The sequence below is a fragment of the Meleagris gallopavo genome, chromosome 17 (assembly GCF_905368555.1).
Source record: "Meleagris gallopavo chromosome 17, MGAL_WU_HG_1.1, whole genome shotgun sequence".
NCBI lineage: Eukaryota > Metazoa > Chordata > Aves > Galliformes > Phasianidae > Meleagris > Meleagris gallopavo.
This window is the reverse complement of record NC_139420.1, coordinates 229805-354050: the sequence shown is the minus strand read 5'-3', so window position 1 is coordinate 354050 and position 124246 is coordinate 229805. Positions and strand designations below refer to the sequence as shown.

The window sequence follows — 124246 nt, the reverse complement described above, 5'->3', positions numbered from 1 at the left end:
GGTTTCTGTTGCATATTCAGGGCTGTAATCAGAAGAAGTGCCAAGAAAATCTGCAGCATCCAGAAACTGTCGGGGTTCTCTTGCCACAGCTTCCTCAGTGATCTTATCCTAAGACAAGTGCTTCATAGCAGATGTAATGATGGCTATGCACAAGAACAGATAAGGAAGAAGCACAGAAGACTCAATGCCATCTTTGGTTTTCTCAGTCAGTGACATTCATAGTTCTCTGTCCTACACCACACCACCCATCTGTGTCACCCATCACTGGTTAGGGCAGGCTAAAAGCTGCTGTAAATGATGCTGTGACCAGAGGGAATAGAACAGCACCTGCAGCTCCATTCTCGTCTGTTTCTGGTGTGCTGCTTTTTACATGCATTATTTTTAAGCTAAAACAGCATGAGAACACTGCTAGAGATAATGTGCCTTCATAGAAACAAATGGAAAAAAGCCACACAAATAATAAAAAGAGAAACAAGAAGCAGAGTGTCTGCATTCCCATATAGTCACTGAATCGCTACCGTATCTAGAAATCCACAAAAAAGTCTGCTCAGCCATCCATGTTGATACAGAGCAATGAAACCAAATTGCTATCTGTATCCAAACCCTCATAACCAGTCTTCTGCCCTTTCCTGATAGAAACACCAATCTCTTGCTCTTTGTGCTCTCAGCTAGAGTCACCTTGCATTGCATGAGATGAAATGGCTGGCCAGGCTTCCCAGGGCCGTCACTGTGAATCACAGGAGACGAATCTGAACTGAGCCGAATCTGAATATGAGCCAGCAGTGTGCCCGGGTGGCCAAGAAGACCAATGGCTTCCTGGCTTGCATCAGAAACAGTGTTGCCAGCAGGCACAGGGCAGGGATTGTCCTCCTGAGCTGTGGTGAGGCCGCACCTCGAGTTACTGTGTCCAGTTTTGGGCTCCTCGCTGCAAGAAAGACATGGAGGCCCTGGAGCAGGTTCAAAGAAGGGCAACAAAGCTGGTGAGGGGTCTGGAGCACAGGCCTGATGAGGAGCGGCTGAAGGAGCTGGGATTGTTCAGTCTGGAGAAGAGGAGGCTCAGGAAAACCTTATTGCTCTCTCTATATAATCTACGTGAAGGGAGGTTGTAGAGAGCTGGGGGGGTCGGCCTCTTCTCTCTTTTAACCAGTGATAGAACTAGAGGGAATGGCTTCAAACTGCGCCAGAGGAGATTCAGGCTGGACGTTAGGAAATACTATTTTTCTGAAAGAATGGCCAGGCACTGGAATGGGCTGCCCAGGGAGGCGGTGGAGTCACTGACCCTGGAGGTGTTCAAGGAACGTTTGGATTTTGTGTTGAGGGACATGGTTTAGTGAGTACTATTGGTGATGGGGGGATGGTTGGACTGGATGATCTTGAAGGTCTTTTCCAACCTTGGTGATCCTGTGATTCTGTGACCAACACCATTTATAGTCTTGTTCAGCAATGTTGGGCATCAGTCTGGATTCTCCTCTTCCTTTCGCCCACATAATTCCAGTGACTCTGTTGTCATTATTTCTCATTCACACCAGCCCCAGTAAAGCTGGGGCAGAAAAGCATTTTTTAAGAAGGAGAAATCAAACACTTTTGAAAAATAATAAAAAGAATCCTAAGTCCCAGAACACAGTGAATTTCTTTTCTTTGCAGCTCAGGTGCACAGAAAAGCCACCTTCTGTGTAAACAGCATTGCATATGCTAGAGTAAGGCAGATCTCCTACCATGTAAAGCAAAATACGTTCCCTATCTTTTCATTAGTACACAAAAAAATCACAGTAAATACAGTCCACACTGATACCAAAGTAAAAAAAATGTCTCTCTGATGGCAGAGAAGCAGAAAAATCTGTGCTCCCCAGCGCCCTGCTGGCACTGGAACATATTTATTTTTTAGCGCTCAGTGACCTTTGATACCAGCAGCTACAGAGTGCTGCCAAGTGCCCACAGGCCCTTCCATGCCAGCCTTTATCTATTTGCAAATAGGAGAGCAGGGCAGCAGCAGCACCCTGTGGGGACTGTACCCCTGTGTGCGTGGTGTGTGTGCACACACCACAAATGGGGCCACCAGCATATGGTTTGTACACATCCATGTGTGCTCATGTAAAGATGGAGATGGCACCAACCTGTAATTGACAGCCACAGGTAACATCCTTTTTGTCTGGTGCATGTAATTTCTACTGTGTAACATAAACAGCGAAAGATATATTTGCACTTCCATTGGCTTTAAGGAATGACCTTCAGATGGGCTACAAGTCCGGATTTTCTGCTCTCCACTTTATATGTAAATCGACCTTTTTGTTGCCCTTCTATCTTGTGATTATCTTCTCCACCATGCTAAAGTCAGTGTAGTGAACTGACCAAACCTGGAGCCTTCCTGAGTTTCTATGTTACAGGAGGCAGTGCCAGCTGGGGGAGCTCACACTGACAAGCTGCTCCAAGACAATTCTGCTGTGTTTTTTTTTCAGACAGGTTCTGTGCTGGAGAGGAGCATGTTACTGTGAGCTTGTCTCAGCAGTGACAGTCCACCAAGATGCAACTGAGAAAACGTCAAGTTGGGGAGAGAGGGAAAGATGACTGTTAGTTAGATCTTCACTGCCCAAAGCATGCTAATTCAAGCCTCTGCTTCTGCTTAAGTGCCACTGCTGGAGAAGCACTCCCAGTAGCAGTGGTAAACATGTAAGCTCAGACGCGTTCAGATAAAATCAATCTTGCTGTCCCCTGGTTGCCAACTGGCAACAAAGCTGTGCTTCAGCACTGATCTGGCAACCTGTAGAGTTTACTCTGTTATATTTTCCTTCTATAAGCACCATTATTATTGGAACTGCTTACTCACCCATATTGTGTGATTTACCTCCATCTGACAGTAAGTCATTCTTCCAGCCTGCAACATTAATTCCTTCTCCACAGCGTACACACTGCCATCCAGAGTGCATAGACTGAGAGCACAAGAAGATTCCTTGTGCAACCAAATTTGGGTTGTTTGGTAGTTTCCCCATTATTGGTATCTAATGAAGAGATTTTTAAACTACATGTAGCTTGAAAGTCAACACCAGAAATACTCAGAAATACAGCATTTTAACAAGTTCTGTGATTATTACAAACAATACAAAATAAAGCTTAGTGTATCTTTGTTACCCAGTCAGAGATACAACCAAAACTTCACTCAAATGGGTATTTATGAATGTGTGTCTGTCTGCACATGTATGTCCTTATACATAAACTAAAGAAAATAAAAATGGGACCACAGCTAGTAAAAATTACACACGCTTTTGGGTGATAAACATTTTCCTTCCTGTAACACTACAATGTAAGACTGGAAAAGATCCTAGCACCTGAGAAATTCCCAGCCACTACCAGCACATACTGAACTTATCTCACACCTGTGGATCAGCATTTGTCTGTGAAGAAGTTGCACTTTTCAGCTCTATTCTCCTTATAAAGCCAGCATCTCTCATGATTTCCCAGGTCTTCCTGACAGATCCATTCCCATCTTAACCCTGTGCTGGGGACACACAGCAGGCACAAAGGCCCAGCAGTGCCTGGTACAAAGGCAGCAATGCCTCTCTGCTGCTGTTGGATGAGCCTCAGCATTCGTCACTTCTGTTACTGCCTCCTCTGCTGATGGCTTCCAGTCAATCACTGACAAACCAATGCATTTAGCTTTTCCTTTTTTTTGCTTCATAGCATCAGAAAATGTCTTTAGCACTCTCCATCTTAAATGACAATAGATCATTATAAAATCAAACAAGTTCAGTCTTGAATCACAAGTAATCTCTCTATCCCAATAGTAATCTACTGGCACTTCTCCCTCAGAAAATTCCCTATGCATTTTACTCTTTTTGTACTAATCCCCATCTTCTTCATCTTAATTAATAACTTCCCATGTGGTGTCTTATCATATGCTAGACCAAAATCCACACAGATTAGATCTACTACATTTCCTTTTGCCTAAGAAAATCAGTTATCTCAGTAAAGAAATAGTTCAGTATACCTGGCAAAAACAGCTTTGTGGTTGCATATTATCCCATTTATCTTCTCTTGCACTTTCTTTTCTTTTCTTTTCTTGCACTTTCTTTTCTTTTCTTTTCTTGCACTTTCTTTTCTTTTCTTTTCTTTTCTTTTCTTTTCTTTTCTTTTCTTTCTTTTATTTTATTATTTTTTTGGTAACTGCATTTTCCTTCAAAACTTCCTAAGTCAGCTAATTAGCTCAGTGACTATTTAGATCATTTACTGTTATTTTTCAAACTGAAGAAAGTACATTACTTCCAAAACATGCAAGAACTACCTCCTCAACTCAAAAATGTATTTTAAATCTTTGTTATCAATCTGGTACTTGTTTCTTTGGAGTTCTAGGGTGGAAACTGTCTGTTCTTTCTCATTTGAAAATGTTGAACTCTTTCAGATTTAATAGAGCAAATTTTCTGCTACAAGACACATTTTTCCAACAGAAAATACTACTGTTAGGAATGCGTTTTTGACAGAGATGAAGAAAAGCCTGCGGGCTGCGTTTGTAACAATCTGCACCAGTGGAGGTGTCCCACTGCCACTGCCACTACAGCTGAAACTCACCCTCAGTGTGTCACAGCCACTGCTGGGTCTCCATCACCATTCAGCAAGCATCAATGAATGTCAGTGGGTGCCGTTTTTTCCATGTGGAATAATTCAGTTCCACACCTTTGCTCCACACACACTCCATGTCAGACGCCATTCTGCCAGTGCCGCCCTGCTGCCATCTGTCACACAGCAACAAAACATCACGGGAGATTGGTGGGAAGCTTCAACCTCTGCTGCCATGCCACCAACAGCCGCCTCTGATGTTGTGGACCAACATAATGAAATAGGAGGCATTACTTTTGGAGCGGTCCTCGTATCTTTAATCTTCTACTTGTTCACACACTTCATAGTAGCACCAGTTCTTTTTTTGTTCCCAGTTTATTTACATGGCTGAATAAATGTTTCCTTTCTCTTTTAATTTCCTTTTGACACCTATTTCAGTGTTACTGATTGCCAAACCTCACTCTGTGCTAAACACAAAACGCAATGTTTTTGTTCCTCTGCTGTTTTCCTTAGTTTTTATTTCTCTCCCACAGCGTAGTGAAATTATGTGATTGCATGGATTACATTAACTAACGGGGAGACATAGTTAAATACAGATGTTTTGTAGGTAGGTACAGAGCAAACATATTTAGCAATGAAATTCATGGGCCAACAGAAATCAAAGATCTTGTTATAATAGAGGCAATGTTTTTATCTGATTAGAGTTGCAAAAAACCTTGCATCAGCCCTGTGCATGCCAGAATGCCTGGCAAAGAGCTTCAGCATGTAGCAATAAAAATGTTGTATGTTCCTTCTCTTTCAAGAAAATTAAAACTTTCTATCACTAAAAATACAACAGAAGCAGAAGAGTACCAAAGAGTAACTTGTACAGGCACTACATCACCAGCCTCTTTTTTCACAGCATTAACTTCCGTGCTGTGGGTTTTCTGTATTGCTTTAGTTTGGTTCTGTTTGTTACTGAGTTTCTAACCCCGTGATTTTGAAAAGAACTTTTAAAATGCAAACCAGTACAGAGCTAAGTGAATCTGTGACAAGTCGCAGCATAGCTCTAACTCTGCTTTGGGGACCTTTGTGTTATTTTTGACACTCAGGTTTCAGATTACATTTACAGATCCTAATTTTCCTTCATTACCTGCAAGTTTCCTGAAAGACTGCAGTTTGATTTTCAGCTGCATTAGAATAAAATGGTGGAAGGACTCATTGCAGAATTTGTGTACTATCAAGTTTTGAATTAGTAAGAACAGGAGATGGTAGGAGGAATTAAAGTATTATTATAGATAGGTGAGAATGTAATATTCTCTGTGCCCATCCACTATCTGCAGCCAAAAGACCACAGAAAAACATTGGGGAATCATCTCACCAAGCACTGTATGGAGGCTTTGCTGCAGACAGTATGTTCATACACAGGAGCATCTGCAGCTATGAAACAAGATCTGTGGCATCCCTGTGCATTGCAGGGCAGTTGGACTAGATGGCCTTCAGAGGTACCTTCCAACTCTAAGGATTCTATGATTCTATCTCCAAAATGCAACAGCATAAAATTTTGTTCTCCTCCACTGACGCTTTGAAACATGCTGGAGAAGACCTTTCAGACACAGGTCTAACTGCAGAGAGACATTTCTATTGAGGAGGGAGCAAAACAAGTTCATCTCATGACCTGTACCAATTGCTTTGTTCCTGTTCAAGCAGAATTCCAAAGCTTCACTTGGATCACTGAAATGCCTCAAAGGATGCCTGGTTTGACTCTTATCTGATGCCTGGTTTGGCTCTTATCTGATGCCTGGTGCCCTGCATTTTCAGGCAGTCGGGACTGCCCCGCTGCAGGGGCAACATCTGCAAACTACTGCTAAGAAACTCGGTTTATCTAGTATTGAATGTGGAGCGTGGTGGCCCTGCACGTGGCAGAGGGGTTGGAGATTCATGATCCTTGAGGTCCCTTCCAACTCTGGCCATTCTGTGATTCTGTGATTCTGTGATTATCAGCGGAGCAAAACCCCTTTTGCATTTGGAAAAGCAGAACGGCTGCCTTCACCTTCACTCTGCTTTCAGACACGGACCGCTGCCGTTCTCTGCCCTGAGTTTTGCCGAGTTCCTCGGATCACGGTTTCCTCCTTTTCGCTCCAACCTCTCCGCCCACCTCCACCCCGCAGCTCCCTCTGCAAGCCGCCGCTCCGCCTGCTAGGTGGCACTGGCCATCCACCGGCCGGCCCGAAGGCAGGTGGCACTGCGGCGCCGCCGGGGCACACGGCCACCCTTTGCTCGTTGCTCTATTTGCTTTCTGCGGTGGCAGTTTCTTTGCTCAGATTACTGAATTCCTTATCCACAGCACTGACTTGGCACTACCGATTCGACTCATGTCCTCTTCCTATGTTACGAGGAGTATCAACTCGCTATTAGCTTAGCTCCAGGAGACCAGAGGTACTCCTGAATCCATCCGTTGGTCAAAAACAATTAAAACAAAGCCCTAAAATTCCTTTGGGTTTCTGTGATCAGCTTAATTTGAGTACCAGTATTTTCCCAACAATAACTCTGTGAAGGTGTGTGAAGTGTAATTAAACTTTTCTGCCTGAAAGCAGCATTAAAAAGCTGTTTCTGAGTAGATACTGAGGGGTGATACATGAAGATGGTACATAAAAATGTGTCCACTAATGCATGCGGGAGGAAGCTGAAGCTTTTGTTCCTATCTGCAGAGCACCCAGCACAACTGCAGCATCCCCACTGTGCCCTTTCCAAAGTAAATGTTAAAAAATAACACGATCAAGCCAAATTTGGAAACCAAGTTAGGCACGGATGAAAACAGAAGTGCCTTTCTTCTAAGTATCCATGGCTCAAACCATCCTGGCCACACTTTGTGTGCCCCCACCTCACTTCAGCCTGGTCTTTTACGAAGCAGCAAGTCTGCTTCTCACATCCATGGGCACAGGTCTCACCCAGTACCAGGCGTGCCCACGTGGGTGTGATTTCTTGGGAGCTGAGGGTGTAATACTCTCTGTCAGATGGCAAGCTCCCCGGATGAAGTTGCTTGAAGACACTGCAGTATCACAGTATCTCCCTTGCATACCTGTAGATGTTTTCCAGGTAGGTGTGGCTATGCTCCTACTTGGCTCATCAGATTCTCCCCAGATGTCCATGCTTCCAGTGACAACTCCAGGTCTAGCTTTCTCATTAATTTTTCTTCAGCCTTATAATTATCATGCACACATGAAACTGAACACAGTGTTACATCCTACCATATTATTTCCAGGTGCCAGACACCTAATTTCTGCCCTTTTTTTTTTTTTTTTTTTTTTTTTTTTTTGGTCTCCATTGAGAATGTGTTTCTCTCTCAATTTCCTTAGGGATGCTTGGAACTGATTGCCCCCAAACCTTGGAGGGATTGAAATACAAGTAAAGCTTTTATGCACACCAGCTGTGAGAAATCTTGCGGTGAGATTTTAGGATGTTTCTCCTCATCTTCCCACCTTTCCACTGTTCACTCTCAGAGGTTATGATCTGTATAACAAAGTTGGCAGACAGATTGAAACGCTCGTGCGTTAAGCCATTGCTGTACTGAGCCTGGCACCTCTGTTCTAATATCTGATCAAAGTGGGTTTGAACTGAGATGTGTGCCTGTGAACTGGCAGGGGCACACAGGCTGTTCTGCTGACTCTGTTCCTAGGGCGGCGAGCTTCCAAGGAAGGAAGGAAGGAAGAGTGAGGGCAGGCGGGCGCTTTGTTGAGGTCTCGAAATGACACGCAGATTTACAAAAGCAGGTCCTTCTAAACCCAACTGCCTAAACCTGCCTGAAATAACTCCAGGATTCATTTTCCCCTGTTTAGATAACATAGCACAAGGACTTCTGTGTATTTGCTTACCCATTCCTCTCATGCAGCATGAAGCAAATGGCTACCTACACCTCTCTGGCTATTTGCAAGGCTACTTAGCTTTAAAACACAGCTGGGAGCAGCACCACCAATCTTAAATTAACTTTCCCAGTGGGGGAAGAGTCTTGAATTTTTCCTTATCTACTTCACTGGGTCTTGTGCTGACAGTCAGGTTTGCTGTTCTCACCACTGTTAAAGTGTTCTTCTCTTTATTGGGTGTACTGTGAACAAACCACCAGTCCAGACCTTTCTGATACAGCTGCTGTGATCTACCTTATCTTTATTTGCTCCTCGAGCCACTTTGGTAAGGCTGGACAAGCCATCTTCTGGGAAAAAAAAAAAGCAACTTTGAACTCTGGAAGAGCAACTAGCAAATACCTTTACTATCGGAGACAGAGAGCTTACGATGCAGCTGGGACACAGCTAAAGTGCATGCAAGTTGCAGGGATCTGCACAGAAAGTGGCTGAGAGTCACTGGTCACTGGTGTTGAAGCTATTAGGGAATTCTTAAGGATGTGTTAAATGGTAGGCTCGCTTCACCAAGTAATCACCTTGCTCCGGCTACAGAGAGTTTTGATCATATCTGGCAGTGATGGCACAGAAAAAACGAGCTATTAGCTATTAGCTTGCAGCTAATACAGTGATTTTTACATGGGACAAAGGAAGAACTCTGCATAATTTCAATAAAAATGTTTACATTCATTGCTACTGTTACTGCAGATGAACTAGCTACTCTCTGTATAACATTGCCAGGGGGAAACAGAATGAAGATACAACCCAGGTTTCTGCACAGATGTACTTTGTGGAAATGGTCAGTAAATTGAAATGATCTCAGATCACTTCGCATTTTACCAAACAGCAGCTTGGTCTGGCAAGCTCTGCACATGATTCGTGCGGGCATCTGAATAGCCCCTGCTTGCTCAGTGTGATTACTGAAGTGCTTAAAGTGCTTAAATGAATGTCTTTGCAGAAGGAGGGACACAAAATTCAAATAGCGTTTCCCCTCAACATAGTCCTAATAGGTGCATTAAAAAAAGTCAAAACAAAACTTCAGATTCGCACTGATTCCACAAATGTAAAGGCCATGTCTTCACCTGTGCCATGGATGGCACAAAGCGCAGTCAGTCCTTAACAAACAGACAAGAGTGATAAAAAGCCAATATGCAAATTGCATTATACACCAACGTGTTTTCTTAATTTGTGTATGAGGCTCATTTAAGATTCCAATATATGTACAAGTTATAATCTATACGATGCCCCTTAACATGCACTCGAGACCTCATCAGTGATGGGGGAGATAATCTTCACAAATGCCTTTTTCATCACTCAAAAGCTCGGCGGGGCTGCTGGGTGCCGGTGGTCGTGCTTGGGCTGTGTGGGCACAGGGAAGGGGCAGCTCGGGGTGGGGGAGCCCGTGTCAGTCGGTGGGAATAGCCTGCTCCCACAGCGGCAACATTTATCGCAAAAGCAGGAAATTGCTTATTATTAAATAGCTGGCAAGGGAGTGGGAGCCGATGCTGTTCCACACTGGCACAGCACTTACTTTGCTGCTTTCCCTGCCTCTCCTCATTCCGTTCTTTCTTTTTCTTCTTCCCCCTCTTTCTCTCTCTCCCCTCTCTCTCTCTCCTCTTCTTTTTTTCATTTTGGCTTCTATTCAAATGTGGGTCAGGGGTGAGCGGCTCCCAACGTCACAAGCTTGCAAGATGGCGCTGGGAGGAAGGCTGTGAGATGAGGAACAGGCTGGTATAAACCGAGAGGACAGGAGAGGGAGAGGAGAGGGGCAGGGGAAGCAGAGCCGCTGCTCCAGATGCACTAAGAAGGTAACGCGGGGCGGGGGGGGCGATGGGCCGCGCGTCCCGCTCGGGCGCTGCGGGGCTCGCTGCAGCCCAGCCCTTCTGCCCGCTCTTTATTTGCAGCCCTGTTTATTTGCCCATCTTCACGGGGCCGCTCGGGAGAGCCGCCGTGGTGGCCCCTCTCTTCCTGCCCTTCGGTAGCCGAGCCCAGCACCGGCGGCAGGTCCCGGGGAAAACAAAATGGGATATATGTATTTTTGCTCTCCCCTCGCCCTCTTTCCGTGCCCCGGGGCCCCTTCCCCTCGCGCTGCCCCGTTGCTTTGGGGCCGGGGCGTGCGTGCGGCGCCTCTGCCACCGTGCGGGTCTGGGGATCGCAAATGCGGGCTATTCGGCTGCAGCAGCTAGAAACTTTCCCTCTCCTGTCGTGATATTTCTCTGTGTGTGCGTGTGTGTGTGCGCGCACACGGGTGTGCGCTGCCCCTTCCTCGCGGTGCCGGGCTCGGGGCGGGGGCCGCAGCTGCTGCCCGCTGGGGCCGGCCGGCGTGGGAGCGAGCGGCAGCCCCGGAGCAGCCGTCTCTCCATCTCCATTCACCGTCTGCAAGTGAGCCGTAATTTTTCTATTTTTTTTCTTCCGAAGGGTCGGAGCAGAGCCTCGGGGTGTCGGGGGGGCGTGTTTGTGCCGGGGATCCGGCCGTATTGTGGAGGAGAGGGCAGGGAAGTGGCTCCCGGGACTCGCATCGCCTCCTTCCCCCTCCTCCGTCCCTCCGCGGGGCTGAGAGGCGCCGAGCCAGGCCGGCAGCCCCCGGGCACACTGCCAGCCCCTGCCCCACCGGGCACCCCAACGGGGACCGCGGTGAACTTTTGCCCCGGCTCCCTCTTGCCCTCCTCGGCCCTTCGGGATGACGGAGCAGCCAGCTCCTTTCGCCCTGCCTGCGGCCGCGGCTCTCCGGCTTTTGTTAGAGCTCCGTCTGGGCTCAGCGCTCGGAGGCGGCAGCGCGCATCCTCCCGCGGCAAGGGGCTGGCAGGACCCTGCCCCCGGCTTTGTGCCCCCGGAGGAAATGCATGGCCTCGACCCCGCCATGCCGGAGCAGCGCCGTCCGCCCCGCTCAAGAAACAAACAAAAAAATATAGATATGTATATGCGCATGTATAAATGTAAAATAATGAGTGCTCTATGCGCAAGCTGGTAATATCGCTGCGAAGCGCGCACCGCTGTAGTGCAAAAGCCGGGCGGGCTGCCCGGTCCCGTGTGCAAGAGCGGTGCGTACCCGGCCGCGCTCCGCATCTCCCGGCGGTGCCAGCTCGGCTTTTTGTCTGTCTGCCTGCACGTAAAAGGAAAGCAAAGTCGGAGGGTGTGGGGGGCGACCCGGGGAGCGCCGCGGTGCCCGCAGCCCCCTGCCTGCTCCCGGCCCCTTTTGTATAGGGCGGGAGAAGTGAATTATTGACTTCTGCTTGGCCGCGGCCCAGGTGGAAGCGGGCACGGCGGTGGGCGGGCGGCTCTCGGCACGTCCCCCCCGCTGCCCGTTATCGCGGCCGCCAGCTGCGCTGCGCCCGGCCCCGCCGCCGCTCCGTGCCCGCTGCCCTGCGGAACCCGCCGCAAACTCGGTGCCATGTGCCGGGAGGAGCGCGACTTCGGGGTCGATAGCCGCGAGCTGGGCGAGGGTGTGCCTCTCCATAAAATGAATGAATGATGTATGGCAGCGAGCGTCGAAGCAGGCAGCTACCGAAATCTCCCTAGATGTTGCGTAGTTAGAATAAACCTGGGAGCAGTAAGATCATCGAAAGTGCATTCTGGTAATAAACCGTCCTTTGACCAACGCTGGTTTAAATTTATTGTGGAATGCTGTTTATATTTGAATGGCTTCCATGTTTTTCCACAAATTAAAGGGGAAAACAATACGCAATAGTAACTTTCATTGGAAAATGTCAGAACTATGAGCAGATGTTCGCTGTGCTTGATAAATACAGTGTATAAACATCAGTATTTCAAGATGACTTATTACTATTTTTTTTATGACTCAGAACCATTGTATGTGCTACAGCAGCTCTGAAGAGAAAGCTGTAAATTGCTCCTTAGGATTTAACAGGAAATATACACGGAGAAAATGACACATAAAAAGAAAATTGACTTATTTCCACAACTGCAAGTGGCTTCCTTTTTGCACCTATTCAATAGCAATCTAATCCTAAAAGCAGTGGGAGCAATTATTTGCAGTGGTGCCTGACATTGTAAGTCTAATTATTTAAATCAGTTTAACTTTTGATGGTTGACCCATCAGGTCAATTCTGTGTGCCCTTTGTTATATTTATTTAGGGGGAGAAGAAAAAAAAAAAAAGGAGGGGAGGGGATGGTTCTTCAAACTTGCCACCTGCTACTGACATATCATTTTAGCTCCGGAGGAGATCAGCATTAGGAATAAGCAGCCTCTTGCATTTGTTACTTTCCACTCTAACACGGGTAAGGGAGCCATACATCAATGGTTTGTTCTTTCGCATTGAAAATGCATCACTTAATCATGGCAGACTCACGTGGCTGGAGGGGTGCAAGCAGGAGGAATGGGAGAATCTGACGCTCCAGGTTTTTCTTACATGATGCTTCCTAATTATGTGAAATGCAGATGAGATGCACATACATAAAAGGGGTGATTTTTCAATGTTTGGGGGGAAGGCTTCTTCCAAGGACCTGTGTGAGCTCTAAATCTTTAGTGCATAAAGACGTAGCTGATTGCATATGGTTGTGTCGGTGCCAAATTGTTTGGCAGAAGACAATGTATGACAAGGGGTGGGGGAAAGAGAAAGAGAAGGTTGGAGGCCTTATTCTAGGAGCGTACATCTTCCAGTTTTTCTGGTTAACTGTTTAGAACAACTAGAACAGAACCCAATGCTAGTTGGTTTGGTTGTGTCATTGAAACTCTCTAAAACAGCCACTATAACCCAAAATCTATGGTCACAGTATAAAACTTGAGGTGAACAGTAGTTCTTGCAACTGGGCTTCATGATTTCCAGCATCTTTACAGCCCACAGTAATTAAGAACTGTCAAACATAAACTATGCCCTGCATTCCTTGTATAGCACATGGTTATTTTTGAGCTCCTGTTACCTTCGGTGATAAATGTAGTGAAACAAGATAATATTTGAAAACTGAAGCACATCTACCTTCATATCAGAAGTGTTATGTGTGCTGAGCGCAGTGTTCAACCTTCTAATTCAGGCTGAGGAATGTATCATAGCTTGAAAGACAGAAGGTATTGGTATGGCGAGGTTGTCATGTTTCATCTACAGAAAGCCAGTCTTCTGGTCCTCTGCACAATTCAGACGGATGAAGTGTTTGAACAAAGCTGCAGTTCCTGACAGTATCAGTGGAAGAATTTTACCACAAAGTGGCATTTCTTATAGCAGCAAATGTGCTCTTAGAATGGAAGAGAACAGAACACATCTGTGACATAGGCACTACATCTGCTGTACAGTGACAGGCAAAGCTCAGTGGGAAGGAGGACTCTTTCAGCATCAGCGGGCATACCCACCCTGCTGGACTGGGAGAAAAATTAACAGGGCTCAGCTGTGGAATTGCAGCAACGGAGTCCCGACCCAACCATAACCAAGCGGATATCTTTTAAAAATAAAGATGACTTCTATTTTGCTTTGGTGTGGATTGAACATCAGTGATTAAACCACTACAGCAGATTAAATAGGTCTTTATCTTGCTGTAGTCTCAGGAGCAAGGACAATGTATTGCAATAGCTATTTCAGACTGCTGTGCTGTAGCTCTAAGGCAAAGCAGCTGTATTGGCTTGTCTAGTGGTTTTTTTTTGTTTGTTTTTTGTTTTTGTTTTTTAATCAGCTATGGCAGTATGCTTACTCCTCTCAAAAGCAGCAGAAACAATGTTTAAAAAAAAAAAAAAAAAAAAAAAAGATCCTGAGAGTTGAATTTTCTTGTTAGCATCTCCAGCTTCCGAGAGAATGCCAATTTGAAGCTGGGTTTCTTTCCTTGAAGTGCACAAGTATTACCAGCTAGCTGTCCAAACTTGTAAGTTACTCATGTGTCTTGTTAGTAATTCCTGGAAAGAAAATTCACCCTCCAGTGCTGGCTCCCATGAAACAAGGAAGAAACAAAATGGTGAGGTCAATCCTGCATTTTAAGCTAATATAAAAGGGATTGTTACAGTATCTGTAAGAGGGAGACTACAACATTGCAATAGCTGTACCTCTGTTGACAGGTGGGAGAAGTTTTGTTCTGCATCTGTGTTTGGATGACGGCCCAGTGCTGGCCACACACTGCAATCCAGGATTAATCCTCACATAGTGTTTTCTTTCTATATATCAAATTTCTCATTTTGTTAATAAGCACAGCCTAGCATGCACTTCAAGTCAGCTGTTCTGGAGTGGAAGCAACAGCGTTTTTGCATTATTGAAATGACAGCTCTCATGCTTTCCTAGTGCCTGTATTGTCTGATCAGGGCAAGGCAGAGAGTGATCCTTCTAATCACAAATCCTGAACATGGATTCTAATTACTGATTTTATTTAATGGAAAGAGGTGGGGAATCTAGTCTATCCAGGATCACATATGAACTGTATCACGTTTTCTTACATGCATGGGGTATGAAAGGGTGAAAGAATGATCTTATAAACTGGAAACTTCAATAGGATATTTGGAAATGGGCATGCTGTGGGGAATGGTTTTCAGCAATGGATGTCCTTCAGCATGGGCTTTCCTTCTAATGTAGAAAGGACAAAACTGCTCAGTTCTGCTCCAGAAAACACACTTTAACATGCACAGACACCTAAGCAGGGATACAAAAGGCCCCAATCTTCAGCAGACAGTATGGAGAGTTCATAGAAGTGCAAGGAGATTCCTGCTCAAAACAGTCACCAGGGGCTGCTTTCCTGATAAAAATGGCCTTGAGAATGGGATATACTTGCTTATTTTGTAAAACATCCTGAGAGATCTATGCTGGAACTAAGAACAGTAACTTCGTGTTCTTGCAGTTTTAGTTACTGAATGAATAAAGATGCCAGTGGTGTCCTCATTCAGGTTTTGGATGGGAGGCAGAAAACATTTTGCTTCATTGTGCTGGTCGGAGGCTTTAGCTGTCCTTCAGTCTCTTGGGTAAAGGCAGAGGGGTAGCTTTCAATAATATATCAGTTTGCCCTATACTCTCCCTTCCCTCGCTGAACCAAACAATATGCAAGATAAAATTATCTTCAAATCGGTCTTTTGTCATGGGTTTGAAATGAGAGCCATGACAATGACTGGAAAAGAAGCCTCATAGGGCAAGCAGTGTCAATATGTTCTTGATATTGGGCTAGTCCCATTTATTCAAGAACTGGCTTAAGATGACAAGGGTGTACAACAGATTTCCTCCCCCTAAATGTGAACTCACTTCCTGTTGTGTAAGAAAGTGTTCAGTGTGTGGATTCAGTTTTCCAGGAGACCCATAAGAGACACTGTAATATAGGACTCCAATTATTACAATTCCATAGCTGTCAAGATGCCACCAGCCAGTCTGACAGTTGGGAAGTCTTCTCTGTCCAACAAAGAACAGAACACAATTGACAATTTGAGTTGCCAGTTTAAGCTAGGAATTGAAATTAGCCCACAAGAAATCTTGTTTTAAAGCCTGCTTGCTTGCCTGTGTGGTAGGATCTTTCTGGTTTGTATCTATTAAAACATGTTGATATATAGCTTAAAATAAAATTAGTAAATTTGGCATTTTTCCTGTTAGACAGGACAAGGTAACGACTTGAGATGCAAACTAAAAGCAAAATTATTTTACTGTGCTGTTTCTGATAAATGTATCAAGCAACTTCTCATATAGCACTGATTTCAATTGATGCTAAAACTGAGTATTTTGATGTGCTAAATAAAAACAATATATGGAAAATGCTTTTTTAATCAAAATACTTTTTGATGACCTCCTAGGATTCCTCCTTATCTCACTTAATCTGTGGTTCTTAATCAGCTATTTTAAATGCAAAACAAATGACATTTTCTTTGAACAAAAGGAAATTTATTATTTTCTAGCTATGCTTTTTTTATGAACTTAGTACTAGCAGTTATTAGTTTCTAACAATTAGTTTCAGTTTGGAATGAAGTTGGCTTTCCTACCCTTTCCCAAATCTCACTTGCTTCCTCCACTCTGGAAGAACAAGTTATTGAACTACAGCTGAACAAAACCATCCTCTCTGTCCCTCAGCAAGAAGGTTCTGATGCAAAAGCTTAAGTGACCAGAATTTGATGAAAAAAAAAAAAAATAGAGTAGTGGCTTTCTCTGCTTAGGTTTGGACTTCAGTAGGAAACACAGTGTGTGTGTGTGTGTGCAGAAAGCTGGCATTGTTTTAAACATGAGCTGTTTAGGAGAAGGTTTGAAATTATACCAGACTTGAACTTATGCTGTTTTTACTTAATGTTTTTTTCTCTAGCCCTGGAAGGGGGAATTGCTTTGTTGTTCTTAGTTTCTGTTCATCCTTATAATGTATTCAGAATGGTTCTTGTGTGGAGCTTTTTGCATCAAACTTCTCAAGTCCTTTAAAAAGGCTCTGAGTCCATTTTCTTGGAAGTTCAGATGCTCTTTGATAATGTGACATTAATGACATGATCATGCTCAGTCTTCAAAGAAAAACATGGATGTCCTAGGTAGGAAAAGTATCTACCAAAGTTGTATCTGGCAGAGAATCCACTAAAAAATGTTAAAGAAGTGTGCCAGGACTGAAGTACCAAAATGCTAAATAAAAGGAATTTTGGCATGAGAATGATAGCTGTCTTGTAGTTCTACAGATGGCAGCAAACTGGTATTTGGCTGAGAGTCTTTAAAAGTGAAGTAGCTTAAGACTTGGGAAATGTTTTACCCTGAAAATTTGTTTTAAGTACTTACTGTTATGAACTGAACATGTATGCATGAATTGTACACAACAGTGGATGAACGTGTGCATGCATTTAATTCTTCTGAGTGAGCTGTGGACTAAGGAACTTGGGGTTCGGTTTGTATCACTTATTTAAATTTTCCATGCTATGGTCATAAAGGAAGTTAAACAACTTAAGTCTTCTTCATGTTTAAAGAATGGAGGATACAATGTCCTTGGTTTGTTGTGTGTATTTATCTTATAAATGCACATCATATTTAAATGTTTGTACGATTGGACCCTGACCTTACTAGGGACTGTAAATGCTGTCATCTTACACTTAATTCTAATTGAGCTTCAAAATAGTAAAGTTGCCAAAGGGGTAATACTATAGTGTTATGCGGTAACCATGGAGGACAAAGAATAAAGAAGATAGCTCTCCAGTCCTTCCAATAAGCTACATTTCTCTTTCTCACTGTACTTTTTCCAGCAATGCTTTCAAAATTGTCACAAAAATGAAAACATGCCAGCTATAACATTCCCCTGCAATTAACACTGGTATTTTTTCAAAGGTCTGTTCTGCACCACCAGTCTCTTCCTGGAAGTAAATAAATCCCTCTACATAATCACTTTCAGGATGCGCTGAGCAGCAGCTTTTATTATTTTTTTTTCTTTCCTCCTTGAGTTGCATGGTGCAGTGCCAGTGTACAGCATGATGCCACAGTGCTGGAAATTCTTGGAAAAGCACTTCCGTTTGCTAGAGGTAAAAATTATATTGGCAGCAAAACTGACTCTGCTGTTTACAAGCTGGCAGTATTCATAAGTGAACTCAGAGTAGCTTAATGTATGCAGTTCTGCATACCCTTCCAAGATGCAGAGGTGTTGGCCTGTTATTATGGGTGGTGTCTCTAGAGAGGGAATGTCTCCAGTATTTCCCCAAGTGTGGGCTTCGTTTTAGGAGCTGCAGGCAGCTGTCTTGTCCCAGTTTTGCTAGACCTTCCAGTTTCTGGTTGTTAATTTTAAGTGATGGCTGTAATTGAGAGAACTATTCACCATTATCTTAATTCTGATGATCTGTATTACAAGGACTAAAACAAGGGCTTCAGTATGTTTGCCACTGGTTTGCTGTTTGGTTCTGGAAAAATAGTCTCATCCCTTTGTACCTTTCCATTGTTATGTGTAAAGGCACGACAGTTTGAAGACGGGCTGAATTTCCATCAGCGTTTAACAAACAGTGAATAACTGTAGTAGTCACTATGGTCTAATATTTTACCCTGCTAATGGTGCAGGAGGATTTCATACTGAATGCTGCACTAATCATTCAGTGACTTGTAAGTGGAACAAAAAGCACAGAAAAACAGTATGCTGTTAAACCATGCTGTTATTTAAAAGCTCTATGGTGTATAACTAACAACAGAAGACAGTCACGGGAGGCAAATATATTTTAAGGATCCTGCCAGAACAGGGATCATTGGAATAAGGAATTAAAATACTTGCCTAATCAGCAAAAAGATCCTTTCCACTCTAGTATCTCACAGTGCTTACCTAATTAGTAAACTGTGCTCTACAGTTCAGTCTCTGGTATCTTCACGTAACAATGACATGTCCAGCTTTTTTGATACCTTTTTTATGACTTTCTCAAAGCTGCATTGAGCTGCATCTTTCCTAGCAGAACAATACCCATGGCCAAACAAGTAGACACACTCTCAGTAAACACAAATGACTGATAAAGCATCCCAGTTTCTCTTGCTTCTAATGAACAAACAAAATATCTTGCTCCATTCCAAATTTTGGGAAGTTCACTTGAAATGGAACATGGGCTATGTGACACCAGCTGTACCATCTCAAGAGACTTATCAGTAGTTTTATACCTAATATCCAGAGCATCTAATACCATACACCAGAGGCTTGGGATGTTCCCCAGCCCTGAACTGATTGGACAAGAAAAAGGAAAAAGAGTCCAGGTGAGTCCAAGCACGTTTCCATGTGTGTCTACTCTGACATTATTCAGAATATTTGCCTATTTGTGCTCGCTTCCTCTGTGGTTACACATGGACCTGTGCTACCTCTATGTAGCTTGGGTTGCATCCTCATCAAAAAGCAAAAAACAAAAACAAACAAGCAAACCAAAGCTGTGTGTTTAAAAAAAACAAAACAAAAACCATACACACACAAAAAAAACCCACCCAACACTTACCCTGAGCCTTACTGGGGCCAAACCAACATGGCCCTTTCCAAGATGGTCAGGGAGCTGCTTCGTCACAATAGCTGTGACCATCAAAAGTGGTGCATGGGAGGCTATCTGCCAGCATTAGGTCTGCAGACTGACTGGCTGGGGTCACGTTTTTCTGACTGAGAAGGTAGCAGCTGTCCTTTGTGACATGCAGGATGCAGGGCTTCAGGGGAAGTTACAGATTTTTTTTCCATATGAACCACTCCATGCTGTGCTATGCTGCTGTCCTACCCCTCTGCCTTGTCTCCATTAGGGTGCCCAGCAGGAACATTCCCAGAGGCCCAGGGATGGCAATCTGGCCCTGCTCACCTCACACTACTGGAGATGGGTCGGCCATGTTTGTTGCTTTTATTTTGGTTTTGGTTCCCAGTTTTCTTTTAAATTTTTCAAGGAAGAAAAGATGTAAGCATCTGAAAGGAAGTCACTGTAGTGCCGAGGTGTAGGATTTCCATAATTGAGTTATAATTTTTCAACAAAATACTTGAAATTAAAGAAGTGGAGAAGTAATATGAATATGGTGGTTTTCAAATAAAATAATACGCAGTGCAAAGTGGTTGTTGGTCAGATCAGATCCTAAGGGAAAACTTCCTCTAATAGATGTAATTGTAAAGGTAATGCTACACTTGGCACCAAAAATTAGATTTAATGAAGATAAAGCACATTGCAGCTGACAATACACTTCCAGACCACGTCCCCAGCTAAGAAGCTCGCAATACAAGGCACAAATAGGTGCCGTACAGATAACTGACTGGGTGGGTGGGAGTCAGATTCTGCAAATGCTTACTTAGGCACTTTGCTTGAACCCAACGTGACTGCTGCAGTAAGAGCTTGCACAACTCAGCCTGAGGCACAGGGCTAGAGCCTTATAGCTGCTGGGTAAAGTAGAACTGCTTGGGGGGGTTATTTATTTTTCAAGCGCCTGGTGAGGATGGTGATAGGTAAAAGCCTGCTTCCAACCCTGACTTGTATGCCTGCTTATTTGTTGATATTCTTAATCGCCCATAATCTAGAATTGCAGAACTCCTGTAGGTATGCTAGTGATGCCTTTGCAAAGTTTCTCCAGGGAAAAAAAAAAGAAAAAAAATCAAACGAAAAACCAAAACCTAACTCAGTTAAAAAAGCACATGCTTCTTTGAAAATGGGTGACTATCATGTTCAGTTCTGTCAGCCTGATGGGCTGAGAACATTTTGGAAAAGGTCAGAGGGCCACACTGAGTACTACGGATCCACCTCCCGAAGTTGATTTGTTGCCTGAACAATTTGAAGGGAGTGGAGCACCTGCAAATCTCCTTCTGGGGATTCCTTTAAAATGTGGGGAAGCCTCCAACAGGTGTGTGGAGCTGGCACGGCTTGGGTCTAAATGGGGAGAGGTGTGGCTGGGATAGGCCTGAACCTGCCTGGGCTGCTTCAGGGAAGAAGGAGGCTGCATGAGGAGCTGCTCTCCGCTCCTTCCCTTCCCTTCCCACCTGTAATGAGGGGATGTCTGCTTCTGCAAGGTTGTGTTCCGGAAGCTGTTTCCACTGTTCTGCAGCCTTAGGAAAACAGGCAGCAGGACAGCATGTGACGTTGGGCAAGGGGGCTGTGGCTGTTCATTCCGTGTTCCCCACACCACCTCCCAGGCAGCAGGCGAGCTGCAAGGGCAGATACTGACTAATTATATCTGGAAAGAAGTGGGAGGTGAGAGAGCTGATTCAGATCCGTGGGTTAAAAACCTTGACTGAGTGAATGCCTGATTAATGTATTTTCTTCTCAGATTCACTTGCTGTGAGGTCAGAGTTCTCAAAGAGAAAATGAGCAAGACCTTATGAGTCTAGTGGGATGTGTGTCACGAGCTCATGGCCTCGGTGCTCCCCGTGTGAAAGTCCCAGACAGACTCTGGTACTCCCGTGCCAGAGAAAGCTGGTGGCTGGGATGCTGGCTTGCATAGGGGTTTGAATCTTCCCTTTTGTACCGAAGCAGTTTGTTAGCTAGCATTAAGAAGTTATTCTTTAGATCTTCTTTGTAAAGCCTATTCTGGCTTATTTAAAAAGCTTAATGTTTAAGGAATAAACCAAGCTTTTCTTTTGGTTTCTCTGGAGGTAGAGTAAATGCTTCATATGAGTAGGGAAGGACGATTATTCATAGGAAGTTGATCTCTACAGTAAATGACTGAACAAAAAAATCCAAGTGGGAGAGTACATCAGACCTACTGAGGGCAACAAGCTTTTACATTCTCTTCATCCCCCCAGTCTTACAGAGGAATCATCCTTCAGCTTCTTGTTAGAGGATTTGGTAGAAAAAAAAAATTACCTCCTTCCCAGTCGAGATTTTAGAATGCATTTTCTCTTTAAGAACAAGTCAGCACAGCAATCCTGTTTCATGTAAACTGCTATGAAATATGGTGTTAACTTTTTAGCCCCATAGAGGCAGGAAAAAGGGTTTAAGATGTTTTTTTTTTTTCTTTTTCCTTGAGTATAGAAGAATTGAGGAGCAGGATTTTGATAATAAAATTCCTTACAATCCTTCCTCTATTTCCCTAGACTAATCTTATTTCCACCCATATTGTTTATCTATTTTGCAATTCGTGTATGGCTAACCATGATGGTCTTTAAATGCAAGCTGATGCTTTAGATCCCAGTCCTGGCTTCAACTCTTAGTCCATAGAGCCTGCTTACTTCAATTTATGCTTTGGTTTTATAACTTGCTGGATTCTTTACTTCCTTGAGAATTCTCAGTTGTGCACATACTTGCTTTATTCCACCATTTCTACATATTTGCCTATCACTGTAATCAGTTAATTCTCTGGTGCATGCCCATTCCTACCGGTTTTCTCTATCTCTTTCCATACAGACTTTGCACCAGGTTCTGGGCTGTTATATTTATGAAGGACATCTCCTTGCTTGAAGCTACTCCAGAAATTCATAGTCACCAAAATAGACTCAAGCTACATCCATGCGAGTGCTGATGTAGCATCTGTTCATGTACAAAGACTCCCTTTAGAATGTGATCTGTGTCCAAAAACTCTGCAAACATCTGTCTATTACAACACTTGCAGGAAACTTGGGACAATTATTTTTTCCTAAACTGTACCAAACTGAGATCTCAGTAAATAAGAAAGCATCACTGTAGACGCTTTTAGAGAGATAGAAAGTGAAGAACATCTACTGTGAACTCTGTGGAAAAGGACGTGGGTGACCAGGTGGACAACAGGTTAACCATGAGCTAGCAGTGTGCCAAGAAGGCCAGTGGTATCCTGGGGCACGTCAAGAAGAGCATGGCCAGCAGGTCAAGGGAGGTGATCCTCTCCCTCTGCTGTGCCCTGGTGAGGCCACAGCCAGAATACTGTGTCCAGTTCTGGGCTCCTCAGTTCAAGAAAGACGGGGAACTTTCGGAGTCCAGCAGAGGGTCACAGAGATGACTGGGGGCCTGGAGTATCTCCCATATGAGGAAAGGCTGAGACCTGGGACTGTTCAGCCTGGAGAAGAAAAGACCAAGGGAGGGTCTGATCAATACTTATAAATATCTAAAGGGAAGGGGTCAGGAGGATGGGGTCATGCTCTTTTCAGTGGTTCCCAGCGACAGGACAAGGAGCAATGGGCACAAACTCGAATGCAGGAAGTTCCATCTGAACATAAGAAAAATCTTCTTAACTGTGAGGGTTACAGGACACTGGAACAAGCTGCCCAGAGAGGTGGTGGAGTATCCTTCTCTGGACATATTCAGAACCCACCCAGATGCCTTCCTATGTAACCTACTGTCGAGAACTTGTTTTAGCAGGGAGGTTGGACTACATGATCCAACCCCTACAATTCTGTGATTCTGTGACATGCAGGAAAATCTTCTGGCAATTCTGTTGAATGTGTTCTTCTGTTTCCTTCAGTGTACTTTTCAATGTTTGATTCTGGAGCAGAAGAGTCATATGATAAAGTTCTAAGGAAAATTTTAGAAGTGATGAACTTGGATGTGTTGCTGCTTTGTCTTGCTAGATACCAGTGGTTAGACTGAAGCTTCTGCTTGTACAACTCCTGCTTGTTCTCAGCATCGAACCTCCAGCCTATGTCAAAGTCTTTTTCTCCAGGACTACATGCCCTTATGTCTGAGGGGAACTTGTGACTAATGGAGGGTTTGATACCAAATACTCTAAATCCTACTGAAATGAGTAGGTTAAGAGTGCTCATTGCTAAGATCAGGCTCAACAGCCAAGATGCAATGTGCAGATGAGATTAGTCTCTGCTGCAGTTGGGTCACAAAGATGGAGAAAAGTCATGCAGTCTCATTTCCTGCCACGGATAGCACCAACTCTTCTCACTACATTATTACTTATTGTATGCCCACATGTGCACTCTTTCTCTAATATAAATATTGGAGAATAATACCAGACACAAATGTCGCTGTGTGGAATAACTGAATTCATTTATGCTTGGTGTTCAGCTACAACAGGAAAAAATAGGTTCTAGTACTTAGTGCTGAGTAGCAGATGCCAACTCATCAAGCTTTTCTGTTGCTAAAATGCTATGCCTGAATTTCTTAAATAGTGTGTGTCTATAACAGGCCCAGAGACATGACAGCACACGTGGAACACTTGAAGGGAAGACAGAGGACATGCATTTTTCTGCAAGTTTTAACAAAGCCAGAATATTCTGTGCCTTCATGCCTTCTCTGCCACATGGCCTCAGGGGGTTTGTTTCTAAAGTCATCTGGGAGCTGCCAGTGCAAAATGAAAGCCCCAAGGGTTTCTCCAGTCATTGCAGGGGCACACACTGCCTATAAATTTGAAAATGGAACCAAACTACACTTTGAAAGTGAGAGGACAGTGGCATGGCACACTCACTGGGGAGTCACTGAACAGTCAAGACTGATACTTAAAAGAAGTAATTTGTTTAGCCAGTATGCCACTTACTGTGTGCTGGTGGTTGTTGGGCCTTACATCCCAAATGGGGCAGTCCCTCTGCCACCTCTTCTATGTCTATACATAAGACAGCTTCCCTTCGGGAGGGGACAGAGTGCAGTAGAGAAGCATGGGCAATGAGGGGCTCTTGCTCCAGCCCTGTCTGAATCCCCAGCAGACAGGGCTGCTGCAGGGCCGCTGTCACGGGCAGTTGCACCTGATGTGTGGGAGGTACCTGGCACTTCATAGATGTAGCTACCCATTGATTTTTGTGGAATTGATTTATGGAGCTGTTTAATGGAATTGATTATTTTTACAACTTTTTTTCCCTTCTTAAAGACTAACTGTTTCTCTTCGGTGATGGCTACAAGTTTGTGTTTATGTACTCATATACTCATGCATCCACAGTCCCGACTGTGTTCCTTCTATACACCCTGCAAAAGAAAGTTTCAATCTCAAATGCCATCCTAAATTTTAATAACCATACTTGATGTATGGCCTGGAATAAATTATGTGTGCTAGAACTTGCAATGTGAAATCCTAGCGGTGGGTATAACCACAAAGCAGTGTTCTATTAAGCCAGTGACTGTCAAGAATTCTATTGCGGTTGTGTCTGGGTTACGAGTGGCTCCCTTTGGTTTAATGTAGGTGGATATTTTTATTCTGCCTGGCTTGTGAACAAGGGGATGAAAATTCAGAATTTACCTATGAGAAGTGCTGAGTTTTCCTTACAAGCCTATAGGTAGGAACCACATTTTTATCCTAAACCCAGTATTTTTACTGTACTTAATTTATTTCACTGATTGTTGCTCCTAAGTGGCTTGCATTAAGAAAACATGATATTATGTGCCTAGAGGAACACTCTGAGATCTAACTAAAGATCATCATTCTTTGTTAATGTTCTGCTCCTTGCAGGTCAGTTCTGTCAATAAGCTTAGCTTTCCACAAATTTCTGTTATGCTTTCGGGATTAATTTTTTCTTCCTTTCTTTCTCTCTTCTTTCAAGAGGCACAAAATAATTTATGCTGTGTCCTAGCTCTGTGTGAGAATCCTAAGCAGATATTGCGCCACCCAAACTTGCAGATCAGAGAGACTTAAAATTGTCCACTGCAGGGTTAGGATACTGCTAACAGCTGCCTGTCAGTATAGAGTGAAATACACAGTCTCTGAAATAGCCATCACTCAAGTCATACAAGGTATTAATAATGCAAATATATCTCCTTGAATGGCAATGTGAAACAAACAGTACATCAACATCACAGTTGTTCCGTGTGATCTCGGTGTGAAATTTAGCTAAGCAATCTGGCAGCTGTATGTAATATTAACTGGAACTTCCAAGTGACAGTCTGATGTAGCCCTAAGCACAGTACATTTTGGTAATCTAGTTTCACCAGATAAGTGACAGAGATAGTACCAGCCAACACCCTATTTGAATAGAAAAGCTCTCAGCTTCATGACTACATATCTAAATTTCCACCCTTGCCCAACTATCATCTGTAGCCATCTAGAAACTGTTGGGAATCCATCTCGGTCACATCTACTGTGCATTTAACTTATACTGGGAGTTTAACAGGATGGCCAAGAATAATATAGTTAGCATGCTGAATGTGCAACTGGTGTAGAAGTGGGTTGTACATGTGAACAAAGCTTAGGAGGAAAACTATAGCTGGTACGTGCGCGATGCAAAGCAGATAATAGCAGTTTCTCCAGTTGTCTTATATCTACAACTCAATCCCACATAGCATTAGTTTTGGAAAAGAACTCCAAATGTAAGCAAACTGTCCCAACCCAACTTTTAAACTGGTAAAAGGACTTGAATTTACCACGCAAGATAATATAAGCGCTTTTGCAAAACATGGTGTTTAAATGTGTCTTGCTTAGAGAGGCTTCCAATAGCAATAAACCTTAACCATGTGTCTCAGAAGACAGCTAAGACTTTATTCAACATTTTAGTGATCCTAAATGGCAGTCTTTGAGAGGGAAAACAGTATCATTGCGTTGGAAATTAAACCTGCACCAGTTGAATTATACTATAGTTTTTACAGATGTGTTTTATATACTGCAGCCACATGTAAACTAGACATTGTTTCCTTGAAATTATACTAGTGATTTGAAGTCTCTCTGACAGATGTCTATGTTTTTTTCTCTAAACATCACATGCCCTAAGCAATTAGGTGGAGTTAAAATCTATGAAGGCAACTGCTCTTATCTGTCTTGCTCTATGCCAAGTCTTTGCCTTCCAGTCTCTGCTGGAAAATAGTAGAAATTCCAGGCATTCTTTGGAAGGGAGAGGGTTAAGTTTAAAGAGAAGGGTATCTTGTCTTTCACCACCACTGGGGTAGAAAGATTTTAACTGTGCCTTCTCCCTAGAGGTGCTTCATTATGGATGTGATAATATGGCCTTGGCATGTCCTTGTGAGATTGCCTGGACATCAAAGATGTATTAAATATATTGCACAGGTCCTTCCTTCTCAGATGGACAGATTTTGGCATTATGATTCTCAGGGCATCAGAAGAACCATTTATGTAAGAATATGAGATTTTGTAGTTAGTGGTACACATAAAACTGGTCTATAACAAAAACTTTATACAAAAGCGCTGTTCAGTTTAGGGACTGCAAAGCTTTCACTAGGTGCTGTGCAATACCATCTCTTCCCTGAAAGAGGACAGGATAGGCAAAAAATGAGAAAGGAAGCAGAGCCGTGAAGAGTTGCATTAAAAAGCCAAGGTTGTGTGAGAGATGGAAAGGACTAGGAAGAGAACCTAAATTCCTTGTATTCCAGTTTACTTTGCTACCAGAACAGGCTACTGTTATCATAGCACTCTCTTTTCCATCCTTATTATTCCAACTAAATTAACTTTCCTTGCCTCAAGGACTGACACAATCCCTGTGTAGTCTTATGGTATATGTTAGGTACTCCAGGGAACTGGAACAACAAGCACACTAGCAAGTTACTGCACACTGACTAATCACTGCTTACTCTCAATATGCATGTCTTTAGCTCATGGCAGTGGAAGGTAACCAGATAAGACAGCTTTGTGCCCAGGACAATGACAGCCATGCAAACAGAAGCTGCCTCTGGTTTTATGCAGCTACCTGTCAGACTTGCTAATTCTGGGGATGCTTGCCTTCTGTTTTGGTTCCCTGGTGCTCCCCACAAAAAGGGTGAAACAAGACGGTGCTAATGTCATACGAGTCTGCCCTAATTCTGGGCTTTTGGGCTTGCACGTGCATCTTACCTCAGCTGCAGCCAGCCTTCTGATTAAGGTGTGATGTTGTAAGCTGTTCTGGACTGTTTATCTTACAAAAAGCAACATCATTCACTTGCACAGCATAGATCCACTTTTTGTGTGTCTCCCTTGAGACAAAGTTATATCGAGATTAAATGAATAACTTCTTACCAACCCATACTCAGCCCTGGGTCCATAGGATGGCTTTTCAGAAAGGTCTTGTGGTTGTCTACTCTAATCTTGTTAGTTTGAAATTCCTGCCAGACTCCTGTCTTACCAAGCATTTGAGGGATTGCATTTATTGTAGTGCCTGCACTAAGAAAGTGATGAGACAGAAACAAATATTCCTGCTCCAGATGGTGGTAAGCAGGAGCAAACAGTTACTTACTTTCTGTGTGTTGCCTTAGTAAATTTAAAGACCTCCTTGAATTAAATGATGCAATAGCAAATTTTTCACAAAAAATAAAATGCTTGTAATCAGATAATGGCTGCTCTGGTTCTAGCAGTAACATGGCATTGAATATCTCTTGATTTGGCTTCCACAGTTCAGGGGTGAGGGGAACTGGAATGGTGTTTACTGAGCCAATAAACTTCTCACTAAACATAATTCATAGGCTCTAGCTGGCTAATAACCAGGACCTCAATGCACTAACAGTTGCCCTTATATATTTTAAAACAAAGCTTTATTTGAAGTGAAAACTTCAAGAAAAATAAACTTTACTAGCCTCTAATATTATTCACCTCTGTAGGCCATGGGAGTTCTCATATCTAAGGAGTGTATTTTAAAATATTTCTTTTGCAGTCTAAATGTTAAAAGACTGCTTACTCCAGAGATTGCCTCAGCATCAATTTTGTTTGTTTGTTTGTTTTGAAACTTACAGGAATCCATGAGTTTCTTTTAAAACAGCACTGTCCAGGGATTTTTTTTCCTTCTATATTCATGCTTAAAAGGAATTTCTGCTGACCAATTGAGTGCTCTATTCAGTCAGCATTTCTTCAATTACAAGAACATGGTAAAGGGTTGGAACAAAGCTCTCTTAACATGCCAGTTTTGAAATGATTTCCATGACCTTTCTTATAGTTTTATATTTCCTCCTGAGAGGAGAGATCTTCATCTGAACAAATTTATTTAAACACTTGCTACGTTATGAAGCAGGATTTCCATTCCTCTCCTCATGAATGACGATCTGTGCTTTCGCAGGCTCATTCAAGGAGTTCTTCTTGATGCACTACAGAGCTTAAGATTTGGAATGGTTTCAGATCTTCATCCTTTCTCTGTTTAGAGAAGAGTACTTTGTTCCATGTTTATTTAGTTTCCAATGAATGTGATTTAAATTCTTAAAGAATCCTTGGTGTGGGTGAGTGGTATTTTTGCCCTCTGGTGCAAAGGTAACTTGTACTGCCAGCCATGCAGTTTATTTTTAAGGTCTGAGAATCAGTTAATTTAGATTTCTGCTAATGGTTTTACCTTGTCCTGGAGACCTTGCCAGTTTGTCCTTTGGCTTCTTCCTTGGACTGATGGAGAAGCAACTGCCTGCCTCCTGTCAGATACTTTGAAGTCTGTAGATGAAAGATACCATATGAATACAAAGTACTTGCCAATTAAAATCAGTAAGTTATTTTGCTTGTACTTTGATGAAAAAAAACTTTCATGGAGGCTTATAATGAACAGATTTGCATATGCACCAGTAGTTACTTCCCTCTTAATTAAGTCTTACGGAGTACTGTATTGACCACCTCTCAGAAACATAAAGAGAGTTTAAATAACACAAAATAAAAGATTATTAAAAGAAATTTCTTGTCATGTGATACCTTAAGATGATACTGAGTAATATTTTGAAAAGGAAAGAAAATAACAACTATGCAGCCAGTCATGAAAAGTTCCTGCTAAACAGTATCTCTTCTGTCTTTCAGGGATTATTTTCTGATGCAGAGCCAAACCCCATTCTATCAATACATAGAAAAGCTCTATTATTATACAGTGATTCGATAAGATTATAGAATTAGCATTTTGGTCCACTGATGCAGACCTCTACTGTCCAAAGCCAACATTAAGTTATTAAATCAATTCTCGTATTTGTTATTTTAGTAAGCTAAAATAGCATTATTTAGATAACACTTGTCTAAACTTAGGTAAGTCATTCATCTGTACCTTAACCACACTCTTCTGCTGCTTCTAAAAACCAGCATAAATTCAATAGGTAGGTGTAGGCTTTGGGCTTCCTGTTTTTTTTTTTTTGTTGTTGTTATTTAGTGTGGCAAGGTCTTCCCTGTTGGCTATTTGTGTCTTGTCTGTTTAGCTCTGCCTTCTGTGCAGCAGATTGGCAGTGAAGAAATGAGGGCTCCAGTTGATAAATGCAGCATCAGCAGCAACAGCTGCTGCTGCTTTCAAGAAGACTATCCATGAAGTAGGTTACAAGTGAGATAGTGCTTGGGCAGCTAATCTGCATAGACATCTATCAGCAATTCTTGCTAACACACAGTTTGAGAGACCTGGATTTGAAGGTTAAACTGACAGAAAGCCAAAATCGACAGAGAGAATTATTGTCTCTCTGTCAGAATGGTGGGTCTAAGTTTTCCCAGACTACAGTTGTCTTGAGGGACTTGGGAGCCTTCTGGCTCATACACATTCTAGGAAGAATGGACCTTGCAAAATGCCCATTTCAAGTATATATGCTATCTCAAGCCTCTAGTTATAGCCTGATACAAGCATTTATTATACTATTTTACTGGAAATGTGATGGCTTACTCAGAGGTTGCACAGAATAGGTTTCGTAGGTAAACTCTGATGGACTCTTTTTAGCACAAATTATACAGAACAGTGAGTGATCTAGCCTGATGTGGAGGCACAATAGTGTCTAGTGAGGTCCGTTTTTTAAAATGTTACATTCTATATTAACTTGGGCTGCAGACCAGTTTTGCTCTGGCCCCTTGTTTAGTAAAACATTTACGTATATGAGAACATCCTGCTTCTTGTATGCATGAAGACCAGGATGAGAGCTGAACCCTGCACACAGAACTCTCTGAAGACATAAAGGGCCATGCCCTGTTGCTGTGTGCTTCCAGTGTAGTGCTGTCGTGAGAGTGCAGGGCCAGTTGGAGAGGAAAAGCTATTTAATGGAGCTGTGTGTTTCTGGAACTTGCCATCTAACATTCCCTGCTTTCCTCAGTGTGTTCTCCCCCTTCCAGGGTGGAATGCAGTAATTGCCATACCAGAAAGAAGCCATGATCTGTCTATCTAGTCTGGCATCCTCTCTCCAAGAGAGGTAAGCACCAGATGCTTGAGGGAAAGGCACAACTTCTAAAACAAACAACCAAGGAATAATTTGCCCAAAAAGGAAGTTAGTGGTTGGCTTATGCCCTAAGGCAAAAGAGTTTTTAGCCTTTACATGAATGTTATACGTTAGCTGGGTAATTTCCTTCATGTACAACATATTTGCAGTTAATCCATTCTTGCTGACTCCTGACTCCCTGAATCTTGAACTGGGGATTGAGGAGCCCCACAGGTCAGCTGCACCACTGTACTCCAGTGGCTCTGTCTTGAACTTTCTGTGGGTCAGGGAAGATGAGGTGTGGTATTGCTCCTCAGTGCATCACTGACATTGTTGTCTACAGACCAGCAATCATTCCAGGCAGCTGTCATTCATCTCTTCTCTTCTCTTCTCTTCTCTTCTCTTCTCTTCTCTTCTCTTCTCTTCTCTTCTCTTCTCTTCTCTTCTCTTCTCTTCTCTTCTCTTCTCTTCTCTTCTCTTCTCTTCTCTTCTCTTCTCTTCTCCCCTCCCCTCCCCTCCCCTCCCCTCCCCTCCCCTCCCCTCCCCTCCCCTCCCCTCCCCGTTTTTCTCATCGTGCCCCATCCCTTTTCCTTCCCTTATCTCTTCCCTTCCCTTCCCAGTATAAATTGTGTTTTTCTGTGCACTTTTTCTGTAGAACTCAATGTTACATACCTCTATCCTCTTGGTTCTTTCCACTTCTGTCTGAACAGAAGTCTTTCTGCACTGTGCATGGTCCTGTGTTGTCTCATATCTTCCGTGCATGCAACGCCTAGTGAATGTAGTAAATGTGCTTGGTCTTTCAGTAGATTTTCCCAGAGGGGATGCTGAGAGACTATTTCAGGTGGTATTACCGAATTATAGGATTTATCCTGTTCAGTGAAGTGTGACTGTATTCTTCCCTACTCCTCCCTTGTAAGCACCAGAGCAGAAGAGCAGTTGATCAGTATCCCTTTTGCTAGCTGGACCTCTATAGTCCATCTATGTGACTGGTATCATTGTACAGATATGACTTTACCATGACTTGCTATTTCTCTTCTGTGAAATGATCTTTGCTGAGTACTTTTGATGAAAAACTGCTCTGTCCGTGCAGCTGAGTTGCAGTGTTGTATGGCGCTGCATGAAGCTGTAAGAGGTCTGTATTGCTCAGGTAAGCTGGAAACAAACCAAATTACTTACAAACACCACAACATTGCTTCTAAAACTTGAGAACAATCCTTTCTGGTAGAGGGGTAGATTTAGGCCATGGAAATGGCATAAGTTGAACCTACATCCAGGTCCATAAGCAAACTGTTGCATAGTTGTGTCTGGGATGCATTGTCAGTCATTTCAGCATAACAATTCCTATGCCACACTGAACTCCAACATAAAAAGTAACTTTATTCTTTGTTCAGCTCATTCATCTCTGCATGGACACTCTTACTTAGAATTAAAATGCTTCTAATCCAATAAAACTAAATAAAATTAAAGTTCCTTTTAATATTGAATGAGTGTTCCTATACAGAGATATAATGGGGTTTAGCTAATTCGCTTTAACTTCACAACTTTAGTTAATCTGAATTAAGTTTCTTAAGTCCTGCGTGTGAAGAAGTCTTTCTTTAGAAAGCTGTTTTTGTGGAAAGAGGGATGGACTCAGCCCTGTCCCGAGGCATTTGGGTGTGCAGCTAGCTTCTTCCGGGAGAATTTCTGGGTATTAGCAAACTGTCTAGCACATCCTTTTCGTCTTCAAGAACCCCTCTGTGCCGCCTCCTAATGCTGAAGTTTCTGGGCCATTACTCTGAGTACTTGCTGTTTTGACTTGAAGCTGAGGAAAATTTTTCAGCAACTTCCATTATTTAAGAATAGGGAAAGTCAAACTCATGTTTAAACTGACCACAGATATACTCTTTGATTTGAAAGGCCTGGCTACCGGATGTTTATTATCCAGGCCAGATACAGAATGAGAAGCAAAATGAGAAGCATCTCTCTGCAATAGCAAAGTTTATACAGTAAAACCTGACTTGAGATGCAATTAGATGGAAAAGTCAAACCTTCAGCAAAATTATTTTCTTGGGTTGGAATTGGGCTCAGGGATTTGCTTCTATACACGCATGCTTTTCTGCTTGGAAATCATCTTGTGGTCATGTTACACTTTTCTTATGAGAAGACAAACTGTTCAGCTGGGTCATGCAAGGAATGCTGTACCATGTGAACTCTGCCTGCAAATTTCACTCAGTTCTATTTACTGCACTATTTTCCAACTGTTGGGATATTGTGCATAGAATGCTTGTATTGTCTCATGGACTGCTATTTTTGCCAAAAGTTGGCTTCTCCTAGAATTTTTCACTTGGAAATTCAGTAGAGTGATCATGTATGTTATGAATAATAAGGAGGAGATAAAAGAAAAAATATTTTCTTTCAGTCCAAATTTGAGCTGGATTACAGAAGAAGACAAATACAGGGGAGGTAGTTTTCTATGGATCAGTTAATGAATTCGTGTTCCTTCTACCTGGCTTTTCATGCCTGAAATGATGAAGACACTGTGCGTGTGTACTATAAATAAACTTGAAAACCTGATTTACAAACACCTCTGGCAAAGCAAATGCTTAACTGAAACTTGCCTGGTGGAGATTGACTCAGGGATGCAGGAAGGAGGTGGGGAAAGAGCAAGTGGGAGGAAATAAGTGGAAGTGGATCCTGCTGCTAGAGAAAAGCCACTTGTTTGTGATTTTTAGACTGTCCAAGCTCTACACATCTCAGCTTTGGTAAATCCCTGCTGACTTTCTGGATGTTTGTCCTTGGCATGCATATATGTGTGTAAATTGAGAAAACAAGTGTTAACAAAGCTGTATGAACACATTTATTCGACCTACTAGAATAAGATCAGATGTTTTAGAATTATGGTTGATTCTCCAGTTCTATAAATCCAAATATCTCCAGTTGACAGTCTCCAATTAATAAGACAATATAATTTCAACAAGTCCTGTCATCTTAATGAATTTTCGTATATTCAATTCGCAATTTAGATAGTTGCATCTCTGTATGTTAAACAGACAGTACTTTTGATCTGCACAGAACCACAGGGTTCTGGGAAGATGGAGCTCTTTTGGGTTTAAATTTCCCTGGTAGTATCTGTAATCTGCACTGCTGCTGACTCAGAGCAGGCCAGTCTTGATTGCTTGCTTGTTTTTCAAAGATGTGTGAAAACATCGTACATCTCTGAGGAGGGAAAATAGGTTTTCGACACTAGAGCCTGTTTATATCAGCCACTAAAAGGTTAAACACATTGCCCAGTTCTGAGGAAGCCTGTTCTTAGGAAGGCATTGACTAGAATAAAGTTATGCTGCAGACACAAGCTGATGTGCTTGCAGCAAAGATTGCAGGCTTATCAGTAAAGATAAACATGCAAAGGCTTCCAAATCTGTGTGCCCCTGCCACATGTTTGGGGTCCTTTTTCAGAAACTAAAAGAAAATAGATATTCTCCAAGATAGATGCTATTCTGAAGAGGGCAGCCAGAAGGGAAAACAAGAAAACAAAATAAACAGAGACCATGTATTACTACGTGGTTTAGAACAGGTACAGGAGATATATTAGCTTACCTGATTCAGAATAGTACTCGAGACCTTGCAGTACCATGTGGGTTGGCTCTTTCCACCCAATCATCAGCCTTTCGCTGAGTGTCCAAATGCTGGACAATGCTGTGTTTTGTTGTCCTCATTTACTTGCCATGGCTGATTTCTGCCTGTGGCTTTCTTCTGCTGAGCAATCTCCAGACTTTTCTACCCATTTGCTAGCCATTTCCTACAAATACTTTTTTTTTATTATTATTATTTTTATTTTAATCCTGCTGCTGAAAAGAGGGGAATGGAGATAGTTTCCTTAAAAGAATGGAATAAAAATGCACAGTGTTGGCTACAGAATTTCCTGCCACAGAACTGACCTCCTGAGTTGTCTGCAAAGGCAGTCCCAATCATATTATTAGGTATGAATACGGTGTAGCCCTGTATATATTGTGCTTGTCTTTATTTCCCTCTTCTCCCACTTGTATCGTCAGCATTACAAAACAGGAGATGCAGAAATCAAGCAAGTTGCCTTTCAGATCAAATTCAAGAGTCTGAAATTTAAAATGCAGAAATGCTTCCAGATGGGTGAGTATGGGCACTCTGTTTCTGTCCAGGAAAGTCTGCACTACTCTGAAATCTCAGCCTGAGTCCCTCTGTTTTGCCACAGCATCTGATTGACACCTACATGTGTGTGGCCCTTTTATACAGGGGTGGACTTAAGTTTGAAAATCCGGACATTTTTAGACTGTGACAACAGTTGGTATGGTGTTTCCATTTGTATTTTAGTTTGTAAAAATTAGATTATTTAAAAAAAGAGTTTAGCAACTTACTACAAAAAAATCAGAGGTGAACAGATTGTAATCTTTATAATTAAAAAGTTTATCTCAGTAGAGTGATTCTTTGAATTTGAAAAGAGGGATTTGTACAATTTTAAAAATTCTCTTCAGCTTGCAATGTGATAGATGAAGTTAGTTCCGAGAATGTGAAAATGTGGGCTCCATGTGCTAAAGCACATTTGAAAAGAGGTGTGAGTGAAGGGGCCGAGGTTGGTGTGAACGTCAGACTTCCTGCCTTCTGCACTTTCTGTGCCACAGCTGTAGCATGTTTGTAGTGTGGCACTTCTTTTAGAAAGGGACTCTGAATTAACCCAGCCTTTCAGAAGAAGGCTAGCTGCATCCAGAAATTCTGGCCCATTGCAGGATGACAAGAGGAAGAGCTTTGTTACTAGCTTGTGTTTGATCTCAGCTGCTTTTTTTCTGCTCCCAGTAGCATGCTAATGATACCTGTGGGAGGTGAAAAATGACTGAATTCCTGCTAGGGTGTGGACGACTTTGCAGTTTAGTTCTTGTCCTCTTCTCCTCTGGTAAAAATTTTGGGGGCTGTCCCAGATACATAAAAAGGAACTTTTTCACAGAACTGTTTTCTGTCTTACATCTGCTGAGGACTCTGAATCAGAAAGACAGTAAGCAGTTGACTCAATTTGTTTTGTCTCCTTTCCCCCTTTCCCCATGTTTGAAACGATGAGCATTTATGGGAAATGGCTGCCCTGAAAGCGTAGGACAAGTCTGAGCTGCCCATAAGCTATTTGTTTGCTACAGTTCAGATTTGCTTTGTTTATTTTGAAGTTTAAAGCTGAAATACTGAAATACTGAAATACCCTGAATTGCCATTCTGTTTCAAATGCCAAAATTGCCACTTTGTCATTTTTCAGATGTAATTCTCTATGTATTACCCCACTCTTGGTATCAGAGAAACCAGTCTGGGTGGGTAAGCTGCACCCTGGTCAGGAGAACAGGGCAACAGTGAAACAGAAGGGTGCCAAATGTGGAGGCAAACATGCCCCACTTTCTGGTGCTTCCTAGGCAGAAGGTCTGAAAGTCTTTGATAAGGAATGGAAAGAGACTCAAAAGGATGGGTGGGCCCCCAGAGAAGGTGATCTGTGTGCTAAAATATCTTGCTTCAGCTTTGCAAGGAGCAGTGTGCAACTGCTTCAGAGGGAGGGCTAGCTGTGGTTTGTGGTTTAGGGAGTTGACACAAATAGTCTTTGGACCCTTTTTATGGGGCTGCAAAGCGGAGTTCTGCTCAGGGAACTGGAGCCTATCCTCCCTGATTTCTTGCTTAGCAGGTTCAAGGCTGTTTTCAGCACAAGCAATCATGGCTGTCAGAAAAGCTCCCAGCTTAAGAAGTAGGGTTTAGCATCCTGCGTAGTTTATGCTATGCTGAAGTTATATTATGCTCGACATGTCTGTAATTAAACACTTGGGTTTGAGTTTCTGTCTTTAAACAACTGTTGCAAACCAGCAGTGAGTATTGTGGCAGGCATCTACGACAATGTTTCTGTGCCAAAGAACCACAGAGTAGGCTAGGCTTTTTTTTTCTTCTTTCAGTCAGTGAACTGTGTAACTTTTTTTGTGGACAGAAAATACAGAGCAGTGTATTGACCTTCATTGCTGATCAAACTTCAGTTGCACCCAGATATAACTGATAGCAGGTCTTACCTGGATTTACTTTCTCTCAATGCACGTAGCTGGTCACATGGAGAGGAAATGAAATACTTCAGTAATGTATGCAGCAGAAATGCCTGGATTGAATAAGAAAAACAAAGTGTGTCAGAAGGGAAAAAGCACCGCAAATATTTCAAAATCAATAAGCGAAAATTTCTATAGTTCAAATATTTCCTTCTGCATGAAAGGCTGATGCTCTACCTGATAAAAGTCATCCAGACAGAGAAACAAAAATATCAGCACACCTACTGAGCAGTACTGTGCTCATTCTACCTGACAAAGCATTGGTTATTCTAATCTCCCAGTGTGCTTTCCTTCCAATGGAATGTTTTTCTATAGGGATGACCAAAAGTAATTTCAGTGATATTACAAATAAACCTATTTGCTTAAGACAGCATATGTACATCTTCTAATGATTTGGTTGTGTGCCTCCTTTGTGGGAGGATCCCTGAATTTATACAGAGAGGAACAAGTGCTAATTAACTTAATTCTGGGAACAGGAGGTGGTATGACCTTTTCCAAAGCAATTCTTTCAGGCTAGAGTTTATGGAGATGTATTTACTAGACCTGGTGCCTGAGTTTCCTACAAAAACACTATTTAATCCCTAGAGTGGCTGAGGAAGAAATTAATCTGTCCCTCTGGTTTCGGTTCACAGTTCCTTGCCTAAAGATTGCTGGCACTGTGGCAAGATCTACGATACTTGGTGTCAATATACAGTTCTATTTTCTATCTTATCTTTTAGCAGAACATAGCAAGTAGATCCAAGTGTTTATAGGCTGTTGTTTTGGTGACCACTCAGCTTATGTTGTGAGCATCCAGTCTTTACTGCATCCAAGAGGAAATTCATTTTGGGAGCTTTTTTTTTTTCTTCCCCTTGGATATCAAGATGTTGTCTGCCATGGGCATCTTCCAAATTCCTCCCCTTTTTGACAAGTAAATGTTAAGTATCCTTAACCCCATCCTGCTATCTGGTTGCTGCACTCCCTCTGAGCGGTTCAGGAACAAAATTACAACCAGCCCCAGGGTACTGTTGCTGTTCAATTTTTGTTCTCGTTACCAGTACTGAGAAATGTGTTCCAGTGGCCCCAGGGTAGACAAATCCAGAGGTAGCCACAGCATAGCTTTAGCAGCAACTGTGAAAAGCAGAAGCTGTGGAGACCTAGCTGGGATCAGCTGCGCTCGGGACCATTGGTGTTCGCCTGCTGAGAAACTGAGCTGCATGCAGGCCTCACAGAGCAGGCAGGACCCTCTGGCTGGCCACATCTCCAGCTGGCAAAGCTTCCAGGAAGCCCTGGCTGCTGCACAGTGGGCAGAAAGTGTCTGTGAAGTCTCACTAGGCTGAGAGAGGTGAGAAGTCAGCCAATGAGACTAAATTATCCTCAGGATCCTTAGCTCCTGCTCCCTGTTGTCTTCTAATGTTTCAAAAACAAACAAACAAGCAAACAAACAAACAAACTCAAAAATGAACAAAGCAACTGTTCCCCCTTCCCCACCACTGTCCCCAGGAACAAGCCCCTTTTACTGAACCCTTAAGAGAAACAAACATGAGCACCTCTTTGGAAAACAGTGCAGAGGCCCACGGCCATCCGGCATTTCTGAGGAGGCCGTGCTTCCTTCTGCTCCTGCGGGGCCTGGTCACGCCTCCGCAGCCAATGGGACTCACGCCATGGGGCTGCGCCAGATCACCCAGCACTGCGTCCTCCCCGAGCCCATCCAGAGCCGTGCTTTGTGCTCGGTGTGCTTGGGAGATGCTTAGGAAAACAGAAGCAGCACCCTTACCATGCAGGTTCTGCTGAAGTGTTGCCAGATTATCCCCATCTCATTAACATCACGAAGGAAACAGCTGCCACATCCCCATACCACTTCTTGCCAAGGCACTGCCATTAGGGCAGGAAATCGTTTTGTAATGAAGCTAGGTAAGGGGGATTTATTTAGATCAGAATTGAGTGAAAATCTCCATTTCCCAGTTGGTTTGACCCCTATTTACAAAGATCTATTGGTATATGTACATACAAGAAAGATCTACATGACTGAAAATGTGCCCTGCTAATATTAAAAGGTACATTGTGGAACTTTGCCCAAGGATAAAATGTAATTTTAATTGAAAGCTGCTGTAACTTGATAGGGAATATCCACAACAGTCTTGAGAATCTACTTTAACAAATAGTTAAACACAGAGGCAACTCCCACCACCCTGTCTCTCAGAGCTACATGCCCTCTTTGATCCATCCATGATGCTTATGATTCCTCAGGGACACACACACTGCCAATAGGCAGTGCTCATTAATATTTATATGATGCCTTCCATCTGAAGATGTGCGCTTTGCGATTATTAATTAAAACTATTTCACAAATCCCTGAGATTTAACTCAATTTTTCACAAAACTGAGACCCAGTGAGTTTGTATGTCCTTTCATGAGGATAGAGCGAATGAGGAAAGACGAAACTTGCAAGCATGGACTCCTATTATGCTGTATTTATTTGTATTTCCTGGGGCAGTAAGATGCACATGTATCTGTAGTACCTTGGCAATACAAAAAGAGTGAGGGAAGGGAACTTACTCTTTCTTTTTGGTTCTTCACACTGTATTTGGTCGCTTTATAAAAGCTTTTTTAAACACACAGCCTGGGAATGACTTGCCGGCCATGCAGACAAGGGAATGCGTTAGACCCTTTGCTGGCATGCTGTGTTTTAGTTCCAGTGTAAGGACAGACAGAAGAGATGGGGGGGGGGGTTATAATCCAAGCCTGACATGGGCGCTCTCTTCCTGGTGCATATGGAAGGAAAGAGCTTGGCTGAGCGTGACTTTGATAATGGAGGGAGGGCTTGACACGCGATTAAACCAGTTCACTGTAAACACCTAAGTTGCACAAGTGGCTCAAACTTTGATCTTTTATGCTGAGGAAAAGAAATCTGAGACTGCGAAACCTGCCCTCAGTTACAAACAAGGAGGTGGACATTACTCAAACCCAACTTGGGAAATGTAAATACAGATAAATGTGATCAAAATGGAAAAAGCATTTCTCCTTTCCTCATCCCTTGCTGCCTGGTGTAGTCTGCATGCACCATGGGCTCCTACTCTGACTTGTCTAGCTCTGTTTGTGAAAGCAGGCTCCAGTCCCACACCTGAAACGCCCAAATCCAAATGCTCCCAAATACTGTCTGGGATAAGGTTTAAGCCACAGGTGCAATTAAGCTTTTAAGTGGTAAGCCTATTTGGTTAGGGGCACACCTAGAGCCTAAAACAAGCCAAGAGGAAAACGATCAGTCTTTCAAATTGACAGGCGGTTCCCAAAATACTGCTTGAAGGGTTAAGAAGAAGCTACAGCATTCGTAATTCTCCTGGTATTTATTGTAGCATGTCTCTGAACAAGTTCTCTGTGGATGCATCTGGCTCCCCTAATGAAGTGGGACTTGTTTTCAATTATGAATCTGGCAATGGATTGTCAAAATGATAGTGTTGCTAAGGCCCTGGGCACACTTTTCTTTGCCCTCTTTTCTTTCCCCCACCCCTCCTTCCCAAATCTACCTGAGCAAACACTGAGCAAAAGAAGTTTCACAAGAGTGTATGCTGTTAGTCTGGAGTCTCTTTTCCTATTGGCATTTAGAGCTTTGATTAGATTTTTAGAGGAAAAGTATCATAGCGTGTTGTTCAGTACAATATAGATTGAATATTTTACAATGGAAATGTTGATGGACATTCAACAATCATATGGAAAATAATAGGATATTCCTTGGCATCCTGATTTCTTTGCACCGTGTCATATGTCATACAGTTGCAGTTACAATCACTGGGACAACGTCAGAGACCTTTGCTTTGCATAGTCTTGAGTTCTCAGGCAACGATTTGAGAGTGGAACATTAAGATGTGTTAGTGAACATGTCCTAATTAGCATCTACCTTGGCTACCACATGCTTAAAGGCTGTGAGCCTTGCTTACGCTGTACCTTTCAAACACGTTCAACAATATAGCATTTTATCCTAGTCTAGACTAAGTCTTAAGGGTTACGTTGTCTAGTCAACCAATCACTCCTTTTAATAGGAAAACTGCTTTGCTTCAGGATTGTTTCTGTGCCTGCTTTTTCCTCTTTGCTTTCTCTTTTCTCCTCCTTCCCTCTGCATACCTTCCCCGCAGCAACTCCTGTTCCATCTGCTGTAATGTAAGCATTAACTATTTAATTGCTGATTAGGAAAATGTCATCACATGGGCTTTGGAATGACACCGGAGTGGGAAGAGTGGAGTGGGGGTCAGAGGAAGGAGATGTGTAAGTTCTCAGCTCTATATCAAGTCAGCTTGGCAGGGCACTAGTAATTTTTGATGCATGGAGCTGTTTAACATCTCTTCCATCTAATGGGTAGATCTGTTGAATGAGATTTAGATGTAAACAAGTCCTTGTCATCGTTATCTGCTGAACTTGCTATTTGACCTTGAGTGAGATGGGCTTGGCCTTTCTTCCCTTCAGTGGGTAGAGGACAAGTACTGCGACTAACTTCTTAGATTCTTGAATGTAGAAAACATACCTGCAAATGACTAGTGCTTTTCCTGTATGATAAAATACTACATTTAAAAAATTTTGTTCCCCATGTTTTTGTACCAAGTTGCAGAGAGAGAGAGATGATCTGCAATTCTCAAAACAGCAAAAGCCCTTTTAGTTCTATGTCCCCAAGCAATCATATGTGGGCTTTTTCCCAGCTGACTTGTTTCACTGTGTGATGCATATTCAGCTGGTGTCCCCCTTCTTTCCCCCTAACATCAGCTATTCTAAGCATTCTCATGTTATCAGCATTTCAGCCCTTCTTTGCACTTGCAGTACCTAGTTGCCACAGCAGCTGTGCTCCATAGCACAGTACTTAGAAAATTTGGCAGAGTCCTGGGGAGACTGCGGGTAATAAAGGGAGAGAAGGTCTGCAGGTGGACTCTGCTGCCCACACAGTTGATCTCTGCTCTGGCTAGATGTAACAGCCTGCTTCTCATTTGGTCCTGCAGAACCAAGTGGTAAACCAAATGAGTTGATGTGGAGATGGGAATTGGACCTATTCCTTTCTGTCATGAAAAAGAAAGAATTAAAATATTTTGGTAATTAGAGAACTAATGAAATTACCATTGTAAATGACAAGAAAGTGGTATTCTTAGCAATTAACAAAGAAAGCATTTTAGTCAGACTGAAACTGTCTTCTTGTTTGTATGGGGATTTTATTGCTTGCAGATGTTTAATTTCCGTAAGCAATTATTATTCTGGAAAGCTGAAAAATTATTTATATGTATGGAAAAAACCCTTGTATTTCACTTCAGTCAGGGAGTAAGCACTCGCACAATGCAACCTCAAAGTCCCCACAAAGACCACAACTGGCATTTCTGATACTTTCAAAGAGAGGATGAGTCTACATGTCGGAGAGCACAAAGGAGAGGGTAAGCATATGTACTGGCAAGAAAATAAAGGACAACATACCTTTGTCAAAAGAGACAAAACGTGCCAATAAACTTATCATGCTGTCTGCCTTCATAATAAACAATCCCCACCTCCTTTCCCTCATTGCCACCCCAAAGAAGTCCAATTCCATTTAAAAGACACCCTTAGAGATCATGTGCCAACAGGCCAAAGCTGCTAGCCATTCTGCAAAGGCAGCTCAAACTACTGAAATAAAGCAATCTAAATTGAAATTCCCAAAGCAGCTGCCACCCTGACGTCCTGGGTCAGACTCTGATTTCAGTTTTGCTTCTGCCAGGTAATATCACTGCTGCAGTGTAACTGAAATCAGGGTCTACTAATCTTGACTTTGGGTTGCCCATTGGTAATCCATGTGTTTTCCGTTACTTTTGTTGGAGCACACCCACCCACTCCCTTTAGACTGCAGTTATTTATTTGGCCTATTTTTTGTCTGCTGGTCATTTGAAACTGTACCTCTTGCCTATCAGCAACAGTTGTTTTGCTAAATGAGTACCTAAAATGAGAGTTCCTTTTGCAAATGTGTATTTTAGACACTGTCACCAGAAATTCAGTGGTTCCCTTCTCTCCCTGCCCCTCCCATCCCCTTCAGCTGTTTCAATTTCAGGGCACATGGCTTAAATGAGCGTATGCATGGAGTTTGCAAATGGCTTGGATGACAGGGGAAATTGGATCACACAATGAAAGTTCAGAACCCAGCCACCAATTCGTACAACAGGACTTTGCAGTTTCCTTGTGTTCATTGTTGTCTAGGCATAACATCTAGTGAAAAGCATTTCTCACGTGCCCTCCCTTAAAAATGGTAATGCAACTGAAACGAGCAGGTGGAGGAATGTCACCACTCGGCTGGTTGTCAGCCTTTGCTTTCTGTGGTACCCCCAAGGGCTGTGGGTATCGGGGTGGGGAAGGGCCTGCACACCTTGTTGTGCCTTCTTGCTTACGTTGGAGAATCTCCAGCTTATCCTGCCAGTGCAGTGACTGCATGTGGAGGAGGGGGAGAGGTTGTGTTGCAACCTCTGAGAAAATTAGTTGTCTCTATTTTATCTTTTGCAGCTGCAGCACTTTTTTTTTCCCCTCATCACCCCCTTCTCCACCCCCTGTGCAAGTGGTATGGTATGTCTGAACCATATCCTTCAAAACCAGTTTTCTAAGCAGATTAGATGGGTAGCAGAGACAGCTATGCAATCAGGCAAAAATGTGCACTCAAGCCTTCATTTTGTGCAGTGGCTGGAGCAGTGTCTACCACCTGGATTTTTTTCTTCATTCTCTCCCTCTCCTGTTATTGCACAGTGCTGTGGTATGTTGCTGTTGTAGCACAAAATAAAATGCTCATTCTGGTTCTTAATATATCAAAAATAGAGAGGGGAATGAAATGGTTCATGAAATCAAAGCATACTCCTTGGCTTCACCATGCAAAGTGATATTTTCTCCCACTACCCGTGCTGAGGGGTAATCTGGGGATTATCTCAGGCCTTCCAACACCAGGCCTCCTCTGGCTGGTCTGGAAAACCAGTGGCTAAGTTTACTGCTGTCTGACTTCAGTATGCTCTTGTGGACTGCAACCGTGAGTGAATTTGGTCTCTTGCTACCTCGTATCTCTCAGTGCTCCCTACTAGTCTTGTTGCATGCTAGGAATCTGACAATAATGGTCTTCACCTGCTTTGAGATATCATGAAAACTCTTAAGCATTGGTGTTAGTTTCACGGCTGGTCTCTTGTAGGACAACAAGCTGAATTTAGGGCTAAGCTCTTCACACAAGTTTGGAAATCTCACAGCTCCTTCAGTGTGGGTGGAAAATGGGGATAGGTTAGTGTGCTCAGTGGCAGATCTTAGGAAAAGAGAGTTGAGTAATCTTTGGCTTTCTTCCAGGAGAGGAAACAAAGCAAAGTGTCCCAGAAGCCATTTGTTGCTTCTTTGGACAAAAAAGACCCTGAGCAAAATGATCCAGAAATGTTTTTCACCTGTGTCCGGAGAAACATGGTGCTTAAGAGGAAGGAGAGAACTCCACTGATTAAACTAGAAAAGAGAGAGTTGGGATTGAGGTTTGGGAGGAGAAGAGAGAAAAGAAACCCTTTATTTCCCACATAAGTCACAAGAAGGAAAGAAGAGAAACACACGCTAACGTGTGTGGTACAAAAGAACACCAGAAGCCCAGACAAATGAGATTATGCTTGAAGTCTTGATAGAAAATGAGCTTTAACGTGTTGTCATAATGCATTTGTTTATCTTCTGCTGATTTCCCAAAAGAATTACTTTGAGAAGCTGTGAAAATTACAAGATTCGATCTTACTGGCATAAAAGGGGGAGAAGAAGTGAGTGGAAAGCTGATTGGATGTATCAACCACAGAAGTGATGAGATATGATCACAAAGAGCTTTTAAAACACAAGTAAAGCACGACAGACACTTCTCACGCTGGAGTCCAGCTTCTTTGGTTGCACAGCTATCCCTGTTACGGGGCAACTTTGAGCGAGTTCCCACCACAGCCACGCACCATCTGTTTGAATCTTTCAGAGAAAAGGTTTGTCTCCCTGTTCCCCTTCTATTAGGAGTGACAGATTAATGTCTTTGAGGGCAGATCACTGTTGGGCTAAATCTTTATTTGGTTATGATTCCACTTAACTATAAAACAGTCAGAAGGTTCTGTGTTTTAAAAAGAGGTTTCTTGCAATTTCCAATGCTGAAACTACCAGCAAAGTGCTTCTCTTTTCTCAAAAAGTAAATCAAAGCCACAGATGCACACGCACTCAGCCTTCTCACAGATACACCAACCTAGAGTAAAAATACATTACAAGACAATCGCTATAGATTCTGCAGCAAAACTGCTAAATTAACTTTCTGTGAATGCACACTTCACCTCACAGTGAATCCTTTCCCTTTGTTTGGTGTACGAGTGGGAGGCACTCCGAACATCTGGGGCAGAATTCAAAGCCTTCAGCTCCATCAGCACTTGTTTCTGCCTAACTGGTGTAAGAACCATGCCCACTCCTCAGCTAGAAGCAGCAAGATTCAGACATCTGTTGCAAAACCTCTACTTCAATCCCTGTTTGAACTAGACGTTACACTTGGTTGATGAACTCCACCCTGCAGTCCTTGGGTCACTGCAGGAGCTGTGTATGAGGCAGAGGGGTGCAGATATTGCTGTAGTTTGATTTGAGTTTTCCTTTGGGGTGGCTTTTTCAGGGGAAAAAAAAATACAGTTTCTTTGAAATAGCAGGTGGTTTTTTTTCACAGAAAAATCTAATTCTAGACTTCTATTCATCAGTGGAATTAATAAACATGCTGCTTAACAGAAATATTACACTACTAGGTCTTCGCTAACTGAATGGGAATACCTCTTTATTCTGCTTTTCTTCAGCTGGTCTAAAAGGTTTCACTCAGAATCTGCAAAAACTTGTGCTCTATTCGTAGCAGTGCACAGCTGCTCAGAGAGCAGTGGTCTGACAGACCTGTCCTCTTCTGGACTCCAAGCTTTCGCCTTCCCACATGCCACTACGGCTGTCTCTGGAACCATGGGGCACCTCTGTGCTACGGCAATTGCCTTCCAGGGAGACTGAGCCAGAGGTGCAAGCAGGGTTATCAGGCTGTCAAACTGCAATGCCAGTGAGGCTGTGCACAGTGGTGGGAATAAATACAGTTCAAGCGTACTGACTCAGAACAAAATTTCTCGGGTCAGGCCACCAAACCAAAATGAGCCAACACTGGTTTCAGTAAAGTTAAAATATTCCATTTCAAATGGAGACAAAATGCACTAAAGTTCATGAGTTCATGAATAGGTTTCTCTTTCTTTCTTTTTTTTAACTTGTGAAGTTTAATCTACAATGAGTCTCTAATTTCAGTTTTTCTCTCTGATTTGGGATGAGAGCAAATGCTGAAATACTGGAATGAATTTCTTCCTGTCCAGGGAGAAGGCAGCTGATGCATATGAGCAACTATTTTCAGGGTTAGTACAGCTGACTCTGAAGATTTGCACATTGGAGCAGGGAAGGTGATGGTGAGCAGATAGATGATGGGGAGGGGGAGTGGGCAGACAGCAGGAGATGGGAACGAGAAGCTGCAACATGGGCTATAACAGAAGAAAAAGGAGAGAGCAAGAGTTTCTGCTTAGCTGCCTGGGCTGTAGGAACTGCTGCATTCTTCTGGTGTTTCACTATTGGCCAGTGCCTAGCACAGCACCTTCAGTTCTGCTGAGCGACCAGCAGAAATGCAGCCGCTGCTATACTGAGAGCTCCCTGCAGTGAGGGCTAGAGGCAGAGACCCGAGCTCAGCCTGGCAACCATCCTGCAGTGCCATGCAGTTTCAATTCTGCTTTACGAAGCAGCCAAGCCCTTCCACACTGGTAGAGCTGCGGGGAAGCGGTGCCGGATGGCGAGCGCTGCTTGGGGCACCACAGCCCTTGCAAGCTAGATAGTCTCTCTGCAACTAAATCCTTTTGCAAATGGAACAGACTGGGAAGAAACACCGGTTCCTATTCCTAACACACTGCAGTGTTTATTATGCTGATGGTTTTATTATTTGACAAGGTTCTTAACTTTTTTTTTAAGTATGCCAAATTGATATCTCTGTCCATCAGCAATGCCTTCCTGGAATGAGTAGCTAATTATAGAGCAGGACTTGTGAAAAGACGAACCCATGTTATGCACAGAACAGGTTTCTCCAGTATTTACTGCCTACATTACTGGTCAAGCTTCCCTGTAAGTAACAGTCAAATAATCAGCCTGGGTCCTTTTGTGAATGGTTTGAGCCTGTGTGGTCCTTCTTTGTTTGAACAGCCCATGGCTCCTGAAAGCTCCTGCATCCACTGTTCTGAGCAGCAGAGCCCGGTGGTACCAGCTGCTTCTGACTAAAACAAACATTTGCACGTGACATTAAAAAAAAAACCAACCCAATTTCAAATATGTATTTGGTTTTCCTTATTCCCTCATTTTTCAGCCCTTCTTATATCGTTGGAAATATTTAGAAAATGAACATATTCAGCTTTTATTAACAAGCATCTTTTTAAAAAAGTAAAGCCTGAAGAGCAAAGAGAAATCTTTCCTTCAGAAATAAAGAAGCAGCCAATGTTTGGAAATACTTTAACAATAGACCATATGGGAGTCCCAAACTATTAAGCTTCATTATTCAGAAGGCAGAAAACGTGGTTTGATATTCAACTGATATACAGCACAAATGAGAGCCACAAACTCGGCTCCCTTGAGCTGGGATTCAGATGTTCTCCTGAATATAATAACTAACACTTTGGCCTAGTTCCATAGAATGCATCCAGCCTGCTGGTCACAAGCCAAGAAACTGTAGGCTTTTTTTTTTCTTTTCTTCCCCTCTCTTCTCCAAAGTACTTTCCTGCCAGCATGAGCTTTTGACCTGAATATAAATCTCCTGATATTAGATGCATATAGAAAATGGGGAGGGTGCTAGTAGTGCACAGCAGTGGAGCTGTGTGTGTGTGTGTATGTGCATTTGGTTTTCGTCAGCTTTAACAATAAAAATGTTTTCTCTCTGTGATGTGCTGCTGGGGGATTACGCTGGTCACAGGTGGGAACTTTTTTGTTCCTGTTTCACTGTTTGTTTCTTATAGCTTCAGGAGCAGGTGAACATCTTACGGACTTACTGTGAAATGTTGCCAGAGACCATAAGAGTGAAGAGTTTGTTGGACAGAGAGACTGGAAGTGGTTTCAGTTGTTTCATTGTTTTTCCTGATCTGTCTTGTGTATATTTATAATTGTCCTTTTCCCTTCCTTTCTCTTCTTTCCTTACTTTTTCACCTATGGAAAAAAAGAACCCATAAAAGTTCCTTATAAAACATTACATACGTGGACTAAGATTGCATGTATGCAAGGGCAGAGAGAAAGTTACCCAGATATCATGACCAAGTATTGCAGGCTGGATCACCTGTTAGGTTTTGACAAAGGATCCTTGATTCCCAGTGCATAGGATGGAGCAGCTTTGTCAGTGTGAACATGGGAGGTGAGAGATGAACAGGGAATTACAGAGGTACAAGAAATGGTCTGGGTGATATGGCAGATGAACAAGATTTTTCTTGGATTTTTGTGCTAAAGGTATACCATGTATAATGTATACCCACGTATACCTTTAAGTAACATTATGCCCAGTCTTGTGTCAGTCATCCTTTCTAGGTTGAGTCTTATCTTCTCCAGCATCTCAGAATCTGAAATCAAGCAAGGAGCCTTCTCCACGGATCTGTGATTTCCCCTGAGTAAGCTGGAAGCTTCCAGCATTAAGCTACCTGGCACTCTTCTCTGTAAATGTGATGAACCCAAGGAAAACACTTTATGTTTAAGTCCAGGAACGCCTGTAATGCAAAACACTAGAGAGTACATAAATTATGCAGTCTGCTTGTGAAGTTTGGTTTTGACTTCTGTCTTTCCTCCATTTCTCTTTCCAGTTGTTCGTGACAACTGAAATTTTCCATGTTTTTGTCTCAAGCTATGTACAGGTTTTTTTCCTTTGGGGAAAACTGCAGCAAAATCAATGTAGTACAATTTTCAACCTTCTTTGACTTGCACTTACATCTGTTTGGTGTGGGGGAGTGGAATTTTATCATAAAACGGTTTGATTTATTTAATGTATTCAATAAGCATCCAGGATGTGCCAGGTACTTTCTCAGCCCTTTTGGATGAGAAATCTTGCAAGCTAAGAACTTAATAAACAAAGAAGCTACGGATCTCAAATCTTCGCTGGTGTTAAAGTCTCCACATATTTAAGGAATAATTGAACAAAGCAGATCCAGAGACTTGTAAGGTACAAAATGTCACATGCAAGAACTGATGAGATCTAACATTATAAGAACAACTATCACCTGCCTGAGTTACAACAAATAGTTGAGTCCATACAGCAACTCTACTTCTGTTGCAACTGCTAGTCTATTTTCATTGATGAATCCATCACTATGATTGCATGATGATGTACTAACTAAGGCCACATCTAAACAGGGTCATTGATTCAAACCAAGGTAAGTTGTAAGTCTGAATGGACAAGATGTTCCCAATTAACTTCATCATCCTAATCTGAGAGGTGATTGAGAATGATTAATAAGGAATAGCTGTTCTGGAATGATCCTTTTTTAAGACAAACCCTTACTCTTTCTATGATTGCATTCTAGGAAGCTATTCTGTACTGAATCAGCATGGGATAGAGTGCCTAGAAGATGTTCAGACCAAGCACAGCTAGCGGTGAGTGGGGCAATATACACTGGGATGCCCTGTTGCAAAAATGAGTGAGCAAGAGAGTAGCAAAACTGATTTTGAACAGTTTTGACAGCAAAACTGTGCATCTCTCCAGAAGGCAACAGAAAGTATTCTATTAAAAGCATTGTACAAAGGCCTCTCCCTTAGCAGGGTGAAGTATTTGCTACCTGTCAGTCTGAGCACTAACCCCATGTCATGGACAGAAAGCGTATTTCAGTATATAACAACTTCAGTTTATCACAACTGGATTAAATACTGGGGTGTGGGAAGGACCTGTACGCCTTTTTTCATTGTGGATACTTACAGTATTATGTGGAGAGCAATCAGTCTACCAAACCAATTTCATTATTCAATTGTGGGGAAAAAATGTCCAATTTGTCAGAGGAAAACTTATTTTTTTAAGGTGGACAGAAAATTATTTTAGTTCAAAAAAACCAACAACAACAACAACAACACAACTGTCTTTTTTGAGGATTACTTATACTAATAAAACAATAAATAATATTAAAAAAAAAAAAAGTAAAACCCAATAATTTTTAAAGCCAAAGGAAATTTTCCTTTACCATAACATTTCGTGCTTGACCCTGCCAAAAAGGATGGGCTGGAGCAGAGGTGGTACTTCTGTAATTCAGTGCATTGTAGTTGTGATATAGTTGCTGTTAATTCATAGCTCTCCTGACTTTTGGAATTTGTCCTTTCTCTTCAAAGGGCAGGTGGTGGGATGGAATGGAGAACCTTTGGATGTTAATCCACCCTGGCTTTCTTAAGCCTCCTACTTAAATCATTATCTTAATGAATCACCATTGCTGCTATCTTCAATGCTACTCAGGAATATGCATATTTTAAACAGCCTTGGGGAAGGACCTTTTTGCCTGCAAAGTGCTCTGCTACTTGCATGTAGATGTTGCCAGGATAGGTACCTTGGATACTACTTTCTGCCAAACCCTGTGGATAGATCATGGGGCCTAGTGTATTACCATTTGTGCCTGCCAGGCAGCAACCAGGGCTTGCCTCAGAGAGAGAGATATAACTTTGCTTTCTATTATCTTTCTCATGGTGTGTTAAAATGCCTCCCAGAAATTCTAAAATAGGGTTAAAAAAAAACTTCTCTGATGTTTCTCCCAGCATTTGCTAATTTGGCAGCATCTGAGCAGCTACTAAGAAGCACAGAGAAATTGCATCTGAGCACTGTGACTGACAGTGCTGTTGTGAACAAGTGATGAACACAACATTACACAAGATTTTGATCTGCAAGCGTATCTGTCATTAATTTTAAGGGCTTTAGGATCCATGGTAGAAGAGAAGGGAGATAAGCCAAGCAATTATATGGAGCAGCTATATTTGGGGAAGCATGCCTCGTGGGATTAGCAGAGACTCATGAAGTTGTGCAGTGAATTGTGCATCACCGTGCCAAGTCTGACTGATTTTTGCAGGGCACTCATTAGAAAGGGGATGCCCAGGAAACTTCTAATGGCTTGGATATTTGCTGGGATGAGCTTAAGAACATTTCCTCAGTTGGGAAGTAGATTTTAATGCATCAGTTTTTCTCCCTGCCTGCTAGAGGGAATTATGTACTACTGTTTTTCTGGTTTGAGGGGCTTCTTGAGCGCACAAATGGAGAAAGGAGCTGTGAGCTTCAAGGATTTGCAAACTGGCATGCTTTTGGGAAGACTTCCAGGAGTGAGGAAGTGGAGATAGCAGGGCTTTGAAAAAAGCCCTGAGTTTTGTTTCTTCCAAGTAATATGGGAGAAAAGTCTCCTTGTGGGGAACTTGGAAATGATCTCACGGAGGAACAGGAGATGGAAGAGAAGGGACCAGAGTTACCTCCCAACATGCAAGAGGGTGTATGCCTTCTGCTGCTGCTTGTGCAGCCCTAAGCCTAGGGTAGCCATAGTACTGAGCAACTGCAGACCAGGAAGTGGGGGAGCATGGGGGTGGAGCGTCCTTTGTTGATTTTTTTGGTAGATATTTGACAGTATAGGAGGAGCTTTACTTTGCTGGTTAAGTGGACATTGATTAAATAACCTGCTAAGTGGCATCAAAGATGAACTTAAACTAGAAAAAAAACAGTAACAGCCTTATCACCTTTTTTGTTACTATTTATTTTTTAGCAAGGTAAGGAAGGCAAGGTTTGTTGGAAGGTCTTACACAAGAAGGTCAACTAATAGAGTGACAAAATCAGGTAGGGACCTGAGTGAAAAAAATACATTCAATTTGCACATAAATAGCAAAGAATTAAGTAAGTGCAAGATGAAGAGACCCGATAACGGGCAAAACTAGGGAATGTTTTAGGAGGACATGTTCTTCCACAGGCTACGGAGCTGAATACAGTAAAGCGCTGGTTGAGTCAGTTGGTGCTGGCCAGCGGTGACAGAAGGAGCTCAGTCAGAACTGGCTCTGTGCTGTGCTGTTCTCTCCCAAGAGAGGGTCCCCCAGTGAGCACCCCATGTGCAGGCTTTGGTCTGCAAATCAAACCAGAGGTAGTGACAAGTGGAGAGCATGTGGTGGCTGGGGGCGATTCTAGAAAATTCACGTCTGGATAAAAGCGTAATTCTTTAAATTAGACAAAGAAAGCTTCATGTGAGCTGAGGGAAGTGAGGAAGGATCTTGGTGTGCATCCTTAGACAGATCATGGCAAACTGTTTCTTCCACGACAGTTCCGGAATGCCATTCTCCTCTTCATGACCGTACATTATTTTCCAAGTTCCTTCTTCCTACTTGAGGCCCCGCATATTTAAAAAATAAAAGGATACCCACACATACAAAAAAAAAAAAGCTCCTTTTTTTTTTTTTTTTTTAGCTGTCTCGAGTTTGGTAAAAAGCTAAGAGATCTGTGGTAGCAGTTGCTGGGGGATGCAAATTTTCCCTTGCCATCTCAGCAGAGTGCTTTAGAGCTCCCTCTGAAGTGAATCCCCCAAAACATTCTTACAGAGGCTGAAGGCCAGCTGGGAGGAAATACTGCACTCTGTGAGCCATCAGCAAACTCTCTGGTGTTTACCCCACCTGGTAAACCAAATAGAAACTACCAGTATGCTGCTGTCTAAATTCACGACGCGCTAATATTTTACACACTATTCAATTCTGATTGCCACATCTCAAAGGTAGTAAAGGATCCAGAGATTGTCAAGGATGAATCTCAGGTCAGGCAACAAGATTTCTTTCTTCACCACAGAAAAGAGATGACTTACTATACAAATTGCAGCTGTTTCATTGCAGCTTTTGTGAACTGTGTGGGGAAGGAGAGTGATTCTATGCTGTTCTTGTGTTGTCTTAACTAAGCTGAATCAGAGCAGGCAAACACAGCACATGCTTTCAAGCAGTAGTTATCGTGTGAAACTCATTGTCAAAGGGTGTTATGGACAGCAGAAGTGTAAATGGATGCAAAAATCGATGAAGGACAGATAAATTCTTATTAAAAGTGATGGCCAGGATGCAACTTCGGGATCAGCAAATCTTTAACAATTGCAGAGGGTTTAAGAAGGGAAAAGGCTGCCTATACTCTACCTCATCAAAATGCATTTTTCTGACACTATTCTAGCTCCTCCTGAAGAACAGAAAGTGAATCCTTTGCTCTATTATAATATGGCTATTTTTATAGTTAAAAAGTAGAAGGGAAACTAGCTACACTGCAGTGCAGTGAACTAGTTTTGTCTTGCAGCCTAACAGTGCTGAAAAGCACACCAAAATGAAGAGAATTAGCAGCCAAATGCCTCCTGATACCTTAAAAATCTCTCTGTGTTATGAAATGTCTCTGCAGCTTGCTTACTTCGTGCAATTTCGGACTTAACAGAAAGCTGTCTGGTTAACGAAACAGTGAGTCTCTACAATGTTTCTAGTTATTTTTCCCATCCTTGTGTTTGCTGCTACAGTTGATCAGGTTCCCTGACTCTGTACCTAATGAGATGCCATGTGGACTCCTGTAGCAGTGACACCTTTGGCTGGAAGCTGAAGATGCTTTGGGGAGCACAGCAAAGAAAAGGAGCAGTGAGTTGGGAAGGATATCCTAAAATCTCTTGTATATGCATAAAAGCAGGAAAGTCTAATACAGAGCAGGGCATATAGTTGTGACCACAGTGGCAACAGTTGGTATTTTGGAGGTGAAAAAATCAGTTCTGTATTTTGCTAAATAACTGTACTGTAATACAGCAGTACCTCTTGGCAGGGAAAGCAATGTAATGTAAAGATCTACAGCATGGTAGAGCAGTTGGAGAACTGTCAGAAACGCAGCAGCTTGGAATGCTTCCACTTGAACCTGGGTGCACACTGCAGCATGGCATTCCTCTGCCCCAGTGAGTGCAGAGTGCAGCACAAGCTGAGTGATGCACCTTAACACAGTGCAACCTGGCTCCCTGGAAGAGGGCCACAAGGCACTCTTTAACACAAAACAGCAAGAGTTTCTTTCTTCTATTGAGCTTTGTCTACTCTGGGGAGTTCTGTGATTTCTTTTGCATCTCACGGAGCCCTTCTGAGTCTGCATGCCAGGCATCTCTGGGGCAAAATTTTGTAGCTGTCAGCTGTCATTGCCTGACACATCCAGGTACCTGGGGGAATCGGGGTACCAGCGAGACAGCGAACAGCTTGGGCACTACACCAGGCTGCAGGAAAACTGCTTTGTCTGATCTGGTTGGGCAAAAAGGAAGTAATGAGTCTTTTTTTTTTTTCAAGTTTGTATTTCCAGAGGGCTTTGGAGCATGGCACTGGCTTTTATTCCAATGTTTAATTGTTGGATAAACTTAGCAGTCATACTTGTGGTTTTTAAGTCTCTCCCCTTTTCCTGCTCCCAGCATTCTCCTCGCCTTCAAATCCTCTGCCTTGTTCCATGTATTGCTACTATAAATTGCTTGGGATGACGGGTCCAGCTCCTTATTTGCAGCCTCTGGATGCCATTAACAAGTAATTGCTGGGAAAGCTTCTTTAAACATCAGATCCCTACATTATTTTTTAAATTGTCCTTTGAGGTGGCTGAAATGCTACTGAAAGATTCTTTTCTTTTAATATTGGACAAGACATTTCATTAGGGAAGGGAAATGGTGCTCTTACCAGGCTATGTTAAGGCAAGGACATGCAGTTGTATTACCTCTGCTTACTTCTACCCCTACACCAGCAAAATAACTGATATTTATACAGAGGAACAAAGAGGCTTCACTCCTTCAGCGCATCAGGACTTCCCATTTTCAAAAATCCATAAGAATTCAACAACTCCTGCATGCTTGCTCTCTAGCCACCACTTGAAATCCAGCAATGTGGTTGGGAGATAGGAAGATCTCTCAGTGGCCAAGCTGCATCTATGAGAGCCGTCCAGCATGATGTAGGACCAGGGCACCGTGTCCAATCCTAATCCACTGCTTCTCCTGCTGATATTCCAGTAGGCGGGTTACTGGACGGCCAGTCTGTGGTTGTGGATGAGCTCCACCTCTCAGAGCCAGGCTGGGACACATGTAAGACTTCTCTCATGGTGAGAGGGCTGCTGGATCAGCTGAAGTGCAACAGGGATCTTAGCAGCTCAAATGTACCTGAGGTCCATTTCATGTTCTGACAGTGAGTCACTGATAGCACTCGAGCAGGCAGGGGACAGTCAGGTGAAGTTTGCACTTATTTCACATACTGACAACTGCTGGACAAAGCCTTCCTCATAGAATTGGTGTCTTCTGACTTCGGGAACAAACGGTTGTTTGCTTTGACATTTATGCAATGGCAGGGACACATTACATGTATGGACTTTTTAATCTGCTTTTGCTGAGATACTTCTTTTCATTTCTGTCTCTTCAATGTCGTAAAGGATTTCATTAAAAGTTAAGAGACCAAAGAACTTGGGATGCTTGTTTTCCTTTTCTAAGTTGGTGAATAAGGACTAGGGATGAAGAGAAGCAAATATCAGCTAGCTCTAAATTTTGAAGCATGAGGAAATAAGAATTCAGTTTTAAATCCTCAGCTGCAGCTCACTTTAATAAATCAGTTTGCTTTAAATGTTAAACGTGTTCTGACAAACACTCAGTACGGCAGATAAGGAAATGAAGTCAGAAAATTCTCAATGGATGGTTATTTTTTGAAGTTTCAAGCAGTGTGATTCAAATGTGAAAAATAAAATGTCTAATAAATGTCACTGGCCATTTATTAAAATAATAAAAAAGAAGGAAAATGCCAGTTGGATAGGTACCTGTGAAACAGAATGCATGTTTCAGCTGGAGCTCGTGTGGCCCTCTGGTTAGCATAAACTAATACCAAACAGAGAGCAGACTATATTTAGTTGCAAATCATATGGCTTAGCAGTTACCAGTCACTGATCATCCTTTATGAAAATAACAAGAGTGTGAATGTAAAACAAGATTAAAATCGGTAGCTTTAAATTACTTTGATTTAAATCCACCCTTCCCCCATCACTTAATGCTATTTGAAAAAAAGCCCAAGTAAAAGCACATTAACTGCTGGCACGGCACTGCCTTGATTTTCCTGTATCTGCTGCTCTGTGACAGATACAGAGAACTCCCTCTGTGTTCATGCATTCAGTCAGTGACACTTTGGTCCCCCTTTTCTCCTCTTCCTGCTTCTCTCATCTCCGTTGCCACCCCCAAAAATTAAAAATGGGCAACTGAGTTTCAAATTTGTCACGCTTTACATACTTCTGAAGGTGTGTGAGCTGTCTCTGGAGATGAGTGCACCTGGCCTCATGCTCCTGTCTGCTGTGTGCTTGAGACAAACTGCAGGAGAGCCCAAGGGAGGTTCTTCTGATTTTACTCCTGGTCACATGTTAGTACTGTAACTTCAGAAAATTAAAATCAATTATGAACTTAGAGGCAGACAGTCCAATGGTGAAATAGCTTGTAATTTATTTGAATTCTGAAATTCTGCTTTTTAAAACTGTGTAAAATTTTCCAATGATTTGCTTACATATATCAAGAAAAAAAATCATCTGACTTATCTGGTTCCTCAAAAAAGGAGAGCTATTTGCTTAATCATTGCTATGCACTAGCATAGCTAATTTTCTTCTTACTAGTAGTGAGATGTTTGCCATTTTCTTCTGTAAAACTTCTTCAATTACGTAAGGCAAGCGTTTCATTTAAGGGGACACTGTCTAGGATTTTATGCCCCCCGATAGGCAAGGCATGTCACGAAATAAAGTTCAGGTTGGTGAAGAACCTCTGCTGGATTAAAAGCCTGCAAGTACTGACAAGAGTGGGAGCTGAGCATTGGACGGAGGTCTGTGTGGACAGCTCTCAGCTACTCCTGCTTGAGACCAGCTGTTTTGTTTCACCGAGAAATTCAAACTTCCTGAGCCTTCATAGAAAATGCAAGTACTGCTACCTTCTAGTTTTCCCAAATTCTGACATTTTTACCTGTAGTAAAATGAATTATTGCACTCCTGTAGTAAATGAGGGGCCTTTTTCAGCTTCTTAATTCTTTGTTTCCATATAAGATTCATCATTAACTATGAACATTTCTCAAAGTGTATGTCCCGTATATTGTGCAATTATAAAATACAGTTGGACCTCCATTTGTCTGTTGGTGACACAGATCTGCCCTTGTAGTTTGGTCTCAAGTTGCTCATGAAAGACACGACAATGTAATATCTCACGACAAACGTGTAGAATTAAGTGCTCCTACCAGACTGGCTGCTCACTGCCCGGGAAGTCACTAATGATACAGTTGCAAAGTAGAAAGAAAATAGGGAAATGTTAAATTGTGGTTATAACAAGCTGCTCAACACATAGACTCCTCTTGTCTGAGAACATGAGGCAGCATTTGTAACATGTCTGCCTCGTATTCAAAGACCTGGTGGAATAAATGGTTAAAGTCTGCCTTTTAATGCAGACTTTTATGGCTATGGACTTGAGACCTCCTGAAAATGAGGAATAGCACTAGTGAGAACTGTACATTTTACTAGGGACAGACGGATTTAGGGGGTTTCAGGTCCTGCTTATCCGAGAAGAGTGAATCATGGAATGGCCTTATTCTGGGATTCATTTGAACAGGGTTGAACAGCAGGCTGAACAGAACACACAAGAATCACTCTTTGCTTCCAGTCTGTGCTGGACCAATGAGCTGGGTGCATCAAACCCTCTGCAAAACCCAGCGCTCCAAAGAGTTACAGAACAGAAGTGGCCTGAAAAAGTTACCTCTGTCACCTCCTACCTACATCAGAAAAACGTGTTTTTTGGTGCCACCTCCCCAGTACAAAAAAGACAGGGATCTCTTGGAAAGAGTCCAGCGGAGGGCCACAAAGATGGTGAAGGGCCTGGAGCATCTCCCCTATGGAGAAAGGCTGAGTGAACTGGGTCTGTTCAGCCTTGAGAAAAGACGACTGAGAGGGGACCTGATCCAGGTCTGTAAATACCTAAGGTGTAGGGGGCAGAATGGCGAGGCCAGACTGTTTTCTGCAGTGTGTGGAGATAGGACAAGGGGAAATGGCCAGAAACTGCAGCATGGGAGGTTCTGCACAAATGCACAAACTTCTTTAGGTGAGGTGATGGAGCGCTGGAACAGGCTGCCCAGGGAGGTTGTGGAGTCTCCTTCTCTGGAGACATTCAGGACTCGCCTGGGCACCGACTTGTGCCACCTGGTGTAGGGAACCTGCTTTGGCAGGGGGTTGGACTCGATGATCTCTGGAGGTCCGTTCCAACCCCTATGATTCTGTGATTCTGTGATTGCTGCCAGCGGCTCAGAATGCCTGGGGCCATTCGTCATAGAGATGAACAGACAAACCTGATGTGCGCTCAAACCTGGAAATCTGGAATAACTCAGGTGCTCTCTCCTAAAAGCTGTTCCCTGAATATAAGAATCACTTGCTGGAAAATTAAGGAGGAATAAGACAGGAGGATCCTGCAGCGCTCTGCAGCCCTCTACCTATGTGCCCAACTGCTAGCCAACAGCTTCCTGCCTCCAGCCTTGTTCAGTCTTCTTGTCAAGGGCAAGATGCCCTTCATGAGGAGATAGGTGTCAGGGGAGCAGTTCTTCATGCTGAAGAATACCTTTGCATTGTGATGCAGAGCTATAGCAAAATCAGCTATCTTTTTCTCTTTTCAGTACCTGTGCCAGTCACTGAGATGTGATATAGGGAATGCCATTAATGCATTTGCTGTCCTAAAAACTTCTGTGTTGGATTTTTCAACTGGTCAGGCCAGCAGCTAGTATCCTCTAAGGCTCAATGAAGAATTAGGTAGAAATTGCCCAGGGGTGCCTCTTCCCACACTGACCTGAAGAGATGTATGAGGCTCACTCTCCTTTGTCCTTCCTTCATCCTGCACTAGCCACATCTGTCGTGCGCCGTCAGCATTTTCTGCTTGGGAATGGCTGAATGGACTTCTCTCTGTTAGCCATGTATCTTTTTTTTTTTAGTTAAAGAAGACTTTTAAGAGTGTCTGTATGGCATAAATCAGTTGAAAAATTGCTAGTAATAAGTGCAGATGAAGGGAAGAAAAGAATTCCTGGAGCCCTCCTCTCCCTTGGCAGTGCCTCGTCACTGCTCTCGCAGGAGGTCCTTCGCTCACCTCTGAACTGATTCAGCCACTGGAGCATGAATGCTGGAGGCTGCATTGCAGGGCTGCTGTCTGTCTGCAGAAAGCTATGTGGCAGGGGCTCCACGGCATGGAGAGCAGCTCCCCCCATGCAAGGAGTTACAGGACACCGCCGGGGGCAGCTCCAGCTGGTATGCACTGGTACTAATATAATCCCCTAGGACTGTGTCCATGAGACACAAGTGTGACATGCGAGGTATTTAAGGGGACACACCTGTTCTAGGCACAGTCCTGGGCACTGCGTGCTTAGGAAATGGGAGGTTTTGGTGGAGCAGGAAGGACTTCCATTTCATCCACAGAAGGGCTTTTCTTTCTTCTTCCTCCCCAGCTCACATTATTTTATAAGTCCCTAATATCCTGCACTCCTGTGGCCTGTTAGCACTGGGCTGTTTCAAGGGCCAGGATAGTGTTTGCATCTGAACTATTTTACCTTAGTGTGCAATTCCAGAGTGATTAGCATGAGAGAACAGCTTCTGGACTGAGTGATGATTTGGGTGTAACCACTCCCAAGAAAGGGCAGAGAATTTGGAGAATGTCGTCTATGTGTGGGGCTGGGTTTTTCAGTCCTTTAGATGATTTAGATTTCATGTTGCTTTTACTTGTATTTTTATTGTAAGATTTCTGTCATGCAATTTGGAGCAGTAAAACACATAAAATTGATATAAACTTAGCAAATTTTGTACAAAAATATTTTGTCCCTTTGCTTTGAAACCTCTGACTGTCTTTCTCTTTCTTCTCTCCCATTACATCCCCATCCCCAAAACTGTGAAATGGCCACATTTGATAGAGATGAAAAAGTGAGCAAATGCAAAATAGGTCCCAGAGCTGTGCAGTATAAAGAAATTCAACTGCCTAGATTTTTATCTCTTTTTAAAGTTAATTTGGCAGTTGTTTGGCAGTTGTTTTTTTTTGTGGGTTCTTTTTTGGTTTGTTTTTGTTTGCCATTGTAAAGGGGATGTACTAAGATGAAGAAAAAAAGCTGCAGAGTTTGCCATACGACTTGATTATAGCTATTGTTTTTTTTGTCTTTCAAGTAGAACGATTTTTTTTTCTCTCAGACTTCTTTTTATCTGCTTTTTTGGATGTCACTGTGGAATCTCCCAGTTTGCCCTGGTCCCACCCTCTATGCCACTTCTTTCCACGTATTCTAGCCCTTGGTGTTTGAAGTGCTTGTTGATACGGGACAGCATCTAGGATTGGGGCCAAGATTTCTCCCGTACCCAGTAGATGGTTGTGTGAAAATAGCAGCAACTGGAGGGCCTTTCCCTAACATCTTCGTTTTAAATCAAAGTTGCCAGTAAACATCCAGTATGCCAGCAGGTTTTGAACTAACAGTGGCTGGTGGAAATATGGAAGATAGAGTGAAAGGCATGTTTTGTTTTGGAACTTGGTTAGTTTTGGCAGTTACCTTAATCTTTTCTGTAAAAGCTCTGAATTCTGAGGAAGGTGAGCTGGAATAACCAGACCCTGAGGGGACATCAAATTCTCCTTTTCATAAATGAAATGTTGTCAGCAAGAGAGGAGGCCCTGGGACTGGGGATTCCTTGGCTCCAGCCTCACCTGGCCTATGGGACAGCCTCACTGTGAGCAGGACATTGACTCTCATGGCATGGGAATGTACATCTGGAATCTTGTTAATCCTTATCTGAAAGGTGCCTGCAGTGTGCCTATGGCCATCCTGTCTGCACAGATGAGCAGAACTGCTGACTAAAACCCATGGTTTTAGTCCCCATGTGCTAGTGTTCAATTTTGCCATCCCCAAAGTCTGAAATGCATTTCCTTCCCTGGGGGCAGATACTGGTTTCAGTCTTGTGTAGGCACATTTTTGTATGGATTAATGCAAAAATACCTATGACTATGACACTATGAAGCAGAATATCCCATTGTAAGGGAAGACTCATCCACAGCTCGGTGTGGTGCCCCCCCAAGACTTGGTCTAGCTCTTTAACTCCGCACATTACTGAATTCTGCTGCACAGACACAGCCCTAAGCAAGATGCGGCCTCCCTAGCCTTGCTAGCTGGTGATGTTGGGCTCTCTCCCACCCCTGTTCCTACTGGATTCTCAAACATTTAATCAACTTCCAACTAAAACAGAGATTTATTCAATTTCTTTTTGTTTTTGGTTCCTGCACCCCACTGCAAATTGTCCCTGCTCAGTTGTTTCCAAATACTAGCATCTCTAGTGAAGGGGTTATAAATTGCTAATTTAAAGCCTGCAACAGGATAATTAACTAACCAGTTTGATGTAAATGGCTTAATGGGGCTTTACTACCCCCTTTGAACCTAAAGTAGCACTAAAAAGTAAACTGTAAATACCTCCAAGGAAAGTACTGGCATGCTTGAATGTAGGGCTGTTAGGTTTCAAGGAACGAGCCTGCTGCACTTGCCAGCAATCCAGTGGCCTTGTCTGACAGCAAACTTGTCAAAGGGCTGAGAGGACCAATCAGGCATCCCTTTGGAAGGGCTCTGCTATTTACCTTAGTTCTTCAGGAAAGGCATAAATTCTGATATATCAGGCTTTCAAACCTGCCCTGCCTGCTTTGGAAAATTTAAATCACAGTTTAAATGCAACTGTAATGAATTTCATCAGGCTGGATTGAAGAAAAAAAAAAAAAAAAGCCCTGAGGGAGAGGCAGCTACTTACTAGAGTCCACCCTAATTTTCCTGGAGTTCTATTTGCATTAAGATCTTCTGGCAAGTCTGGGCAGAAAAGAGTATTACATTTTATTTAAGACCTCTTGTTATCCACTGAATCTGCTGAGACAACATCCTGCAGCCCTGCAGCAGGGTTTCTGATGCATTTTGAGGACTTTTGGGAGAACCTCCAAACTTCCATTCTTGCTGGGCTGTTAGAAAGTTCCAAGGAAGGAGGGCAACAAATATTAAGCATCTAGAAATGATGATCACTATGAAGGGGAAGCATCTCGTGTTGTTAGGCATTGATCTCACTTCTGACGGGTGTCAGAGGACAACTCCAGTCTCTGGAGGCAGGCAGGCAGGAGTCCTTCCATGTCCCTTCCGTTCCAGAGTGCTGCTCTGTTCCATTTTCTCACTGCACAGGCACCATACAGAACTAGCAAAAATTTTCACCGACTTTCTTGTCTTCAATGCTCCTCTGTCTCACCACCATATTCCACCAGCAGCCTTTCTGGATAGTGGAGGGTGTTTTGGAGTTTAAGCAGAATCCTCAGTTACTACTGCGATCTCCAACAAAGAGGATTTGGTTTTACAACCAGCTCAGATAAGTGTTCCTGGTCCTTGGCTGTGCTTTCCTGCATGCTTAGCTGCAGCACATTGTGCCGTGAGGCTGTAAGGCAGAGCAAGCCCAGGCTCAATGGAGGAGGAGGGCAAGACCTAACCTCTTCACTGGCATCTCCGCTTTGGATGGCCTATAACAGATCTGGATCCCTCATCATCTGTAGCTATGGATCTATTTCTCTGTCCTATATTTTTTATTTTTTTCCCTGACCTGCAAAATCAGAAATAATGCACTTGTCTTCTCTACTTGCAATGTTAATGCTGGCTTTAAAAAAAGAAAAAGCACAAAGCGCTGATGTCTGTTGAGGAGGGCAGTGACAGAGAAGTGCATCATCTCAAAATGCATGCCCAACACAGGATTCAGCCCTGCACCCTGATGGCTCAGGTGTCAATGGACCAAAAGCTCTGTGGGCCTCTCGGAAGAAGAGGTGACAACACACAGCCCCTCAGTGCTGACCACTGCTAGCTGTGTGTGAGTGGGAGCAGTGTGGGTTTGGAGCTGATGGTGTCAGCAGGGTGTGAGAGCAGAGCGTGCCCAGATTCCTGTGCTGGGTTGTAGCTGTTAATCCTTTGCGTTTACGAGCACTAACCTAGATCACATATTAGAAAAAAATAAAAATACATGTGCCACTGGAGAGAGAGACTTACAAGTAGGAGAGCCCTGCACACATACAGTTCTGATGACTGAAGACTCCCTCCAAGGATCACCAGAACAGCTAAGCGTGCCAGCATTGGTATCTTTGCATCTGACTGGGCAATGCAAACAGAATCACAGAATCACAGAATGGCCCGGTTGGAAGGGACCTCAAGGATCATGAATCTCCGACCCCCCTCAGTCATTCCTATGAATAGTAAGATTAATGAAAAAACAAATGAACAAAAAAGCTTTTTCATATGAGGAAAATAAAATTCAGTCAAAGAAAAATGTGTACTGTAATAACCATCCTTCCTTTCATGTGAGAGATGCTCTAAGTTGGGGCTTCTTTCTGAAGTTCTGGTATGCTTCATATAGCTTCTAAAAATCATATGGAAGTTTTATGAAAGTAATAATAAACATACTTAGAAAAAAGTTAGCAAAACTTAGTTTCATACACTTTTTGTTTGAAATCCCACCAAACCTGATACCCATATTTGATTTTTTTTGGTTCAAGATTAACAGGAAAATATGAGCAGTAATCCAGGGCCAGCACTTTCAAAGACTGCTGCTAAAGAATGAACAAATCATGTGTAACAGTGCTTTCTTGACCTTTCCTCTGTTTTTATAAATGCACAAAAAATTAATCATCACTTTCTAGCTACTGCAAATAATAGAAAGTTGTGTGACGGTTAGAATATAATGAAAACAAATGTTAGAGTGCTGTCTGCTGCAGGGTCTTAGGTATGTTCACTGAATTGCCTTCTACTTAGAGAAGGGCTGGAAAATCCAAGTCCTTTCCCAGCATGTCAAAACCAACCTTTTCAAAGGATGTGGTGGTTGTACCAAATCACCTTGTCTGTTTGAAAGCAAATACATAGTTCTGGAACTATCTCTGCAAGGGCCAGCATTCTCACATGCAGCTGGGCTATATTACATAAATTTGATAAATTACTATATAGTTTCTTTTCTATGGGCAAGTGCCTGGCTATTTCTCCTCTGCACAACTTGAAAAGGGTTTTTATGTGAGTCTTCTTACGCTGAGGTAGCAGAGACAGAAAGCCAACAGAAGAACAGTCTCTTAGACAACAGATGTATTCCACAGTATTCTACAGTGGAGGATCCCTACAGTAAGAAGAATGCCATCAATGCTACAAATTCAAGTTCTTTACAGGAGATGACTACTGTTTACTTTTGGATTTGGGGGTTGCATTTCCTGTTGCTAAAAAAAAAACAACTACCACGGTGTCTGCCAAGAAAATGCATGAAGGGAACAGGTTAATCCCAGATTAGTTGACCTGATGAGTCAGAGAGAGTAGATGGCATCAAAATGCACCGCGTCATATGAGGAAGATGAAACATATGTCTTGTCAAGTTCAAGAGCCTCAGGAGGTGCATGTTTTGGAGCACCTGCACTATGGCATAACAGTGCTACGATTTATTTAGCCCTTCTCCAAGAAATAATTGAATATGGCTGAGTAATGTGCATCCAGGGGCATGAGATTGAATACAGGTGTTTGGGAAAGCAGAGTGCCAGAAGAAAGGTTTTATTCCAAACATATCCACACTAAGCACACTTCTAGCTTCACATGGGAGTCTTGATGCTGGTTATGTTAGTGGATTCTGCTGAAAGCGATAATGATATACATTTTTTTCCTTCCAGTCTAAGTTCTAGAATCAGTGTTTGTTGTGGCTGTTAGCAGTAGTTTGCACATGCTTTACTCCTTCAGCCAGATCCCGATCATATTTATGGAGCTGTTAAACTGCTGAGTTGTTGCATCTGTGTAAGGGAGGTTGCAGTCCCTCTGGCTGTTTTGGTTTTGCTGCTTTGGATCTGTTTGTGAGGTTTTTGTTTGCTTGTTGTTGTTGTTTTGTTTCTTCCTTGACCAATTTCTTGCTGATAGGGGAGAGCTCTGTGGGAAGTGATCTAGCAAACTTTTAAAATAGCCTTCTAGAGTTTTTTTAAAACTCTTGCTCAAGGTTTTAAATATGTGAATTCTCCTTGTGAATTCTCATCTGAGTGCCTATGAGACCTGCCAATCAAGCCTAAATATTGCACGAGGTGTGGCCACATTTGTATTCTCAGAGCTCTCTGGAACAGACACTTTGTACACCTGTGTCTCCTGATAGTTTCAGTACTGTCACAACTTCACCCCTCATGCCTGTTTCTCTGGTACCTCCTGTTTCTCCCAAGGTTATCTGTTATGAATATAATCTTCTCCAGCTTTCCAGTCCCTCACACCTATCTTGAGGAGAATAATTACCAAATGAGAAGGTTTTAATAGTGCTGAAAGAAGGAAGGTGATCCAGTCTGTGGTTCTCTTTTAGACTTGTTTCTGACAGGAAATAAATGCACAAATGACATAGCAATTTCCTTACGTGACATTTGTGAAATAAATAGCTTTTGAAATAATTAAACCTAAGTATTTCAACATTTTGATAAATCATGGGTTTAAAATCTGTAAAATTTTTCCAATGTGAACGTTCTGGATCCACAGTTCCATGCCGAGAAGAGAAGGCTGCGGGGTGACCTCATTGCAGCCTTCAGTACCTAAAGGGAGCCTACAAACAGGAGGGGAATCAACTCATTGAAAGGGTAGATAACAGCAGGACAAGGGGAAATGGTTTGAAGTTGAGGGAGGGAAGATTTAGGTTGGATGTCAGGGGGAAGTTCTTTCCTATGGGAGTGGTGAGATGCTGGAACGGCTGCCCAGAGAGGCTGTGGATGCCCCGTCCATCCCTGGAGGTGCTCAAGGCCAGGTTGGATGGGGCCCCGGGCAGCCTGGGCTGGTATTAAATGAGGAGGTTGGTGGCCCTGCATGTGGCAGGGGGTTGGAGATTCGTGATCCTTGAGGTCTCTTCCAACCCTGGCTATTCTGTGATTCTGTCTCAATCTCAGTACAAAATCCAGTTGTTTCTTAACTATTTTTGCCTGTTAGAGGTAACTGGAGTCTATCATTCACCTATCCAGAAACACAGCTGTGTTCACACCGAGCTAATAGAGATGCTTTGGATGTGCAGCTATCATTCAGGGTGTGACACAGAAGCCAGAGGATGCACAATGTTAGAGTGATCATAAACCTGAAAACGCTTTTAAAATGAGCAGAGAAAAAAGACAGCAAGTAAGGGTTTCAAATGATTATGCCAACTTTACTATGCTTTAAACTAACTTGCAGCATGCCAGGGCTTAATGTAGTATAAATCAACAGAAATGAAAGAGAATTTGTCTCTATAGAGTATGTGAGCAGTGCATCAGATATTGAGGTGCTCTGCATACAGTAAGTGCCTACAGATACAAATGCTGTGTAAAGGAATCATTAGTGACACACACATACATGCTGGCAAACTAGACTGTATTTGGTGGGAGGATAAGACTCTCCTACAGCTTTTAACATCATCCTTATCATGATCATCTCATGATAAAATATTAATTTCTCCAGCGTGAATAAAAGCATAACACACCTCCCAGATAATCTCTTAAAATAAAAACAGACTGATGCATCAGAGTAAACCATGTCAGAAGAACTGGTCTCATCCTACAGTATTACTACCCAGAGTTCAGAAATGGGAACAGCAGTACTTTGCCTGGTCTTACAGCCACCTCTTTGCTTTACTCTGACAACTATTTACTATCACGAATATTATCCTTTGTAAACTTAGTGCTTTATGAAGTAAGACAAGTTTCCTATTTTAATGCAGTTATCATCTTGTGTGATGATAAGGGGTACAGACTGTCCCTTGGATGTTCATAAATAGCATGAGTTTCATTAGTGTTGGGTCAAAGAATCATAGAATGGTTTGGTTGGAAGGAGTCTTTAAGATCACCTAGTTCCAACCCCCTGCTATAGGCAGGGACGCCTCCCTTCAGCCCAGGTTGCTCACAGCCCCATCCAGCCTGGCCTTGAATGCTTCCAGGGAGGGGAGCATCCACAACATCACCAGGCAACCTGTTGCAGTGTCTCATCACACTCATAGTAAAGAATTTCTTCCTAATATCTAGTCTAAATCTACCCTCTTCCAGTTGAAAGCCCTTTCCCCTCATCCGTTCACGACATGCCCTTACAAGAAGTGCCCCCCCAGCTTTCCTGGAGGGCCCCTTCAGGTACTGGAAAGACCTCCTGCTATAAGGTCTGAACCTTCTCTTCTCCAGGCTGAAGAGCCTCAGCTCTCTCAGCCTGTCTTCGCAGAGGAGGTGCTCCAGCCCTCCGATCATTTTTGTGACCCTTCTCTGGACCTGCTCCAGCAGCTCCGTGTCCTTCTTATTTTGGAGTCCCCAGAATAGGATGTAGTACTCCAGGTGGGGTCTCACAAGAGCAGAGCAGAGGCACAGAATCACTTCCCTCAATCTGCTGGTCACACATCTCTTGATGCAACCCAGGATATGGTTGGCCTTCTGGGCTGCAAGCACACACTGCCAGCTCATGTTGAGTCTTTCATCAGTTGATACTCCTAAATGCTTCCCAAGGTTACTCTCAAGCCATTCTCCGCCCAACCCATATTTGTGCTCGAGTCCTTTCAAACCTGGGGCTCTTTCTTTTTTGTAACTTTTCTAGTCAAGTGCTAAAATAAGATTTTTACAGCTTTGTCTTCAAGGCTGGAACAGTGTGGGTATTCTTTTGCTTTGCTTGCAGTGAAAGAGCAACACCTAATCAGAGTTCCAGTGCAGTGACTGCTGCTCTGTATGAGTTTAATCCACTTCCTTTGCATGTGTCTCTGTGACTACAAATCTTGAGTTTGGATGATGGCAGCAGAGAGCCAGCTTGTGAGTGTGTGTGTGTTTGTGTGTTTTAAATAAACAATGGAACAGCAACTTCAACGAATTGTGAATGGTGTTAATTTGTTATAGTCTTGCCTTCTGGCAGCGTGGCAGCATTGAGTTAGAAGCTGAGCAGTCTGGAATTAATGAGAAAGCTGCTGGTTCTTTTGCTGTGAGGTGCGTGTATGGTTCAGTATTATGTGCTCAGGGGGTCCTGTCCTGAGGAGCTTCCAGATCACATGGTAAAAGTACACGCACAGGCTGCCAATCTCCTTTTCAAAACCAAATCCTTGGCCAGAATTACCTTCTTCTCTGATTTGCCCCTCCCCTTTCACTTTTTTTTTTTTTAATGGAGACATGTCTTGAGTCCTGATTTATGATAAGAACCTACAATTTGTGTGTTTTGAGAACTGCCAGAAAATTCTTGACACTGACAAGAATACTGCATAGAGAAGGAAAGACACTTTGCATTGTTTCCAAGTTTTCAACATCCCATAATGCTGGACCTCCTTTTGTAACGCCTGGAGTTGTAATCACTGAAGCTGACAAATCCTCTGACGGAGAAGGCTGGCCAAACGTGCCTGAGATATCTGCTGTCCTGGACCACTGCTGTGCATGGGAGCCTTTCTGAGAAGAGGGGGACTTTGGAAGCTCAGTAGAGTGACCTCCTTGCAGCTAGTAAGTGGAGTTTAAAAGAAGTCTGTAGTCTCAAGTGAAGATGAGAGAGGAATGACAGATGAAATGAGAATTTGAGCCACCACTAACATCTGAAGAGGAAGCCAAGGAAACATGAATGTGTGTAAAATTACACAAAACATTCAAGTATCTCACCATAAGCCCTACTTTCCCCTTAGGATATCTTCATCTTGGATGGATTTGGCTGCAAAGCTGAGAGTTTGCAAGACCTTGAGCCTGTAAGGTCTTCTGCTTTTACAAGCAACAGTGGCTTTCTGGCATCCTCTCAATTTGGCAAGCTCAGAGTGGCAGAAACACAATGTGGTCACAAAGCACCCCATGTATGAGATTCAGGATGGTAAGTTAGGCATCCAATTTGGAAGGGTGCTGGGCAGGGTCTTGACACTACCAGGGCCAATTCTTAAACTAATTTGCTTGAAAAACTTCGCAGGAGTGAAGTAAGCAGGAAGAATCTGAGGGCAGGTTAGTGCTTAGGGGCAAATATTTATCTGGAAGTAGAGGCTGGAGCACATAATCAGTTCTTGGGACAAAAAGAAAAAAAAAAAGAGAGAAATAAAAGGTGGATAAAGTGCAAAAGGTGCCATATTTAAGGCATTGATTATTTGTGTTAAGGAGAACTGCTGCTGCTGCATCCACGGGCACAGATGAAAAAAGTGAATGAAATTTGGTCTTGTAGAAAAAATGAGATGGCAAAGTTTCTGAGCTCACTGGCATCTGGCATATGGCAAGAGAGATAACATTTTGGTTCAAGGCTTTTAGTGTCCATGTCCTCCCTGCACCCCTTGGCCTGGAGCTTAGTGTAATCTACTGCAACAAGTTCCCAACATTAGCAGCATGCAGATGCTCCTGCACAGACTGCTTCTAACTGCAGAAAAAATTGCTTAGTCCACACAAGAAATAAAAATAAGTAGGCCAATTGGGAGGATCTTTATCAGACTCTCCCATTCCTTCCAATGCTGTGAGGCCTTGTTTGCTCTAACAAACCCTGTTGATGGGTCTGAGTCACAATAGCTGGTGGATTTAATGCTCCTAGCTATCTATCTCATCCCTGTCCTGGATATCCCTCTCCAGTCACAGGGACAGTTGAAAGAACTGTGCACTTGTTCCAGAATTGCTGCATTTCACAACCCAGCTATCAGCTTGTATCTGTGGTGACTCAGAGCCCTAAAGCTGTGCTGCAACTGGAAGGTTGCTGTAAGACAGTCTCAGCTAGAAAAGGGCCATGGCGTTCCTTCAACACAGTGCTCTTGCTCCCAACACAATGTCCAGCACAAAGCTACCACCCCATGCACCACCTGCGAACCCTGGCCTATCACACTGAGGAACAGATCCCAAGGTTTAGGACCTTTAGCATCTTCTCATTCCACATAATTCACTGGGGTGTAGATTCCGCCTAAAACTCTCAAGGATTAGCTGGGAGGCAGCAATAGTCCTTTAATCACATCCTAAATTCTTGCATTGTGAAGGGAGAATTCTATGCACCAATGCTCAAAGGTAGGTGGGAAACAGGAATTTTGCATACCACAGGACCTGTACCTGCTGAGTGGGTACAGATACTATTCCTCTTATGTGGACTGAGCTACTTTACCGAATATGTGGGTATTTTATTGGAATAAGGAGTCATTAGATCAGCATCAGGTATGCCTGTCCCACTTGTAACGCAGTATCAAGCCAGGGCTGGGCCTTGTCAGTTGTTGCAGGGCTGCAGGAGCACCCAACATCTACTGCTTCTGAGCCTGTATGTGTTTTGTGCCACTACTATGCTAAGATCAACTGTACTCTGCAGATTTGCCAGAAATTTTAGTGCCTGGCTTTGCCTGACAACATCTCCAATGTCTGTGCTTTTCCTTTCTCCTCCCACGTAAAACATTTTGGTTGTCTTTGTGTCAACAGTGAAAATAAATGCATAATATACAAAAGCTATGTTTAAGAATTGCAGGAAGTTTCATTTCTGACTGCAGCCTGTTGCTCTAGCAGCAGAAAACACCTCTGTATTAAGCAGTTCTCTGCTAATCTCTGCCCTAGAGGGAAAACACAACCATAGAGAAGAGTTTCTTGCTTCACAGTAGCAAGAATTACTGTAATCTGGGTGTAAATCTGCACTAGAGCTACTGTCTCAAAACCAGTCCAATAAATACCTTCATGCAGCATTCAGTCTTCCTTAAACTGAGTACTGCCAATATTGCTGAGTGTTTTGCAGAGCCCTGACGCTGCAAGTGCAGCCAGCAATGTGTTGCTTTTATGCAAGGTGTGAGCACTTGGAGAGTGGGAGCTCTGGTCTGTAGTTCAGCAAATGCTCTTGGTTCAGAACAGCCCAGGTCAGGAAGGGCTTTCACTTCTTCATTGTATTGACAAGATTTAAAAATCTACGGTACAGAGCAGTCAAAACAGGACAATCTGAGTATGAAAGCCCTATTCGTTCATTATGGAAGGGATTAAATAGCAGAACTGTGAGAATAAGTATGCAGATAGGAATGATGGGATGTGTCTGAGCCCAGCAGATGTCCAAGAAGAATGAAGACCTCCTCATTCGGTGTCCTTTTCATGAAAACACTTTCTATTTGCCAAGCCACTGCTGTCCTTTACATTCACTCTCATACAGATAAGATTCATTACTGTCAGTCTTTTCCACTCAGCCTTTTATCTTTTAAGGTTGAAATGGTAATCAATATTCTTCTAACTTTTTAAATGTAAGATTTCTATCTGCAGTAGCACAGATGGGTACATGCGGCCATCAGTGCGACATGAGCTATGCAAAAGGGTCTGAAGTCCTCTCTTAAATCCCTGTGAGGCTGCAAGTTACTTCTGGTGGTTTGGGTTTTTTACCCACTTAGAGCAGCAACAATTGTAAAGAGAGGCCTGTGCTTAGCATCTTTCCTGAGAATGTCCTTGATAACCAAGCCAGAGCTGACTGCAGAGACTCTTGGAAGAGGACAATATGCACTGCAGAGAATACCCTAGGTTTAATAAGCTGAGTGCATCAGTGGGATGTGCTTTTTTTGGCATGAAAAGATGCTGTTCTTCTTTCGGGCAGGGAAGGGTGGAATTATACATCTTAAGTTTCATGACTCTTGTATGAGCTGCAGTCCACTACAAATCAACATCATTTCCAGTCTCCAAGAATGGATAATAAAGTTATTAGTGAAGCATCATTATAAACAGGAGGGTTCAATATTCTCTTTTCCTTCCTCCCTCCTTGCTCCACAGATCTAACAAAGGCCAAAGGACTCAGCCTGGATCCCTGCCGTAACATCACAGATGTTATGAGAGAAGGATTTAAATAGCTTGGGAAGGGGAACAGGGAAAAGGGAACAACGTAAAAGATCAGCATTTAAGTACTACCATTGCCTGTATGTGGGTAACAAGACCATGAAGCTCTCGCACCATTTTATTTATTTTTTTTCCATTACAGAAGCATTTCTAATGGTGATATTACCTGCCTGTATTTCTGGGCAGTGGGGAAGCTGGTGCAGATAGCCTGGGATCTGCTGTTCCCTGGTACCCCTGAAGCTCAGTGCCATTGGAGTCCTGCATGGAGGTGGACAGAGCAAGTCATCAGGAAAACTGCAGAAGCCTTCCGCTCTTTCTGTCACAGATCAGCTTGGGGGAGATGGGTGGAGGGGAGGTTGTTTTAGTAGTTACATTTTTAAGGCAGATGGCCATTTTAAAATGTATGTTTCAATTTTGATTGCCGTTTTTTAATTGCATTTAACAGCGCCTGGTTCTCCATTCTGCATCCGTGCAGCCACGTTCTATTGATGGCCTGTTGTGATTTCAATGGAACATCATGGGATGTACCTGGCACGTCGGGCAGCACTGGATGGAGGTGCCTTTAGCCCAATGTACCTGGCATGGTAAGCGGCAACCAAGTGGTTAATCTGCATTCTACTGCTCATAGTCTTGGCTTTTATAGCAAGGTGTTCCTGCTTTGCTACAGCCTTGCAATGACTGGAAATCACTTTGCTCTCCTGACGTTAGTGCTTTCATGCACACAGGGCCTCTATCCTCTTCACCCATGGACATCTCCATTGATTATACAGTTTGCCATGCAGCGGGGAAGGAACTAGCCATGTCAGGCTCTGCTTGTTATTCTAGGACAGGAAAAAGAAGGGACTAGGGACATCATCTGGCTCTGTCTTCTCTCCTTTTTGGGTCAGAAGCTGGAAGCAGTCGAGCATGTATTGCCCATGTACAAAATGTCCAAACATTGCACCACAAAGGTACCAAAGAGGTGCTTGTGACCAATAGCCAAACTACACCATTTCTGCGGCCCTGAATTCTGCAAATTGCTTGAGGGAGACAGGACGGCAGTTCTATCTGGCACTAAATGGAATGTAACAAATGAGATAAGGACCACTTTATGTTTGCTGATATGGTATCCTCTGTGAAATAATCCTCCATTCTTCTCCTTTCCATGTCCACACTAGCAACAGCAGCTGTGCATCCTGCTTTCTCCTGCATGTTGCTTTCTCTCCCTTCCCCAGTTCTGCAGACCTCTCCCTGTAACTTGACATGTTGGTCCTACCTATTTTGAAGTGTGAGATACTCTAGTGTGAAAAACAAGGGTGCTGCATCCAGTTTTCTGCTTGAGACCACCTCAAAGAGCTTTTGCTGTTCTACTGCGAATGATGAAAAAGTGCATGTTCTTGCCTCTGCTTCAATGTTCTGCTCTCTGCCTTCTCAAAGGGGATAGAGAACGGTTTGAGCTAACACAGTTCATGCATTCCTCTGTCTGCCTCTGCTGCTCTGGAATGTGAATACATTCACAAGGTATGGGCTAATGACCTGCCAACTGCAGCTCCTGGGGGGAAGGTTAGCAGCCCTGAAAGACCACCTCACCAATACCTTGGGAAAATCAAGGAAGTAAGTTCTCTATGGACGTGAGGAAAGAAAGATCAGATGAGCCAGCCAACAGTAGGAAAGCCCTTCCCGCTAGGATTTTCCAGTTCTCTAAAGAAGTTAGTTCCTCTGAAACTGGAGGGTGAAGAATCCATGTTTCAGTTTCACCTAGATACGATAGCAGCTGGACACAGCATTTTTCGGGCTGGAAGTAACTTGGTGGGAAAAAGCAACAAAGAAAGCAGTTGGTTTTGTTTGTCTTGTTCTTCCCCATGCTCACTACTGCATGTACTCACTACTTGGTGCAGCAGAACTGCTTAGCAAGGAAGAGTCATAAGTAAGCAGGACCCTATTTTTTCCTAGATATATTATAACATGCATGCTAGGCTAATGCTTTACTGGCATCTAATTTGATACATCACATCTAATTTGTTTGCTGGTTTTTATCTGCAGTACTGTTAGTTCACTGTTCAGGTGCTTGCTATATAGCCTTCTCGTTCATCCATAAATCCTCTCCATGAAATGAGTGATTCCTTAAATGTTTTTGATTGATTCTTTGCTTCGCTGTTGTTGCTTCTTAAAAGTGAACAGTATTCAGATGCTAAAATCTGTAACGCGGGTGAAATCAAACAGCATCTCCTACTAGAGGCTGCTAAGATAACACATTTAGCATTTATTCAGGAATTACTTTTAGGAAAAGATTTAGGAATATTAAAGAGACTCAATTCTGTAATGAATATGTAGATTTTATACTATTTACAGGGAGTGAAGGGATTCCTATTCTCCTGTACGTTGGCAACCTACTTTTCAGCGATTTCCAAACTCTTTACAGAAATTGAGAGCAAATTATGTTTTTCCTGCTTTGTAGTGAGAGCAGCAAAGCTCCTGGAGCTGTTGGTGTGTTCTGCATGCACTCCATGCGCACTTGATGACTGCATGCTCAAACCTGGGCACAGTAGCTCAGAGTTACCCAGCTCCTTGGGCATTATTGCTTGTGAAAATGCTTTTAGCTTGTGTAGCTTTGTTCAATGTGTGGCATTTGCTTGCAGCATTGCTGTAATCTGTGATTTGTGCTCTGTATTTTTCATATCTTTGCATGTGCTGTGTCGCAGTGACATGGATATGGTGGAGTAGTGGAGAGCCTCAGTCTTGCTTTCTTCCTTACTTGCACAAGAATACTTAAGCAAGTTCTGCTTTGAAAACTATGTCTTGAATGACTGGGAAGCAACCTAAATCTGAAAAACCACTTTTAAGGCTATTTGATCAAAGTCTTCTGTGACCCTGTTTAAATACAAAGGAGTGAAATTTTGCACACCAAATTCAATACTGAAAGACTGTGACCCTCAGTGAAATATATATATATTCTTGGTTTTTGTTGTTGTTTTTTGTTTTATCAGAGAACTCCCTCTGAATGGGGAATTTGTGCTTTTTTTTTTTTTTTTTTTTTAAAATCTTCTTGCAGAAAACAAAAAAGGAAGGGTTCCTAAAAATTATACTGAAATACACAAAATATAAACAGCGTGATTTTTCAGGGTCTTTTGGGGGCCTTTGTTGTTAATACTGGTGATAATGTTGTGCACATCTTCAAGGTTTGTTAAGAACCATTCTCTGCAAACTGATGGATAGGAAGACCTTTGTAAGGCTGCACCTGCCATTTGTTTGGGAAGATCTGCTCAGTTTTATACGGGACTTAACCTTGTAGTTATCTTTGATCCCACGCTTTCCACTAGAAGTGAGAACTTAGGAATGCCAGAGGTCAAGGAATAATGCATGCTTGTCCTTTTGCTAACAAGACTTCCAGCATTCCCCTACTCACAAAATGCATCACTGCTAAAGAAGGGTTTATAATTGGTCAACTCTGGAAAACATCTGGAATAAATTTATTTGTGTCCAGGACTGTACAAGATACATAAGCCAGGTATGCCAACAAAGGTATGTCAGTCAAAGGTGTGTTCTCTGACCCGCGTTGCTGACCTGGTAAAAACCCTCAGTGGGCAATTCCTGACAAACTTTTATATATGGAGATCTAAACTTGGCTGAAGGTTTTGCCTGCCCTGTTCTATTATATTCATCTTGTTGAAGTTGCTAAATCCATGTTAGACTTCAGCTAACAAATTCAAATTCAACAGATAGTGTTGTACTGCTTAAACTTGACCGCTGCATTTAAAATCTACTATGGGTAATAACCTATCTCATACTTCTGTCCTACTGAAATTTTACTTTTGTAAAATTTGACATGTGAGATAAGTATAGGTAATTTAAACAACATGTACTGTGCTAATTTTTCTGCTGCAGAACATACTGCGTTTTAATAATAACATTATCTTCCTTATAGAGTTCAGTAAAAAGCAAAATGTAGTTCTGGGTCTGCTTTGAGGGCTTTCCCTGCAGGCTCATCACCTCATTACCTCCTTTCAAGATCATTTAAGGCAGAAGGGTTCCCATTTGTAGCTGCAACAAGCCTTCACTTTTTGCAAAGGCTTAGACAAACATGTCTGCAGAAATTTCTAGACCTCTGCTTCAAGTGCCATACGAATGGGAAACAAGCTCACTTCTATTTCAGGAACGCATATTTTTTTAATTAGTCTGTTCAGGAAAAAAATGCTGGCTATGATCTTTCCTTTCTCTTCCTGCATTTTTCTTTATGGAACACTTAAAAATTACATTGAGGGATTTTGCATATTATATGCAAGGAGAAGCACTGTTATAGTTGCAGTGCAGTAATAGGTGGTCTCTTGCTACTGCTGAGCAGGATGCATTCATATCTAGAGACAGAGTGTTATGTTGCAAGCCAAGTTTTTGTTCTTCCCTATGAATATATCTTGGTGACCCAGAAGTGCGTGCTTTTACAGGCCTGGTCAGATAAAAGTGGGCATTTGGAGCCTCTCTTGTAACTTCTTCCTTTTAATTGGCAGTTCTGGAAGCAAACTACTACAGCCAGAGGCACTGCCTGTGCACTGTAGCTCTGATGTAACCATCTCCAGCAAAACTTGGTTATAAAGCGCTCAACACTGTTCACTGGTGGTAATTCCTTTATGTTTTCAAGAAGCAGCAGAATGAATTTCTATGACAGAAACGCTATAGAGAGAGAAGACATAATTGCCTAAAACCACGGCAAGCCTGTATTTTCTTCTTTGGCTGGGACCCTTTTTAAAGCCAGCCATCTTGGGAAGTGAATCCACCATTTGTTGTGGATCCGATCCATTGTGAAATGGATAGGAACGGAACAGAAAAGCAGAACAGTCATTTTAGCTGTGGATCAAGGTGAAAAGCCACTGTGATCTGTGTGCACAGAACAGGGGCCACAAAATTCTACCAAATGCAAAGGCAAATTGCAGGCTGGTCAACTGAAGAAATGTGTCCCGTGGAAGAAGGCTGGCACCTGCTTGGCAGCTCATTCGGTAACTGCAGAAGTGCCATTCTAGCGAGTCAGCAGTTTGGGAAGAAAAATAGTTTACTTTTTGGTTGCTTCTTTCGTAAAGAAAAATCCTTTTGCTGTACAGAAACAGATGATGTAAATTTAGCACCTTTCTGCAAAATGAGAACTTTTTATTCATCACCATTAAGTAAGAATATAAGTAAGGTATGAAGGAGGCTTTCTTTTTTTAAAAAACTATGGAGGTATCACTCATTATTTCTTTTTCTTGGGTACACATACTTGACCCAGAGAGTAGATAAGCCTAGATCAGCCTAATGCTTTATCATTTGAAATCTGATGTGACAGAATGGAGCACACAAGAAAAAAAAGCATTAAGTCAAGATGATTTTAAGAGAATAATCTTCATTTCTATGGATGTAGGGCCTGCCCCTCCTTCAAAAGGAGAAATCTGTTTCAATAATAAGATGAACTGGCAAAGAAAGGGAGAAGGGGAAAGCAGAAGGTAGCTATTTTATGTTTGAAGCTCAGAAATTACTTTAAACAAATTTTAAATTAACAGATTTATTACAAGTAGTAGCTGACACTTTCAAACAAAAATATCAACAACAACAAAAGAAACAAAATTAATCTTGGATTTCTGAATGCAGCCCCAATTTTAAATTCTAATTTCTGTATGTTCTCATATCTACCAAATTTGCAGGTGGCAGTTAGTTTAGATCCTCCTCAAACCAGCTGTTTAATAAGGGCCATCAATATAAGTCAATATCTAAAATAATTTACACTGTACATACCATTAGTGAAAAACATGAACTACACAGAGGTAAACACAATCTTACTCTCTTACCAGTATTTCAGGGTAGAGAGACTGCGATTTGAGATAGGTTACTTGAATTCTATTTATTTAGACAAAAATCTTTGAAAACTAAGAGAGGAATTAACTTGAGAAAACAGTTTCAGATTGTTAAATATACTTGGTGGCATTTAGCTAGCTCAGCATCCTGAATTTCAGGCAGTCCAGGGTTGATTCTAGCACTTAACGTTAGTGGATTAGGATATGGACATTGCCTGGCGGGTGATTTTTAAAACAGCCTTTCGTAAGGAGATTTCCCATTGACACCTCTGTGTGATTAATTCAATCTCCACTGGATTTAGTTGCTAAATGTCATTTTCTCAACCCCAGAGCTGCTGGGGTTTAGTATGTTGTAAGACTTCAACATATTAAAGCCAAGAAACAAACTACACGTTAAAGCAGGGAAGGTGAAGCTTATGCTAGTTATTTTACACGCTCAAACGGCAGAGAGATAGATGGTTTTTTTCCTTTTCTTTTTATCTTTCTCCTTATTCCCCCTTCAGATTTGTGTTAGGAAAGGCAAAAAGCTTTTCCCTATACCTAACTATTGTTTTCTAACTAGTGTCTTTTGAATAGCAATTCCAGCCAACAATGAATTATTTTGTAAAAATCTGATTTTTGAGACTTGAAATCTTAGAGTGAGTAATACTTCTCTCCGTAATCCAGGAAGGATCACAGCTTGCAAGGCTGGATCATACCCAGAGCTCCTTAGTCAATGTCAAGTTGAACAGAGACTGCACACTGTTAAGCCAGTCTATTAAATGTAGACTTGTTTGAGTGGAAACAGCAGGTTCACACTTCCCATCATCCTGTTTTGCAGGTGGTAAAGTGAAGGTGAAAGGACGAGAAGGTGGAGATGGAACTGCCAAATCATGCCAAACAACTGCTACTGCAGCTGAACCAGCAACGAGCCAAAGGTTTCCTCTGTGATGTGATCATTGTGGTAGAAAATGCCCTGTTTCGTGCCCATAAGAACATCCTGGCAGCCAGCAGCATGTATTTCAAATCCCTTGTCCTGCATGACAACCTGATTAACTTAGACACGGACATGGTGAACCCCACCGTGTTCCGTCAGATTTTGGACTTTATTTATACTGGTAAGCTCTTAACGACTGACCAGCCTGGTGAACAGAACTTCAGTGCTCTCCTCACCGCAGCAAGCTACCTCCAACTGCATGATCTGGCAGCTCTCTGCAGAAAGAAGCTAAAGCGGAACAGCAAGTCCTTCTCCAGCAAGGCCAGTGGCCTTGGTGTTGGGAGATCTGCCAGGAGTCAGAGACTTTCCGCTGCTTCTGTCATTCAAGCTCGCTATTCAGGGTCAAATGAGGGGTTGAAGGGCTCGCATGGGAAGGAGCTGTCAAAGGGAAAGCTCTCTGATGATGAGGTCTTTATCAGCAGCTCCAATCAAGAGAACTGTCACTCCTTAAGCAGGGGAGCCAGTAAGAATTGTGGTGGGGGTGGTAGTGCAAATGGGAGCACTGGTGACCAGGAACTAGGCCTCGATTTGTCCAAAAAAAGTCCATCACTCCCAGTTGCAGCCTCCCACGATGACACGCAGCACAGCGAAAGCCAGCATGGCTCTCCTCAATCTGCCTCAGCCCCTGCAGCCAACAGTGCCTCATCGTTTGACGAGTCTGGAGTTGGAGCCCCTCACAGCATAGCGGACAGCAGTGACCCCATGGAGATGGATCTGAGCGAGGAGTGCCACCACTCGCTGACAGAGAGCAGCCAGCGCAAGGGCCTCCGGCATTCGTCCCGTAAGAAGGAGTGGATCAAGAAAGATAATGCCTTTGACCGAAAGGACGGAGGCAAAGACAGGGATGAAGGCGAAGGGCTGCCCAACGGGATCTTGCTGGGGCCCTTGTCCAAGTCTGTGGAGCGGAGCCTGGCTGGGGCTTATGGCGCAGACCTGCCCTACTCGTGTAAGGAGGAGGTAGAAAATGGTAAGGAGAACAGTGATGACAGCGGCCAGAGTGAGAGCGAGAGTGGTGGGCATACCAGTGCCAACTACGTCTACCGACAGGAGGGGTTTGAGCCAGTGGCGTATGGTGACAACCTGTATGTCTGCATTCCCTGTGGCAAAGGCTTCCCCAGCTCTGAGCAACTGAATGCCCACGTGGAGACACACACCGAGGAAGACCTTTACATCAAGGAGGAAGGCACATATGGTGGTAAGGATGAAGCCGAGGATTTGTCCAACGCCAACCAGTCCTACTCTGCAGAGTCCCGGCCGTTCAAGTGCTCTGTGTGTGAGAAGAGCTACAAGGATCCAGCGACACTGCGACAGCATGAGAAGACTCACTGGCTGACGCGGCCTTTCCCTTGCAACATCTGCGGCAAGATGTTCACACAGCGGGGCACCATGACACGGCACATGCGCAGCCACCTGGGGCTCAAGCCCTTTGCGTGCGAGGAATGCGGGATGCGCTTTACCCGGCAGTACCGACTGACAGAGCATATGCGTGTCCACTCAGGAGAAAAACCCTACGAATGTCAACTGTGTGGTGGGAAATTCACCCAGCAGCGCAATCTGATCAGCCACCTGCGAATGCATACCTCTCCCACATAAGCCAAAGACTCCAGAATGAGCTTCAAGCCCATCCGCAGTGATTTACCTTTCTGTAAGACTTGCTGCTTTAAAAAAACAAAAACAAACAAACAAACAAAAAAGGGGGCAACTCCTCATACTCTATTCAGTCATGGGAGGCCTAAACAAATGTAGCTTTAACATTTTTTTAAAAAGTTGTTTTCCATTAAAAAAAAAAAAAAAAATAGGTCCACAGCCAAGCTGATGCATTTAGTCCAACTCTCCCTCAAAATCTTGGTGATCTAGCATGAAATGTCACTTCTTTCCACGTGCACTGACTTCACTGTCATTTTGGTAACCTGAAGCAAGAAGGAGGACCACAGGGAACTTTCATCTCTGCTGGATCCAGCCTCCCTGCCTCTTTCCTATGCGATGCTGTGGCCCTAGTCATGCCCTCTCTTAAAATCAAACTCAGTAGGGTATTTCTTGCCATTCAAAAGAAAATAGCATACATCTGTGAAAAAAAACATTGCATTGCCTTCACAAACACGAAAGCTGTGTCTGTGGACCATCTTGCAGGGTTGACAGCCCTTTTGGATGCTGTGGTAAAGCCAAAGCAGTGTTGGAACCCACCACCCACCCTGCTGGGCTGGCCTTGGTGGGGACAGCCATCTACCTAGGCATGCAGTGCCAGGGTGCTTTGCTTAAAGAGCTGATGATGCTTTCCTTGCCATTCCTTGCTCATTTGGTTTTAATTTTCATCCTTGGCACAAGTAACCACACATCACCCTTTCCCACAAAACATGCAAACCTCTTCAGCCTTACCCATGACTGAACAGGGACTGGATGCCCTGAGAATTTTTCAGTGAGCAGGGGGTCGTCTTTACTTTTCTAGTAGTTTCATATGAATATTCTTTGCTTAGAGGTACTTTTATTAAAGGAAAAACCATTGTAACGTTTATGTGAATGTTTGAACTGGAAGGTCTGAGGTTAATTCTATGGTGGGTGGGTAGGGAGGGGGTTTGATGTAGGCTGGACTTGCTACAAGTTCCTTAGGTACTTTTTTATTATTGTTTTTTTTTTTTTTTTGTGTGTGTGTATGTTTTTAGCTTTCCTCCCTCACTAAAGAACAAGTCTGTGTGTACAGACTTGTTACCTTTGCTACCTCTTGAATTCATGAGAACAATAAGATGGTTAGTGAAAGATTAGGCATTTTTTTTTTCTCTTATTGTAAGTAATTAAATGTATAAAAGTAGAAGCTAAATTAAATTAAGGGATTTTTACCACCCTGTCCTTCCATCAAAAGTCAGCTAGAGAAATGTTAAAGCAAAGCTTGGCCAAAGACAAAGCAAAAAATATGCTGAGCCAGAAGCTGTGCTGGCTGCTCGGCCTGGCTTGCTCGCAGTCTCTTGGCTGTTTGTAGTCACTTCTAGATAAAAGAAGAAAACTTCTCTGAGCTTTCTGGGCCCTTTCCAGCTTTGTTTATTGAATCTGGACACTACGGGGAGAGGAAAATGCCCCCCTCATCTTCCACTCCCCCAGCACATCTGGGTCAGTCTGTAAACACCTGGCATGACAGAGGGTGAGGGCATAGCAGTCTATAATTTACTAGAATCCAGAGTGCAATAAGGTGGAGGAGAGGAGGAAAAAGCAAACCAAAGTGTTTCATATCCTCCTTTTTACACAGTTTAACACATGCACACAAAGAAAGAAAAATGAAAAGAAAAAGAAACAAAATGTTCTTGCAACATCTGCATAAGACATCACAGCCAACAGCTGCTATTGGTTTAGGAGAAGAGACAGAGAACTCAGCCCACCAATTCTTGGCCCCCTTGACTTTGTTGGCGTGACCTTGTGGAAAGCTATGGCTTATTTCAAGCCTCCCGTGACTGTGGTGGTAAAAATTCACAGCCAGTAGAATCATCCCTTCTGAATTGAGAAAAGTTTACACTTGTATTTTTTCTCTCTTTTTTTTTTTTCCCACTCAAACCAGTATAGTCTCTGCATAGTGTTTACCAAACCTCACATTTTATCTTTTTTAAAAAATAAAACTTTTTTTTTTAAGTTTTGACCAAAAAAGAAAGAAAGAAAGAAAAAGAAAAAAAGTGAGCATGTTTGTCTAAAACAAAGAAATATAATATAAGCTTTTTTTTTTTTGCTTTTTTTTTTTTTTTTTTTTTTTGTTAAGATGGACTAGTCCAAAAGAAGTTTTTGGGTCAATTGAATGAACTGAGGAAACTGGAATCCAGGCTCCAAGCAATAGACTAACCAAGCTGCGCCCTGGCCTGGTGTCACATTACAGGGAACACGCTGCCCCTCTCCTGCCCGCTCGGCTGTGCTGTTTGCTCCTGCTATTGTCTGCCTGCTCCGGCCCCACTGTGACTTGGGGCATGAGGGGAGCACGGACTTTTCATTTCTCGTCGTGCTGAGGCACGCTGTTTTCTTTTGGGGGGCTAGGTGTGTCTTTAGTGTCTTTAGCACTTCCACATTAGAATTTATATTGAATTTTTCTTCCCTCAGTTCCTGCCAGCCCCCTCCCTAAGAACATCCCCAGAATCATCTATGGGGAAAAGAGGGAAGGCCTTGCCATCTACCTTCTTCTCAAATTAAGTCCCAGGAGGGCGTAAGGACAGCCATACAAAATTAGTTCCAAGGCACTTCCACGCTGCCTTCACTTTCCCTCCAGCAGCCTGAAAGCTCATGCTGGCTCTGGCTGCTGCCACAGCAGAGCCTCCTTTTCTGCTGGCTGGCTCAGAACCCACCAAGTCCCGATTTTCACAATAATCTTTAGCTCTCTTAGTGAGAAACATGCAGCTGGCAGTAAGCTCTGCCTCTGCAGTAGGTTTTGGGCATCATTTCCCCCCCCTTTGCTCATAGCCCCACAGTTTGTTGTGGTGATGGGGTAAGTGGGAGGGCAGCTGTGCAGAGGCCCTGGGATGCAGCTGGAGCTGGGGCTGCTGAGCCAAGGCATGGAGCACCCACAGCTCAGGGAAGCACGGTCAGATCCAAAGTGGGCAACCAATCTGCTCCCCCTCGTTTAATTCATTTTTACAAGCATGCATGTGAGTGATGTAGCCTCTCCTTTCCCTTCTAGGTCCCCTCTTCATTTCTTTCTTAAGTCTTGAGAATCATTTTAAAATTTCAGGACCCAATGCTTTTTTTTTTTTTTTTCCCCCAGAATGGCTTTTTTACTTTATCCCTCTCCCCCAGCACTTAAACAATACGACATAAAGTCTGTGTACAGCAAGAGTATTGTACAAAAGGAAATTTTGTTCTTTTTTCAAGTAGCTGTGTAAAGTTGTGTTCCGTAGATTGAGTATAAACATTTTCCAAATTGTGACAGTAATAATGAATAACTAATAATACTCAAAACTTCAGGGACTGTTTAAGGCCTGCTTGGGGCCTGAACACTCAACTGCATTTGTACGACATAGTATTGTATCAAACATTTTTCTGTATTTTAATGAGAAAGCAAAACACTAGTTTCATATTTAAGATTTTAAGAGTTTTAGGGTGGGGGGAGGGAGTTGCTTTTTTTTTTTTTTTTTTTTTCAAGATACACAGAGAGCCTCAAGAGGAATAAAACATTTAAAGAGAAAAAAAAAGAAAAAAGAAAAAAAAAAAAAGAAAAAAAAAGAGGCCTGGCAGCTTAAGCATATGCTTTAGTCACTTAGTTCCAGAATGTTTTCGGAGTAACAGGAAAAAAAAAAGATAAAATAGTGAAAGTTGTATAAAAAAGAAGCTCATACCCAAATTCACAAAACTATTTTTTAAACCAAAGCACATTTGAATGAGTATGGAACCTCACTTGGCTCAGAAAAGTACTAATATATTTATCTCATTGTTTACATAAACTTTTACAGTTTCAGACCTCAACAGATCTAGGGGCCAGTCAAAATTAATCTTTGCTTTTTCCATTGGTTTCTCTTCTGAAGGCTACTGCAGATTCCCCAAATTGGGAGGGGGGAACTGCGAGCCAGCCTGCATTCCAACACTGCTCAGTGAGGGTGGGGAGGGAGAGCAGTCAGAACTACGGCACGTAGGTTTAGGACTTTTTGTCTCCAGCCCACGAGGGATGCTGCTGGGCAAGGCCCAAGCCCTCATACTGTGCAGGCCCAGCTACTCAGGCCCACGGCCTACAGCCATGGGGAACAGCCAACTTCTTCCTCAGAGGAGCTTGAGCGGGAGGATAGAGAAGCCCTAGGAGAGGGTAGAGGGATGGGAGAAGTTCTGGGGATCAGAGAAGAATGTTGTCAGAAATGAGGGAGCTGCTGTACCCAGCTCGTCTCCCTGGGGCTACAATGGCTGAACTAGGTTTAGCTCTTTTGCAGCCCTTACTGCAAGACTTCAAAACCAAATTCCTGGCAAAAATAAATGAAAGCCCAGTTCTGTGCATTTGGGGAAGTTAGCAGGAGCCACAAAGATCACAGAAAACACCAAAGAGCTATTGACACGCAGCTTCTGTGAGGCTCTGTGGCTGCTGATGTGGAAGAGTATGCACAACTCTGTGCCACGCTCTGTGTCAGCAGGGGCTGCGCAGAGGCGGCATCTCCCTGTGAAATGCAGTGGTGGCCAGGGAAGCTTTACTGGTCTGGGGTGAGGGCACGAGTGTAGGCACGTAGCTCCCTTCTTCTACCCAGAGCTGCCCTGGGGCCTGAGCTATGCTGTTCTGACTATCTGAGCCACCTTTTAATTAAACAGCTGGAGTGATTCACTCCATACCTTGCAGTCACGTGCAAAGAGACCAACCAAAAACCAAAAGGTTTTCTAGGTGAAACTTAAGCTAGATTTGCATGTTAGAAGAGTCTAACGATGACCAATGAAGATGGTTTGCAAAAATATTGCTGAAGCCAAAAAAAAAAAAGGATTTTTTTTAGAAAACCTCTCCATCGTTAGTCTTGACCCTTTGTAGCTTTTACCTTCTACACCAAAGCCACCTCAAACATTTGATGGGGGGGCTGATGGAAAATGAAATATTAATTTTGCCTGGTCTTAATATCTAACAAAGATGGTGCAAACACTATTTGACAGTGTTGTTTTTGTATCAAGATGTATGTGCAGTAATGAATGTATTTATTTCTCAGATTCTGTATGCACAGTTTTGCAATGTAATTCAGAAAGTTGCAAACGCAAAGATGTGTCTGCAGGATCTACTCTACAGGATTTCAAAAAAATGAAAAAAAAATATATTTAAAAAAAAAAAAAAAAAAAGAATCTCAGAGACTCTCAGCATAGCCATAAACCATAACCTGTGAAGACAATACAAAGACTGGACTTTTGTAGCTTTGCATAGAAGAGGAATTTATGTTTTGCTGTATTTAAATGTTTCCAGTTACAGTGTCACTCTTTCTAAGATTCCTATTTTGTTTTTGTTTTTATTTTCCTCTTTGTTGTGTGTGTAGAAAGCATTGTTTTCAAGCAGTGCAGGTTCAGTCTGGGTTAGCAGTATTTTACCTTGTTGCTTCAGTTCTGAAAAGCAGGAGTATGGGTCTTGACCAGGGGAAACATCCAGTGCACTCAGTGCAACCAAATGAATTTTGAGGTGAATGTTGGCAAAATTTGGAGAATGTAAAAGTCATCAGAGGAACAGTTGCGTGCTTCCAGTTGCAGCTTGTGACTGAGATGAGTCTAATGTCCTGCCTGAAGGTCAGAATATAGCTTCTTTTTAAAACTCCCTCTCATCCTCCACTTACTGTTTACCATGGAAGCAATAAGGCTCTCAAAAGTAGGGAGTCAACGCCTGAGATAGCTAGAGGAAGCTTTGTGCCAAACTCAACAGCATCTGTGCCATCTTGTGATGGGCCTCATAAACAATATGGAAGCATCAGATTCCTAACCGTAAGGTCACTAGAGTCCCTAGGAAAAGCTGTACTTCACAAGCCTCTCATTCCAGTACTGGTAGAATTAGCAATTATGGACCTGCAACAGTCTTAAAAATTAGTATAAAGAAAGGGGATATTTGTTGATTTCTGTGATCCTGGAGGATTTAAGTGGACTTCAGCATTTTTTCTTATTTTTATTTGAATTTAATGATTTTCTCAGCATGAACAAAGTTTCTTAAATACTGCAAAACTTTTTTTTCATAAGCTTACTCTTGTACTCAAGAACTGGCCATAGTCTTGAAAAGAAATTCTGGAAGTACCTTTCCTGAGTTTGTTTTGCACTAAGTCCCATGGTACCTTATTGCCCTGATTTTAGTGCAGGAGACAAACAGGCAAGCTTATCTTTCCTCTTATTGTAATCATCCTCTTCTTTCCCCTTTCCTCTAGTTTTCCTATGCATTGTGAAGCCTTGTGTTGAACACGTATAGATCAGCAGATCAGCGTTTACTGAACGGAACAGACCCTGCAGGATGCCATGTGGAGGGAGGGTTTGAAACAATATTTCATGCAACAAAATTTGCTGGCACTTAGGGGCCATGCTTTGTAGTGCTTGCTTTTCCTGAAGGGTGGGATGTTTTTTAGACTTCTCCTTCACAAGTTATCAATTGAAGCACCTAGGACAGCTGTTCCAACTTCCACAAGCGTTCTAACTGGCTGAGGATAACTTTCCTAATGAGGACAGGAGCTTAATGTGGCTGGCTGGATATTTTCTCCTGTTTTATTTTCACATTTTAAATGCAATTAAAAGAGGGATGTACCATCTCTCTCACTCTATTTTTTTTTTTAATTTTTTTTTTTTTTTTTTAATTTTAAGCCTTAACTATCAGTCAGTCTAGGTGCCCTGGATGTTTCCTGGGGAAGGGAAGAAGAAGGGAGGATAAGGGAAAGGCCGACACTCCTGCTGCAGTGTTCTGTTCATTTCCTTCAAGAGCTTGAATTCAGGTCAGAGCCACATGTAGTTGTGGCTTCAACTCAAGTGTCATATAAAAAGATACAGAAAGTATAATATGATCTCAGCATTCAGAAATTTGCAGTCTTAATGTACAGTGATGAGAAACTGTTATTTTATGACCTTTTCATTAAAAGCTTGATTGAAAAATTACATTTTTTGCTTTATCTGACTGTGTCTATGTTTTCTCCTCCCTCATTTATTCTTGCTCAGGGATTTGAACGAGCTATATCACAAAGCACAACCCTTCCCACAAACATACTAAGTTTAAATAGCCACACACAGCTTTTCATTTCAGGCACCTACTTTTCACAAGCCAAAATCTGTGCTTGTTAGAATGTAAGAAAGGATGAACAACTAGACAGGCTGGCATACAGTAAACATGCAGGCAAAGGTGAAATACCTCCATTATCCTTTCTTATGATCCTCAGTAAGTCGAGGCTGTTTTTGAATAGCTTCTCCTGCTTTATTCTTCTCATGTCCTGATCACAGTTTAAAAGCAATGTTTGTCAGGGACAGTAGACGGTAGATGTACCTACAGATCTGCAGATGCCTTCAGCCGATTTGGGCTGTAAGTCTAACTCCATCAGCACATCTTTGAGGATCAGAGAAGCATCTGAAGCAGAAAAGTTTCCTAAAAGAAACTATGGTTCTTTGTTTACATGTGGTACAGTTAAAAAAAAAAAAAAAAAAAAAAAAGGGAAGTGCTTCCAGGGAAGATGATTGTAAGTAATGACAAAAGCACTCACTGCAGATTTCAACCTCTCAAATATTAATCAGAATCATAGAATGGTCAGGGTTGGAAGAGACCTCAAGGATCACGAATCTCCAACCCCCTGCCACATGCAGGGCCACCAACCTCCTCATTTAATACCAGCCCAGGCTGCCCGGGGCCCCATCCAACCTGGCCTTGAGCACCTCCAGGGATGGACGGGGCATCCACAGCCTCCCTGGGCAGCCGTTCCAGCACCTCACCACTCTCATAGTAAAGAACTTCCCCCTGACATCCAACCTAAATCTTCCCTCCCTCAACTTCAAACCATTTCCCCTTGTCCTGCTGTTATCTACCCTTTCAAAGAGTTGATTAAGAACCAAACATTTTTCTTTGGACAGGTTAAGTGTGAACCTAGCAAAATTAATAAACCTTTCCTTGGTCTGGATTCTTAACAGCATCTTCCAGTTACCAGGCTATCATTCTGGATCTCAAGACCTTTCAATATAATATATATTTAATGAAAACAACTAAGTATCTGCACCATAATGTAAGAACCAAGTCTAGCATTATGCAACATTTCCCTTTGTCACACAACTCATCACAAGAGTTTTGCTGTTTCTCCCAGAGCATTAATAGGCTGCAGAGTGATCCAGCTGTTGAATTCATGTGTTTTGTTATTTTTTATTTATTTATTTATTTTTTAAACACAATGCTGACTATATTTTAAAGTGACTGACTGAGGGAGTTTCAAGTTTGGTCAGTTTTCTGACAGGCTGCACAGTCAGCAGCACTGGTAAGAAAATCATTTTTATTTGTCCTTGGAGATGTGTTTTACCCAGCAAGGTTAAAGAGAAGGACTAAAATGAACAAAAAAACAGTTGAAGAGCTACAGAAAGCCAGCGGCTGTTTTTCAACAGCTCAGATGTGGTAACCAGCCTGTACTCTTCTTCCAGCGACCAATGACCATTTTCTCTTTCTTTTTTTTTTTTTTTTCTGCTTAATTTCTTCTGGAAGTTTTTGCTTCCTGGCCCCCATTTCTCTGTGGCATGAGTGGTTTCCAGCATATTTAATAGATTGCATGTTCTATTTCGCTTTCGTTGCTGTGGTCAGCTCCTTTTCATCTCATAGTATGAGTTGTCTCATGTGACAACAATCCAAAACTCTGTGGTGGAACACTGAGATATGTACAAATGATGTGCCCAGAGCAAGATGTAAAGGATAGCAGATATGCTTGGAATGCCTGGGAATTTATATTCTCTTTCCTCTGCTTTCATTGCAACCATTTATTGGTAGGACTTACTTATTTTCTCACAAACACACACTTGCTTTCTCTCCACTGCCTTTCTCCCTCTTGAAGAGCAAACAGTCATCGGGTAAAACTTTGAATGATAGGCTTGTTTTTGCTTTTTTCAAAGGGAAATTAATTTCCTCAAAATTCAAATTCTTCTATGGGAACAAAACTTACAATTTTTTGTTAGATTAAATTTTGTTTCACCAATATTGAAATCCAGTTATGACTGCTGAGTATGTACAGATGAAGAATGTTTGTTTCATAAGAACTGTGATGACTGACTTCATATTAAGAAGTTAAAACAGAGGGACATCTTTTTAAAATAAAGAGCAATTTCAGGTCAGCATAAGACAAAAGACTAACACCTCACTTTGCAAATTATTTCTAAAATATGCCTCCATCCTGTCTTGTTTTGAAAATAAACTTTGAAGAACCAGGGTTTTATCTGCAAGCAATGCCAAAGCCTCAACAGCTCTAAGAGTGCTGAAGCTATTACTAACTATTAATTTTGTGAATCTGTCTGGCTTTTGTATTTCTGGATCACAAAGTTGCCCAGGTTTAAACAAATTGATTTTACCTGTAATAGCTAAAATTAATCATTTGCCCTTGCAAAAGTCATTGTTCTTTGTCTACAGAGTACTTTCTAAAAGTGCTGCAGGAACAAAATCTAAACATGTCATTTTTCTAATTCTCTGAGAGAGGACTTGTTCTCAAAATATCTTAGATATACTCTTAGACCCTTTTCATACAGGGGCATGAGAGAAGGATCTAAGCAAAGGCAAGATTCTTGCCAATGAGGGCCACCTCCAGCAGATGTCTATACACTGCACGCTGAGAATCCGAGTGAAGGGATTCCCACTGGAGAGATTGACTGCTGTCAGCAGAGCTGATAGGTCCCTCACTCCTTCCATCTGGTGTCTTCAGCCCCCTGCTCAGGACTATGATCATTTATGGCAGGAAGAAAAATGCCTAAAACTCAAAAAATGCAGTGGTTGCATTCATTTGGAAATTGCAAACTTAATGCTGTTTTCATCCATGCCTGCATGTTGTCAGCAGGTAACAGCCTGCTTCTGGCCATGGTACTACTTCCTGGTGTTGGTTTCCTTAAGATTGTGTAACATCTGAGGCTGTCACCCATTCTACCCAATACCTTGAAGTTCCTTGATTCAAAAACTTGGCACAGAGGGCCAGAAATATTCTAAAGTTTGCTATCTGGGATAAAACTGCTTCCCTATGCACTGCCTTTGCCTCAGTTCTGCTGTTTCCTCCCTTCTGCAGGTCACCATATCACATTTTCATCCTTTCCCTTCACGGTCTCTTGTAGCAGTGATGTTTTTGTTGGTGGTGGTTTTTTTCCTCCAAATCTGTGCTGTGTCTTACTGTTGAGCACAATTGAAAAGTGCTGTAGAACAAGGTCTGAATCCCCATGTTTCAGTTCTGTACGCAAAGCCAGTTCTAAAAAAGCATGATCTCCCTGCAATTACAAAATCACAGAATTGCAGGGATTGGAAGGGACTTCAAGAGATCATCGAGTCCAACCTCCCTGCTAAAGCAGGTTCCCCACAGTAGGTTGCACGGACATGCGTCTCCATAGAAGTGGACTCCACAACCTGTACCAGTGCTCTGTCGATTACGGTGATTCCATGGCTGCAATGGAATCACTAGATGGTGAAAAATATTCATCATACTGACTTTTCCTATCCCAGGTGCTAAGAAGAAAGGCCAGTGTAGCTGGTATGTATCAACCCAGGAGGTGATTAGAGGTTCTGGCAGCTTACTTTGCTTTTTGCCTTCTCATCATTTTACCTCTTCCCTTAGTTTTTTCCTTAGTTACAGAGAGGAGAACTGGGAGAAGAGAGGTGTTGCAGGGCTCTCTTGGTAGGTAGTACCAAGGTCTTTGATAATCTGGCTAAAGGGCCTAAATCTCCCTCTGTGTTCTTGTCCATCCTCTCCTTCTTGTACACAATTAGGTTTAAACAATTGAAAATAAATAAATCAATAGAGTCCCACACTTCTTTCTCCTAGCTTCAGACCCAAATGTCACATTAAAGCTATAGGCTCATTTACTTTTGGTTTGAGATTCTGAATTTAATACAAATCAAGAACTCTTTCAGGAGCCTGACTCAAAGCAACAAGCAGTTAAGGCTAGTGAACATATGGTATTGCCTTCCCTTGACTTCAGCTGATGGTGATGGCAAAGCAGCTGCTAGCTTAGTGTTTGTTGAACTTCCCTGCACAACACATGTGTGCACTGTCTTGTTTGGTATGCACCCACACCCCAGGATGGGTATGGAAGATTCATATGCAGGAACCTGGCTGGACTATCTAACCACATCCCTCACTGTGGCCACATGTGAGCATTTTATGAGCACTAGGCAGGAACTGAGCTCCTACCTGGGCAGTGTTGTCTTCCTGTAGCCCTACAATCTGTGTGCTTTTACTGTAACCATCCTGGCCACTCAACCACCATCTGGGCCTGGCTGGACAAGGCTGATTGCAGCAGAGTGGAGAGGACAGAATTACCAAATGGCACTTGTCACCTCTCAGTCAACTCTGAAACATTTTGGACTAAGCTCTGGGTTTCCAGCCTTCCAGTCATGAGAGGTGCTTGCTATTCCATTGCCTGGCACAAATCTTTTGCTAACTCTAGCAGGTCCCTGTGCCACAACAGCAGCCAAAGCCCAGGCAGAGAAGATTGCACAACCAGGCCTTGATCTGTATTTTCCACTGCTCAGCCAGAAAACCCCTCCTTTTTTCCAGCACAGCTGTTTTCCATCTCTGCTCAGCAAGCATGCCCTGTTTTTGATTCCTGGGTCTTGCTTCATGAAGCAATCATGGGCAGGCTGTCTGGGTGGAACAAGTCACAGAGTGGCTATGGGATAACTATTCTGAAAGCCAGCACAGAACAAAGGGGAGCTTTGCCAAGGCTCAGGTGAGCCTGGGGTCAGCACACAGACAGGCTACTGACACAAGCATGAACGCAGGGTTTACTTTCTCTGCGTCATGGTAATTGAACTCCCCCCTCCCTTTTCCTCTTCTGCCTGCCTGCCACAGTCTTTTCCTACCTAGACCCACATTTCATTAATAGTGAGTGGTATATAGGTGACGGTATCACTTTTTTTGCTACGTGTTACTCATTCACAACTAGACCAAGGTGGCTTTATCTTATCATGACACCAGCCCTGCCTGACTAGGTTAGGCCCCACAAGCATCTTGGTTGATGGTAACGTGACATGTGGTTGCAGCTTGATAACTTGAAGCCCTGCCATTACAGACACTTAGCTAACAGTGCAGGCAGAGGATGGTGGGGGTGACAGACAATGGGAGGAGGCCTGGGATGAAGCACAGATCCAGATGTGCTCCACTTAGGAACACCGGCAGCCAGAAACACCTTGGAATTGCTCATCTTGGCTGTCTCCCCAAAACGCTGGAAATTAGCCAGCTCATATTAACCTGGAAATTAGCTAGCTTCCTGAAGAATCACAGAATGGCCAGGGTTGAAAGGGACCTCAAGAATCATGAATCTCCAACCTCCCGCCACATGCAGGGCCACCAACCTCCCCTTTTAATACTAGACCAGGCTGCCCAGGGCCCCATCCAACCTGGCCTTGAACACGTCCAGGAATGGGGCATCCACAACCTCTCCGGGCAGCTGTTCCAGCACCAAGGGAAGGGTTAAAGGAAAGGCATTAAAGTTAACACCAGCTATATTAACTAAAAATAATATGTGTGCAAAAAGGTCAGAGTTATAACTGTTATGGGAATCATACTGTAAAATCATACTTTGACTTTACATGTGATGTGTAGTCCTTTACTATAAAGGCCTGTAAAGTATCAGGTTTTGCATGTCTTTAGGCTGGAATGGGTTGAAGGGGAAGTTACGAAGAGCAGCCGTGGAGCTCACAAAGATTTGCTCTGGAAGAGGATTTGAGGTCAACAAGAGTAGGACAAATAGTGCAGATGGCTGAGCACTTTCTTTCTGGAAGGAGTTAACAACCACTTCTAAGACAAAACAGCTGGCACTCCCGCAAAACTGCCAGATTGCAAATAGGCAGAGGCAACATATAGAAAAGGAGAAGGGAAGCAGTATTCTACCTCCTTTTCTTTATAAAATTTACACTTGATCTGTTCCTGGCCATTCTGACTAGTTTGCCTGTCTACACAAGGGCTATGAAAGGAAGGATTCAAAAATCAGTTAATTGAATCAGTGCTGTCATCACACAAGCCACAGACTGCGGCAGCAGTAGTTGACATGTGGGAAGCAACTAGGGAATCTTCTGCTAGAGCTATTTCTTTGCTTTTGTGGGAGTCTTTGTTTCAGTAGTGGGGCCTGGGTGGTAAATGGGGGAAGGGAAGAAAAAGCAGCAGGCTCAGATGCCTCTAGCAGTAAGTTCCAGTCCTGCCCAACAGACAGAAAGATGCAGCCTGCTTTTCCAGTCTTGGGTCTCTTCTGAGCAGAGGGTGCCATTCACACCAGATTGTGCAACAGCCAGTTAGGATGTGTACAAAGGAAGGAGAAATGTCAGTTCATGGTGCAAATTCTGACCTGGCTGGCTTCAAGGCACTGATCACACTGGTGAGATATACATGTGCCAGAACTTGTCACACGCTCCTTGTGCACTCACCCCTTCCTGTCAGGTATGTCAAGCTTCTCCTGTGCTTTGCTTTGTGTGCATATGCACAACAGTTTATGAGTGCTCTTGTCCTGTTTCATTCCTTTGGAAGCAGCAAAGGTGAGAGGGAACTCCATTATATTAGAGATCATTTAGCTTGTTCTCCTAAACTCCTTTAAAGGTATTTTCCAAACCTCCTGACCACTGTGAACACTTTCTACAGAGGCATTTTAATTTCCCTTTATTGAGTTCAAGTGCCTACCTACCCCCCATTATGCTTTTGCACTGCACAGTACTGTTCTGCAAAATACTTTAGAACAGAAGACTTCTGACCACAAAGCCCCAGTCAGTTTCTGATCCGTAGTACAACTGCAATAAAAGTAAAACAACAGCTTTCAGAAGGATTACTCCTTCTGTCAGAATCAGCCCAACAGTGGCTCACATATGGTGGTCTGTGGGACACATCTTCCCAGTAGCGTGGCCCTTTTACACCCTAGGAACCAGTGGGACAACATTCTTGAGCAACAAAAGGAAGCATGACACAGTGGCACATAAAGCAAACTTGTTAAACTTCCCCCAACTTCTTTCCGCTGGGATCTGATTTTACCTTACCTCCAATGCCAGTACCTTGCTTTTACCATCCACATCTTCTCAATTCATTGTTACAGTTCCACTTTGTTTTGTATTAGGCAAGTTAAAGAAATTTATAGAAAAGAATAAAACTGTTTTGTTTTGATGCCAAAGGCCTTTTTTTTTTTTTTCTTTTCCATTTTTTCACAGTTCACTTTTCAGTTCTTTTGGTTTAAACAAGAGATGACATACCTTTTGAAAAGCAGCTTTCCTGGGGTTGCTTGTGCTCTGAAAACATGCACCTGGAAATTCTAGTGCTCAGAGGAAGCTGTAGAAGATCAGTCCATAAAATGCTGTTGCTGCATTTGGAGAGCCAGAAGATGGACTGGATTCCATTCTCAGTGATTTCAGTCTTCCCTGAAAAGGAAATACAGACAATACAGTCAGCACTGAAATACAAGAGCAGACTGAAAGGCCAGGCTGCTTCTTGCTCTTTAACAAGATCTTTAACAAGTGTTTTCTTCCACTCCTCACTAGAGTTGATCCTACGGAGACATTCAGAAAGACAGTGTTTTCACAGCCTGATCTCAAGTTATGCAGTACACCAGCACAGATAAGAGATCTCTTAATACTGCAATGTTATCTGGCTAGGTAGTAGCAAAAGGCAAAACTTCTCCAAGCCTTCTTAACCAATAGACCTAGTCCTATATGTTCCTTTATTGGCTTTTTCCACCTGCCTCATTTAAGGATTGAGAAAGGACAGAATTAAAGTGCATTTCTTGTACAAAAAGCAAAGTATCAGCTGTTGGAGAGCACTAAGTACTTCAGACAGTACTTGGGTACTTAAATAAAGGATCTGCAAACACATATGAAAATATGTACAAGTAAATGATGAAGCCTGTTACAAAAGCCAAAAAAGTTCAAGCTGTGCTGCCCTATGAAGGAGGCCTGTTTGGGAACAGACAGGTAACATTCCATCTAAACTAGGACTGCCCTTATGCTGATGGAACAAAACATTTATGAAACATGGGTTGGTTAAGAAAATTTCAGAAAGGGTCTTTTATATCTATACACCTTTGGTCATTCATTTAGCTTTTTGTGTCTTGGTGCCTGCTACAGCCAAAGCATTCCAAAAGGTAGCTGAGGGGATAGCTGTTTTAGAAGTGTGCATAGCAGTAAGGAGAGTTAGCAAACTTGTATCAGGCTGCTATAGGCTTTATCCAATCAAGTTTAGAAAATCTCTAAGTATGAAGTTTTGATACACAATGACACTGCTGCAGGAGGAGCCAACAACATAATTATGTGTGGGCACACTGACTGGAGAGGCCCAGGGGTCCTGAGATGAAGAAAGACAACTGGTTACTGGCTGGGCCTTATGTTTGTTCCCTAAGGTCTGTGCAAACCATGCTGCCAAACATATGTGGTGTGCACATTAGAAAATACTTTGGAAAAGTTTTCCCTCTAGAGGCTCATTCTGTGCTCATGGTTTCTGCTGCTATGCATCCAGCCAGCTTTCCTTCTTCTTCCTTAGCTCTGGAACTGTAACTGGAATCGTGCAGAAGTCAGCCCACATTAAGCGGCTTCAAAGGATCATCCTTTTGTTCAGGAGTGGCTCTGTGTGATGCTAAAAGCAGAAGCAAAGAATGGATCCCGAGCATCAGGTGTGACTCACAGAAGTGAGCGAGAGAGGTCTGAGAAGCTCCACAGTGCTGAAAGTAACATATTCACCTCTTCTTCTCTAGGCAAGCTGAATCTCAGTTTCTTTATTTGCTTTTACAATTTAAGTTACAGGGAAATCCACACTCAGAAAGTAACAGTAGGAAGAATCCAGCTACTGCCACCATATCTGCATCCCCTGTGCTTTTAAGAATATGGGAGGGCTCAACTTTCCTCTGATAAATGGGTGAAGGGAGAGGCCAGGGATTGCACATGTATTCAGATGCTGCAGTATGTTCTCCTGGCTCTGAAACGCTTACTTATAGTAGGGCTTAGAGCCAAATACAACTTGAGCCATTCCTTCTCCTCCCTCACTAAAGAATGATCTCTAAGCTCTAGGCCCTCATCTCCACCCAAAATGACTGCCCTGGTTTATTTTATTCTTTTTTCATTGTTTCCTTTTTAATCACTTCTAAGCTAAGCTTTTGTTTGCCAAGTTTTCAGCCTGGAGCAAATTTTTACAGTCAGATTATAACCTCCTATCCTCTCCCTTGAAAAAAGGTGTTTTAATGGATATGCTGCTGTCCCACCCATTATTTACCTTGCTGCTGGGAGGCAGGGGAGATGATGGCAAGCTTTTAAATTTCAGCATCTTAAAATTCTATTTTGCAGACATGGGCACACATCTGGTTAAACCATTTCACTCATATCTTGGCTCAAAATCCTTGGCTGAGGCATCTCATGGCAGCAGACGTGTCTAGAGAGCTGAGAAGGAAAAAATAAAGGAGACAAAGTGGTTAGGTTTCTCAGAAAAGGAAAGGTTGCGGGCTAGAATACAACAAAATGCCAGGACTGGGTCTCTCAGCATGTTACAGAGTTTCAACTATTCAGGATAGGATGATATTAGCTCACACTTGAGAAGCCCTCTTCTAAAGGGCAGGCTGAAGAAGGCAGAACACTGCTGAAGCCAGTGCCTTCCACTGAAGGGAGAAACGAGAGAGAGTCTGAAAACATACTATAACCTGGAGCCACACAGGGATTTGGACACTTCTCAGGGATTTCAGTTTCCACATTTAGAACCCAGTAAAAGCCTGAAAATCCTTGCTCAACTGCCAGTGAATTCCCAGCACCATTTTGAAGCCAGGGAGGCTCTGGAGAAGACATTTCAAAGCAAGCAGCTTCATCTCCTCAACTGCCTGCTTTACCAGTAGGATCCAGTCCCCCGTCCTCACCCAGAGCATGCCTAGAAGAGTTATCTGTGGTCTAAGATGGGGCACATGGCACAAACAGTAGAGAAATAAGGTATATCTGATGGGAAATTCCCTGTGGATGTGTCAGACCAGGGCTGAAAGTCCTTCATTGGATTAAAGATGTTTCTTGTACAGCAACTGATACCCAAATTGCTCTGGTTTAAGATCTTTCATTATTTTTGTCACTTCTCTTACACTTCTCCAAAATCAGTATCACTCTCTCTCCTCAAGAGCTGTGCCATGTTAAGAAGATGTGTTGTTGATACCTTCACACACACTGATACTGGCAACAAGTGATACGAGAAAACAAGGCTGTTCACACACCAAGCAAGTTGAAATTGAAAGTTTTAGAATTCACGCTCACTGATTCTTTTTGCTAAACTAATATATTGGTTCTTAGCTAATACACTGATCCCTACTGGCCTATATCATACTAGGCTTCAGACTACTCTGTGCACAGATCTTCTAGAAAGGCTATTGACTGAGAAGAATGAACAGCGTTTACCATAACATAGAGGCCAATCCTGGTACAAAGCATTCTCTGCAGAGGGGAGCTGGACCCAAAACTAACTTTGAAATTGATGTCAAACTTTGGGTGTGAATAGCCATACAGCAGATGGTGCATCCCATGCTCTGAGAAGGTTTAGAGACAAGAAAACCACAGGATAAAATACGTCTCTGTTGTCTCTTGTCTTCCTCTGTAAGTTAGAATCTAAGTGAGGGAAAGCAAGGGGAGCTTCTTGCTACAGGCTAGCTTTCATAGAATCACAGAATCACATGCTCGGAAAGGACCTACAAGATCATCTAGTCCAACTGTTCTCCCATCATTACTACCACAAGCTACTAAACCATATCTCGTAGCAGAAACTGCATTGTCATATTAACTCCCACTGGTGCAGGGATGCACAGAAACTGTGGACAGAAAGGTACCTTCTCCTTGCTCCAAGGCAAGTTAGCTCAGTCTACAGTCCTGGACTGAAATTTTTACATCCTGTTTTAAAGATTGCCTTCATACACCCCATAGTGACTGTTACACTTTGTGCCAGGGCTTCATTAGCCTTAGTCCTAAGTCATACTGTAGTTAAAAATCTTGACATTTTGTCCCTTATGCCCTGGATATGGAGAATAAATTATACCCATTATCCTTGTATTACTTGCACTGCCCCTCAAGCCCTTTACTGCTTCAAGATGCTATCACATTTCTCCCTCATTCTTCTTGTTTAAGAGCTTCAGGCTCTTTCTGCTCTTCTCATCTAACTTCCCAGATCCTCTTCTCATACCTTAAGGCAAACACCAGGCTTTCTGCCTCAGCAGAGAATGCCACAGGAATACATGGTAGGGTTGATTTAAAGAAACTGCTTCTCCCTCCACTCTCAGTGCCCCAGTGATGTGCCAAGATCTGAAACTGCACTAATTTTACTTTGCCAGACTTGTCAAGGAAACAGTTACATGCGTCTCTGCCTTTGGGTCTTCCATTCAAAGTCTCTAACACTTCAAAGATGCATGCACTTGATTAGCTTAGAGCTGCTCATTCCAACACGATGAGTGAGCTACAAACAAAGAAGGAAGGCTGAGATAAGCATGTTCTTGGGAGGGTTGTTGGAGAGCAGCAGACAATCACAGGTCTTATTTCTCCTATCAGGTGAAAAATTTTACAAACCATGGAAACTTGCAGTTTTGCCTCTTGTCTGAAGTCTGCATTTTCCGCAGAATATTTATGTTTTCCCTACATTTCCTCTCGGTAATGATCTAATCGAGCAGAATTATTTTGATATTAATCAGAAGAACGGGAACACTTTCGTGGTTCATATTACCAGTGGGAATGTCAGCAAGACTGACAGGGCTACCTTTGGAATTTGCCACATATTAATCAGAGCTCGGCTAACATGGTAGGGCTGGGGTGGAGCTCGTTTTGCTTTGCACATGGGAGATGGCTTGTTTGAGAGTTGGGAAACTGAGGGTGGTGGAGTTCCCTCTCCATCTGATTCAGAGATCTCAAACAGCTGCCCTGGCAGCCCTCAGATATCTCTTCCCATCCGTGCCTATTTCTTTGCTTTCATCATCTCTTCCCATTATTAAACTGTCACATATTACACACTTCATCGAGCTAGGAGGGTTGCACAACCAAGTGTAAGCTCACTGTCCTGACTTGGTGACAGAGGGAGTGACAAGCTGCTCCTACAGGCCACTCTACTGTGGGAGGCCAGAGATAATCGCTTTGAGCCCTGGGACAGGGTTCCAGGAAAGAGAGCCTGGTTCTGGAAAGAGGCATATTAGACTTGCAAAAGCAGCTGGGATACAAAGTAGGCACATCTAGCCAAGTGAGCAAACAAAACCAAAATCATTTTTCTCTCCTTAAATTTTGCACTGTTGTCACTCAGCACAGACAAATGGTTAAACACACTTGGTAATGCAATAATTAAACATAAAAAAGGCAACAAAGGTAAAAATATAGCTGCACCATCACTACCCCCCAAAAAGCAGCATGTATTTGTCATGAGTAACTCTATGGAGTAATGGGATGCAGCATTGAGCAGAACTGGGCCCCTGCATAGTGCTTGGACAGGGGAAGGAGCATTGCTCTTCCAGGACAGAATACTGAATACAGAAAAGCAAAAATGTTGGCATTCATTTCTAAATCTGTCCTGCCTGGCTGGCTAAAGAATTAATGCCAGAATATAAACTGCTAAAGGGACAAAATCAGACCCAATCCATACCGTTTCCTCTGCTTTGATACACACGGAGAATATGTAATTCCATCCACATCAAACATTGCACTTATGCATAGAAGGGCCTGCAAAACAAGGCCCTTGAAGTCTCAGTAGAAATTGTAAAACAGAGTTCCTAGGTCATAAACCAAGATCTTGCATCAACCGTTTACCATTTATTTGCAGGAATAGGATTAACTGAAAATTCAACAGCTACTCCATAACTTCTCACATTGCATATGGAAAAACCTATCGACTAGTGTCTCAAAAACCAGGTGTGAAATTCCTACTTCTCAACTTATTCCAGCAACTGCTCTGATGAACGAACATCTCAGAAAACACACTTTTTCACAAGTCTGCTTTGCACACGTCTGGCTTCCAAAATCAAATTCCCTCTATCGATGCCATCTTCTTCACGTTAAGCAGAGCACGTAGTCTTCTCTTTAGAAAGAAGGCTATGGATTCTCCTTGAGGCAGCTTGCTCCACGAAGGTCCACCCAAAAGATAAATGAAAAGCCAAAAAAAGTCAACATAAAATAGAGACTCAACCTAGCAAACCTGCTGCTGATATTCAGGAGCAGAAACCACATGCCTCTTGCCTGAATAATTTCCAAGTCATAAATGATGTTTAATGTGGAAAAAGTCATAAATGTACAAAAGTTACTTCTAAAACTAAAAACACAGCGTTTCTTACTTATGGCTTTGATAAATTAAGTGTTTTGTATTCTGGCATCATGCTTGCCATTCTGAAGCTTTTTTGCTAGGTGAAAAACAATGGCACTGCATGTCAGCTGTCCACTGGCTCTGCAGTGTCCTTCTAGGAAGAGTGCCCTTCCATATCCTGGCACAGATTATTTCTGTTGACTGCTCACCAAAATGGAGCATGTTGTCCTTCCACCAATGATATATCACAGGAAAATCAAGGAATACTAGAAGGAATTTAAATTTTGCTGTCCATTATGTTCTTCTATGCTCTCAGTTTTAGCTATCTTCCAGTTACATGTTCTCTACTGTCTGTCCAACCCAGCAAGAGACAATGCATGAAAAATTACACACAAATCAGAAGCAGCTCCCATAAACAAAGCATACTGAAGTATTTCTAAGGGACACAAGAGTAAAAAAAAAGGATGCTTTGCTGTCCTCTCCACTGCTGTTCATCTGCAGACATTTTAAGTGTGTTCTGCATTCCAAAACTATATTTAAAATAAAGCTTTTAAAGTAAACAGCTTGCACTGTGTGCCAAGATTGCTTTAATGCCAAAACAGAAAATACTGCTTGTCTGGCACATGCATCACTTTCCAAGCAGGAAATCCAACAAAGCATTTAACACAGCAGACATCATTTGATAGTCTCAACTATGACGCCCACTTGGCACTGGCAGTAAGCAGTCTTCCACAAACTGGATCCAAAAATGATGCTCGTCTAACTTGTTATCATGCAAAACATTAATGGGAGTAGTTTCCTCTTTTGAAGTCCATTGGAACTGGAAACGTAGGCTGAAAATGCCTGGTACATATCTATGCAGAAAGCTGAGAACCACCCTTTCACTGTGGAAGCACACAAAATAACACTGGGAAGCAGAGCTCCTCAGTCTGTTCTGTTCTGTCACATCGACACACAGTGCTGAAAAATTCCAATGGGAGCAAAAGTCATTGGGAATAGAGAGAAGTCAATAAATATTTTATACATTTATTTGACTAGCTAGAAGAGGTCAGCAAGCCTGTAGCTGCCTGGTCAAACCTCTGAAGACAACTACTGGCTCACCTGCAGGCCACAGTTTCTGACTAGTGCTATCTGAGTCATTTTCTGTTTCTCTCACTGCTTTACTTTTCAGGTTAAGTAATCCCGAAGCTTTTCTTTTCAAAGGTTCCTTTTCTCTTTCTACATGAGTGTGAGGCTGGGATCACATCTTTACCAGTCGTGAAAGAGAGCTGTATTAACCAAATGCACTGACTTTGATAAAGCAGGGATAGGTAGTATTAAAGCTGCTACAAAACTACATTTCTACTCATAAACACATATATGAATCCTAACAGCAGATACTTAGGATAAACAGCCTTACTATCAGCACTTGAAAAATGATAGTTTGCCTAAGCAAAGGAGGGCTGAAAGAAATCCATAGCTGAAAATAATACATCATCATCATGACAATTTGTTTAAATCTCCTCAGAGATTTCCTGAAGCCTTGACCTACTCATAGAAAAAGCATGATGCCTACACATGGATCCATTGAGCATGCCCTGATAGCTGTTTTCATCATTTCTAGCAACAAGTGACTCAGTTTTCCTTTTTTTCTTCTTGCACCTCACTCAGTGAATTGAACAGGTTTTCAATGGGTCACGGCCAAGTCTAGCCCTCTCTGAAAACACATTTTAGTTCTGCTGTTGCAGCATTTCTTCCAGGAGAGGTGCCCAGTAAGGAGCTTTAGAAACCAGTGTTTACTATTCCTGAGTGGAATAATTTCTGGAAAAACACCATAACATCCATGAGGTTTTTTTTCTTTCTTTTTTGTTTTTTTTTTTTAAATCAATCACTGTTAAGACAGTCCTGCACTTCTGATATGCCAGCATTTTACATGCACCTCTTTTGGAGTCCAACCCACTCATTAGTTGCAGCTCTCTGGAGTGTGCACTGCCTTGCATCTGGCGCTGCTCAGATAAATGCAGTGTTCTTCCTATGACAATCAATTGGGAAATTGTTACTAACACATTCCTCAAAGCCACATAGTTAGAACAAAAGTATTTCACAGGAAACGTATTCCTTAACTTACCCACAGCAGCCTATCTGGTCTTTCCTGATGGTTGGAACTGGGAAGACCCAAATCCTTTGCATGTCAGCAGACATTTGCATCCTGAAGAGGCAACAGAATTGAGTGTGTCCCTTAACAGCTCATGAAGCTCCCTGTTTCTCATTGTAAGTTATTCTGCTACTGACTTTATAAAGTTTTTTCCCCAACATAAACAACTTCTCCATCATATTAGTGACTGCTGCTGCTGCTGCTTGATCAGAGTCTGTATACACAGCGAAGTGTCACATACCAGATGCAGTAGGAATTGGCTTGATGTTCATGTGAATTATGTGGATTCTTCATCAGTGTTTTTGTTTTACTCTCTTGTCATCCAATGCTGCTCTTGCTTCTTCTCCTTTTACAATGGGTCTACATCTTCAGACCATTTGTCTGCCCCCAGTAATCCAGGCATGGCTTCCATGCTCATACCTGGTGCTTGTTTGTAATCATCTTTCCTGATTTTCCTATCCTTTTCCCAAAAGGCTGAGGCATTTTTTTTTTTCTCTGTTTGTTTTTAATTAGCTATAATATTTATCTTCCTCCTACTTATTCAAAACTCACCAATATGCCACAGAAGTGCAATATGCCACCTCTGTCTGAGGCAAGAGCAACAATCCCTGAGCTGCTGTGGAAACACGAGTATTGCTGAAAGAGTTCTCTGGGCAACTCCTGGCTCCTCACCTGCAGCCTGGGGCACACCACCTGAACCTGCTGTCATGGTGCTGTTTCCTACTCATCTAAGGCAGAAAATAGATTGCAACCCTCTAGACTTCAGTACAGAGAACACTGACACAACTATTTTCTTAAATATGCTTATTTCTTCTAGACTGCGCTTCCAAATATGATTTTAAAAACAGTTAGGAATTAAGAACTCAGTGGTAACTTATTCAAATGGACGAAGATCCTCACCACTGTAACGCCGCACCTTCTTTCTCACCTGTATTCACTGAGTTTCAGCTTTAAACTACCAAATATAACACATCTGTTTTGTTCTGGTTGGACCATTTCATTATAAAAGCTGCGCTCTCTAAATAAACGTCAAAAGGTGACAGTAAGATTTGCCTTTTTTTCAGTAAATTAAACATACTATTAAATGGATACTAAGATTGAGTTGGGCTTACTAAGTGCAGAATTCTCTGGCTCAAAACACAACAAACAGACCAAGGGACAACAGGCATTGATACAACTTTACATCAATAAAAACATGGGAATTATTTCTACCAGCCAATAGTGAGAGAACGGCCAGGTTATAAAGCAATAAGGAGACAGTCTCAAACCACAAATTTCTGAAAAGATGGAAACAATCCTTACAATCCTCAGACCAGACTTGAAGCTTTCTAGTAAAGAAGCACAAAACATGTTGCCACATGAAAATTTTTGGTGACTAAGTATACCTGAGTATCTTGTTAACAAGCCCTACAATCATGAAAGTTGACCCTTTGCAATAAGAAGTGTGACGCAGAAACAAACTCTTGAAGGAAAAAAAGGCTGCGTGCCCCAAGCACTGTAACCCGAATGAAGGTGCCTTCTAAAGGGACAAAGCTGCTTGTACACAGGTGCCTGCTACAATTGCTGCTCCTTGCGTCAGCGCATAAAGTGCAAGACAGAAACACTGCTGGGAGCTGGGCAGCAAGGGAGGAGGTGGAAGTGGAAGGCTGGTCCGCTCAGCCTCTCTATTTCACAACAGTTCCTGAAAATTTCAGAGTTCCAGGAGAGCTGCCCAACTTCCTCTGAGCCACTGCCTTTGAGCTGCATTCGCAACACTGGCGGCCTGTGTATTTCAGGAATGCGAAAAACTGGCACAGTGAGGTTCATGATTCAGCCAAGATGATGTGTTGGGACATGACTGAAGTTAATTAAAAGGAGCTTAAGACAGACAGACAAAAAAAAAAAGTTTGCAAGACTCCTTAAAGAGTCAATTAATTATTATTTGTGGCTGCACACGCCAGCTGGGCCACAACATGGAATCTCCCCAGCCTCATTTCAGAGCCTTTATAGAAAGCCAAAAAAACCCCCACCAAATGCAGGTCAGCTTTCAGGAGCTCTGGGCCAGTATCTTTGCACTGTAGCTGGGTAAAACTTTACTAAAATCAGCAGAGTGGCATTGTTTACACCCAGAGATTTAGGCTAGGTCTTAATGGTGAACACAAAACAAGAAATAAGCAGTACCTCCAGCAACAAGTCAAAACGCATGGGCTACGCCAGAGCTGGATCAGCTGGTGACATTCATTGTCTGTGTGCGTGGCCTGGAAAAGGAAGGACTGCCTGGAGTCAGTGTGGGAGGAGAGAAAGATGGGAATAATTTAATCCTCTCTCTAATGCACGATAGTGATCATTTCCAGAGCTGCATGAGGCACCCACATGAAGTGAAGCAGTTTCACACACTTCCAGCCTGGTTTCCTGTAAGGATTTCCTGTAAGGAATTCAATAAGAATTCCTCTGAATTCACAAAGATTCTAAATCAGTACATTTAAATTCTGAGTCCCAGCTCTGCAGCTGCAAATCTTTCATCATCTCCCCACGATGGGAAAGCAATGGTGACACAGAGCAGCGTGAGCAGTGCCCTCAGTGAGCAGTGCTCCAGCCTGTCCCAGGAGCAATTCGCCCAGCATGGGCAGGAGCCGGCCTGGCCGCAGCCCCGCCTGGCTGGAGCCCACAGCCCTGTGCTTTGCACAGAGGCAGCAGGCAGAGCCACATGGCCCCAGCAAGCTGCCTGAGCAAGGCTTAGCAAAGTTCGCAGTTTTTCTCCTCAGGAGGAACGGAGCCTACTGCACCCTGACAGTAACTGACAAGTATGTTCAACAAGAGGCTGAGGTGTTAACAGTGGGGACTTTTTACTTCGACTCACTGTCACCTCAGTGACTTACGGCGATTGCAGCCTACGTGTGACCAGCGCGGCTGCTCCCAGCCCAGCAAGGAGCCTCCTACCGCTGCAGGCCCTACACCTGCTCACACAGCCCTGCCTGCACGTAGTCCTTGGCAGCCCCTGTGGCATTTGCTGGGGTGGGGGTGGGAAGACCATGGTGTCATTTACACACAGGTTGAACAAACCAGGTGCAATCAGTTCGAGTTTGGCTGAAAAATCCTCCACCCCATGCAAGCTATTTAACTCCTGCAGTGCCAAAGCTTTGTGCATGCCCATGGCAATGAAAACCTTAGTCTGCAGAGAAGAATTCTCTGGGTCTGTCATTGTTCCCCAAGGCACCACAGGAGAGGGTCAGCTCCTATTGAAGATCTGTTGCCTAAAGACAGATAGCTGGTTCTCCAGATACTATGCTCTGAAAATTAGTCTAATCTAAACTATGAAAACACATAGTAAATATAGCAAAGTCGATTGTTGCCCAGGCTGCCCAGAGAAGTGGACATCCCACCCCTGGAGGTGCCTAAGGCTAGGATGGATGGGGCCCTGGACAGCCTGATCTGGTGGTGGCAAGCCTGTCTGCTCTCCAGAGGCTGCAGCAGCGCTTCTGGTGCTGTCCTGGTGACAGAGTGAATGGCCAGCAGGGAGCTGAGGAATGGCTTAAAGATCTAGTGCTTGGTTTTATGCTCCACGCAGGCGAAGGCTCTTCACTTGTAGATGATGACTAACACCAAGGGGTGGTATGGGGACTGCTGGGGAAGCAGTGGGAGCAAGGCACTGGCCTATGCCTGGACACTAGTGCATGTCCAGTCCATCTCCATCCCACTCTTAAGGCAAGACCACTGGGTCCCAGCTATCTTTGGGCTGCAAGCTGCTTCCTGGAACATCCACCTTTTGCCTTCCCACTCACCAAGCTGGCTGGCAGGATCTATGCATCTTGTGGCTCTTAGGAAGGGAGATTTTGGGATGCAGTCTGTAGGGGCTGGACAATGATCCACACCTGAGCTCATTGTCCATGGAGCCCACTGAGGTTGCTTATGTCCAGTCTATTATGCTGCTTGAAATTAATACTATCATGACAAAACCTAATGATAGAAACCCATATGGGAAACCACTAACTGCAGATCACTTGGGCTGAGAAGAACATGTTTGCAGAAAGCCCTGGAACAGTGGATTTTATTTGAGTTTCTGTCTCCAGTTCTTCTAGCTCTTTCAAAAGGCTATATATGAAGCAAGGGAGGGACCTGGGGGGAACTCCAGACTGAAAGTAGCTTAACACCTTGCTGGATCCTTGCCAAATACATTTTCACATTAAGAACTCTGAACTAGCAGGAAAAATACTTCTCTCGACCCCTGGGGGCTCAGCGAGATACCCAAGCGCAGATGCAAGACAGAGCTAAGATATGACATGAAAAGCCAGGGTTGCTCACCTCATTCAGGAGCTGAAGCCCAGAGAAAGGGGCACAGCTTCCAGGATTGGACAAAGCCCGCAAACCCTGCAACAAAGGCTACTTTTCAGCAGCACATAAAGGAAGGAGGGCCGAGCTCTGCCCCTCCAGCCAGACTCCACCCCTCGCAGCGTGGAGGCCTTCGCAAAGCGCCAGCCACATCTAATCAGGTCTGACAGACAAGACAAGGCAGACGGCCACCCGCCATAGGCACCCCCGCCTCCGCTCACCCCCAGGCTTTCCCCCAGCCCCAGGGGTGCTGCCTCCGTGGAACTGCTCGCGCCAGCCCCATGGCACCGCTGCTGCCCCCTGGCCCTCAGCCACTCTGGTCAGCACGTACCCGGCCAAAGCCCCGCCACCTGCAGTTTAGGGCACAGCCCAGTGTTGATTAAACAGGAACCAGAGGGCAGATCCTCAACGATACACGTGTCCTGTCAGGCAGAAAAAAATCCAAACTTTCAAAGAGTTCATTTAAGCATCTCAAACAAGCCAGTGTTGGAGGCACAGAACAACTCAAAGGAGTCAGACCTGTCTCATAATAGCAGGAAGACTGAATATTTCCCAAAATTGCCTCTCCTCCTCTTCTTAGATCAGGGTTCAGTATGCTCCAGAGCGGGGTAAGAATCTAGCACGGAAAGTTGAATAAGCAATGCTTAAAAGGGAGGAGGCAGGAATTCACCAAAGTGAAGAAGAGAAGGAGAGAGCGAGCGAGCAGAGGCTCTTTTTAGAAGTGTGAGTACCACTTTAGTATGCAGAAGCTAGGAAAACTGGTTGGAAGCCCCATGACTCGAGCAAGATACTCAGCTCTGGGAGCCAGAAGAAGAAAGGATTTGGCAGAAATTCCTCTGCAAAGCAAGGAATCATTTCTGCAGCAGAATATTCATCTTGGCCTTGCTGCAAACCAACCTTGCCAGCTACTTGATCATGCCATCAGAATATTAGCACTCAACTCCTCTGCTCTAATGTAGCCATGAATCTCTTCTATCCACTCCTGTCTTCCATTTCACCTCTTTTAGTAGCTCCTCACAGTCCCAGTCTTCCTGCAGTGCCCTGGGGCCATCCCAGTGCTCAGGGAACTAATAGCAGCCTGCCTACCAGCCTCCTGGCTGCCAGCTGCCCACCTTCACTCCTCCTGCATTTGCTCTTTCGGCACTGTTGCCCAGTCCCTGTCTCACTCCTTCCTTCAAGAGGCTACAGCTCACAGCACCTGGACAGGAGAAAATCACTGCTCTGGAACCACTCAGATTGAAGACAGAGAGGCCAAGCACCTAAAAGCCAATTTAGGGAAGCTTTGGCACCATGCTGGAAGTTGAGACAACCTGGCTGATGCACTGCTGAACACACTGTATCAGTTTATCTTTACTCTTCCTCTCTGGGACCAGCTGTGCACAGCACATATCATGGTGCAGTGGTATTAAGCCAAGGCAGCTGGAATGTTTGCAAGGAAACATAGCAGATACAACACTATTATTGCACCACCATTAATTTTCTTACTGCCTTGCAATATGGAAGAAGACTGAGAGTCAGTACTGGGCAGCTGGACTGTGTGGCACCCACATATCACAATACAGTAGAACTGCACCCATCTATACTGCAGGACTCTGCTTGCATCAAGGGCTAGTGGTGCCAGCATAAGCCATGAAGGCAGTCTGAGAGCTTTGCACACCTGGACTTGAAGAAGACAAGTTATCTAAAAACTTCAGTGAAGAAATGACATCCACGTCCTGATTTTCTAAATGCGTCCCTCCTGAAATAATATAAAAAATAAAGCAGACAATTTTAGCTTTTAAGGACATTTTCCAGGGCACACCAACACACTAAATCATCTCTAGTCACCACATCTCAAGGAAACAAAAGTATCCCTTCTAGAAAGATTATAATCAATTGCTTAGGAGCATGTATATACTTCTCCCATAAAGGTACAGAAAAGATAAAGCTACACTAGAACTGTAGTTGTGTTTCAACATATCAACTAGTAAGACTGTTGATCCTACTCTAGCTGTGAATCTGGTGGTAGAAAAGCTGAAAATTTAGAGCTAAAATGTAACTACCTTGGAAACTTCTTGTTAATGAACCAATGATTGTGTAAAATGTTTACTAGCATTCACAATTGCATTTTAATTATCCCCTCTGTTGAAAAGAAACATAAACATACCCAAATCCATTTGGAAGAGAATTAGGGAATTCTAAAATAGGAGACAGAAGAAAGCAAAGTTCACTTTGGACCTGATGCTTTCCACACTGGGTTTGAAGTTTCACAGAAACAGCCCCTCCAGCAACAGTTCTGTTTCTAGACCTTCTGTTCAATAACTCCTGTTGCACACCAGACCCTGCATCTTCCCCCTTCAAAAGAAGCGTTTACATGAGGAAGGCTTTGTACCCACTACACAAGGTGGGTGACACCAGCAGCCGTAGAGGGATGTACATAAAATGGTTTTGACTATGGCTAAAGAGAATGACTGAGACACAGAAAAATAAGTTCAAATTGTGTTGTTGGCTACTCTGAATTCTGTGTTTTTGGGTCTATTCCTAATTTTTGCAGTCTAGCTGGGTTCTCATCCTGTCCTTGTATGCACTTGTTCTGGCCATGAGTATAAGGTTCCTGAAAAGCACCAGGTGTCTGCAGGTTGTTTATTCGCTTGAACTCCCCTTGCAAAAACAAGGATAGCAAAAAGGGAAGAAGACTGGGTGACTTGTGATTTACTTTCCAGCAGGGTATGACTATGGCAGGAGGCAGCCTGGTGAATGCCATCAGGGAAACCTATGGGGAGAGACAAAACGTATGGAGAAATTCAACAGAAAAAGAGCAAGAAGGAAAGTTTCCAGATAGTAGTGGAGTGAGGAAAAACTTTGCGGATGTATCCTGGAAGGGAAGAACCAGAAGTTTAATCCCTAGGCACAACACAATAAGGACCCAGAAGGCTGACAGCTGTAGTGATGAGTGAGGAAAGAGAGTGCAGGAGACAGAGAACCGACTCACTTGGTGATGTGCTGGAGCCTGTTGTGGTTAGTCTCTGCTGCATTACTGGGGACATCACTCTTATCTTTCTACAAGCTTACAATATCCGGGAATCTTCCCCACTAAAATTCCTGTGACTGCACAGAAGAGCACTGTGATTAAGGCGAGCCACAAAGCAGCTATTTGGAGGTAAAACAACAGAAAAGGTGTGATGAATGTAAGCATCAAAGGATTCCAAATAGATCCTGAGCTTTGGGACAGGGACAATCTGAGAAGGAAAGGGTTCTGTAGACAAAAGGAAGGCCTTGGAAAGAGAAGATAGAAGTTCTTTGATCTGAAATTCTGCTTTATTTTAAAACAGACATATTGCAACAAAGATGTGCACGCGCACACAAACAAGTCAAGTATCCACATGTACACAATTGGTTCTGGATATTCCTTCTTCCTTTAATTGGTCCCAGGTGAAGCATCAACAATCACATCTGGAAATTTTTATACAAATGGCAAGAAAGCCAATGACTTGGGTCACAAATATTTCACGCTCTTTCTTTGCCAGAAACATAGGACAAATGTGGTTTACATCTGCCTCCCTATAAATACTCACACTTGCAAGATACTCTGCTGTGGCTAATACCTCTGTTTCCACAAGCAGAACTGGTCAGCATGCCACTCTTCTCACCGAGCTTGAGTTTGGCCAGACCTGTCAATCTGGACGCTGGGTGACACCTGTAGTCCAGGTCAACTTCTCATTAGGATACATATCAAGAGATGGCAGAGACATCCTAAGTGACTTGTAGATACAACACACAGAATCAAATTACATGGATAAGCATTTTTAAGGGCTGCTGCAACCTCAGCCTTCCAGTCTCTCCATGAGACCACAGGAGAGGCACACCCAGTTTCTGCCAAATGTGCAAACTCAGCTTAGCATGCAGCAGCTCACCTTCCAAAGGAAAAAACACCAGTACTATTCAATTCCCCACCCTTCCTGCCTCAGCTGCTAGCAGGCTTGCTGAAGAAAGGTGGTGCTGGCAGTAGCCACGATGTTTAGCTGCTCATATTCAAGAAGAGATTGTAATGACTCTTGTCCATGATATACCAAATCACCTAACTAGTTCTGCCTGGTCTGTACTGGTGCTGCCAAATGCTATAGAAATTCAATGCATCTCAGTAATAATGGCCTCGCTTTCAGGTATCGAAGACAGGACTCAGATAAGTCTTAACAGTAGCACTGTTTCCTAGCAGTAATTGTACTCAGCTTCATTTTAGGAGGAAGACTCAGAGAGAGCACAATGTCCGCAATATTGTCATTATATAGGTGCTTTCCTGGCCAAAAACATAGCTTCATTGCTGTCTGTGATATCTGTGTTCTGAGGAATACAGAAGTGCACTTCTTTTTTCTTTAGCACTAGCTGGTTCCTAGAAAAAGCACAAGATCTTTTGTTCTTTGCTCTTCTGAAATGTCCCGCTAGTGTAGATGCTAGTGTTAGATCACTGCAAGAAATGCTGATTTAGAAGAACTGCAAGGTCTGCTGGATGCAGTGGAGTGCACAAGGAAGGGACAATTGGGCAGGAACAACTTACACACTTCTAAGGAGCCAATTCTGCTCCTGCCTGTGGTAACTTTGTGCTGCTGAAGGGGTAAAGAGACTGCAGACACTACCTAACAAGATCCCAGGAGGAATCTTCCAGAGCAATCCATCTGCAGTTTTTCATTCCTTTAGCCCCTGAAACAGTGGATGTGGCAGTAGCTATTTACAGAGCTCTGCCAACCTCTGGGTAGCAAGTGTTACTGCACTGCACTCCTACAGCAGCCTTGAGTCTGCAACTATAAATCCCTGGATGATCAAGCTGTTTAGCAGACTTGGAGCAAAAAATATTCCCTCATGGAAAAGATTTACCTACCTCTGAATGGCCATGTTACGCTTCAAGCAACCAGAATTTGTAATGGATAAAAGTGAAAACACCTACTTTTTTTGGTTTGTTTGTTTCATCTGTGGCATGCACCTGGGGTGACTGGTTATACTTTCTGTCCCTAGGGTTTTAAACCAATCTGCTAAGTTCTACGTATGTTCAAGCCAGAGCAGGCCACTCAAATAGAAATGCCGAGCAAGATGCACATTCACTTGAAAAAATTAACATTTTTTAATGCAATGTTTAATTAACACACACAATTTATCACAAGTCTCACTGCTGCAAGAAAAAGCTGAATATCTAACTTTTTTTTTTTTTAAGGATTAAAGAAGTTTGATTAAAGTTACTATCTTCAGCTAACTAATTCATTACATTTTCAGAGCATTCCATTAGCCAGGCTAAAATACATGATGCCACTGGGACCTGTCTTAGTCACTCAAGTTAAGAACATGTACAGCCTTCACAAACTGCTGCCATATTAGCCTGATTTGTTCTGGAGTTTTCCTTTGGAATCCCTACACAGTTCACTGCTGGGAAAAGATCACTGAGCTGATCAGTGAATGGTTAAAACCATCATGAATTGTTCAGACCATACCATTCATGTCTAGCCCTTCAGGAGCTTTCCTGAAGCCCAGGCCAAGCTGGCCAGCACTGCTACAGGACAGGTAGTGCAAATTGAAGAAACTGAATCAAGTGAGAGCACAAATGTTTGGAATCCTCATTCTGAGTACTGACGGACACTGCTGTGCTCTGATTTATTCTCTGTAACCTTTTTAAGGGCACACATTAAAATGACCTCTCTACGTGTCTCCACCAGTGCTCATCTGGTATGCAACAGGTGTGAGGCTGTTGCTGTTCTTAACATCTTTTAAATGTTCTACCAGATGAAGAAATGAATTCCCTTTGTTCCTTGGAGATGGAGTTTCTTTCATTTCCTGCATAAGGATGCAGTCCACACTTCCAGTAGAGAGAACAGATGATGTAGGCCTAGAGGCTAAGAGTACATTTGCATGGCGTGGGTTATCAAGTGTTTCTGCACTATTAATCATTTATGCCCATTGGGCCGAACATGTCTGGTAACAGCAATACATCTCTGGGGGTGTGCTGTGTTTTGCAAGAGGTCAAGAGATGAAAACCATGCTTTCAAATCCCTTTGCTCTCAAGCCCATGGACACAGTCTCCTTAAAATCAAAGCTGAATGAAAGGACCCTGATTTCAGCTTATTTGCATATGTGATTATGTAAATAATCCTACCATTTCTTATCCCATGGCAGCAGATCTGCCATGCTAGGCTGCAGAAGAGCCTCCAGGTCTGTGCCATAGTGGAGAAGATTGGATTATAGAAATGGACACATGCCTGAGAACAGGTCCTAGCTGCATATCACAGCTCATAGGCAGGCACATAGATTTAACCCTTCACTGTCAGAGAGGTAGGGTAGAAGAAAGCATTGCAGCAACCATGGAGAATGCTTAGATATAACAGATGTCTTTGTTTGAATATGTTTAAGAACAAACAGCAGAAGCATTCCGTGCCTGCTGTGTGCAAGAGGGTTAATGATCTCAAGCCATTAGCTTCAGCATGAGGTCTCCAGAAATCAAAATGGTGAAAGATTTCCAGTCCCAGGATCATCACAGGGTGAAATGTCCCACTCACATACCACTGCCACCTCATGGGGTGGGTGCACTATCTGCTTGTGCCGCAGCAGCATGCACGCTGGCTGACTTGTGAGATGTATATTTTGCCTCGCTGCAGAGCTCCCTTACATCCCACTGCTGCCTTCAGGCTTCCATCCTTCCAGCTGCCACCCTACACATGTAGCACTCACAACAATGCTAGCTTACTGCCCAGTTGTCCAAGATGCTACAGCCCAGTACCTCCTTGCTCTTTTACAGTAGACTCTGCAGATGCATCAGTGCAGCAGCACTCCTACAGTTAATGCAACCCCAGACCAGAATATCTGAGCATCCACTTCTGTAGGAAGTGGAACATTTTTAATGCTCTGAGGAAAGTGCTGCATGAACAATAGAGACAGAGAAACCAGGCTCCATCAAGTGAAAGTAGAAGCACTGTTCAGGGACACATGGAAACTGCTGAGTAGTCACAAGATGTATTTTGCAAGCTCTAAATAATCTCTTACTAGGGCTAATAAGACACTTTTCACAAAAAGAACATGAAAAATAACAAAAGGAAAACATAATTGCCATTTCTGGAGAACATGGCCCTTACAAACCAGTCATCTCCCAAGGACTCATTTTAAACCGGCAATAACTTCAAGTGCTTCGAGAAATACTCTGAAGCAAAACTAAGTATCTGGATTTCTCTTGGTTCTGAGAACTAAACTCAGGCTAGTTTTGGCCAAGACTTATTCAGCTTTTAAAGCCAATACGGCCCAAACTAAAATTTCCAAATCAGGGCAAATTAAGTGGATTTGGCTGTTTTCTTTGGAGGGATTTTGCACATGTTTTGTTAATCCTGCCAGGACTAGGAACACAAGGGGAATTTCACCAACACTGTACATTGATCAAAACTAATAACATCTCTTCAAGTGATGATGTTTTTACCCACCCTGGGTCAGTTACCCTAACCTACTCTTTGTAAACATCTGAAAAAGCAAACTGGCATGCAGTAGCCGACACATGATAATTCCAACTAAACTTCCTACTGCAAGCAGGAACCAGGTGGGAATAAACAGTGGAGTCAAAATCAAAATTAGTAAAACAGCAGTGTTAAATTTAGCCTTAGGAGTCCCAGAGGACTTCACTTTGAATATCTGCAGTTTGAAATGTAAAAACCAAAGTTTCTTCACTTGCAGGATTCCACATTCTCCTAACTCAAACTTCAGCTTTGATGCTCCTCAAAGGCAAGAACAAATGTACAAAGCTAGAGCATCTGGATCATATCTGTGTTCTAATCCTGCAGTTCAGATGCCAGCTTCCTCTTCTGTGGTAGAAATCCATCTGCAAATTCATGCTCAGAAAAAGGAGATCAAGCAAACATCAGCTTTTTTTCACTGTTTCAGAATTAATACCAGGGTTTTGCTGTGGGGTTACCTGCACCCCAGCTGCACTGCTTTAGCTATGGCACTATACTGATTCTGTGCTCAGAAGGATGACACCAACAGAACAACATCCATATAGGTCCAGCAAAAACTATTCTGGCAACTTCTAAGATGATTACTAACCTTCCACTCATTTGTGTTTGTTTCCTCACAGTGGAATTCAGAGTATGTGGTGGTGGAGTCTAAACAGACTTAGAGGCCTGCACATGACTGCTAGTCACAGCCACTCCAGAGAAGAGAGAGAAAGCAATGAGAAAGAAGGAAGCCAGCTGTGGGAAGGAACATTCATATGGACAAAGCCATCCAGATGAGTGCTGCAAGGAAGAGCAGGGTGTTGAGTTCAATGCATCCTTAGGAACAGAGCCTGGAAACAAGAAGTGCTTGGATGTGCTCAGCAACAGCACTATGAGCTAGCTGCTGGCAAGAACCATCAGTAGCAGCAGCATTCACACATCCTGTTTCTCTTTCCTCCATTTTGAATGCCCCTGGCAGACCTGTGCCTTTTTAAGGTATCAAAGCCTACGCATGCACCATCTCTCTTCTCTTAGGTCTCTTCAGGAATGGACAAGGACCTCCCCTGTTGTCTGTAAGTGAATCTCACTATCTCTTGCAGTCAGGATCTGTCAAACAGGTGGGACTGCTGCTGTACCCAACAAAGATTGTGCACAGCACTCCAGATCACCATCTGGAAAGGTGGCTGCTGACTGCTGGAGACCTCCGTTTCCATAGATAGGACTAAGGCAGCTCTTGTCAGACTGACCAAGAGCTTCATGCCCTAATAGTAGGGCACTCTTCTACTGCCCTGTTCTTCTTCCTGCCCCTCCCTGGGGGTCCTGTGGCACCAGATAAAACAGCCCAAAGTCACAGCATGCTTTGTCTGGAAGCTGTTGTAGCATCCATAGCGCCCTGTCTCCAGCCCAAGCCATCAGCCCATTGCTGATGCAAGGCATCCAGCCCAAGCCAGCCCAAGGTTAGCTTTCAGCAAAGTCTTCCCATCCCTGGCTGACTGTCTCCCACGTGGCAACGCGTAGCACTGTTCACTGACTATTGGCCCAGCCCAGAATTGTTTTTATTAGAAAACACTGAGGCAAGCCTTTCCAAGTCTCAGAAGAATCATCTTGTAAAGATTTGGGCTTGAGATGCCAAATGATTGCTGCTTTGGCAGAGTCTGCACATTCATTTTTTATTGGTCACAAACGCTTTCCAGATGCTGGCATGCTGGCTGCAGATTGCAACTCTGGGGACTTGGCTTCCAGCCCTAGTCACTTTGTTAAACTCTTGACCTGCTGTGGGTTAAAAGAAGCAGGGAATGAGACTGAGTCACCATGAGGGCACTGCTAAGAGAGAATGCACTGCACAGCAGAGACACATTTCAGAAGTTTTCTGTCTCAGCTGGCATGGAAAACATTTAAGGTGGTCCACAGCAATCCAGTAATGCTGCCAGAGATGGTGAGAAGTACATGCAGCATAACACCAGTCTGAGGTTTAGGAGCAGAGACAGAGAAGTTGTCCTACTGCTGGATTTTCCACACTTCAGCCCATGCACTTTCCATCTTCTTACTCCCCTCTACACAAGTGGATTTCTCATCCTTGCTCCAAGACTAAAGTGATCCTCTGAGCCAGAGCCATGTGCAACATCAGAATGAAAGCTGAAGCCAGGAAACCTTCCTTGGGTTCAGGTTTCATGACAAGCCTGAAACTTGTTCATGAGGGAGGTTTGCATATCTTTGGGGGAAAAAAAAGGCTTTCTGGATTTTGAGTTGTTACAGGATGTCCCAAATAAGGGAAAAAAGAGAAGTTAACAAGCAGAAGGAAACACAATTTTAATAGAGCTGTTAGATACTTTTTTCACTGGAAAAAATTCCCTTTGAAAAACACAGCTGTTAGAAATAATTGTTGTCGTCCCCCCCAGTGTAGGGGATTTTTTAAACTAACATTTTGCATTTTTTTATATACTTCTCAACTGAAACTCTTCTGCAGTAGATAACTTTCTTTAATCTCAGTTTTTCAAGAAGAAAAAGTTCTCTCAGAATCCCAGTTCAAAGAGAACTCTACGAGCTGAAACAAAATTTTTCATTCTGCCTTGAAACATCCAGCCAAAAGAAGTGTTTCAGAGAAGTACTTCCATTCAGAAGTTCTGAACATGAAAGAAAATGGTTCCTGGCTAGCTCTGCTGACCTAGACACAACTCTGTCCTCCCCTGGCTGGGCTCCCAGCCATGGAGCTTTGAGGGGCAAGTTCCTGGGCATGGTCCCTGCTCAGGACATCGCCTCAAACTCTCATCAGTGCTCTCCCCATTTCTGTAACAGAATGCTGCCTGAAGCACAGCCCTGGAAGCTCCAGGTCTCTCCGCGAGGCACAGATAATGAACTGCACTGCTGCAGATGCCAGACAGGACAGTGGACAGGAAAACCGTGCAAGGTGTCAAGTGCTGAAGGCTCACAGAAATGAAGCAACTCCCCTGCTCCTCACAAAATGATGTGATGGTGCCAGTAGTTGCTGATACTTACTCTGCTACTGCTTCAGCTGCAGGAAAACTGGGCAGAGCTCAGACTTGCTGCCATACATCCTTGTAGCTGGAGTTGGAGATTTTCAAGCCACAGGATGCTCAGGGATGCGAGGGGCCTCACTGCTCCTTTTACTAGTTAATCTCTAAGCTGTCTTCACACCTCCTTGAAAGCTCGTCATCCACGGGCAATCAGGACCTCAGAGAAGAGAGGGCTACTAGAGTCTTGAGCAACACAGGGAGGAGAGAGTGGGCCAGCACTCCTCCAACCTTCAGCAGCCACTCTAGACACAAGCCAAAGGCAGGGGATACAGCAGATAAGCTGCTGTCTGTCTTTTTGTACTAATTCTTCCCGGAAAAGACCAGCTCACAGCAATCCTGCCTGATGATCTGTTCAGCATACAGTAAACTCGGTGCTCCTGAGGGGCACTGGGGAAGGTTTTATCTCATGGAGCTGGTCCGGTGATACTAATTAAATCAACACAGTAGAACTGGGGGCTTTCTTGAGTAAGTGTTGCCACTTGAGCCAAATCATACCTCACAGCACAGGCAGGTGTGCTTCCTCACCTCCAGAGAGCCCTGCCAAACTCATTTCACTTGTGATACTAAGGCCAATTCCAGCACAGCTCACAGAGATTAATAAAATAGTAGAGCAATCCAGAGTAAACCCAAAGCCTTTCAGGCTCAGCCAAGTGGAAATCCAGCCTGACTCCCCACTCAAAGACAAACTGAGAAAAAGAAAGTTTTACATAATAATGTATCCAATGTTACAGCAGACAGGGTTTCTCCAAGGACATTATGTAATGTCTCGTAAGGACTTTTAGACAAATTATCAGGCAACTTGCACAATTACTAAAGAGAAAAACAGAAAAACAGGTGAGCAGTGGGTGTGAGAATACACATCTCTGCCTGTTGTATACGAGCAGCAGCAGAAGTAATTCAGAATCACTGAGATACCACTGGAGATAGGCTTATGCTACAGATCTCAGATGTGGAGCTGACAGGCTGCAAAGCTGCCTAGATCTGACATTTGGTCCAAGCATCTTCCCCTGAACACAAGGGAGAGCCCCTCCACAGTGCCCTGTAGAGGGACAGATGCCCTGATGTAGGTTTTCTGCCCTGTTGTATCTTTAGGCCTTTAGACCAGCAAGCACTGTCCTAGGACCAATCACTTGTGCCACATAGACACAAAGCAGAGCCCTTGGCTTCTTCCTCTCCTATCATCCAAGATAAGAATGATGAAAACAGACCAGATGAAGTCATGCTGTATAGATGCTGACGTTTATTCACGTGCTACTGAGAACTGCTGGGACACAGGATGAGGACATGCAAACACCGCTGAACATGAGTTCTCTTGAACTCATTTCCACGCAAGAGGGGCAAAGAAAAACAACAAAAAACATTGCTTCGTTTTGGGAGTCTGTTCCTGAATCTGTCTCCTCTGATGGTTAGGAACCTCTTAATTGGTAATTGGCCTGAGGTTACTACTGGCTAGATGGTACTCATCTGTTTTTGCATTACCAGTGCTGCCTATAGTTTAAGCAGTTCATAGAATCCTTAGAGTTGGAAGGGATCTCTGGAGGCCATCTAGTTCAACTGCTCTGCAATGAACAGGGACACCACAGCTAGATCAGGCTGCCCAGAGCCTTATCCAGCCTCACCTTGAGTCTCCAGGAAAAGAGCATCAACCACATCACTGGGCAACCTGCTACAGTGCCTCACTGCCCTCACTGTGAAAGGTTTTTTCCTTATATCTAACCTAAAACTACCCTATTTGAGCTTGAAACCATTTCTATCAGCACAGATCCTGCTCAAGAGTCTGTCCCCTTCTTTCCTTTACTCTCCTTTAGATACTGACAGGCTGCTATCAGGTCACCTCGAAACCTTCTCTTCCCCAGGCTGAACAGCCCCAGCTCTCTCAGCCTGTCATCATAGGAGAGGTGTTCCACTCATGGATCATTTTGCCCTCCTTCCTTGGTCATTTACTGCCCCCCGCTCTGGTGTATTTATAGAGATTCTCTCAACCTTTCATTTTGCCATACAAATTGAGCATAGACTTATCTGATGGCTTTTATATTTACTTTTGCCATAGGCTGGTCTGTATTTGTCCAGTTTCCGTATCTGAGTGGGGAGCTTTGTTTTTACATTAGCACTGTCCTTTTCGCATGGCACTGAAGAGGTACATCATACATTCCTCAAAAAGAATGAATGCTCTATTGCTACACTGAGTGCTTTGCAATAGAACAAACACAGGAAGAAAAATCTACAAAGTGCTATCACAACAGTGATTACTGATGCAACAGATAGATATGAGCATGCAGAAGGTAACAGAAGAATAAGGTGGATGGTACTGAGAGCTGTTTAAAAGAGAAAAGAATAGGCACCTGGCAGAATGAAGAAGAATTAACTTCCAGGCATGTGGAGAGACTTAATACTGCTTAGGAGCAAGCCCCGAAGCAATAAACCAATGATGGATTGCAGTAGAATGAACTTTTCCTATAGAGTAGGAAAAAAACAAATGTTCCCCAAATTTTTATACTAAAATTTCTCTTCAGCAGACAGCTCCAGTAATTCCACATGTGAAATCATGAAACTGTACCACGGCAAACTTAAATCCCCAATATTCTCTCCTGATTGCTAGTATCACAACTGTACTGAGACCAAACCAGCCAGACCAGTGAAGGGGAATGCCTTTTGGATGAATACATGCAAGTCTCACATGATGGTGGGATGAGATAGGAAGGCTTTGTATTGTGCCCTTCTGGTTCCATAATGCTTTTCAGTGCAGCAAAATAGCTTATAAGCATACTGTCCTCTCTGCTGCGAGTGCAACCTAGTGATACACATGTGGACCCAAGCCAGTATATGCAGCTGGCTTAAATACATTTCTGTGAACTGTGCTCCCAACAAAAATTGCCTTAGACTCCATTTTCTGGCTAAATCACTTCTGATATTTTGAAGTAGTTTCTACTGAAGACATTTTTAAGCTAGGCTTCGTACATGGTATAAATCAAAGAATTCCAGATGACAGAATTATTCCAGATTTCACCAGCGCAGCTGATATTAAAAAATCTCATATTTTGTGTCTCTCACAAACTCTGCTGTGACATCCTGTTGGTTAACTAATGTATTTCACCCCCAGGGCAGCTGCATCAGACTAAAGAATGAATCAGAGTAATGGATTAACTCAGTTTTGTTTCCTACAGAGAAAACAGCACTTCACAAAACCATAGGCCACATAATTTAAGGTAAGTGCAAACGGTTAGGTAGAATTCAGGAAGATATGTCCAGTCACCCAGGAAGCTTTAAAACACATTCATGTCTCTTTCAAATGCATTTAGCGCTATATTTTCCAGGTTTAAAGACTTTTACTCATCACTGCAACAAGCCACTAGCAACACCTACTGTTTAAATGGTGGCTGTCTGACCAACAGCTCTTCTGCTCCCCCTAGCACTTGTTCCTATTATTGCAGATTATTTATTGCACTGCCAATTACTACTAATTTGACAGTGTTCTGATTGCAAAGCTGGGTTTCTCTCTCCCACATGAAACCTGTGGGAAGGGAGGATAGGTAAAAGGAGAGCTATGAGAATATTCCGTTGAACCAACCTGGGAACAGCTGGTTTCGGCTCACACTGCATACTGGCCCACACTGCCCTGCTCCTACAAGTAGCTGCAAGCTCTTGTTTATGCTGAGGCCCACTGCAGGCCAAAGAGGCTCACTGGTTTTGCCTCTGTTCAGGGATCTCATTGTCATTACATTCTAGATTGCACATGGATTGGGGAAAAGACATGGCTGTAGTGTCCGTGCTTGGATTCGCACTCTTACACTCACCCACACCTGTGCATGACTGCACACACAGTGCACAACAAAGGGTAAAAACATCCTAGCAGTTCTTCTATGGAATTCTTCCATTTGGGACTCTGTTAAGTGTAACAACCACTATTTCACTCTTAAAAGTTTGCAGGACATGCCACTGCTAACATACAGATCCAGCAGATCCCAAACCTCACCTCTAGTGCTGCTATACAAATAGATCAGAATTTCTTCCCAAACAGTCACTTGAATACAGTTCTTAGACTGAGGGAACCTCCAGCACAGAGCCCTGCGTGCTCACAGCACGCTGCCTCAGGGCATTCCCAACACTGACATCAGCCCCTCGCATCAGGAGTCTCACTCCTCAGTGATATTCTCTGTGACTCGCTGTCTATTCTCATGTTTTCCGCTGGTTCTTTGTAAGCATTTCATCTGTAATTTATAAATGTACACAGCCATACTCTAATATTTCAAACATGCATCTGACATTGTGATGTTGGCAGCCTTCAGGAAAGGAAGAGTGGGTCCAATGGCCCTTAGCAAGGGTTGAAGACTGATGTTAACAAAGATAGCCTCATTCACGACATCCTTATAACAAAGCTGAGGAAGTGTGGGATAGACGAGTGGACAGTGGGGTGGGTTGAGAACTGGCTGACTGGCAGAGCGCAGAGGGTCGTCGTTGGTGGTGCAGAGTCTGGCTGGAGACCTGTAACCAGTGGTGTCCCCCAGGGGTCTGTGCTGGGTCCGGTCTTGTTCAACATCTTCATCAATGACCTTGATGAGGGGATAGTGGCCACCCTCAGCAAGTTTGCTGATGATACGAAGTTGGGAGGATCGGCTGACACGCCTGAAGGCTGTGCTGCCATTCAGCGAGACCTGGACAGGCTGGAGAGCTGGGCAGTAAGAAACCGGATGAGGTTCAACACAAGCAAGTGTAGGGTCTTACACCTAGGGAGGAATAATTGCATGCACCAATACAGGCTGGGGGATGAGCTGCTGGAGAGGAGCTCTGCAGAGAGGGACCCGGGCGTCCTGGTGGACGACAGGTTGGCCATGAGCCAGCAGTGTGCCCTCGTGGCCAAAAAGGCCAATGGCATTCTGGGGTGCATTAAGAAGAGCGTGTCCAGCAGGTCGAGGGAGGTGATCCTCCCCTCTACTCTGCCCTGGTAAGGCCTCATCTGGAGTACTGTGTCCAGTTCTGGGCTCCCCAGTACAAAAAAGACAGGGATCTCTTGGAAAGAGTCCAGCGGAGGGCCACAAAGATGGTGAAGGGCCTGGAGCATCTCCCCTATGGAGAAAGGCTGAGTGAACTGGGTCTGTTCAGCCTTGAGAAAAGAAGACTGAGAGGGGACCTGATCCAGGTTTATAAATATCTGAGGTGTGGCGGCCATAGCGGTGAGGCCAGTCTCTTTTCAGTGGTACGTGGAGACAGGATGAGGGGAAATGGACATCAGCTGCAGCATAGGAAGTTTCGCACGAATGTGCGTAAGAACTTCTTCACGGTGAGGTGACGGAGCACTGGAACAGGCTGCCCAGGGAGGTTGTGGAGTCTCCTTCTCTGGAGATATTCAAGTCTTGCCTGGACGCCTACCTGTGTGACCTGGTGTAGGGAACCTGCTTTGGCAGGGGGGTTGGTCTTGATGATCGCTAGAGGTCCCTTCCAACCCCTACAATTCTGTGATTCTTAACTAAAATAAGGCCAGGCTCTAAGGAGGATGATTGAAATAGAGTTCTGGGGGCCAATCTACGAGAAGAAAACTCCAACAGACATACCATCTATGTTCCCTGTGGTTAGGGCAGGAGAAGGTTCCCCACAACACACCCTGGGGTTAGGGAAGTAGTATGACTAATTCAAGCACATCATACCTCCTCCCTCTGAAAACTAAGGAATCAACACTGGAATGGAGCTCCTACCAGTTTGGGACTGGGATTCAGCCTCCAGGCATTTCTTACTCTCACTACTTTACTAACTGGCAGATCAATTTCTCTCTTAAACACTGCCCTCTTTCTTCCTCTATTACTCACCTCTTCTCTTAAGAGTAAAATGAGTCAACTATGTAGCAAACCAAGAAAGAAAAGGAAGATATGTTTATTGGAAGCTGGACAGGTCTATCTGCTATTGCAGAGAGTGGGCACAGACTCCTACCCATAAAGATAAGCCTCTACAGCCTTAGCTCTAGGAGTTAGATGTTCCTCCAAGCATGAGGCCCAACCTATGGAGAAGGATTTACTGATATGTATTATGTTAACTTCCACTTTCAAGCAATATAAAATGGATGATTGTAAACCCTTGAAATCTAGTTTTCTAGTACAAATACTGGTAGATCTCTTAAAAAGTCATACTGATATAACAATTATGCTGGATAGCACTGCTTAATAGCTGCAGTAACACAGCATATTAAACTATAATCTATGATATTTCAATTTTGCACTATGATTACAGTTAAAACAAATATTATGTTGAACTGTGTGTATGACACTTTCACATTCCTCTACTCAGCCACTCATAAATCAACTGTTAGCACATTCGAAAATCTTAGCTTGACTTCAAGTTTCACAATTGCTAAATATACCAAAACACATTGAAGTCCTTAGGCAGAACGCAAGGAAACTAGGAGTTGTGAGACCAGCATGCTTCAAAGAGAAAAAGGGAAAAGACCAGCAAAACTAGTAATAGGCAAAGGAAATCAATTAAAGAATTGGAAGTAAAAGAATGTCTGGAGGGTTATAAAGCAACATACAAGGGCTGCTCCAAAAGTAATGACTCCTGTTTCATTATGTTGGTTCACAATGTCAGAGGCAGATGTTGGTGGTATGGCAGCAGAGGTTGAACCTTTCCACCAATATCCCATTACATTTTGTTACTGTGACAGATGACAGCAGAGGGGAGTGTGTATGGCGCAAAGATGTGGAATTTTATTCCTCCATGAGGAAAAAGATGGCATCCATTGACATTTGTCAATGCTTGCTGAGCATTTCTGGAGACTAAACAGTGGATGGCAGCACAGTGAAATGCTGGATGGTGCATTTAGGCAATGGTGACAGCAATGTGAAATGGTGTTGGACATTTCTAAAAATTGCAGCAAGTAGGCTGAACAAGTCTCCCTTGCCTACGGAATGGAGAGGATACACCATCTCTCAGTTCTACCCCTAAACCATCCCTGAACAGTCTTGTCTTTCACCTATTTCTGCTTTGGATCCACCCTGTATACAAAAGGCTCATCAAGCCATCATGCAAACTAGCTAGGTTACACACAAGCAGATCTTCATTTAACATGATTCTGGTTAGCCCCATAAAAGCTACGTCTCCAGCTTTCAAGCAGTCTTAGCTTCCTCTACCACACTGTGCAGGCACAGATGCAATGAAGTTGTAAACAATTTTCATCTATCCAAGCCTCATTCTACTTTCTATAGCTGTATGTGAATCACTGCGTGTTCCAGTCGCCAGACTCTGCACATGAGGGT

At 43.1% G+C, this 124246-nt stretch overlaps 1 protein-coding gene and 1 long non-coding RNA gene across 7 annotated transcripts; one reads left to right on the top strand and one right to left on the bottom strand.

Moving 5' to 3' along the window:
• The first annotated feature begins 9926 nt into the window (after nucleotides 1-9926).
• On the top strand, nucleotides 9927-86779 carry HIC2 (HIC ZBTB transcriptional repressor 2). Of its 6 annotated transcripts, none has more exons than XM_010719955.4 (4): nucleotides 9930-10231; nucleotides 49259-49328; nucleotides 71916-72054; nucleotides 78089-86779. In XM_010719955.4, exon 4 carries the CDS (start codon nucleotides 78125-78127, stop codon nucleotides 79835-79837), a length of 1713 nt encoding a protein of 570 aa, XP_010718257.1. In that variant the 5' UTR covers nucleotides 9930-10231; nucleotides 49259-49328; nucleotides 71916-72054; nucleotides 78089-78124; the 3' UTR covers nucleotides 79838-86779. The 6 variants fall into 6 exon arrangements, with proteins under 6 accessions (XP_019476495.1, XP_010718257.1, XP_010718256.1 ...); XM_085238554.1 differs by lacking the exon at nucleotides 9930-10231 and adding an exon at nucleotides 37731-48102; XM_010719954.4 differs by lacking the exon at nucleotides 49259-49328.
• On the bottom strand, nucleotides 26506-106652 carry LOC116217261 (uncharacterized). The gene is made up of 5 exons (XR_014887027.1): nucleotides 106508-106652; nucleotides 96073-96236; nucleotides 94068-94232; nucleotides 36687-36769; nucleotides 26506-28936 (listed from the first exon to the last, which is right to left on the bottom strand). It is a non-coding gene; the product is annotated as an uncharacterized LOC116217261 (long non-coding RNA).
• Between the last annotated feature and the right edge of the window lie 17594 nt (nucleotides 106653-124246).

Excerpts from the sequence above, each read along its gene's own strand:
- HIC2 (XM_019620950.3), top strand. The coding sequence starts at position 78,125 with ATGGAACTGCCAAATCATGCCAAACAACTGCTACTGCAGCTGAACCAG.